We start from the raw sequence: 144,179 nt of genomic DNA, 5'->3' as shown, positions 1-144,179 counted from the left end.
TCAACCTAAATTAAACATGACCTGAAACTACTCCAACAAGAGATTGAATCCAACCCTAGTTGACCGAATGAAATGGAAAACAAAACCCGATCTGACCTGGACTAAATATTTCAAAGCTACAATATCAATGAATCAAGTTTGGCACAGGTCAACATTGACCTAAACCTGACTGAAAACATGATCAAGATTGATCCCACCCTTACCTGATAAGGTTGGGTACATGGGGATTCGCTACTTAGCCCGACTCACTTACATCCCTAAGTAACTCCATTGATAATAGAGGTTGCATTTCATTTATAGACCAAAACGATCACCAAAAAAAATATACTATATTCCAAAATATAGCGAGAAACTCATAAAATAAAGTGAAACCTTTCTTGGACCATAAATGAATGTAGTAAAGTCTAACAATTTAGATCCACGACAAGGAAATTAAGTGTCAACAACCTAAAACACATTCAGAATGTTCTAGCAAAACTACAAAAGTTAAAAGGAAAATAATGCTGTTTGAAGATAAAGGTAAAGTGCATATAAGAGATATGCTCAAACTAACAAGCATGGTCTGTTGTGTAGTGCAAGATAGTACGACTTGTATGCATGTATTCTTTGCCAAGTAGTAGTTTGTTGAATGGTAAGACAAACATATATATGAAAGTGTTCTACTGATCAGTCAGTTCAATCAGAGAGCCTTTTTTGAAAGTAAACTAAAATTTTATAAAAGGAAAAAAATGCAAATATACAATAGGGGCCCAGCCAAACAAGAAAAGAAGGCCACCATACCCAAACTAACAAATCAACAATCTGAAAAGACAAAAAAAAAAAAAAAACTAGCCTGACAAAAAATCAATCAGACGAGCAAAACTCAAACCAGATATACACACCAAAATACCCCACAATCAAAAAAACCAGATCCACATAAATCCCAAATCAAACATACCAAACAACCTAACAAGAAGAACCCAAACTAAACCAACCTAACTTGAGCCAAGACAACCATCTCAAATTGAGTTTCTCCCCTGGCTTTCTCTGCTACCTCTACCACTATGCTTTTTATGCCTATTCTACCAGGTTGAATCACATTGTCTGCATAAAAGTCAATGAGTTTCCTTATTTTTCTACTCTCCTGTAGGCCTCCAAAACTGTAGGAATCTTCAAACTCCTTAGCAGAATCCTCCTTGCATTGTTCTTCCTCTAAGCCATACCAAGAAGTTTTGGACTTCCGTTGCCGAGTCCTCCTCCAACATAAAATTTTCTTTTGCTCACTTTTCTCCACCCAAGAAAAACAATCCCAAAGAATCTCCCACATGAACACATGGACATTGTGATCCACATGTTGCTTTAAAGGATCTACCTCCCCTTCCTATTCCTCCATAGAGGTGCTTTCACCCTCACCACCAGGTTTACCAACAGTTCCTTTAGCCACCAACCTAGTAGCTTCAGAAGTCATTAGGGACTCACAACCACTATTAACAGAAAAACTTACTCCTCTTTTTAAAGGTGAACCCCCCCGCCCCCCACTAAGGCCTTTACTTACCAATTCATTACAACATTCAACAACCCTCTAAGAGCTGCTCTTCTACAAGAGATCCTAACTACCAACGTCTGGACACCACTTGACTCCCAAGAATTTCTAAATTATAAAGTAAATTTTTATGGATCCTAACCTCTCTTGGGCCAAAGGTGCTTTTCAAGAGGTCTCAAATGGATCTATCTGGGACCACCACTGGAACCTGAGAGTCTGAGACTTAGGTCCCTCACTGCCATTAATTTAAAGGACGGTGGAGTGATCTCAGGCCCAAAAGGCAAAGACAGAGGCCCATTCGTGGTCACTACTGGACAACCTGTGATTTTGCCTAAGTTTGGATCCAAACCCACAACCATGGTGGTATTCTTCTGAAGTCTGAACCCTCCTTCCAAGATGGTGATTCTTCTCCTCCTCTGTTCTTTGTATCAGCATTCCCTTCAACCTCATGAGAACAAAACATTACTGTGTTTTGGGTGGATGTCTACCTTGACAGTGTTACTTCGTCCTAAACATGCCTCTCGCCCGTCCACTTTCACACCTTCACCACCCACTCTCCGGCTCCACACAGCACCCTCATTAGATTGAAAAACTCAATTCTTTTCCTATTTCATCTGAACAACCTTCTTTTGCTGGAAACTAGCAGCCAAACATCATCTACCAGCCATGCTTGCACTTCCAGGGCCAAGGAACGAGTAATAGAGCAATTTCACCCAAATCATAAGAGGGTTTTTATTTTGAAGAATAGGTAAAATATCAAAAGGACCCTTATACAACTAGAGGTTGCACACAGGGAATATATGTCGATACATAAAAAAAGAATGCCTATGCCACCAAGTCCAAAGAAGTCAATACAGCTCCAGTCCAGGTTCAACAAACCCCCTTTTCACATCTCCAAATTCTTTAAAAATAACCCAAAACCTAGAATGTAACGGAAACCTAAAAAACTCTAAACTACATCTTTGATAGCCCTCTAATATCTAGTCTTTCCAAGTTTGTTTACTGATGTTGAAGAGCTAATTGGCTACTGTTAAAACGATAAGAGATTGGACTTGCACCTAGCTTCAACTGTGGATTTTAAGGAAAAAAAGTAGACATCTACTAGCAAAAAGCTTGATCGTGGATTTCATATGGCACCTTTAGGCCTTAGTTGTCTACTCTTTGAATTCCCTTGGATCAACACCCAAACCTTCTAACGCACCTACCAAGTTGTGATGAAGCTATGCTTCCCCTCAACCACATACTTACTAGCTACAACCACCCAAATTGTGCCATGAATCACCTTGACTGCCACCTCTCCCTCATCCAAAATTCCCAACCCAACCATAGAAAAGAATGTTAAATGAACATGCTTATTTATTTCACATGTATGAATCCAAATCATCCATTAGATACGGAATCCCGTAGATTTCCCATGTGCTTACTATTGCTATTAACACACATTGACACTTCTGCTATCTTGTTTGAAGTTTTTTATAGTAATATCACCCATAAGCTTGATACTTCTTATTTAATATGTGATCAAAGGAAGGGCTTATTTTGGGAATTTGGCAAGGTTTTTTGGGCTAAATTTTAAAACTAAAAAGGATGGAGAAAGGAGTATCAGGGAGGATTCCTAAATCATTCAATCTTCAGCTTAGTGGAGTCTAAATGGCCTAAGAATCTTCTGTTTGACCATATGTTTTAGGATTCAAAAGGGCCCTAGATGGTCTCCTTGTAAAGCTCTACTAATGAGGCAAATTATGGCCAAAATGATGTTTTCTCTGAGGGAATATTTAAATAAAAAGTTAACACTTTTGGTGGCTAGGTGATGCAGTACATCTCTTAGACATGGAAAATATTGCTGAAAATTTTATTGATAAAAGGGAGCATCCAAAACTTCAGAAAGTATATGAAAGGACAAAGAGGACTAAGAAGGAAAAGTGGCCCAGTAGCAGCCCAATAGTCAAGCCAAGTAGCATCAATTAAGTCCAGTCTCTGTTAGGGTGCTTAATATATTAGTTTAGTATTTTTTTTAAGTTTTATTAGAAGTTTAAGTTTTACCTTTTCTAAAGAAGTCAGTTTTCTATTGCAATTCAGTTTTCTTTTTCTTTGAAAAGCTTAGTTTCCTATTGCAAGTCAGTTTCCTTTTCTTTTTGGAGTAATTAACTCTTCCCTATTATAAAAGGGAAGGTTGGTAAATCTTTTAAGAACAGGATTGATAATTGGAATTAATTAATTTTTACTTTTCACGCTACAGGAATCTGCCTTACTAGAGTCAGGTAATCCTAGAGTCTTTGTCTCCTTTACTCTTTTATTGAATATAAGGCTGCATTTGTCATTCCTTATTTTAAGGACTTATCTCCTTTTTGCAGTTAAAAACTCAGTATTCGTAGGGGCATTTTAACTGCAAAAAGGAGAATAAGGAATGCCAAATACAGCCTAAGAGAGGATCACAGCTCTTTCTAATTTTGTGGTTTAGACAGTGTTCCACAAATTAGAAGCTGAATCTTACCTTAAATTTCTGGGATAAGAGACTTGTTCTAGGAATTTTTGGTGAGTTAATTAAAACACAGCTAACCATTCAGAGCTGTGCTACATCAATTGGTATCAGAGCTTTGTTCTTCTTAAGAACACTGATCCATCAGCTGTGCTGAAATCAAAGGGTGGAATAGATCAGAATTCAATTTCAAGGGAAGAATTTCAGAAATCTCAAGAAGAATTGTGGGCTGAGATTAGGCCAGACCCACATGCCAAGCCTCCCTTTCAGTGGCGGTGGCGCAGTGCCAGTCCATGCACTGTCCCCATGAGCATGTGTGCGCCCATGAGGAACCCTGGTAGCCATGCTAGCCATTAAACAGGGCCACCCCGCGAGGGAAGTTGGTCTAGGAGTGCCAAGGTCAGGCACCCAAGGAGGTCGACCACCCCTCCTCAAAGAGTACGTTAAGCTTTTGGTGATCTGTCAATAGAAAACATGAGTTCTCCCAATAATCATACTGGAAAATTTACGATAGTTCTCTCAAAATTTAGCCAATAACCCACCTTAGTCCAGCAAACAAATTCCTCAAAATCCTAGTCCAAAACCTCACCAAACCAGGTCTGCTGTGTTAGGTCATAATTGTGGAAAACTTGGATGTGTACGAGGACATTGTCGGGCTAGACAGCTTGTCATGTTTGATGATGGAAGTCAGGGGACGATTATGTTTATTTAGGAAGATGAGCAAGAAGAAGCAGTGCCTTGTGATGAATAACAAGAAGAGGAAGACGCTATAGGCCCAAGGGATTGTGGTCCATGTTTGGTGAATAGGAGGTCCTTCTGCACTCCTAAGAAGGAAGAAAATTGGCTTAGGCATAATATATTCACCACCACTTGCTCACTTGGAGGCAGGACAGAAAAGTTATTATCAATTCAGGAAGTTTGGAGAATGTTATCTCACAAGAAGCAGTAAATAAATTGAATCTATAAACAGAGCCACACCCACACCCCTACTAGTACCAACATCCAAAACAAAATCCTACTTAGCCTCAACTTTGCCTTTTTAACTTCTGCACCAGGGCTTTTCTAGGAGCAATTTCTTGCTTCAGCCAATCCCAGATAGTGGAAATTGGGACTAATGCTTGAGATTGCCCGAAGAAGCTGGTCCAGGAAAAATCAGTTTGTGGGAATCAGGGGCATAGTATTTGGAATTGTAGGTTATAATTCAATTTTTAGGCACTTGGATGTCCCAAAATCATGTGCATATATTTGAGCATCTATGGAGTTCTAATTCATACATTTGTGACAAACCTAATCTCCCCGCAAGGGTTTATTTTGTCAATTCTCATGTTGGGTAATATATACACCTTGTGCATGATATATAATAAAATAAAAAGATATGTTATACCTAATAGTATCATTTAATATAACATCAAAATCATCACCATCATCATTATTTAATAATACCTACATTTTTTTTACAATTATCTCTATTAAAAGCAAGACAGACAACTATTTAGATGAAATGGTTTACCAGACAATTTGAATTATTCTCCACCAAGAGAATTAATTCTCATATAACAGTCATACATTGGAATTTCAATGCATTGTTCTAATGCATAGATATTTGAATTCCTTATGTTTAAATATCCATGAGAGTTTTATTTCACACGGTGAAAATGCATTATAAATGTATAAAAGTAAGGTTTCACCTATCTGATCATAAGCAAAATATTAATCAAAGGAAAAAAAAAAGGATAAGGAAAAATGGTTTAGAATTTGGGAAGATTAATATGAGTCAGACCTGGCCTGATCACGGCTCTGGGACGGGAAATTCTTCAAGGCATGATGATCTTTACCGTTCAACTAATGCTCTAGTCATACTCTACGATCATTCCACAGTGATTCATATCTTAGAGAAGCAAAAGTTCATCGTGGCTCGTTAATTTAGAGGGTAAGAGTTGCTTTAAAACCATTAAACATGTGAAGCCAAAACACTTAAACCCCAAAAGCACAAAGCCTAAAATTGGGACTTTTTACTTTTGGGCTTTGGAGGTGAAGAAGCTTATCGAAATATAACCTAAATCTTTTTTCTTCCAACAGTTTCCATTTCCAATTAATTGTACAACATTTCCAAGAAACAGGCCGGAGTCCCAAATTTTATTTTCTTAACTGGATGACTAGAACGGGCCCCTTTTTAGTATGGATTCTTTTGGTTTTGGTTCCTTGAAGTTAATGGAAATCACTATTCGAATCGACTGATAGGAATAAACAACAATCGGCAGTTTTGACAGTTACTGACAGGCAGTTTTGACAGCTAAGGGCTGTTGGGTGCTTAACAAGATGCCAGATCAACCTGGCTGAGTCACCAGTCCAGTTAGTTAAGTTTGTTACCATACAGTTGTACTTGAAACTACTTTCTGTTACTTCTGTTTCTGCTTTCTGTTACTCATGTAAAGAATAGTATATAAGCATCAGAATGGGCAGAATAAAGCAGCAGAATTGTTACCTTATTCCAACTTCCTTTTCCCTCCAATTCTTCCCTTCTTCTTCTCTAATTCTTTCCATCCTCTTCTTCTCTTCTTCTCACTTTTATTCCCAATTCTTCTGTTTTCTAAAGATTTTGGAGTTGATACACAAGTGTGTATCAAGTGGTATCAGAACTTGATCTTGGCACCATTGCTTAAGGATTTCAATTTGCAGCAAGACCAGTCATGGCGGAAGGTACCAGGGACCAAGAAGCTAGGAGGCTCGAGGAATCCTTCAAGAACTTTACGTGTGAGGCAAACCAGAGGCAAGATCAAGCAGATGCTCGAATTACTGAGTTAAGCGAAATGTTTGACAGATCTCTGGCTGAAATGAGGGAGTTACTTACAGCCTTGAGTTTCCAAGTTCAAACCATTAATGCCCAACAGAACCAGCAGATGAATGTGCCACAACAGAACTCCACAAGATTGACTCAAATTGATTTTCCAAGATTCAGTGGTGAGGATTTCAAGGGTTGGCTGTACAAGGTGGAGCAATTCTTTGAATTCGATAGGACTGCCGCTGAGAACAAGATCAGGGTAGCCGCAATCCACTTAGAAGGTAAGGCCCTACAATGGCATCAAATGTATGCCAAGAGTAGGGGATTCAGGGGTTTACCTGTTTGGGAGGAGTACTTGAGAGCCATGAATGAGAGATTTGATGAACAAATTTATGATGATCCCCTCGCTGAGCTCAAGAACCTTAAGCAAACAGGTTCCCTCCAAGATTACTTTGATGAATTTGACCAATTATACACACGAGCAGATGTGACTGAGACCCAAGCTCTCAGCTTCTTCCTTGCAGGCCTCAAGAAGGAAATTCAAAATCCAGTTAGGATGTTTAACCTTGTATCACTCTCCTAGGCTTATGGAATGGCCAGATTACAGGAGATCACTAATGAGTCATTACTTGCAGTGGCCAAGACTCTCCTCAAACCATAACATCAGTCCCTTCCAAAGCCTCAACTTCCTGTATCAACGAAACCACCCCAACAGGCCTTATTGCCTAGACTCCCAAAGCAACCCTTATTACCAAGACTGTCACCACCAGCTCTCTCAGCTAGAAACAGTCAGGCTGGAATTCTACCATTGCCTCCCAGTGCACAGCCCTTGAACAAGGGTAACTCTAGACATACTAGAACCCTGTCTAATAAAGAGTTGGAGGAGAGAAGAGCCAAGGGGTTGTGCTTTACATGTGGTGATAAATATGAACAGGGCCATAGGTGTAAGGGAAAACAATTGTATTCCATCACAATTGCTGAAGAAGAGGAAGGTGGGTGAATTGCCTGTGAAGGGGAGACATCTACTACTGAAGGGGAGACTCCACTCATTGAAGAAGAAACACCAGTGGAGGATCTACAACCCTTGATATCTCTCCATGCTCTATTGGGGCAAACTGAGACTATTCAATACAACACCATGAGGGTCACTGGCTCTTATAAGAGGAGGAATTTGCATACATTGGTGGACTCAGGAAATTCACATAACTTTTTTGATGCTGTAATGGCAAAAAAAGATAGGTTGTGCACTAGAAACCACAAGGGGCCTCTTGGTCAAAGTAGCAAATGGAGAGCTGCTGACTTGCAATGCAATATGTAGAGGCTTCGCCTGGTCCATGCAAGGGTATGTTTTTACAACTGATGTACTGATATTAAATCTAGGTGGCTGCGAACTAGTACTTGGAATACAGTGGTTAGAAACACTTGGTGATGTTCTTTGGAACTTTAGAACTTTGAGAATGGAATTCACCTTAGCCGGTAGACAAATAGTATTGTTTGGTGAGCAAACTGCAGCAGTAATGGCAGTACCTGAGAAAACCTTGTCTCAACAACTGAAGAAAACCACTCACAGTGGACTGGTTCAGTTCCTTACCATTCATGTCAGAAGCAAGGAAGAATCAGTTGCACTTCCCTCAATTATGCAACTAGCAGCAGGAACTTCGGTAATCCCTACATCCATTTAGGCTCTTTTAGATGAATTCAATGATGTTTTTGATGAACCTAGAGGGTTACCACCACATAGGGCATATGATCACAAGATAGTATTAAAGGACAACACTAATCCTATTAGCTTAAGGCCCTATAGGCACTCATCAATTCAGAAAGACATTATAGAACAGATCATTAAGGAAATGCTAGATAATGGAGTCATAAGAGCCAGTAATAGTCCATTCTCTTCCCCAGTTATTCTTGTAAAGAAAAAGGACAGCACTTGGAGAATGTGTATTGATTACAGAGCTCTCAACAAAGCCACTGTAAAGGATAAATTCCCTATTCCAGTGATTGAAGAACTCTTAGATGAATTGCATGGGGCTGTTATTTTCTCCAAGATTGACCTCAGGTCTGGCTACCACCAGATTGGAAAGCATGTCGGAGATGAGTATAAGACTGCATTTAAGACTCATGATGGTCATTATGAGTTTCTTGTCATGCCATTCGGCCTTATTAATGCACCCTCAACATTTCAAAGCTTAATGAATGAGATGTTTAGGGCCTTCTTAAGGAAGTTTGTACTGGTGTTTTTGATGGCATATTGGTGTATAGCCCTTCCGAGGAACAGCGCATGACTCACTTGAGGCAAGTACTTACCATACTCAGAACTCATACCTTGTATGCCAAAAGGAGCAAGTGTAGCTTTGGCAGTACCAAGGTTGAGTACTTAGGCCATTTTATCTCTGCCAAAGGGGTTTCAACTGATCCAAAAAAGATAGAAGCAGTCCTAAGATGGCCAAAACCTGCAACCGTTAAGCAATTAAAGGGATTTCTAGGTCTCACAGGTTACTATAGGAGATTTGTGAGGAACTATGGTCATATCAGCAAGCCCCTAATTGCTCTATTAAAGAAATATGGGTTTAAGTGGAACGAGGAAGCAGAAGAGGCCTTCCAGAAGCTCAAGCAAGCCATGGCTTCTGCACCAGTACTTTCCTTACCGGACTTCTCCAAGGTTTTTGTTGTCGAGATAGATGCTTCAGGTCATGGAATTGGTGCTGTTTTGTTACAAGAAGGCCACCCACTTGCATTCATCAGCAAGGCACTCTCCAAAAGACACCAGCAACTCTCAGTTTATGAGAGAGAACTACTGGCCTTGGTTTATGCAGTTAAAATATGGGAACACTACCTAACTGGAAGGCACTTTGTGGTAAAAACTGACCATCAGAGTTTAAAATATCTACTAGAACAGAAGATCACAACCCCTGGACAACAGAGATGGTTGACAAAGCTACTTGGTTTTGACTACGAGATCCAATATAAGAAGGGGAGAGAAAATGTAGTTGCTGACACTCTTTTAAGGGTGCATAGTTCTAAGTTGTTTGCCTTAGCAGTATCAAGTATACAGTCTGGCCTCTTAGAGGAAATACAAGCTAGTTGGGAGAAGGATGAGTATCTCCAACAACTCATTGCTTCTCTCCAAGAATCTCAAGTTCCTTCCGTTACCCCATACACACAGTATTCTTGGGAGAATGCAGTTCTAAAAAAGAAAGGGAGAATAGTTGTGGGGAACAATCCTGCTTTAAGGAAGAAAATCATTCATCTAATGCACAGTACACCAATTGGGGGCCATTTAGGTGTCTATGCTACCCTCAAGAGAATGCAGGCAGTATTTTTCTAGAAAAGAATGGAAAAGGATGTAAGACAGTTCATCAGAGCTTGCAGCATCTGTCAAAGATGTAAATATGACCACTCGGCTGCTCCCGGTCTCTTGCAGCCCCTTCCAATTCCAGAAGGTGCTTGGCAAGCAATAAACATGGATTTCATTGAAGGATTGCCAAAGTCACAGGGCTTTGATGAGATTTTTGTTGTAGTAGACAGATTTACAAAATATGGTCATTTCATACCCCTTGCACATCCCTTTACAGCTTCCATGGTGGCTCAATCCTTCATGGATCATGTCTTTAAGCTATATGGGTTACCTAATTCCATTGTTAGTGACAGGGACTCTGTCTTTTTGATCACCTTCTGGCAAGAGCTATTTAAGTTACAGAGTGTAGACTTGCTGCTATCATCCTCGTACCACCCTCAATCTGATAGCCAGACTGAGGTGGTTAATAGAAGCTTGGAGACTTATCTCCGGTGCATGGCTTGTGATCAACCTAAACAATGGGCTAAGTGGCTCTCCTTGGCCAAGTGGTGGTATAACACAACCTTCAATACAGCCATACACACATCTCCATTCGAGGCCTTATATGGGTATCCTCCACCTATCCACGTGCCCTACTTCCCAGGAGATTCAGCTGTAGCTTCTATTGATCAACAATTGCAGGACAGAGAGTCAATGTTGCAACTCCTAAAATACCACTTGACTCGAGCCCAGAAAAGGATGAAGACCTTGGCTGATAGAAGAAGATCTGAAAGGAAGCTTGACATTGGAGATTAGGTCTATGTGAAACTGAAGCCTTATAGGCAATTTTTTGTAGCTCACAGAGATAACCATAAGCTTTCTCCCCTTTATTTTGGCCCTTACAAGGTGCTCGATAAGGTTGGTGAGGTAGTGCTATCCTAGCTAGGAGAATGGTGAAGAGAGGCAACCAGGCAGCCACCCAAGTCCTCATACAATGGAGCCATAGGCCTGTTGAAGAAGCTACATGGGAATATCTTTATGACTTGCAGGCTCTATACCCAAACATAGTCCTTGTGGAAAAGGACTCTTAAAGGAGGGAGTATTGATAGGAACAAACAACAATCGGCAGTTTTACAGTTACTGACAGGCAGTTTTGACAGCTAAGGAATGTTGGGTGCTTAACAAGATGTCAGATCAACCTGGCTGAGTCACCAGTTCAGTTAGTTAAGTTTGTTACCATACAGTTGTACTTGCAACTACTTTCTGTTACTTCTGTTTGTGCTTTCTGTTACTCATGTAAAGAATAGTATATAAGCCTCAGAATGGGCAGAATAAAGCAGCAGAATTGTTACCTTCTTCCAACTTCCTTCTCCCTCCAATTCTTCCCCTCTTCTTCTCTAATTCTTTCCATTCTCTGCTTCTCTTCTTCTCACTTTTATTCCCAATTCTTCTGTTTTCTAAAGATTTTGGAGTTGATATACAAGTGTGTATCATCGACCTACCAATTGAAAGATAAAGGATCGACGTACCTAAATCGGTTCACTAATAGATGTGAGAAAAAGCAGGGGATTACCTATTACCCAAGGAATATATCTTTTAACCTCTTTTTCCTTCATACAGCCAACTCCAATTTTCTTCCCATCGCCGTGATAACCAGGTGGACAGGAGCAACTATAATTCCCAGGTCCATTTACACAAGTCCATCCGCAACCGTTGGTCTTTGTGTCCGCGCATTCATCAATATCTGAAAATACATACAACCAAAAAGAAGATATATAGCGGTGACTTCCTTAAGCTCAATCTATCTATTTACTATTTCAAACACAGGAAAATTAACACAAACTGATTCATCAACTCTTCTACGCACAGGGGGATAAAGAAAAAGATCCTACCATGGCAACCTTGTCGAAGATAAGGATTCCCCTCATAGCCGCGGTTACAGAAACAAGCATATCCATCTCCAGAGGTGACATTCCTGCAGTAGGAATTGGGGCCACAGTTGGACGAGGGATTAGCGGTCTCACAGGTCCCATTCCCAATAACCCAATCCAGCACCACTGGGCGCTTCGCCGTAGGGTTTTCCTTATATGCGGTAACATTAAAATCATTCCCGAGCCACTCCTTGTCAGCTATGAAAGCGTACGCGGTGTCAGTTAAAGCTGTCACACGACTTGATCCCAGTTGAAGGTACTGAAGGAGCGGCAAGATAGAAGTCTGGCAACAACCATAACCACCGTTGCAACCAGTTGGTGCGATCCTAACGCGTTTATTGACCTCAACGGTTCCGGACATGAATATACAAGTTGACAGGCAGCCTCCGACGCGTATACCACCACTTATCATGTAGCCAAGGATATCGCAACCCACAGTCGTGAATACGTTACGGTCTTGTGATAGGTAGAAGGGAGTGTCTATCAAGTTGAGAAAGTACTGACTTTCATTTTCACTAGCATTGAAAAGCCAGAGTCTGTTGGTAATGATCTTAACTTTGTTTTCAGGCAATATTTCTATCACCTCCGAAGCTTTTGGAAACCCAATACTAATTGTGGGGGTATAACCGGCGGCGGCAGTCGAATCACAAGAAACTTCGAACGAGGAGTCTTTGGAACAGTTAGATCCAATACCGAACGGATAGGGAATACTGACGTTGCCGCATTTGTCCTGACACCCAGGTAATGCCAGAGATGATGATGCTGCTGCTACTTCATCCTTTAGCAATACAAGTAATAAAGACAAAGAGATGAACTGAAGCGTCGGCCGTTGGGCTCCTCCATTTCTCGCCATTCTTCCAAGTTTGCAGAAGTGATGCGGGAGATACCAGGGGGTAAAGCAAATAAGCAATAGAAATTTCTCAGCAGTTGTGGCCAAGCCATATTCTATCATCAGCTTGCTATAATCTATTAAAGGGTTTCTTGCGTTGATACACAGACATTGACCATGAACAAGTCATCGATGTTTGATAACATGGAATGCAACTCTGTACATCTTGAAGATTGTGAAACAATGCTACCGAGTATCGTCACGCCTTACGTCACGGAGGCATTGTTTATATCTGGTGTATAAATGAATCCGTATGCATCGTTTCTCAGAGTTTGGATCTGCTGCTCCTCATTGTGGGTTAAGTACACTGATCGGGATCTCCTCCTCGTGCGTTACATCCCACCGTGCATTGATAACATTTTCCGTAAATAATAACACATAAGTATAGGATAGGAGATGTTTCCAATGCACGGTGGAACGTACTTGTCAGGTTGGTATGAGGTTTCATGTATGAGGTGCAAATATAATTTCTAATTACACTGCAGTTCAATGCAGAATTCTGAATTACAACCACTCATAATCTACTAGTTGCTCCTATAAATCACATTCTACCCATAGATTTGGCATCAATCCATGGTTAGGATTCATCCCCTCTATATCGTGGAGCCAAAAAATTCTGACCTGAACTGATTAGTCATTCTCCCAGTTTTTAAATGGGAAAATGTTTCAGATGTATGGTTGAAACATACTATAAGGTTGGTGTGAGATGCACTCTGTGAGGAACAGATCCCATCTCTGTTTCTCAAACCAACCTTTACGTCCATGCAGCCACACATGGGATGTGCTATGAGATTGGTGGTAGGAACACAATGTGAGGAGCAAATCCAGGTTAGTTCCAATTGGCTCATTCTAGTGTCATGGTATAACCATTTTATCAGTCAAGAGGGAAGATTTGTTATCCATAATCCAATTCATCTTGGTAGTAATGGAGAGTTTTGTATCTCCATAATCCAATTCTCAGAGTTCCAATTGGGCCTAGTTCTCGTGGTAGTAATGGAGAGTTTTGTATCTCCCCTCCCTAATTTAGCGTTGTCTACTGTAAAACGAAACATGCGATCACCTTCTGCGAAATCTCTTATTTCAAGTCTTTTATAGTATAAAATCTTTATAAAAATATAAGAATAAAGGAGAAATAAGGAATAATGATTGAAAAAAGTTGTGGCCCATTCAAAACAAACGAACCTGATTCCGACTGCAACTAACAATGGTTTTCATTTCTAATATCGAAAGACTAATCTAAAGCTATATAATCCATCTTGATATTGTGGTGCACAACAGTTGTTTATGTCAGAAGGTAAGCCCATTGGGATCTGGATTATACCAAAATATAGAATGCAATATTTCAGTATTCTTTTCAGTGCCTCTCTCTCTCTCTCTTAATCAAACCAAACATAGATGTGTGCCTAATAGAAAATGCAAGACAAATGGGAAAATACTCAAACCGCAGCCTTGGGTTGTTCAAAGACAATGAGATCTAGAACTTGTTAGAATAAAGAAGCAAGGACTATTGATGTTGAAGACAATCCAAGTCAAATTAGCCACGTGGCTATGCTTGGTTTGATAGAGGGAAACAAAAAGTTGAGGGAAAGTTCTTAAAAATATATGTTCCTCAACTTTCTATTTTTAAACCAAAGACAGCCTAAAAGCATCGACTGTAGAAAGAGGATTAGGGAATAGGATAATGGTGGACTGGATGGGCACAATAAGTATAAACAACGTTTTCTTTTCCTTTTTGGGTGTTTTTCGATGTTGACACCAAGTTATGGAAGAGATAAATTGCATACTCAACTTTGGTTTGGGCTGCAAAGTGGAACGAGTTGGGCAGGTTTAAGGTCAATGCTGGTGCAACCCAACGAATTGAACCTAGGGCTCGAATTTAGGCCCAGTCCGAAATCAAGCCTGACCTAGCCCTAACTAAAATTTGGCATACTCAAGGCAAGTTGGGTTGGTCAATTAAAAAGCCCAAAGCATAAGAGTTAAGCCCAGTCCATACAAAATGCAGTATGGATCGGTTCAGCTAAGGTCAGGCACGCAGGATGTTTTTTCCTATTCTTTGTCAGGCCGAGCCTCTAGTGTTTGTCTGCATGTATATAATTATATAATATTGCATGTACATTTAAATAATTTTATCGAACTCAATAATAATGGTTCAGATGCTCTTGGGCTAGTCCCGATTCTTTGTGGGATTGAATCTAGACTTGTTTTTTAAGGTGTTATTAAGTTATTCGCTAGGTTTTGAGGCTGTTGTCTCCTGCTTTATTTGTATCCGCCTCGTATCGAATTTTTATTAATAAATAATATCTTATTATAGTCAAAAAAAAAAAAAATCGAAAACGGATGCAATCCATATCCAATCCAATTATGTAATTGGTCCTTCAGACTCCATTTTGGATTTTTAGTATGTGATTAATTTTTATCAAACCCCTTTGATAAAAACCAATATATTTCTTTATAATGATTTTGCATTGGGCCTTCTTTTTCCTTGTCTTATCTTAATTAAAATAGATGTTTCAGTCATGGTTTTCGAAACTGGACTGGACCGAAAAAACTGAGAATTGGTCAGGTGATTGGTTTCGTTTTTCCCCAAAATCGGTTTTTTACCAAAAAACGTTGATTTGGTCAGTAAATTACTGATCCGGGCGGTTGAACTGTTCGGACCATTCAACAGTTTTAACCATTTTTATTTTTTGTCAGAATGAGCCCGATAATTCGGTTCAAACAGTGGGACCGTTCAACCCAGGAATCCGACCCCTGATCGATTTGTTGTTCAGGTTGATTTTAAAAACCTTGGTTTCAGTATAGGGTAATTACAGAAACATACCTTGTAAATGGGGGGGGGGTAGTGATACCAAGGATCTGAATTTTCAAATGCGACATTTTAGTGCCCTAAACTTTAGAAATATATGTTTGAGTCTAATTCTGTTAAAACTAACACAGGTGAGGGCAAAATTATACAAATGCCCATATTTCCACTGTTTTTGTCATTCTAGTCAAATGCTTACTTTGCTAGTGCTAGTTTAGGTTCAAAGTTCCAAGGTAGAAGAAGATGAACAGTGAGCACAACAAAATCTAAAGAAAGGCATTTTTTAATCTGGATTTTAAACAAAAAAGAGACCAAAAAAAAAAGCTAAAGTATCGGAGGAGGATTACCAAACCTTTATGCTTAATTAAGATACCCATCAAATCATGGTTGATTGAAATTGAATGGATTTACAGAGTTGCTTAGGGTAGAGATTTGGGTGAGGAATTTTTAGAGGTTCTAGTGTTTTGGGAAGTTGGGAATTTGAAGAAAGAATATGAAGAACATATGAGAGAAACGAGGACAACTGTTGATTAAACGAATCTCATGCTTGTCAATGACCCAGTACTTGAGGTACGTAGTCACTTGGTTTCAATGAACTCACTCCAAAAAATTATAACAGTTGAGCTGGATCAAACCTACTGAACTACTGTGACTCTCTGTGGTATGGCCAGTGCCATAGGTGCACCCTACTCTGTCCCCACCCTTGAATCCCCACAAATGCTTGCTGGTGAGTACAAAAAACCTACTAAAATCATTACTAATTGTCCATGTTGTAACAACTTATTGAGATATTGAAGTCGAAAGAGAATACATATAATACTGAGTCAGCATGAATAAGATGAAGTGTTAAACAATAGTGGCTGGTCATCTAATGGCACTGTGACACTACTCTCTAAACTTCTGAATCCATTTGAAGTTGAAGCGCCATCCCATATGCTGGACGGTACAGCTATGAAGGATTCCACCTGTTGAAGGTTTTGTTGAATCATTGTATGCCCTGCAGACATTCTCAATCCCTCTAACTCAATGGAAACTTCTCTCATTGTGGGCCTTTTCTTGCTATTCAAATTCAAGCACCGTTTGGCAAGGTTAGCAACTACCTCAATATCATCTTTTTCGCCACCTTTGATAACCTGTACATCAAGGTTAGCTTCACCTTGGTTTCCTCTCTTTCCTCAAAATATCATTTCTTAAAATACCAACTCAGCATCCCCGTTATCCTAAAATCTATCTCTAATCCCAATCACTAAATCATCTCCTCTTCTAAAATTTCTTGTAAACTATCCTCACTTGAAACCTCCTAAAATATCTTTAATCTGTCTCTTCCCTCCTCTTATATCCCTCTCTATCTTTTTTTTCATTTCTATCTTTATTCACTCTACGTATACGTGCATTTAATTTCCCAACCATTTTTTGTACTTTTTATAGAAAAATGTATACAATTTTATTTTATTTATACATAGATAACGTACCAATTGAAAGTCTTCTCAATCATCCTAACATGTAAAGTCATAGGCTCTTTTGCAAGAAAGTGAGAAACGGAATCATTCATATTTGCTGCTAAACATTTAATTATTTACACAATAATGTCATTATATGAAACAAAAGTAATGTTAACAAAAGTAATGTTGGTTTGTCATTTCCTCTTTCATATTTGCTATTAAGCACCTAACTATTTAAACCGAAAATATTTTCAAATTTATATATAAAAAATTTATAAATATAAATCATTCTCTCTCTCTCTCTGAGTTCCATATTTTGGGTCATCTAACTTAGTTCTAATATAAGGCCTTTGCATGCTCCTTCATCTATTTCTTTACCTAATGGTTCTTTAATGGTGACAACTCGTAGGTCGTAGGGGAGAAGTTCTCCTGCCCTGGTTTGTTGCTTAGGGATGTCCTGCATATCCCTACTCTTAAACATAATTTGTTGTCCATTGGAAAGCTTACATCCAAACTTGGTTATGTTGTCCTGTTCTCCTCTAATCACTATCTTCCATAGGATTGTATATTGAAGAAGATAACATTTTAGGTGCAATTAATAGCTACAATACATGGCACACTCGACTTGGACATGCATAGTTGTTTATTTTGACTAAGAGATGGCTTTCTTCCATTGTGACAAATGAGTGTCTCATATATACTTGTTAATATTTAGGATGCATACCACACAACTTCTCATTAAAACTGGAGTTTTGGGGTGAATGTGTGTTCATAGTTGCATACTTTATCAATTATTTATCCTCTACCACTTAGTGGGCAGACACCCTATGAGGTTTTGACCGGAAAAAGGCCCTACTTACACCCAAGAATGACCATTTCCCAAAGACAAGTTTAACACACACTTCTTCGTGGGCAATTCCTATGGAACTAAAGGGTATAGGGTGCACAACTTAGCCACTGATCACATATTTATCTCTCAGGATATGTAACATTTTATGCACATATATCCCCTTCGAAGGCATTTCCTCATCCTTTGACCATACACCCATCCTAGTTGACCCATTCACCCTCAACCCATATCTCCTACGATATCTGTTACCACTACAACATAGCCCATTACTTTTGAGGCCCCACAGAGTCTGTTCAAATCAATACATATCCTCAATGCACCCATCCTTTGCCCAGCCACCTCAAGGACCACATTTGCTATGGGCCTACTACAGAATTGCCTAATCTTGTTGAGCTCAATACCTATACATAGGTTGCTCATGATCCAAACTAGCAATGGACCCTAGAAGAAGAAATCACAGTTCTTGAACGCAACCGTACTGTTAGGTGGTTTCTAAATATATATACAAGTTGAAGAATATGATTATCATGACACTTGCTCTAGTTCCCAAGCTTGTCACACTCTAATGTGCTTTTGTCGCTACCTGTGGAAGGCAATTTCACCAACTTGATATCAATAATGCCTTTTTGCATGGTGATTTACATGAAGAGGTCTATACAACCATTCCACTTGGATTTCCTTCTTCTTCAAAGAACAAAGTGTGTAAACTCCATAAATCACCATATGGGCTCAAGCAAGCTGCTAGATGCTAACTTGATAAATTTGCCTCTGATCCCAAAGGCATTGGGCTCTCTCAATCGAGGGTTGATTATTCACTCTTTGCTTATTCTCAACATAATAATTTCATTGATATTTGGTTTGTATATGTTGATGATCTTGTAAGTGTTGATCTAGTTCACAATACAAGAAAAACAAGCTAAGCCGACGCTCACTAAACCGTCGGCTTAGCCATTTCAACCGCCGGCATAGACATGAGCCAACGGTTCAATGGCCGCCATCTATAGTTGTGTCGCCCTAGGTCATGGACACCGGCTTAGAAGACAAAGACCGCCATCCTAGGGACCCGGTCCAACCATTCTTTTGCTAGTGGTGTTTAGAGAACCGTCGGCTTATATAGTGCACGACAACAATTCAAACCGCCGTTAATGGATGCCTTGACCGCCGGTTTAGTTATTTAGTCGGCGCCCTTGACCGCCGGTTTAGTTATTGGACCGGCGTCTCTGACCGCTGGTTTAGTTATTGAGCCGACACCCTTGACCGTCGGCGGCGTATATTCATTTGTCATTTCCATAAACCGCCACCTTAGTTAAAATTTGTAATCAAATCCGGCTTTTTTAACCGCCGGTTTAGACTTAATTGTCATCTAAATAAACCACCACCATAAATGTTATATTTCATCAAAGGTGGCGGTTCGGACCGCCGGCATAGACATTATATAAACCGCGGGTTTAAGTATAGTGATTTGCAAAAGGTGGCGGTTTGCATGACCGCCGATGTAGGTTTAATTTTTTTTTTTTTAAATTAAGAATGTCAGTTTAAACCTGCTGAAACCTAAAGCATAATTATGAAACTGAAACCTGAAACAAGAATTCAATACAATCCATTTTGATAATCTAATTTGCACTTATACTCAAGTTCTAGTAAGCTGATATACACTTAATCGAAACATAAATCTACTAAAATTAGTTCATGTAAACTCAACAAAGCAGGGCAACAGAAAGAAACCCCCAAAGGCATAAACAAATTATAACCACGACCGTATCCCCAACCCTACTTAATATTGAAACTTAAAAAAAAAAGACGCTAAAAATAATAATTGTAAAAAAAAAAACAGACAAAATAAACACCCCAAAACTTTCCTTCCCCACTCTCACTCGTTTAAACGACCCAAAGACAGTTTACATGTGCTCTTGTCTGCAATCAAACACCATTTGCTGCTTACACTCTGGAGGCCATTCACCTTGCTGACCTTCCTCAGTTTGGGCCCTTCCGCTTTTCTGCAGTTCAGAGCATTGAAGTGGACGATAAGATATAAGCAAAACCCAACAAGTAAATTGGACAAATCAGAATTTTGGCTTCTTCAAGAGCTTTTGGGTCAAACTCTTCCCTGGATACTATTCATTCTCCGTGCTACAAGAAAGTTATGTATATTGGTAAGAGCTGCAATTAAAGAATTGATACAATAACTACCAAAAAAAGATACAGTAAAATGCAATTTTACCCAATTGCTTTCTGTAGGATAAGTTCATCCTCCTCAATCATATGATAAGTTTTTGTCAAAGCAGAGTTTTTGAAATAAGGATTAGTATCAAAAAAGAATTCCAACTTGAACCCCTTTGGATTATCAATCCTACACCACTTGATGTCCTTGAGATACTTGAGTGCCCCTTCATCACACTCTGAAATCTGAACTCCCGAAAATGCAAAAAGTCAATCACTTTAGAAACAACCAACAAGGAAAATTTGTAGATCATGTTCCCTTACCTCCTCTGCTAGAATTACATTGGTCTTCATAGCAGTGAACCAGAAATTAGGAACTCCCTTCTCTGCTCGAATGCATAAGTGAATGATCAGACATGGTAGACAAAAATCTAACAAAATTTAAAAAACTAATAAAAGCAACCATATTTGCTCTCATCAGGCACCTTCTGCACCTTTGTCCTCTTCTTGATCTGCTGCAGCTTCCCTGATCTATTTGGCACATGTTTTTATTGTTCTATTCCCAGGGAGATTCAAAAGCTTAAGAATCTAACTACATTGATTCTTTGGTAGAACCATTTATCTGAGGAGATTCCTCCTGAGCTTGGGAACTGCAGTAGCCTGGAGTTGCTTGCTTTGAATGACAAGCTTTCACTGGAAACTTAAGATCACTGCACAGCTTGTGATTACTGCACAGCTTGTGATCACTGACAATGCTTTCACTGGAATGCTCACAGGGTCACAGTCTTACTAGTTAACTGGGTGGTTAGCCTGTTCAAACCATGGAAACCATCATTTAAGCAGGACCCAGAAGGGTGACTGGGTTATTAGCTGTACAGTCCAGTCCAAGCTTGACAACACTAGTGGGCACCATAGAAGTGAAATGATACATTTTCTATCCTTGCAAAGATGCTGGAGTAAAATTATAATCAGAGAAGGGAATTAAAAATTTTGGTTATTAAGGTAAGTTGAGGGAGGATAGAATTTAGTGTCTTGTGCCTCAACTTGATATTGTAACACTAATATTGGGAATTATTTCCCCCCTCGTTCTTTTGCTAGGTGCTGCCTCAGTTCAAATTCTCCTAAGTCCAGACAAGTTCAGTCAGTAGGCATATAGAATGTTTTATTGTACTCGTATTGAACAGGTGCATATTCGGTGGGCTAGAGTGCTGCAAAAGTTTTTTTTGGAGTTACAGTGGCTGATTTCACAAATGATTGGAGACCAATTATATTGTGATAGTTTTTTGTATATTACTGATTCACTGTAAATGATATAGTGATACTTTTTGAGTAGTTCTTGAAACATGTTCTTTTTTACAGAAGAGGGTGCCCTAGTTCTTGATACATGTTCTTTTGTACAGAAAAGTGTGCCCCTCCCTTCTCATTCACATACTATTAATACAATACTTTTTGCCAAATTATCCAAAAAAAAAAAGAAACTGAACAAAACCTTCATATTACAAATGCCTAAAACAGGACCCTGATGAAAATCAGTTCTATTTGCTCTTCCCTAGAAAGTAAGTCAACCATGAATTTGCACTCCTAGGGATCTATCTACATTATATGTTCAATTTTTACTCCCAAGTACAGCCAAGTTCTGTCAGCTCCTCAAAACAAAATGTTTCATTGTACTCTCTGTCTAGACAAAGGATCAACTAGGAAATTTATTGATCTTGCTACTATTAGACGAAACTCTATTATATGAGACTTATGAAGTAGTACTCTACTCCTATGGATATTTGAGTGTGTTTCTTGTCCACAGTGGACTCTATTAGACGAAACTCTATTATATTAGACTTCTGAAGTAGAACCCTACTCCTTTGGATATTTGAGTGTGTTTCTTGTCAACAATATTTCTGTCAAGGCTTGTAAACATATTGGAAAAGATTAGGTACCTTTGGATGGTGGAATCACTGCAGCACATAGATCAACCAAGATAAATGGATTTGGTATGTCTTGTCCAAGATTTTTTTTATCAGTGTCTTGTCCATGATTTTTGAGCTTTAGCAATATTTTATTAGATATGGATACATATACTTAGTTTTAACTGTACCCAGCTAGGAGTAAGTCTATCAACAGGTGAGATCTGGGTCAGGACAGATCTCTAAAAGATGTGGAGGAAAGTTTTCCTAGCTAGGGGGAGAAGTAAATGCAAAGAACATGTTTAGAAGTTTGGAGGAGGAAGAAACATATTTGAAGGAGGATGAAGAGCAAGTGAAGGAGGAAGGCAGAGAAGACAACGACTCTCTAAAAGATGTGGAGGAAAGTTTTAGGTATGGGGGTTTATCGGGAAGTTGAAAATTGAGAAGACTTACAGAGTTGTATTTAGGCTACTCAATGCAAGTTGTTAAAGAAGTGAGAAGTTGCAGTTCTAGGGGAAAGGGAAGGAAAGGAAGAGGCTTGTAGGGAGTTTCGAACAGCTTTGTAAGTGTTTTTGAAAATGTCTGTTTTGTTATGTTGAGTGGTTGAGGGTAAAAGTGTGGTTTTTTGGGTAGTGTCTCGGAGGGTAGGCGTTGTTGGTGCCTTTGTTTTGGCTCAGGGTGATTCTGGTTGAACATTTGTAAATCATACATTTTTCTTTTATAAAATTTTTTATATTTATCTTAAAAAAAGTTGATCCTGGTTAAGGCATTTCTTTCCTAGAATGAATGATCTTTAGGTTTGGGTCTCTTTCTGCCTATTTGATGGCCTTTTGTGGGTAGGGGTGAGAAAAAAAAAACGGAACCGAAAAATCGGTTAATTGAACGGTTGGTTCGGTGTTTTAAAAAATCTGAAGGTACCAGTTCGGTTTCGGTTAACTAATATAGAAAATCGGTGGTTAACTGAATCGACCGGTTTCTATATATTATATATATTTATGTATATTATATATTATATATATTTTACATATTATAAATTAATAAATATGCATTGTATATATAAATATATATTTATAATATATGATATATTATTTATTATTTAAAATATAATATTATATATATATATATATTATTTATAATATATTGTAAAAAAACCGAAAAATCAATAAACCAAACTGACGGTTAACCGAACTCGATCAACCGGTTAACCGATTGGTTTCAATTTGATTTCGACTACCAGTTTTCTAAAAACCAGTAGTACCGGTTCGATTACATAAAAAGGCTCACTTACCGAATCCGTGAGCACCCCTATTTGTGGGTGCTCTTGTTATAGCGATTTTTACATCTTTCAATCCTTTAATTTTTAATGAAAATGATGAAAAGGTAGAGAAAGAGAGGGGGTTGGGGGGAGAGCAAAGAGAAGAGAATGAGTACTCAAGATGATAAGTGTAGGGACTAATGACAAGCTTTACTCACATGCATAAGAAAGCATGGGAGAGTCCAGGAGATATGGTGTTAAATAGAGGCAGGATGAAAAAGAAATGGTAAGGATCGGAGACGAAAAATGGTTTTTCATGTGTGGAATGTTCATGATGTTTATGATTGTCTATGGTTCTAAATTTCTACATAAATCCAACATTAGATGGTTTATAGTAAAACAAATGGAAATGCAATAGAAGATATGTTATTATATTAAGATCATTTGTTCAAGTTTTCTTGTGATCCCTGAAGCAATATTTGAACATATGCTCATCCCCGCTCGTCCTATCAAGTGTGCTAGCCTTTTAAGTAGGTGAAGTTAATGTGATTTGGAAGAAGGGAGAAAATCTAATTATAATCAAATTTAGATGGTCAAAATAGATAACAATGTGAAGGATCCTAATCAAGGCGTGATTTTCTTTTCAAACATTTCGGAGAGAGAGAGAAGATGAATTGCCTTGGTCCAAGGATAGAGAACAGTCCCCTGAGTGAATATGGTGCCTCTAATTATCTGGTGAGGGAAGATGCTTTCTCTCTCTCTCTCCATTTGTTGTCAACAAATTGCCAAAAAATGAAGATTTACATGGTGTTTGGAAGCATGGGTGCTTTTGGGGATCGATTTTTAAGAAAAAATGCCTATGCTTCCAAGACCCGTTTTTTACAAAAAAACACTTCTGTCACATAGGTAGTGAACAACACTATGCTGTTTGATAAGGTGATTTTCATCACCGTTTTTCATGTATGTGCTGATAGATAAACACCACATAGGATACACATCAATCAGCTGTTGGGGGAAATGGTTCACCGATGCATGAAACGCCAAATTTTTTGAGGCATGTTCGATTTTTTAATAATCGACTGAACCAAAGAATAAGATACATGGATGTTTGTTGAAATGCCTATGTAGATCCAACGTTGCACCATTTTTTGAAAAATGGCCACAATTTCAAACATCCCCTAAGCTAGTGAAAATGGAGGTGTTTGGGACCATTGCTGATTTATGAGAAACCGGTGCCATGTTAGAGCCACATCAGCAATAGTTAGTATTGAATATCTTGTTTGGATGGCCCATTTCTAAGAAATCAAAATCAGAAAACCGGTTAGAAATTGATTATGCAAATTGGTTCTAAGGAGGAATTGTCATTTTCAATGATTCCTCTTTTTCAGTTTTTTTTTTCTTTTTGCTGGATGACTTGGCACTTGACATGGAGCCATGAAAATGTTTCAACAGCGAAAAATCATTGTTGAGAATACTACCAAATAAACTTATTGCCTATTTCTCAAAAATCAACTTAATTATGTGACAAGAATTGAACCAAACAAATAAATATTACCCATTTCTGAAAAATTAGCGATTCTTGAAACCAATGGTTTCTGAAAAATTGCAATTGAGTAATCGACAATGATACCAAACATCTTTAAGGCCCCACACTTCACTAAAATTTGAAACCCAACAAAAGAGTGGCATGTTAATTCCTTTTGTATTAGAGAAACGCCCATGTGTCTCATTGTTTGGTTCAGCCGACTATTAAAAAATCGGGCATGCCTTGAAAATCGGGAATTTGGCGTTTCATGCATCATGAACCTTTGACTGATGTGTATCCTATGTGGTGTTTACCTATCACCACATATATGAAAAACGGTGATGAAAAAAATTATCTTTCCAAATAGCATAGTGTTGCTCACTGTCTCTTGGAAGCATGAACATTTTTTCTTGAAAATCAGTCTCAAAAAGTGCCTATGCTTCCAATCACCATGTAAATTGAACTCTCTTTAGATCTAAGAGTCAAATTGTGACTTGTCTTTAAAGAAGTTGTGTCCATTCTCTTAATTTATACCCCACCTTCCACTTCTCTTGCACTAAGGCATGGGGGCCATGACTCCCCTTTGCCACTTCTGGCTCTGCCTCCGGTTTCAAGTTCAAGCAGAAAACATCAGTTGTAGCAGGGTAGGATCCGGTTCCAAAAATTAGGAACCGATCCCTACAGGGTAGATTCCAAGTTCTGCCATGGAACAGAACAATGTTCACCCCTACTTGATAGGACTGCAACTCGGGTTATCCCAAGTTAGCATTTTATACTACTTTCGGTTGAATTGGACCTTTAGGCTCCATTCATTCAAAATTTGACAAAAATCCAAACTAAGCCTGCCTAAATTGCACCTCTATACCACCCAACCCCCAAAGTACATGATAGTTCTCTATATTTTACCCCTCAAATGCTAATATGTAAAGTATACTGTTCACTTTTATATGATGAACTCGTGCCACACAAACCCACCTTGTATTGGCATGTGCCCCATTATGTGACATTGCGTCTTATAAGTTGTGTTAATGTTTTTTCAATTGTCCTAAAAAACCGTTAATTCATAGGCTAGTTTGATTCATTTTAAATTTTATCATAAAAATATAAAATGATTATATTTTATATTGGACATAGGAGAGGAGTGTCTAATCCCTTTCCTCTCCCATCCGAGTCTTACCTGAACTGGTTAGCATGTGCCTTAGGCTTTTGGAGTCACTATTAAAGCAAAATATTTTTGAATATCATTCTCGGGGATCTCATCACCTCCATTTCTTCAATTGATGGGTGGTGTCTCCATTCCTAGCTTAAATGAGCCATTTCCCAACACTCACACCTATACAAAGTTGCTCATGATCCAAACTATCAATGGACTATGGAAGAAGAAATCACAGTTCTTGAACACAACCATAATTGGTCAATAGTTGATCTTTCTCCTAGTAAGCAACCCACTAGTTGGATGCTAAAGATATACACAAGTTGAAGGATATGATTACCATGAAACTTATGATGTGTTTGTGAAGCTTGTCACACACTAATGTTAAATGGTTCTTGTCGTTATCTATGGGAAGGAATTCCACCAACTTGATATGAACAATGCCTTTTTGCATGATGATTTACATGAAGAGGTCTACACAACCATTCCACTTGGATTTCCTTCTTCTTCAAAAAACAAGGTGTGTAAACTTCATAAGTCACTATATGGGCTCAAGCAAGCTTTTAGATGCTAGTTTGATAAATTTGCCTCTGCTCTCAAAGGCATTGGGTTCTCGCAATCGAGTGTTGATTATTCACTCTTCACTTCTTCTCAACATATTGGTGTTTTGGTCTATATATGTTGATGCTCTTGTAACTACAAGTGCTGATCCAGTTCACATAGAAAAACTTTTAAACATATTTAGATGGTTGTTTCCATCTTTAAGCATCTCGTTGCATTGTGTTATTTTCTTGTGCTCAAGGTTATCTGGTCTAATTCTAGTATATTTGTTTGTCAAGGTAAGTATGCTATGGGTGTTTTGACAGATGTGTGTGTGATGTCTGTGGAACAACAATTGATTACCTAGATAGTCTGCTTCTTAGTGATCCAGCCTAGTATCAATGTTAGTTGGATGCTTGGTGTATCTCACTATCACCAAACTCAAGCTTAGTTATCATATCCATGTATTAACACCATTTCTTAACATGCCTAGAGAAGAACATATGGTAATAGCACGATGTGTACTTTAGTATAACTAAGCTGATCCTGGTTAAGGCGTTTTCTTTCCTAGATTAATGAATGATATTTAGGTTTGGGTCTCTTTCTTCTTATTTGATGGCCTTTTGTGGGTGCTCTTGTTCTATCGATTTTGACTTCTTTCAATCGTTTCTAATGAAAATGAAAAGAGAGAGAAAGAGAGGGGATTGGGGAGAGAGCAGAGAGAAGAGAATGAGTACTCAAGATGATTAGTGTAGGGACTAAGAGAGTTTAATTAGGAGATATGATGCTAAGCAGAGGCAGGTTTAGATGAAAAAGAAATGATAGGGATCATAGACGAAAAATGTTTTTTCAGGTGTGGTGATGCTCACGATGTTTATGATTGTCTATGGTTCTAAATTTCTACATAATCCCACACTTGATAGTTCATAGTAAAACAAATGGAAATGTAATAGAAGATGTTATTACATTAAGATCATTTGTTCATGTTTTCTTGTGAACCGTGAAGCAATATTTGAACATATCCTCATCCTCACTTATCCCATCATGTGTCCTAGCCTTTAAGGAGGTGAAGTTAATGTGATTTGGAAGAAGGGAGCAAATCTAATTATAATCAAGTTTAGATGGTCAAAATAGAGAAGCATGTGAAGGATCCTAAGCCTAGTGGTTCAACCGTGGAGCACTCCACCTCTAGGTTATTGTTTTGGCAAACTAAAGAAGTCGTTCCTGTATCTTTAGTCCCTCAAAAAAAAAGTTCCATTGCAACTTCGTTCATCGTGGGCCTTTTCTTACTATTCAAATTCAAACATCTCTTTGCAAGGTTTGCAATCGCCAAAATCTCCTCTTTTTTACCTTGTTTTACAATATGTGCATCAAGAATCTCAAAAAGGATATCCTTTTCTATGGAAGAAACAAAGTAAGTAGCCAGGTTTCTCTCTTCTGGGGGTCTAGTGGAGGAAATTGGCTTCTCTCCAGTTAGGAGTTCTACAAGGAAAACTATAAACATCATTCTTTTCTGTGAATTGGCTGGACTGAAAGTATTCTGGGTCCAAATACCCAAAGGTCCCTTGTATTATGGTGGTCAAATGAGTTTTGTCCGTTGTTATTGTTCTTCAAGTTCCAAAATCTGACACTTTAGTCCTAAATTTGTCATCTAAAAGGATGTTTGAAGGCATTACTTAATGTCTCTATGATAGATAGATTGGCACCAAAGCTGCTGAATGTAGATAAGCAAGTGCTCCTTCAACTTCTGTAGCAGTTCTTAAACGATCATCCCATGAAAATATATAATCCTCGCTCTCATCATGGATGTGATAAAAAAGATTTCCATTGGAGATGAATTCGTAAACCAGTAAAGGAACTTCTGTCTCTAGGCAACATCCTTGTAATTTGACAATATTCTTATGGTTGATTTGTGCAAGTATGACAACCTCATTAATGAATTGCTCAACTTGATTGTCATCTAGTATTTTTGACTTTTCAATTGCGACAATTCCTCCATCTGATAGCATGCATTTTTATATACTGTGCCTTGTCCCCCTTGACCAATAATCCGATTCTCGTTATAGTTGTCAGTTGCCTTTTCTACTTCTTCTGCTTTGAAAACTTTTGTTTTCTCAATGCTACCTTTTTTGTTTTAGTAATAAACCGCCATTTCTTTTGAACAACTTTTCTTTGCGTTTCTTCATCTATCTTGTCTTGAAGACTTTATACAACCAGTAACCAACAGCAAGTAACAATAATAGTCCTACACTCAGACCCACCACTACAAAATCCATAATAATTAATATAATAGTTCATTAATTAATAAGTAAAAATCATGGCTGAAAGTTGTGAATTCACTATAGCTTACAATATTTCTTTTGCTGTTATTTTTCTTTTCAAAGTAAACGTTAATTTTCATTCATAGCTTCCATGTACAAGGTTGGGTTTTCACCTTGCAAAATTTTTCAATATTAATAGTGCCGAAGACTACTCTAAAGCTATATATGGAATGTTGCATCTTGTGAGGCGGCAAGCTCATGATGAGGATCTCACCATTAGAGAATATCAACCTATTTAGGTAGAGGGGTCAATTGGACAGATTTGGTCCAATCTGATCCAGTCCAATGTAAGTCCACTTATAAATGGATTGGACCCCTCTGATTAGGAGGATCTGTCTTTTCTTTTTTTTTTAATTGAAATGTGCTCTGCTTCTAAATAATGGATTAACAAATGAATGAGTCTGATAATTAATAAAATTTGATATCCTTAAATGTAGGAGAGGTTGAATTTTATATAAGTCTATACCTTGACATCCCCCGCCCTGGAGCTGCAGGTATGGGTTCCCTTTATATGCATAATCACATTCACACACATACATTGGTCCATTTCCAAATGGCGGGATGTAGTTTGGAATTGACGCCACACTTGAATGTCTTATCCTCTATCCCCCACATCAGTTCCATTGTACCGTAACTACCGTCCCTCAATAATCTTAGTAGGTCGTTGTCTCCCCAAGGAACCCTACCCCGGTAGCTTTTTGAATTCAGGAATGTATTCACTCATTTCTCTTTAGCGCTACCGTTGCCGGAGCGGGTGATGTTGATATTCAAGATCTGTATTGACGAGGGAATCAAGGCCTGGCAACAGCCGACGCCAAAACAACCATCTTTCTTCGTACCATTATTATCAATATCGTTGAGGAGGCAGGCGGTTACACATCCTGTGAAGGAACCATGATGATCACCTGTATCGACTAAGGCAATACGACCGCAACCATCGACCGACCGGCCCGGCCTATGAACAGGTCTAATGATAGACATTTGGCAAAAAGCCTAGAGTCTTTATAGAATTAATACTCACCAGAACCTAACGCTCCCGAATGAATTATGAATACATATCTTAGAATTTCGTGGAAATTGCTTCAGGCCAGGGTCGTCTTGGATGACTCCAGGGAGGTCTTTTCCTCTCAGGCGTGCACCATTTTCCATGTATACACTGTCATGCATGCATATTGGCTCCGGATTCCGAATCCACCATAGCCAACATAGATGTAGAACTTACGGTTACAGCCCCAGTCGCAAATAAACACATAGGGGTAAAAGTCACGCAGGTTGGGCCGGGTTTTCAGCCCAATTCTAAAATTTGGGCATAAGGCTCAGGCCCAGACCGAGCCATAGGTCAAGCCCAAACTGTTCAACGGAGGCTCACTGCCTCAGCCTGAACTGAAATTTGATACAATCAGGTTGGGTTGGGCTAGAGTCCGGCCGGGCTCAGATTGATCAATCAACCTACACTAAAAAATGATAAAAAAACATATATATGTATGATTTTCCAAAAAATTGTATTGTATGTGTATGTAGTTGGACAAGCTGGGACCAGATTCGGACTAACAAAAGGTCGTTGTGCCTCATCTTAGTTCATTGGGTTGGGTTGATTTCTGTTTGGGCTGGCTCGGCTGGGCGCCCATGAAGCCTTTTTGTCTCTTGTTTACGAAGAAAACCATGAAATACCATTAACATCATCTTGTGGAGACGAGGACTTTGAGTCGGGATTGGCTAGCTATAACAAACAAGGCTAAGGCCACCTCTTGCCAATATTTGGACATCTTCAGAAAACAATGTCTACAATACAAATGCGAATTTCTCAGGATCTTGGGCTTAGCTAGAGACATTGATATTAATGCTTTTGTTAGATTTTACGGTAAAGCGAGTAGGTGATGATGCAACAGAATTCATTAATTCTGATGAACGGTATTTTGGCAGTACCCTTTGTTATAACTACTTCCTGGTACCTAATGATTGAGAGGTTGAGCTGGAGTATTTCTGCTGAATAAAGGTTTGGATGTCGAACTGACTAGATTGAATTAGGAGGTTGCTCGGGTGCTGAGTTAGGTAGCTCTTCGAAGAGACCTGCAAGGAAACTGTGTCAGAAGACCCGGGGTGGCTAACCCGGCAAGGTTGCTCCGATCCTTAGTAGATTTCCAAGAGGTTGCCTAACCGGTCCGAGATCCCCGGAGGTAACCGCCAAGCACACTGACCATCCTCTGGAATACTCGAAACGTGGGCCAACTTCCGAGAAACATGGGAGTGTTGGGATATGCACACCGAATTTTTCAACAAGCAAAACTCGTAGGTCACCTCCTGGACTTCAGTCATGTCGACAAGCCCTCGAGGGAGGTCGTTCCTCGCATCGAGGTCACATCGGCCAGTGACGAGGTGCCAAAGGTTGGAACTAGACGAGGTGCTCCTAGTTAGCCTAAGTTGTGGTTAAAGTCACTAGGTCGGAATGAAGAGGAACCGCGACCTGGGAGTCCAAATCATCGCTTAGGTGGTGTCCATGTGTCATCCAACTGTTCCAAGATGCCATGTGTCACGATGTGACTAGAGGGCCAAATCCGCCCTCATCAATTGTCCCTCACTCCTGAGCTGAGGGCAGCTCAGCTAAGGGAGTAGATTGTTCCTTTTGGCCTAGAATGACTGTTTGATAAGCTCGTAGTCATAAGCATCGATCTAATTTGCTCTTAGGTCGGAAGAGTTCGAGTGTTTGTAGCCTTACGCAGGACTTCATCGTCTTGATTTTTGGGGCACAAGAGCAAATTCATTTGCTCAACGAAAGGTGGAACAGGTACCCCGAGGACATTTACCTTATTAGGGATGTGACCATCAAGGGGTTCTACAATCTGGCTAAATACCTCAAGAGCGAAAGTCATCATGTCGTCCTCAAGAAGGGGTTCTAACTGCGTGATTGCTTTATTAGGTCACTCCACTTAGGTAGACATCGACGTAGTGCCACTCGAACTGGTTCTCAAAAGAGTAGCCAGTGAGTTCGACGTAGAGCCTGAAACCAAAGTGAAGAGATTGGCCAAGTTTGCATCTGCCATGGTGTTGAGAGCGAACTAGTCTTTCCTTTGTTCTCTTTCTCGTGCTGAACGCGAACTGCTTTTTATTTCACGCATGCAAAAGAGGCAACTAGGTCTCATGCGGTGCTGAGGTCTTTTATCAACTCAACAACTTAGCCCTTAGGCTCTAGGAGCGACTCATAGTCCACTCTCCATAATATTATTTAACTGACGTGTGGCTTGACCAGCTCACTTAAGAGGGTGGTCATTCTGTTGTACCCTTAGATGTGGCTACTTCTACATTGTCACTTGAGATTGGCTTCCTCGGGAAGGTGCTTGCAAGATCATGGCATATTGCTCATCGAACCGTTGATTGTCTGCTTCTATTGGAGTCATGGGAGGCTCACCCTGAGGGGGCAGCTCTGCTGTTTGCGGGTCGCCTACTCTCACAGGAACCATAAGGGGCTCGCCTACTCTATAGTGAGGCTTCGTAGTTTGGGCTAGAGATAGTCCGGGTTAGATTGCTGAGGCTCACCCGAGCTGGTTATTTGTTTTTGTCCCATTCGTAGGTTTTGTCATTACTTTCGACGTCAGATGATAAATTGAAGCCATGGTTGCACCACATTAGCCTTCGGAGACGCTAGTCATCAACTCCTACGAGAAGCCACAGGGAGCTCGACCTGCGGGAGCAGCTCGACTAGCTGTAGGTTTTCAAATCGTGTGGGAGCCTTGAAGGCTCGACCAGCAAGGGTGTCCGCATAGTCTGTAGGCTGCTAACTCCCATGGGATCCACAAAGGATTCAACCTGTAGGGGAGCTGCTTAATCGGTTGGTCATCAACTCCTACGAGAACCATGAATGGCTCGACCTATAGGGGCGGGCTTACTCCGAGGTGCTTGTTTCCAAGTTGCTGGTTATTAAGGTCATTCTGCTATTGATTGCTCGAATGCACCGAGCTTCTTGATTGTCATGGAGGAGGGTTCTCATGTTCTCACCCCCCCAGTAATTGATTCTTTGTTCTCGACATTGGTGCTGCTTAAAAATGCATTTGATTTAGTAAAAAATAGAAATTAGAGAGTGAGAACTTAAATTTTTAAAAGATGAGATTTTAGCTTTCTAGAAGAAGAGGACTTTGCCTTTTAGAAGGTGAGAACTTAGCTTTTTGTAGCGTTTCCCACAGATGGCGCCAATTGATGAACGATGTTTTGGCAGCACTATGTTGTTCTAACTAATTTCTGGTGTTTGATGACTCAGAGGTCGAGTTGGAGTATTTCTACTGAATAATGGCTTGGATGCCGAATTGACTGGATTGAATTAGGAGGCTGCTCGGGTGACGAGCTAGGTAGCTCTTCGAAGAGACCTGCAAGGAAATAGTGTTAGAGGACCCGAGGTGGCTAACTCGCTGAGGTCACTCCGATGCTTAAGTTAGTACTTTTGTAGTAGATTGCGAGCTAAAAATTAGAAAGTATAAGAGCTAGAATGTACTTAATCGCGTGTACCCTCTTGTGTCCTTGGGGTTGGTGCCTTTATATAAGCTTTGTTTGGTGTGAGCTTCACGCACTGCATTCGATATTTTCGGGAGGTCGCTTAACCGGTCCAAGATCCCCGGAGGTAACTGCCACGCACGTTGACCATCCTTCGGAATACTCGGTACGTGGGCCAACTTTCGATAAACATGTGAGTGTCGGGATATGCATACCGAATTTGTCGGCAAGCACAACTCGCACGTCACCTCCTAGAATTAAGTTAGGTTGGCAAGTCCTCGAGGGAAGTCGCTCCTCACGTCGAGACCACACCGGGCAGTGACGATGTGTTAAAGGTCAGCCCAAGACGATGTACTCCTATCCGACCTAAGTTGTAGTCAGAGTCGCTATGTCGGAGTACAGACAAACCGCAATCTAGGACTCCAAATCATTGCTTAGGTGGTATCCATGTATCATCCAATTGTTCCAAGATACCATGTATCATGATGTGACTAGAGGGCTAAATCCGCACTCGTCAAATTCCATTAACTTGTTTGAGGTTTGAAGAGATAATGTTAGAGGTTTCGTTTTCGTTTATGTAATAATTGCAATGGTAACTTTTAGCTGTGTAAAAGTTTAATTAAGGAGAAACTTGCTTAATTAGAAATTACAATAAGCGTGTCGCATCAAACAGAGACAGCTTAGGATGGTTGCGAAATTCTTGGGATTTTGGTCTTTGTAGACTGTTCTACTGAAAAAAACTATCTACGCAACCCATCATGATTTATATACACCGCCAGTCATTGTATTTGAGATATTTTTCTCGTCTCAATCTTCAACATGGTCTCCACTTTGGCCATGAGCTGAAGCACTTTCTTCCAAGCTTCTCCGGAGAAGATAATGGCTAGTCATGTCACTATATATTGCATTGACTAGGAATAGCGCAGAAAGTCTACCTTGTATCTCTCTTCTCTATAGAACAGATAGACGAAAGATGGGTCTGCTTTTCTACGTGTAGACGAAAGTCTACCTTGGCGTGCGCTTACTTCTTCACCAAGATGGTTTTATTATTGTAAGGTTTATCATCAGGCTTCACCAAGCAATATTAATCCATAAATAATTGACCATTTCCATAAATAACAAAGAACGAACCTTTCAAGCAGACCCAAATTTGATTCCTATATATTCAAATTCAAATTGGATCATATTTATTGGATATCTGGCGGATTAGTATTTAATTTGGATTATAAAGGGATTGAATTTGGATGTGCTCAAAATAAGCATAGCATATACAGCTTAAAGCAATTATTAAAAAAAAAAGAAAATGAAGCTCCATTATACAATTCTGCAAGAACAGAAAATGAAATATTCTATACTCAGCATCAAAATGACTATAACTAAGTAGTGAACAATAGTGGTTCTGTGTCTTGTGGCAACATGACTCCACCCGAACTTGTACATGTAGTTGAAGTTGATCCAGTATCCCATAGGCCTGGCGGTTCAACTATGGAGCACTCCACCTCTTGATTGTTTTGACCAGCCAAAGTATTCAATTGCTTTGTCTTCAGTCCCTCAAGTTCCATTGCCACTTCTTTCATCGTAGGCCTTCTCTTACTATTCAAATCCAAACATCTCTTTGCAAGGTTTGCGATTGCCAAAATTTCTTCTTTTTTACATTCTTTCACAATGTGTTCATCAAGAATGTCAAAAAGGATATCCTTCTCTATGGAAGAAACAAAGTAAGTAGCCAAGTTTCTCTCTTCTGGTGGTCTAGTGCAGGAAATTGGCATTTCTCCAGTTAGGAGTTCTACAAGAACTACTCCAAAACTATAAACATCACTCTTTTCTGTAAATTGGCTTGACTGAAAATATTCTGGGTCCAAATACCCAAAGGTCCCTTGCACTATGGTGGTCAAATGAGTTTTGTCTGTTGTTATTGTTCTTGATGTTCCAAAATCCGACACTTTGGCTCTATATTTGTCATCTAAAAGTATGTTTGCAGACTTTATGTCTCTATGATAGATTGGCATGGAAGTTGCTGAATGTAGGTAAGCAAGTGCTCCTGCAACTTCTGTAGCAATTCTTACACGATCATCCCATGAAAATATGTAATCCTCGCTTTGGTCATGGATTTGATCAAAAAGATTTCCATTGGAGATGAATTCATAAACCAATAAAGGAACTTCTGTCTCCAAACAACATCCCAATAATTTAACCACATTCTTGTGGTTGATTTGTACAAGTATGGCAACCTCATTAATGAATTGTTCAACTTGATCGTTATCTAGTATTTTTGACTTTTTAATTGCAACAATTCTTCCATCCGATAGCATGCCTTTGTATACTGTACCCTGTCCCCCTTGACCAAGAATCCGATTCTCATTGTAGTTGTCAGTTGCCTTTTCTAATTCTTCTACTTTGAAGACTTTTGTTTTCTCAATGCTACCTTTTTCTGAAGAGATTTGTTGTTGGAGTAATAAACCACCATTTCTTTTGAAGAACTTTTCTTTGCGTTTCTTAATCTTTCTTCTCTTTAATACTTTATACAACCAATAACCAGCAGCAAGTAGTAATAGTAGGCCTACACTCAGACCCACAGCTGCAATACCCATAAGAAATTAAAAGGTCATTTTATAACTAAAGAAAGACATTCATTGCTTATAAAATACAGACAACTACCATGCACTTTAGGCTCAGTTTGGAAGGACTACAAATACAAATATGTACCGTACAAATATTTGTATTTGTATTTATACTCCTTCCAAACTAGGCCTTAGGGATAGCGACACTTAGGTCTTTAAACTTTCATTTATGACAAAGAGCTACTTGTACTTTCAGATTCAACCTTAACATTCCATTAATTCTAACTTTTCTAAAACCATTTTGCCCTCTCCTCTATCACATTCTTGGGTTTTTCACTGATGGGAAAGTGCCCCCTTTTCTCTCTTATTTCTCTTGGCTTTCATCTTTTTCTTTATTCCCTTTTGCTACATTATCTTTATTCCCAAATTTAGCATTTTTTAATGTTCCTATTTTCTAACAATAAAATAGAAAAAGGTTAGATTCATCTAAGGACAAATTGTTCAATAGATTAATGAGGACGCAGCCTGGTCACTTAATTTGGATCATGTCTAATTTAATTAAAGTAGATGTTTCAATATGAAAACTATCCCCAATAAAAAAAAATGAAAATAACACAGAGAAAGCATGGTTACTTCTGTTATTGGCTTATTTGGCGGAAATTAGGATTTTGTTTGTATTTATTACTCTTCTTTTTAATCAATTTCTCTTTTTATCCTAAAAAACTATTGTGAGAAAGGAAAAACTTCTAATCGGTAAAGAATCAGGCGGGCGGGGATGTTTTGATTGGTCAAATCTTGATATATATCATATCTTTCCGGCAGCGCCCATGGTTTATTCCGAAGACTCTGCTACGCATGGAAAATAGAACTACTTTGATAGACTGATAGACTACTTCCGTGCATTCACGAGTATTATCGAATAATGGTTGGACAATCAAATTTCAACGTAAGTTATAAGACTTAATGGGAGGAAATGGAGGAGAGAATCCATACCTAGACTGACCACTTTCACCACGAACCTTCTGCGCCTATTGCATTCATATTCATATCCCTTTCTGCATCCTTTTAGATCGGAACGTGCAACATAAATATCACAAAAGAACAACAATAACTCTTAATTAATTGTTTCATCTATCAGTCAGACTAAATAAAATGTGATCCTTCATTGATCTACCGGAGAGGAGAGATTAAATTTTACCTCTGCATCCGTCGGGTAAGTATGGGTTCCCTTCATATGCATAATCACATTCACACGTGTAGACATATGTTCCATTGCTGCTTTCATAAGGTACACGTGTGGATTTGGGGCCACACTCCAATGCCTCATCCTCTATCCTCCATCTCAGTTCCACCGTGCCGTTTTTTCTCAAGTCTCCAATTACTTTGTCTTCGTCTCTCGTAGCAAAGTAATCTGTAAAATTCAGGAATGCATCCACGCATTTGCCTACAGCGGTGTCGTTGCCGAAGCGGATGATGCTGATATTCAGGAACTGTGTTATCGAGGGAATTCCGGTCTGGCAACAGCCAACGCCAAAACAGCCATCCGTGTCCATATGAGTACCAGTGGTGACATCGAGGCAGGCGGTTACGCACCCTGTGTGGGCACTATTATCACCTGTATCCACTAAGGCAATACTATTGCAACCATTGACCGTCAACGAATTAGAATATGTGAAGCTAAATGGAGTTCCCACAAAACTGATGTTCATAGTTGCAGGAGATGAGCCATCGCAGCTTGAAATCACCGGAGCCTTGACATAAACATACCCACCAGCAACAGATATGTATAGCACCTCCAACAACAAGTTAGGAGTGCTGGTACTTATGAATGGTTTAGGTGGGTTGTAGGAGCTGTTGCAAATTATTTTGAACTTCTGGTCTCGGTAACAACGGACTCCAATGCCGAACGGATATGGAATGCTGACATTCCCGCATGAATCTTGACACTGGGTCTGGAGCCATCGCTGTGTTTGTATTGTTGCCACTGCCGATGCCTCCGGCAGCCGTGACGATAACAAACAGAGGATGATCATTGTCAGCTGAAGCCATCGTTGAATAAGTGCAGCCGTTCTCTTCTTTCACAATAAAAGCATCAAGTTATTCAACTATTGATGATAGAAATTTGGTAAAAAGCACAGAGTCTTTATAGAAACTAGAAACTAACTAATGCTCTCTCTGGGATGAATTATGTGAAAGGCTTCTTAATTGAATTTCGCCGAAATTGCTATGCCCATTTCTTTACTTGACTAGAAGTAGAAGAATTTGGCGAGCATCCAAAGCTGTCTCCATCTGACACGACCCACTTGCAAACTTTTTGCACAGCTTAAATTCACCGTTAATTGCAATTTAATATAATACATACAGAAAAGTGAGCTTGCTGTCAAACCTCAAAGAAGAAAAATAATGGAATGGAGAAGGGTGCATCAACTATTGAGGCCCAAGGCCCAAGACAAACCTCAGCGAGTACGACCTCCAGTACAAGCCGCGAACTACCATTAAGGTCCAAGACTGAGTAGATTTCATCGCCGAGTGTACATTCAGCTCCGAAGTCCCCAGGCCGATTGAGCACGAGGCTCCCAGCTTGGGTGAGCCCGAAGGTCCCAGGCCGGTCGAGTCTGAACCCCGTGAGGTAGTAGCCAATGTGGCATCTCTCCTAGTTCGGCCAAGCGCGAGCTGGGATGAGGAGCCCTGGATCCTTCACGTAGATGGCTCCTCGAACCAACAGGGCAGCGGAGCCAGAATAGTTCTGCACGGCCCAAGTGGCACGAAACTGGAGTACGTGCTACGCTTTGAATTCGTGACATCTAACAATGAAGCGGAGTACGAGGCATTGATAGCTGGACTAGCTCTAGCGAGAGAAATAAAAGCCAATCACATCATTATCTGTAGTGACTCCCAGCTCGTGGTCAACCAGGTCACCGGCGAGTACGAAGCTCGTGAGCCAACAATGATCGCCTACTAAGCCAAAGTCAGAGAGGGCCTGCTCAACTTTCAGTCACATTTTATCAGGAAAATTCCAAGGTCGGAGAACGCTAAGGCCGACGCCCTGTCCAGGTTAGCCAGCGCTAGCGACATCACCATGAGAATCGTGTACATAGAGTACTTGCCTCAGCCTAGCATTCTCGGGGGGGCAGAGGGGGTCGCTCCCGTCGTTCAAGAAGAGCCGAGCTGGATTGACCCGCTCGCGGGCTTCTTGCTACACGGGCCCCTCCCTGCAGATCTCAATGCAGCCAGAAGAGTGCAGCGCCAGGCAACCAAATACGTCATGATAGACAAACGGCTATACCGGAGATCTTACACGCTCCCCTACCTGCATTGCTTGCGACCTACCGAAGCCGAGCTCGTACTCCGCGACACTCATGAGGGGTTATGCGGCGGGCACTTGAGGGGCAGGGCCTTCGCCCAAAAGGAACTTCGACAAGGTATTATTGGCCAACAATGAAGGCGGATGCTATTGAGCTCGTTAGAAAATGTGACAAATGGCAGAGACATGCCAATATTCACCACCAACCCGCCGCCGACCTCAAGTACCTCACCAGCCCGTGGCCCTTTGCACAATGGGGCATCGATTTATTCGGGCCATTCCCACCAGCAACGGGTGGGAGGAAGTTCTTAGTAGTAGCAGTGGATTACTTCACCAAGTGGGTAGAGGCCGAACCCCTTGTAACGATCACAGCCCGGAACGTCCAAAACTTCTTTTGGAAGAACATCGTGTGCCATTTCGGGTTACCTCGGGTACTGATTTCTGACAACGGCAAGTAGTTCAAGGACATCAAATTCCAAGACTGGTGCCAAGACATGGGAATCCGACAGAACTTTACTTCAGTTGCACACCCTCAAGCAAATGGTTAAGCAGAAGTCACGAACAGAGCCATCCTCCACGGATTAAAGGCACGGCTAGACTGAGCTAAAGGGTTGTGGGCAGATGAGCTACCTAGTGTCCTATGGGCCTACCGAACCACGGAAAAGACCGCCATGGGAGAAACACCCATCAATCTCACCTACGGCACTGAAGCAGTTATCCTCGCGGAGATCGAAGTACCTACGCTGCGACTAGAAGCATACAGTGATCAGACGAATGAAGATGAGCTCCGTATCAATCTCGATCTACTCGACGAAGTAAGAGACCTCGTGTACATTAGGACCGCAGCCTACCAGTAGAGAGTAGCTCGGTACTATAACGCCAGGGTCAAGAAGCGAAACCTCCGCGTTGGCGACCTGGTCCTTCGTAAAGTTATGGTACCTGAGCCCGGCGTTGGCAAGCTCGGGTCCAACTGGGAAGGTCCTTACTGAGTGAAATGAGTGCTCGGGGAAGGAATATACGAGCTCGAGACCCTCGAAGGGAAACAAGTACCTCGGGCATGGAATATTGTCAACTTAAGACAATACTATTTGTAAGAACTAAGTCAGCCACGAGCCACTCCCAGAGCCTAAGGGCCAGAATACCGAGCTAACATGACTTCGGCGCGATAAGACCCAATCGCCTCTATGGCATGCGCGAACTCTAGGAGAACGGATTATAAGTCGCTCCCCCAGTCTAAGGGCTAAAACGCCGAACTAATGAAAAACCTCGACAACATACAAGACCTAGTCGCCTCATCGGCATAAGCTAAGTACTTGCAATGCCCAAAGCGCAACCGTCTCATCGACAGCATACAAGACCTTGTGACGAATAGCCCACCCTGGCATGTAGCAAGTTAAACCCATTAAAGACAACTGATGTCAAATTTATGAGTAATTACAGTCACAATAGATTCATATTCAGATTTAAGACCAGCAAGAAAATAGAGAATTAAGTCGCTTTCATTAATGGGTTCAGCTATTGCACTTAGGCGCTATCGACAATAGGTCTAGCTTTTTAGACAAATTTAAAAATAACCATACCTCCTTTCTTAAAACTCTAGAGTTGTCTTTTATATTATATTGTAGTTGTATAGAACGAGACTAATTGACAAAGAATTTAGAGAAGGCATTCCAGAGTAGAAACCTAAGCAAGCCATGGCAACGAAGATGACTCTGATACCAAGTTAAATGAACAGAGATTTGATAATATATGCATGGCCCATCGTCCACGTTATATTTATAATGTGCATGTACAAGAGCCCATCAAAGATGGATCAGAAGAATAAGAGATAAATGAAATGAAAGTAAAATAATTATTATACAAGTGAGAGAATCCACCGATCTGGGTAAGCTTCATCAGTACACGTAGGTGGAGAGACTTCTCTCTAATAGTTAGAGAACTATATAGATAGTGATCAATGGAAGAAAGAAATTGGACAGGACGTCACAGCCAGGGAAGAGTACTGATAAGTATGTGGCCGCGTGTTCATTTATCACGACAAAAGTTGCTTACGCAATTAACTCACCTTAATTATTTCTTTCCTATTTCTACTTCGCTTACTCCTTAAGCCCTAAGCTCGATAAAACTCCAGCTCAAGTCAAGTCAATAGCGTTGCTTCCATACCTCACCAGGGGAGACTCCCCAAATCTCACCAGATGTAGGTGTTGGTGGGGTTGTTGCGTCATTGTCCATGAGTATGGACGGAGGCTATTACATCCGGGCCGTGCATCATATACAGCCATCCACCATTGCTCTGCGGCCAAGGGTCTCTCATTTATGGAACATACGGAAGCTGCACCAGCCTCCACCTATTTTCCTTATCATCGGCGACAGTCAAGGTCCCACTTGGGGACAGTACCTCACTGCCGTCACTTGCCACTTGTCTAGATGAAGTAGTTGGGCCAGAACTGAAAAGTCTCCTTGAAATTAACATTGTCCATAGAAGAATCTAAAATATTCAATTACTTTCTTTTTCTTTTGTTTTCTAATTAATGGTTTGAAATGTGACCATGCATTGTTACCAGTCTTAATCCTCTAATGACCCGTTTGGTTTACAGTTAGAATCTGAATTCTTTGAAATTAGAATCAAAATGGTCTATTTTAGGAGTGCAATTTTTTCGGATTAGAGTTGAGATTTTGTCAAAATTTTATTAGGCCCAATCCGAAACACAAACCTAAAGCAGTGTAAACTATTAACTCAAGCTGACTCGACTTACACTCTTAGTCTATTTCCTTTGATTCAGATATAAAGGAAAATAGGAATTAAAATTAGCACGAATGAGATTTCATTCCCAAAGGAAAATTAAAAAATGACCATTCCCTTAAATGGGAGATTGTTATTTCAACATAAAGTAGGAATGAAATTTTAATTCTGCCCAACTAGACAGTTGGAATTGAAATGATCCATTACGATTCAAATAAAACTTCCAATCACTCTACATGATAATTAGATCTGAAAAGCTAAAACACTAAAAAACAGCTCATTACATCTTTTTGACCATCTAAACTAATCTATTGGAACAGTACCTCACTGCCATAACTTGCCACGTGGCTTTTGGGCAGATGAAGTAGTTGGACCCGAACTGAAGTCTCCTTGAAATTAACATTGTCTATAGAAGAATCCAAAATGTTCAATTATTTGCTTTTTTTTTTTCTAATTAATGGTTTGAATGTAACCATGGGCTGTTATCGGTCTTAATCCTCTAATGGTCCGTTCGATTTACAGTTGAAATCGGAATTCTTTAAAATCAGAATAAAATTAAAATTAGAAAGAATGAGATTGCTTTCCCAAAATAAAGAATGGTCATTCTCTCAAATAGAAGAATACTACCATTCCAAAATAAAATAGGAATGAGATTTTAATTTCGCCCAACTACACAGTTGGAATTGGAATGGTCCATTACGATTCCAATTCCAACCCCTATTCCCCTGGCCTAAAGTCCTCCAAAGCATTAATCAAAAGCGAAGAAAATGATTAAAACACTTGGCCATTTGAGATACCAACCTGGAATTCCCTAAAATGCATTTCTTCTTTACTGTTTAAAAAATGAATTCTGTAACCTGTAGCCACAGCCTGAAGTTTAGGGCTAGCTCGAATTTGATACCAAAATGTTTTGTTTCTACTTAATTTCTAGCTCATCCCAAAAATTAAAAAAAAAAAGCATTGATAATTGATCTGGTAAAAATGACCATATATACATCATTTTCAAAAAAAAAAAAATAGTAATAGTGTTATACAAATATATAATATTAACAGGTATTTGGCAAGTCTTTTTATGTGCCTATTAGGCTTTTCAAAGTTTGGAAGATCAAATTTTGGCCTCTCTATTTGACAATGAAAGATAGAAAGTCAAAAAGACCAATGCCCTAGAAAGTTTATAAAAACTCAAAATGGCCAAAAATCTAGAAGCTTCAAATGTAACTTCCTATCACTCTATGTGATACTTAGGCCCCATTTGGTTCGCGAGAATAGGGGTCTGGAATCAAAAACGAAATGGACCATTCTGATTCCAACTGTTTGGTTGGGCTGAATTGAAATCTCGTTCTCATTCCTACTGGAATTGCATTCTCCTATCTGAGGGAATGGGCATTCCTTACCCCTCCCTTGGAAATGAAATCCCAATCCTGATGATTTTAATTCCTATTCCCATTCCTGTTGTACTAAACAGATTATAGAAATGTATCATTCCAATTCCGGTTCCGATTCTGACTACAAACCAAATGGACCCTTAGATCTTAAAAGCTAAAACACTAGAAAAGCTCATTACATCTTTTTGACCATCTAAACTATTGCAAGATCTTCCTAAAAAGATATACTGTTTAAACAGCACTAAATAAACGCTTATGTATAAGATAATAAATTTTATTTGCTAAATAAATATTCATTTACCAAATTTTTCACACTTTTAACACTTCTAATATATATCATCAATATGTATATATGATAACAAATTTTGCCAGTGATCATCACTTTTGAGAATGTTGTCCTCTTTGAATTTGAAATTTCACTATACAACCTGAAACAACCATTCAACATAAACACCAGACCAAAAGGAAATGATAACAGAAAGAAAAAAAAAAGGAGCACCTGGAAAGAGAAAATATAGGGCTTTCACCCAAAAGATACTATGAGGACCGAAGGAGATATAATTACAATTTTCTTGGTCGAATGTCAACAAATACCTACTTTGTTAGAGTTCCATCAGTTAACACTGTGGAAAAGATTCTCATTCATCTGTCTAAAATTTTTTAAATCCCCAAATTATACGTTTTTTATCTATTTGAATGATTTATGATTTGATTAGTTTCCTAAATAAATCCTTTCATATTTCTATTTGGACTCAACATATATTCAAAAGAAATGGTAGAGGTTTCTTTCTGACGTAAATAAATTTATGGCTTCTGATGAGTGCAGATTTGGCCCTCCAATGACTGTGACACATGGCACCTCAGAACAAATAGGTGACACCCGAAACAACTAAGGCAACAACTTGCCAAGTTGATGGTGTCCAACCTAGCGGCCTGGCGCGGCCTGGCTGCCTGGCAGCCTGGCACATGCGCTGACCTGGCGGCCTGCCCCAGGCGCGAACTGGCGGACTGGCACAGGCGCCGGCCTGGCGCCCTGGCCCAGGTGCGACCTGGCGCCCTAGCCTAGGCGCGAACTGGCGGCCTGGCACAAGCGCCAACCTAGCGACCTACGAGACGTACTCGCTGACGAATTCAACATGCATATCCTAACACTCCCACGATCCTTGGAAGTTGGCCCACGTGCCGAACGATCCAGAGGGTGGTCAACGTGCATGACGGTTACCTCTGGGAATCTCGGACCAGTTAGACGACCTCGCGGAAATCTCGGATACGGTGCGTGAAGCCCACGCCAAACAATGCCTATATAAAGGCACCAACCCCAATGACATGGGGGGCAAACAAGCAAGCAAGTAAGAAAATTTTAGCTCTCAAACTTTGTGATTTTTAGCTCGCAGTCTACTACGAAAGTACTGACTTAAGCATTGGAGTGACCTTCCCGGGTTAGCCACCCCGAGTCCTCTAACATTTGCTTCCTCGCAGGTCTCTAAGAAGCAATGAAGCTCATCAATCCAGCTCGGCACCTCACAGGCAGCTCGGCGCCTGGTCAGCCCAGCACCTCACAGGCAGCTCGGCACCTAGTCAGCCCGGCACCTCACAGGCAACTCGGCACCTCATAGTCAGCTCGCCACCAGGCAGCTCCACTTCAACTTGATTCAACGACCACTTGGAAGCAGACCAAATGACGAGGTACTTAGCACAAAAAATCGATACTTCACCAAAAATTGATTCATCAATTGGCGCTGTCTATGGGAAACGCTACAAAAAGCTAAGTTCTCATCCTCTAAAAGGCTAAGTCCTCTACTTCCAGAAAGCTAAGTCCTCACTTTTTAGAAACTAAAGCTCTCGCTTTATAGTTTCCATTTTTTATGAACTCAAAGACTATGCAGGAAGTTGATAGCTAACAGACTAAGCAGCTCTTCCAACTTTATTTCAACTCGGATAAAGCCTCATCAGTCCTCTTCGCGAGGACCCCTCTACAAAGATGAGCTCTTCATGGCTTCCACGGGAGTAGGTGGCCATCAGACTGCATGGACGCCCCTGCCGGTCGAGCCTACCAAGGCTCCCGTGCGAGCTGGTGACCTAAAAGTTAGAAGTGTTGCCCCCGTAGGTCGAGCTCCTAGTAGCTTCTTGTAGGAGTGGGTAACCGACTTCACTAACAGGGTTGATGCAGCTCAACCGTAGCTCTAAGCCGCGGCCTGGCGGCCTGGCACAGGCATCGACCTAGCAGCCTAGCCCAGGCGCGACCTGGTGGCCTGGCATAGGCATCGACCTAGCAGCCTGGCGGCCTGGCTCAGGTGCCCACCTGGCGGCCTGGCACGAGCGCCAACCTGGCGACCTGGCCCAGGCGCGAACTGGCAAGCTGATAAAAGACTTTGACTCCACAAAAGACCTAGTCGCCTCTTCGGCATGGGTAAAATCAAAAATCAAGGAGAGTGGACTACGAGTAGCTCCTAGAGCCTAAGGGCTAAAATACCACATAAGACCCAGTCGCCTCTTCGGCATGGGCAAAGATCAAGGATAGTGGACTACGAGTCGCTCCCAGAGCCTAAGGGCTAAAATAGCACATAAGACCTAGTCGCCTCTTTGACATGGGCAAAGATCAAGGAAAGTGGACTACGAGTCGCTCCCAGAGCCTAAGGGCAAAAATACCGAACTATCGAAGACCTTCTCACCACATAAGACCCAATTGCCTCTTCGGCATGGGCAAAATCAAGGAGCGGACTGCGAGTCACTCCCAGAGCCTAAGGAATTGAATCGACACTTACGAGCTCATCGAATTACTCATTCCGGGCCAAAAGGAGAAATCTACTCCCTTCGTCAAGTTACTTTTAGCTCGGGAGTAGGGGGAAAATGATGAGGTCGGATTTGGCCCTCCAATGACATTGGGACACATGGCACCTCAGAACAACTAGGTGACACCCGGAACCACTCAGTCAACAACTTGCCAAGTTGATGGTGTCCAACCTGGCGGCCTGGCCTGGCAGCTGGCACATGTGCCGATAAGGCAGCCTGCCCCAAGCGCGAACTGGCAGCCAGGCCCAGGCGCTACCTGGCGGCCTGGCCCAGGCGCGAATTGGCGGCCTAGCACAAGCGCCAACCTAGTGACCTGCGAGATGTACTCACCGACGAATTCGGCATGCATATCCTAACACTCCCACGATCCTTGGAAGCTGGCCCACGTGCCGAACGATCTGGAGGGTAGTCAATGTGCATGACGGTTACCTCCGGGAATCTCGGACCAGTTAAACGACCTCATAGAAATCTCGGATACGATGCGTGAAGCCCACGCCAAACAATGCCTATATAAAGGCACCAACCCCAATGACATGGTGGGCAAGCAGGCAAGCAAGTAAGAAAATTTTAGCTCTTAGACTTTGTGATTTTTAGCTCGCTGTCTATTATGAGAGTACTAACTTAAGCATCAGAGTGACCTCGCCGGGTTAGCCACCTCGGGTCCTCTGACATTTGGTTCCTCGCAGGTCTCTAAAGAGCAATGAAGGTCATCAATCCAGCTTGGCACCTCACAGGCAGCTCGACGCCTAGTCAGCCTGGCACCTCACAGGTAGCTCGGCACCTAGTCAACCCGGCACCTCATAGGCAACTCGGCACCTCATAGTCAGCTCGGTGCTAGGCAGCTCGCCACTAGGCAGCTCCACTTCGACTTGAGTCATCAGCCACTTCTAAGCAGACCAAATGACGAGGTACTTAGCACAAAAAATCGATACTTCACCAAAAATTGATTCATCAATTGACGCTGTCTATGGGAAACGTTACAAAAAGCTAAGTTCTCATCCTTTAAAAGGCTAAGTCCTCTACTTCCAGAAAGCTAAGTCCTCACTTTTTAGAAACTAAAGCTCTCTCTTTATAGTTTCCATTGTTTATGAACTCAAAGACTATGCAGGAAGTTGATAACTAACAGACTAAGCAGTTCTACCAATTTTATTTCAACTCGGATAAAGCCTTATCAGTCCTCTTCGCGAGGACCCCTCTACGAAGATGAGCTCTTCGTGGCTTCCACGGAAGTAGGCGGCCAACAGACTGCATGGACGCCCCTGCCGGTCGAGCCTTCCAAGTCTCCTGTGCGAGCTGGTGACCTAAAATTCAATAGTGCTGCCCCCGTAGGTCGAGCTCCTAGTAGCTTCTTGTAGGAGTGGGTAACCGGCGTCACCAACAGGGTTGATGCAGCTCAGTCGTAGGAGTGGGTAAGCATCGGAGTGACCTCGCCGGGTTAGCCACCCCGGGTCCTCTGACATTTGGTTCCTCGCAGGTCTCTAAAGAGCAATGAAGCTCATCAATCCAGCTCGGCACCTCACAGGCAGCTCGGCACCTAGTCAGCCTGGCACCTCACAAGCAACTCGACACCTCATAGTCAGCTCGGCGCTAGGCATTTCTTCACCAGGTAGCTCACCACCAGGCAGCTCGCCACCAGGCAGCTTGCCACCAAGCAGCTCCACTTCGGCTTGAGTCATCGGCCACTTGGAAGCAAACCAAATGACAAGGTACTTAGCACAAAAAATCGATACTTCACCAAAAATTGATTCATCAGCTTCATTTGTTTTTTCTTGATTTATTGGAGAAAGGAGTGGGTAATTTTTATATTTTAAGACGAAGAGAAACGTTCGTGTAAGTGAAATGAATCATGAATTAAAAAATGACTTCTTTTTCTATACTAGTGAAATGATTCTTGTTATTTTAGCTAGTTTCACTTGGAAAAAAAGAGAAAAGGGCAAGAAAAAGAAAATAAGAAAAGTTTAGGTGGACATTTTGGTAATCACACATTTCATCACCTGACTTAATGGTCAAGGGGAAGTTGTCACAAAGTGAAAGTTCGGGGGGGTATTTGTTGCAAATGAAAGTTCAAGGGGTATTTGTCACTGACCCCATAGTATAAGGGGGTCTTCATAATTTACCCTAAGGGGGCATTCTCTTTTTGGATTTTGAGAGGGGGAAAAGTTGGTCAATGGAATTTTGGTTCCCATTGACCAAGAATCCCATGTTCATTTTTCAAATTAAGTGATACCCATCTGGTAGGTGGGTAAATAACTTTCCCACCTAAGAAGAAAGTTGCTAACACTTGAATAGGACAAAAATGCTCCTTTTAATAATGGATTTTTATGACCAAAATGGTCATTACCTTACCCAGCTAATTGCATTTACCCGAGTAAGTGTTTCCCAAGAAAAATTTACCCAAATAATTGCATTTGCCCGGATAAATAACTTACCGAAAACTGAACTGGGCCTAAAAATTAATTAAACTTTCACATTGAGAATGGTTTATAAATCCTACAAATACTAGGAAGACTGAAAGGGGATGTGAATCTTTAGGTAGACTAGCTAAAAGCATAAAATTTTGCCAATGATGTCAATTTTTAGTGAAATACCAAATTTCAAAAGGCATGGCTCTATACTACTTAGGTATGAGTCATTGAATTCGTATTGCAAGAAAGCTACTTGCTCTTTATTCTTGAGAGGCGATACCATATTGTGCTGGGTGAAAATGATTGAATGATGAGGATTAAGATAGATAATGGGAAGCCAGAGACTAAGATGAACAGACTCAGAGATGTGTTGAGGGTGAGAATGATTGAGATCAAGAGAGCTAAAAAGACGCATAGAGGTGTCCAGAGAATCCCAGTTATCCTAGTTAGCCTGCTTTCAACATGCATGGAAGCAAGTATATATACTTGTTCCAATCTCTATCCTCCATATTCAAATTGGAATAAAGGTCCTTTATCATGACACGTGGTATGATCAAGGGAAGCTGATTTTTTTTTTTTCTTTCAGCAAGAAAGATACGAAATTTAGAACAGTCAAACTAGCGATGAACAGGGCTAGTTTGGGATGGATATGTATAAATAATGCAGGCTGGGTGTAAAATATTGGGCCCAGGCCCGGTCCATAAATTTGTGGCCCTGATGCGTGCCCTAAGCCCAGCCGGGCTGAAAATGATCACGTCTATTGGACTAAGGATAGGGCTTTCATGGTTACAAACTACAAAGCGAAATTGTTCTTTGTGGTTTCGTCCTCGTTAATGATGGCTATGACAAGAAGTTATCTGCCAGACGGTGGGCATATCATTGCCATGCCTATGAGATATGGATGAGAAGCTATTATTTTTGGGTATAAGTTGTAGTTAGCTTTCTTAATTACATTGCTTTTGTGTTGTGAACATTACTCCAAGTTCAAGAAATTAAGGTTCCAACATACCTACCAATTTAGGTCTCTAAAGGCCATCAAAAACCAACATCAAATACCATTTTCTCGTGTTAATTGTAGTCTCAGACAGATTTATCCATTGGCCAAGCTTCCTGATTACACACATCTGACCCATTAAATTCTTCAAGAATTTAGTCCGAAGTTTGTTTGGAAATCCTGTCTAAGACCTACTTAATCAAGGTTGTTGAGATGAGATTTAAACCTTATGTTGCTTCTGAAGTTTAATTGGCTCCTTGGTATTTCATAAAGTACTATAATGTTAGTTAATGAAGTTCAAACGCCAAGAAATAAACTGAAGAATAGTCAAATGGAGAAGAAGACATGAACTAGACGGTATATTAGTTATAAATATAAAGGTTAACTTCACTTCATAGAGATTAGATCACCCATAAAACAATAAAAGAGTCACCCAAGACAACACTTTCTCACTCTCATATATGACAGATCTCAGCTTTATAAAATTAAGATAATGCCTAAATGCTCATTACATAAAATCTATATAGCTAATTAATTTATATAGAGAAAAAGTAACTGTTGGAGCATTTAAAGTAAAACCAACGGTTAAAAACCCGTTGACAATCCGTTAAAAACCTACTAGTAAAATAGCCAATGAAAATACAATTTTATCTCACCTCACACTAGAGATTTTGTCCAACTTCAATCCACCCCTCCCTCCCAAGACCCTACATAAGTGGAACATGATGTTACAAAAGATAGTAACGAGGATAATCTAGGAACTATCAGGTGATTTGGTCGAGGATCTCACTTACAAGAGGCCCTAAGGTTGTATTTGAATGCGATGTAAATCAAGAATCGATGTAAAATTTACATCGGTTTGCTTTTGTATGCATTTGATAAAAAAATGTAATTATTATCGATGTAAAATTACATTTTGGTTTAGTTTTGCGCGTGTTTGGATAGAGTATAGTTTTACGTTGATAATAAATGTAAAACCTCATCACTTTTAAAGTTTTACATTGATAATTGATGTAAAAACTACATCGATTTTATCATTATAAAACTTTATATTATTTACATTGATTTTCAAAATACAACTTTACACTGATAATGTATTACACCTCTTCCAAATGCAACCTAAAGTGTAATCTTTGGAGCAGTGATTTCAACAATTAAATTAGCTGAGATAATTGGAGAGCCAAAGTACCAAGGTGAGAACAAGAGCAAGTGTAAGAGAGCTTAAGAAAGGTACCTAAGGCTCCTCGCCCCTTTTTATTTTTATAGATAAGGCCCATTGATAGTTACATTATGGGCACCTTGTAACGGTTTCACACATTAGGTTTACAATAATGGCCAAGCTCACGAAAGCAATGATCACTGGCCAAGTATTACTCTGACATTTAATGAGCTTGAGAGTTCAACAACGACCATAATGCCTTCGAGGGAGGTTCATCATAAGGCTATCAACGGGTTAGGTCTGGGCCGGAATCAGGAAACCGGAACCCTTTAGACCTGGAATCAAATCGATCGACTCTCAGAACAATTGGGTCTGGCCCGACAGATCTGATTATAATAAATAAAAAATAAACATTTATGTTTAATATATATTAAATATTCTATATATTATATATTATGTATATAATATATATATATATATATTGATTTATTTATTTAATATAATATATCACCGCCTGGGTATACCACATGGCAAGAAGGGATTGGCATGTATAACATTTGCCATATATATCAAAACCAATATATAGGGTATAGGGATTAAAAGAATAACACTTCAAATACTAGAACAGTGTAGGATTCATTATGTGTGTTTTTACATGATTAGAATCCCAAAAGCATTTTAGGATTCTTTAGCCTTGTGCAAAGAAATTGGTTTATTGATAATAGGATTTCAACTTGGGTGGGCTGGGCTAGGTTCAGGATCTGTCCAACCTCAACCATAGGACACCTAAACCAAGCCCAGTTTGAGAGGTGGAGTCGGGCCAGATCTTTTCTTTACAGAGCATTCTTTACACCAATTTTATAATATGTCTTGGTCGCACATTGAGAACATCTCGGAGGAGATATTTTCAATACACGATGGAATGTGGCTGTATAATCGGTGTGAGGAACAGATCCCAATTCTGAGAGGTGAACCTAAACACACACAAGACAGGTTTAGGTCTGAGCGGGATTAGTCAGTACAGAAAGGGATAGTTGGATTTGGGGGATGGGGGGGTCTGACTAGTGCTCTGCAGTTCTTCTCCCTTGGATACAAAGCTCATTTATTTCAATTGGATCCGACCGATCTGGGTTTGAACCCATCCAAGTTACACTCTGGATGATAAAAAGTAATTCGTATATTTTAGTTATTAGCTTTATGTGATAATAAATAGGCTTTGTAGGCATAGCAAGTTATTTCGTTTAAATAATTAGTTTTTTCTTGAATGGCAAATTAAAAAAATAAAAATAAATAAAAATAAAAACTAGTAGGCAGGGAGAGCGAAAAATAGAGTCAAGATCCAAAACATCAACAAGCTAGGACGGAGGATCCGCCGTGCTATCCTGTGCGCAGCTTGATTGCTTTCATTACATACATAAAAAACAGATCCCATATTCTTGACAAAGAGATCAAATCCTATCAACTTGATAAAGACAACTCCATGGAATTCATCTTGCGAGCCCAATTTGACAATAGCCAATAACCAGACTTCTTCGATTGCAAACAACTCTGCTTCAACTGCTCCTTCCCATGTCTTACAAACTCCATCATCACAATTTATTTTGAGGTTTGGGTTTGCGTTGCTGATTATGCTGAAACTCAATGGCATAAACACATTCATACCTAGGGCTGTCAATGGTTTGGGTTTGACCCGATGGACCCGATGGGATTGAATCGATTGAATCGGTTTTAGTCCCACGATTTATACCAACGGATCGGTTCCAGTTTTTGCTTTTGTTCCTGATTATTATCGGATCAGGACCGGTTTTACAGTGTTCTGAAACAGATTGATTATATTAATGGGTCAGATCCGATGAACCCGATTTTTTTTTTCTTTCAGCAGGAAGGAAGCAACTACCACTATTAGATAAGAGAGAAAATTACAGAAGAGTGTGGTGGAATTAAATATTACAGATATTCTGCCTTTACAAGAGTGTGTACAGCTAGCTATATTTAGATTTTAGAGTTCTATATATGTACGTATATAGACAAAAGAGAGATGATGGAAAGAGTAATAAGCCAGCCTAGCCCAGACCATCTAATTCATTAAATGCCCAACTGCATTCCTCTATCTGTTTCAGCTGTTTTCGTATTGAGAATCGGTGCCAATCAGATACTGCATTGAATTTTGATTACAAATGTAATATCAACCTACTACAGCTTTGAACCTTTATTATGGTTATCTCCCGAATTTGGATTTTGGACCAAGGTGGTCGTTATCAAACTATACATAATAAAAGTGTACAGATGAACAAGTAATGATCGATGTTGGACCAAATTCAGCTATAATCTGTTATTCATACAAGTAATAAGGAGTAAATGATTTTTACTACACAAGTTCTAGATACTTGTCACACACCCATTGTTTAGTGCAGGAAAACAAGTGCAGAAGATCCAGACTCCATTATATAGATATATAAACTCCAAGTACTCCTATTGCCTTCTTAGAGAACTGTTCATATTTCAATGTCAGCTTGGTTCTGGATCCCACATATGAAGTTGACGTGCATCTGCACGGAGCACATATGAACTGTTCATATTTTAATTGGCCACCATGTTTTTTCTTTCAATTTCTCTCATCTTTTTCTCTTTCAGCATTTTATATAGCTAGCAAGAAGCACAAATTGTGTTTATTTAATAAATTTTCAAAGTGGGTATTTTGCTGACACTGGACTGGATTTGGTCCAATCCGATCCAGTCCAATGTGAGTTCATTATAAATGGACCAGGTCCAATCCAATCCAATGAATGTTTTAGATCAATTTGGACTGGTCCAATTCAATGTCTGGACCATCCAATCTATTCAAATTCATTTTGATTTAGATTGGTTTCAACTCAAGCCCGATTCATTTACATATATATTCTTATCTTATATCAATGGACCAAATATTGGCTTAATCCAACCCAATTCAATATAAATTTGTTACGGATGGACTAGGACCAATCCAATCTAATAAATATTTTGGACAGGATTGGTCCAATCCAATATGTCTTGTTGGTCTATCCAATCTGTTCAAATTGATTTTGGACTGGATGGGGTCCAATCCAAAACTCGTCCAATGATACCCTTGGTATTTGGCATTTGCAATCTCCAGTTGGGGTTATGACTTCGGATTGAAACCAGTTTGATCATTCAAAATTTTACAGAATTGATAAACCTATAGAGGCCGGCTATTTACTAACAGCTGAAGTGGATGAATTGAAAAGCTTATTACAATATTATTGTCGTTTTAGTGAGTAAGTATTTTAAGGAGGTTGCGAACACATTAATGGCTAAGGCTGAAGCTGAAATTGCATAGATTACTATACCCTTGTATCTGAAAGCGATGATCATTCTTGGTAGGCCAATTGCTGAAGATATAAGCTTTCTCTCACCTAACCTTTCCATCCTTTGGAGTTAGGACTAGTTAAATAAATAGAGATTTGATAATGGTGTCGATCGATAGTTGAGTCCATCATTCATGTTGTATTTATAGCATCTGTTTGGCATCGTTATCATTACTCTAGAAAACGGTGTCACAGGCATTTGTTTGGAATCGTTTTCCAATAAAAAATGGTGCTCCAAGACACGCCTTGGAAATCAGAAAGGCATGATTTGGAGCAATGCCAAATTTGGCATTTCCTCGAGTTGTAACTAGTTGCTGCCAATAGGGATGTGAGGTGGTAGTGATATGGCACTGGATAATGGGTGCCAGTGCTGAAAACGTTTCCTAGAGCATTGGTACCAACCAGAGAAAGTGGTTGTTGCTCCAGGAAATGTCCTACCTAGCAGCAACGATTCCAAATAGAAAATAGACATTATTTTCTCAAAAAATGGTGCTTCCAACCCATACATCAGCAGAGTTCAGCTTTAGTCAAGGCAAAGCTCATTCGGGTAGTTTTTACGGACTTGCATTGAGAATATCTCCATACTTTGTGCTTTATTTCATGGGGATATATTCCCAATTCAAGGTTACAAAAGGCTGTAAGAATGGTGTGGGCACAGATTTTCCCTGATAGAAGCCAATCTCACATCAACAGCACCATTCTCTGAGAAAACAATGTTGCGTTTGCAGCGTCGATGTCAAACATATACGTAATGTGAGAACCGTACATGTACAAGGAGTCCATCAAAGATGGTTTATAAGGATAAGAGATAAGTTAGATGAGGATTACAGATAAGAGATAAGTCAAATGAAAGTAGGATAATTGTTATCCAAGTGGGAGAGTCCACCGATCTGGGTAAGCTTTAGCAGTACACATACATGCAGAGACTTCTCTCTAATATGCCCCCTCAAGCACCATGTGCATCAAGGACATGAAGCTTGTTACGTAGGGAGAGAAAATGATCACCACTAAGGGGCTTAGTCAATATGTCAGAAACATGGTCTCCTGATGAGATGAACTAGGTGCATAGTCGTCTAGCAAGAACCAGGTCACGTAGAAAATGGAAATCAGCCTTGACATGATGAGTTTGTGCTCGAAAAACTAGATTTTCCGCAAGGTAGGTCGCATCATTATTATAACACTAGATAGTGGAAGGTGCAAAGAGGACTATACCATGATCATGAAGAAGAGAAGCAATCCAAAGTACCTTAGTTATTGCTGCTGCACATGCACAAAACTCTGATTTTGTACTAAAATGGGCAACCATGGCTTGCTTACGGGAGTTCCATGCTATCAAATTTTGATTTGACCCAAGTATATTGCAAAACCTCCTGTAGAGTGCCGATTATTGGGACAACCGGCCCAATCAGCGTTAGAATAAACATGAAGGGAGAGAGAGGATGATCCTTGAAATAGATACAACCCATGCATGATGGTGTTTTTAAGATAACGTAGAATCTGTTTAACAACCCCCCAATGTTCATCAGTTGGAGATTGAAGGAATTGAGAAGCTTTGCTAACTACGAAAGAGATATCTAGGCGTGTATGGCTACATACTGTAATGCATCGATGATGCTTCTGTACTCAATGGGATCAGAGAGAGTGCGACCACTGTATTTGGAGAGCTTGGTACTAGCAATCATAGGAGAGGAGATGGGTTTAATTGCATCCATGTGGAAACGACGGAGTAGATCACAAATGTAATGATGCTATCTGAGAGTAATTCTATGAGAGTGACGAACAAACTCAATACTAAGGAAGAATTTAGTAGGCCCGAGATCTTTGAGAAAAAAGTGATGTGAGAGTTCCCTCATTCAACTACTAATGGCAGCTTCAGAATTCCCGATGAGTAGAACATTGTCCACATAGATCAACAGATAAAGTATGATGGAGTTGGAAAAATAGACAAAAAAGGAGGTAACGACTGTGGATGACCGGAAACTCATGTAGACTAGCTAATTAGTCAGTCAGGAATACCAAGCACATGGTGCTTGTTGAAGTCCATAAAGGGCTTTGTGTAGCTTGCAAACATGATTGGGTTTGGAAGGATCCTTGAAGCCCTTGGGCTGTCTAACATAGATGTCTTCTTGAAGTTCACCATTGAGGAAAGCATTGCCTTAATCGATCTGATGAATACACCAATTCTGAGAAACTACTAAGGAGAGAATGGTACAAATGGTTACCGGTTTCATTATCGGACTGAAGGTAGCGGTGAAATCGACACCAGGAACTTGAGTGAAGCCTTGAGTGACAAGACGGGCTTTGTAGCGGTCAATAGTACCATCAACCTTCCTTTTAATTTTATAGATCCATTTTGTACCGACCATGTGCATTTCTGAAGAACATGGCACAAGACTCCAAGTACCGTTGTTAACAAGGGCATTAAACTCTTTGGTCATAGCATCACACCAATGAGACGAGTGTATGGCTTTGGAGAAGCTAGAAGGTTCAACATCATCATCATGTAGTTGGGCTAGTAAGGACTAAGGTAGAGGATACCTACTTGTAAGATGAGTGCAAGGCGGCAAGGAGCCGTCCATGGACCAACTAACCATAGAGTGTCGTCGATTGGAATTATCAAATGTTGGAGGTGGGAGAGTGGGCGCATCACGAAGAACATCTTGTAAGGGATGCATCCTACGTGGACCGATCTCTAGAGAAGATGAGGCGTCTGGTGATGATGTCGGACTAGACTGGTCAAACGTTGGTGAGGAAGAACTTGTCATCGTTTGCTGAATAGACAAACCAAACAGTAGGAGGTGTCACGGGTTCGCTGGTGTCACGACCAGATTTGGACGAGTTGGGTGGATACAGATATACTCGAGTCGACGAGGTTGAAGAAGATAAAGTAACTAGTGTTATTCTCGAAAAAAAGTGTTCATCAAAGATGAAATGTCGCGAAACATATTCTTGTCCAGTGGAGGGATGCAGCCACTGGTGATCTTTGTGCTTGTCACTGTAACCTAGAAAAATACATTGTTTCGAGCGGTTATTAAATTTGTGCCTGTTATATGGTTGAAGCATCAGATAACAAGCACATCCAAAGACTTTGAGCAATCGATTGTCAGGAGGAGAGCCAAAAAGAACCTTGAAGGGAGACTTCCCCGTTAATGTGCTGGTCAGAAATCGGTTAATCAAGTAGACTGCAGTAAGGGCAGTATCAACCTAGAAGGAAAAGGGAAGTGACGAGGAGGCTAGTAGAGATAGCGTAGCTTCAATGACATGGCGATGCTTCCGTTTAGCAGAGTCGTTCTGTTCATGCGTGTGAGGGCATGCGATTCTGTGAGTGATGCCAACTGAGTCAACGTAGTAAGAGAGTTTCTAGTGTTCTACACCCCAATCGGATTACAAAACTTTGATTTTAGTATTGAACAGGACTTCAATATGATGTTTAAAATGTAAAAATACATCAAAGACATATGACTTTCTTTGTAAAGGGATTAACCAAGAAAACTTACTATAAGCATCAACAAAATTACATAAAATCTAAAGTCTGCATTAGATAGAATTCGGGTTGGTCCCCATACATCAAAATAAATTAAATCCAATGGGCCGAAAACAATTGTAGAAGATAGGGGCAGTGACAACCTATGACTTTTTCCCATTTGACACGACTTGCAAACTAGACTCGACCTAGAATTAAATTGACCTTCATAAGACAATTCAAACTGTGACACCACTTGCTTCACAATGTGCATAGTTGGATAATCCAAGTCGTTTGTGCCAATCATCAACTGAAACATGTTCATTGAAAAGAGTTGAAGACTTATTCATGCTGGACACATTCCCTGGAAACCGAGATAGACCATCTTTACTGGGTCCTCACGGTAATGTTTTCCCCGTATAATCCTTCACAAGAAAGTAATCACCATGAAACTCAAAATATAATTTGTTGTCTTGAGCAAACTTGTGCAAAGACAACATATTTTTGGATAACTCCGGCACATGAAAAGTATCATTTAATGAAAACTGACAAGTAGTAGGATTTAGAATAGATGAATCAACATGATTAATTTCAAAGCTTGAACCATTTCCAACTTTGACTTGATCGATTCCACCATATTCACACCGGTTTTGCAGATTTTCAACATCAAGACTCATGTGATGTGTGGATCTGCTATCTGGGTACCAGGTTGGATCAAATGAGGAGGATGTAGTACCACTATTGTAGGCAACTGGTTCAATCTCCTCATTTTTTATATTCAGATCATATCAACGAGGACATTTCATTGCTTTGTGTCCCGGTTTGTTGCATAATTGACAGACAAAGGATTGCCACGTCCCCTTCCTCCATTGTTTGTATGGCCATCGGAGGGACCACGCCCCCTGTCTCTACCACGATTATTACAGGGTGTAGTGTATTGTTCGTTATTGTTGGGAGTTTTGGTTTTAAAATTGGCAATATTGGCCTCAGGGGATGTCGAGTCAATAACAATAATGTAATTCTGTTCTAACCAACCTTTATACCCAAGAATTGCCTAAAACATCATCAACAACAAGGTCCTCTAGGTCGAATTTATAAGTAATTACAGTCACAATAGATTCATATTTAGATCTAAGACTAGCAAGAATGTAGAGAATTAAGTCGCTTTCATAATGGGTTCAGCTATTGCAGTTAGGCGCTATGGACTATAGGTCTATCTTTTCAAACATATTCAAAAATAACCATACCTTCTTTCTTAAGACTCTAGAGTTGTCTTCTGTACTGTAATAGTCTGGAATGAGAATAATTAACAAAGGATTTAGCGAGGGAATTCCAGAGTAGGAACCACAATAAGCCATGACAATGAAGATGACTCTGATACCAAGTTAAATAAGGAGAGATTTGATAATGATATGAATAGTCGATCGTCCACGTTATATTTATAATGTGAGAATAGTACATATACAAAATCCCATTCACAAGAATAAGAGATAAATGAAATGAAAGTAAAATAATTATTAGAGAACTGTATAGATGGTGATCAATGGAAGAAAGAAATTGGGCAGGACGTCACAGCCAGGCAAAAGTACTGATAAGTATGTGGCCGCGTGTTCATTTATCACGACAAAAGCAGCTTACGCAATTAACTCACCTTAATTATTTCTTTCCTACTTCTATTTGGCTTACTCCTTATAAGCTCGATCAAACTCCAGCTGAAGTCAATAGTGTTGCTTCCATACCTCACCTCAGGAGACTCCCCAAATCTCACCAGGTGTAGGTGTAGGTGTTGGTGAGGTTGTTGCGTCATTGTCCATGAGTATGGACCGAGGCTATTACATCCGGGCCATGCATGCATATACAGCCACCCACCATTGCTCTGCGGCCAAGGGTCTCTCATTTATGGAACATACGGAACCTGCACCAGCCTCCACCTATTTTCCTGATCATCGGCGACAGTCAAGGTCCCACTTGGGAACAGTACCTCACTGCCGTATCTTGCCACGTGGCCTTTCTGTAGATGAAGTAGTTGGGCTAGAACTGAAAAGTCTCCTTGAAATTAACATTGTCTATAAAAGAATCTAAAATGTTCAATTATTTGCTTTTTCTTTTGTTTTTTAATTAATGGTTTGAGATGTGACCATGCGCTGTTATCAGTGTTAATCCTCTAATCGTCCATTTGGTTTACATTTGGAATCGGAATTCTTTAAAATCAGAATCGAAATGATCTATTACTTTTGACCCAGATAAAATGAATGGGGATTGAAATTAGAAAGAATGACCATTCTACTAGCTCAGCCCAAAAACTGAGAAAAAAAAAACATTGATAATTGATTTGGTAAAAATGACCGTATGTACATCATTTAAAAAAAAAATAATAGTTTTATACAAATATATAATATTGAGGAGGTGTTTGGCAAGTCTTTTTATGTACTTTTTATGCTTTTCAAAGCTTGGAAGATCAAATTTTGGTCTCTCTCTATTTGACAATGAAAGATCGGAAGTCAGAAAGACCAATGTCCTAAAAAGCTTATGAAATTTCAAAATGGCCAAAAATCTGGAAGCTTCAAATGAAACTTCCTATCACTCTATGTGATACTTAGGCCCCGTTTGGTTCGCGGGAATAGGGGTTTGGAATCGGAATCGAAATGGATTATTTTAATTCCAACTGTTTGGTTGAGCTGAATTGGAATTTCATTCCCATTCCTGCTGGAATTGCATTCTCCTATCTGAGGGAATGACCATTCCTTACCCCTCCCTTGGAAATAAAATCCCAATCCTGATGATTTTAATTCCCATTCTCATTTCTGTTGAGCTAAACAGATTATAGAAATGGATCATTCCAATTCCGATTCCGGTTCTGACTGCAAACCAAATGGACCCTTAAATCTTAAAAGCTAAAACACTAAAAAAGTTCATTACATCTTTTTGACCGAAGATCTTCCTAAAAAGATATACCGTTTAAACAGCACTAAATAAACGCTTATGTATAAATTAATAAATTTTATTTGTTTATAAATATTCATTTACTAATTTTTCCACACTTTTAACACTTCTAATATATATCATCAATATGTTTATATGATAACAATTTTTGCCAATGATCATCACTTTTGATAATCGGGTTTAAATTAGATCCGGGTCTGATTACTACAACCCTCTGATATGACTACCATATGTCGGCTCCTAGCTAGCTACATGCATTAATTAATTCAGCTCTTGTATTAATGGAAGGTATACACAAATATCCACCACAACTGTTTGGCTTCACTCCTCATCCACACTGTAAAGTGTATCCATGTCATGTCAGCCCAAATTCGTTGGATGGTTGGGTTAATCAACAATTAATTTGTCCAACATAGGTCGCCACTATTAATTGTCATCAGCAGTTCAGTAGTACTCATCTGCTCTTATTTTGTTGTCACTCCCCCTGACTGAGATCGCTACAACGGTGGTGGAACTGGTGGTGACGGTGGAAACAAACACAAGTAAGCAATGGAGATGGAGATTGAGGTGTCGAGCACAATCCCAGTTACTCCATCGGAGCAGGGTTCTTCGAGAAGCAAAGATGATAGGGGTGCATACTTGGTATGGGAAGATGTAAGTGTGGTGTTACCCAACTTTGGCAAGGGACCAACAAGGAGGTTGCTTCAAGGGCTCTGTGGCTATGCCGAACCTGGCCGGATAATGGCTATCATGGGTCCATCCGGGTCAGGCAAATCCTCCCTACTTGACTCTTTATCAGGCAAGCACCCCTCTCTCTCTCTCACACACACACAGATCAGAGGTTCTATATCCTATAAAATTGATCGTTTTTCACTCTGTATCTTACAAAATTGTATTGCTGCCATTGACGAGATGATCAAAGTAATAAATCTTTTTTCTATTTTCTACTGTATTTTAGTTGATACATAAATGTATACATACATACATACATATATACCCACACTTATGATACCAATCCACCAGTTAAAATTTTGTCTAACTATGAGTGGTGAGACCTCTAAAAGCAGAACGACATCAATGGGTTGAGTTTTGCATGAATTTGGTTCAATCCAATCCGATTGAATGAAGAGAGGATATCAAAATCAACCTATCACCCATCTCATGCTTAGCACACCTATACTCAACCAAACCTATGTATGCAAATATTTTAGTGCTATAATGTCAATGAACCTGATTCAACACGGGTCTGACGCAATTCAAAACCAGACCCAATATCTGATTAAAGCTAACTTAACCCTAACCAGATGGTATCAGAGGCCACGCAAGTCTTACACTTGACACTATCAATGTATCGGGTTTGGTTTGTGACAGTGGATCAGCCCCGATTTTTTAATCGATTTTATAAAATAAACCTAAAATTGAACCAATAATTAATCAGAATAATAGGGTACACTTGACATCTACAATTCTTTTCTTTATGATAATAACAAATTGGAACGTATTTTTTTTATGATATAACATTCATTATGGATAAAATAAGTGTTTTTAATCGATTATATTATATATAAAATTTACCCTTTTAGACATAAAATATAACAAAAATTAAAATATCTTTACGTTTTGTTAATTATGTAATCGATTTGGAACAAACGAAACTAATTATTAATCAAGGCACAAACAACATAATGTTATTTTTAGGCACTAATAGTAACGGGAGTAGTAGAGTCTTTAAAAGGCATTTGAAAAGTCTAAGCTACCCTTTGTTTTATTTTCTTACATAAACTGGTAGATGAGCTTGTTAGGTTGGATATTAATGGCTATGCTGTTGGATTTCGTCCTCAAAGTCAACATGCCTAATAACCTATTGATCATGACCGTCCGATTAACAGAGATTCTCTTCCAGCGCATCCTGTCGATTGAATTTAATTGGACAGTTATGAAGAACCTATGCAGCGACATTTGAGAGCAGAACGCGTTCTAGCAGTACTAGTAGTGTTTGATTGTGATCGGACTGGAGTCCCGGGGCAGCTGTTGCAAACGCTTTGTGTTATTGTGTATGTATGATGAACAGGACACTACAGCTGCACTTGCATATAAAAGATACGGGTGCAAGTCGGGCCGGTCATATTCAACCGGAGCTATTGGACCCTCAACCCTGATCCTAATTAACCCTAAAATTTCGGGTTGGGTTGTTGGCATTGGATTTGTTCGGGTTGGTCCAGTTTTTCTATTTTTGGCTAAATGTGCTAAATGTTCTTGTTTCGTAGATAAGGTCCAGGTTAATTCAATTTTAGCTTATTATGTACTAAAGAACATAATTATCATATCATATTTTAGAAAAGTTATACCTTTAAATTTATAATAAATACATGTTTATATAATATTTGTACATATAAATTAGTTAGGTGAGGTTCAAAATGAGTTAGATTGATGAAGTCTTCAACCCTAATTTAATTCAACCTTCAACCCAATCCGATCTTTTTCAGCCAATTAAATTCAGCCTAATTAGCCTAAATTGCAGCTTAATTGTGCTTAGCTGTCCATTAAGAATTCAAATTAACTGAAAGTTTTAGTTATTCAGAAAAAGAAAAAAAGGTGAAGGTGTGAACCCTTTGAATTTTATTACTAGCCTTGAACCTTATCATTAATTCTATGTAAACCTTGCTCATCTGTTAAGACATGATAGCCACGCAATGGACAATCTATTAAAAGCCAACATCACAGCTGTCCAATACAGTTCGACAAGACTGATCTGGATTCCTGTCCCATCCAAAATGAAAACTGACTCTACTTTGCGCATTTCATTTTTATTAGGGAGAATGACTGTTCAGCACAGTTTGAGAATTCTTAATCCCACAATACGGTTCGGAATTGTTGTAAATATATGGACAAGTATTTATGTTTTAGATGACATGTTTGTCATTTTGAATTATATAAAATTATAGTAAAATTTAAAATTGATGCAGTCAATGTAATTTTCCGTTTTTATTAGGGTTGGTGCGGCAAGCTTGTCGTTATTTGGGCCAAATTTATGTCAACACTCAAGAGGATGGAGTTGATACGGAGGGTTCTAAGAACATGGGAGCTGACAGCTGAGGTCATAGTGTGAACCCGAGTTGTGCGGTCAATACAATAGGGCTGTGCAGTCACAAACACACCGTTCATTATCTTATCATACAGAATGAGCAATGCTGAATGGACTCCCCACAAAACGCACCCCACATGGCCATATGTGCCACACGGGCACATCCCCCGTGTATTTGGAACATCTACCCCTGAAAAATGGGAGATGTTCCAAGTGCGCAGGTGGTGTGTGCTCTGTGGGGAGCCCTTCCAAACTTGCTCTCATATACTATCCTTTGCTAAAAAATGTTTTTGCCACCATCAAAATGATGATTTATAACACATTTTGAAGTACAAATTTCATATGATCTATAAAACATGATATAAATCATCAGGCCAAAGCATGTTCTTTAAATCAGATGTTTTTTGTGTTTTTTTTTTAATAACCAATTTGTTTTGAAATCAGATGAATTTAATTTGTTTTTAAAACCCATAATTAGAAAAACAATTCCAGTGGAAAACACTTCTATGATTTCTCCATTCAGTTTGTTGGTTTTATTATTAATTTTCGTACTAAATTGGGTATTTCGACTTTTTATTCCTAAGCTAAATAGCAAATTAAATAAAACTTTATACTCACAGTAAATAGTTCATTAATTTTTCTTATTTACAAAACCCTTCCATCTTTTGATTTTGTTTCACTTCTGTTAGCAGTCAACGGTAACTTAGAAGATGAATGCAAGAAAATAGATTTTTGGTTTTTTATCAAAAAACCAGAAAAGGGGTATAAATTACTAATTTAGACATAATGTTACACCTTGGAAAGAAACTTGAAAATTTATCTTATATCTACAGGTTTAGACATAATGTTACATATAACCCAAACAACATATTTGCAAATGGATAAGGTCAATTCGAATTGGGGTATATCCGAATACAATCCAACAATACAAATCATAGATCCAATCTGATCCGATTGAATCTCACAAACATTGAATCAAATCAAAATCCATTAGGAATATTGGATATTTGAATCTGATTTAATTTCTGAAAAATTTTAATAAATGATTAAAAATAACATAACAATTTATACAAAAAATGAAAAATGAAAAATGACAGTTTTGACCCTAGTGTCCATTTGAATAAGTTTAATCAAAAGAAAATAAAAACAAAAATACCATATTTTTCCTTCATAAGACATGAGAAACTACTCTATTTGTTTCTATTTGATCAATTTTGTTTTTCATATGAGGAAGTGTTAGGCATTCTTTTGGAATAAACAATCATGGGCCCATTCTCTTAAACATTTTTCACTCAGTTTAGATGATCATGTTACTATAGGGTGTGTTCTAGTAAATGACCATTTTATAAAAGAATAAATAATAAAAAAATAGAAACATGCAATATATATATATATATATATATATATATATATATATATATAAATCTGATCCAAAAATCCAATTAAAGGATATCGGAATCCACAAAATAGGAACGGATTTGGATTGGATCATGATGAGATCCATTTGCACTCCTAGTCCTACTCTTAGATGTTTGATAGGTGATAAAATAAATAAATAAATTGTATTGAGACCAGGTCCATCCCACAAATTTCATGGCCTATGCAGGCCTGAGCCTAAAAACGAAAACCTAAGCCCAAGGATGGAAATTTGTGGGCCAAACTAGAAATAATCGCTCCTAGAAAGAAATGTATTATTTGAAATGTTACTAAGCTTAATTAATTTGATCTCCCAACAGGGAGACTTTCAGGAAATACTATTATGACTGGGAATGTTCTCATCAATGGGAGGAAAAAGAGATTAGACTATGGACTTGTTGTAAGTAGCTATCATCATCATCATGCAAATGCAGACCTATATACTACTCATTCTTTCTTCTTTCTAATTTACTCCTGCATTATATGTGAATTATTATCATGAATAGATTTGCGCTTATCTATTTTCAGGCTTATGTGACCCAAGAAGATGTTTTGTTGGGTACCCTTACAGTTAGAGAAACCATCTCTTACTCAGCTCATCTGAGGCTTCCTTCTGCTCTCAGCAAAGAAGAGATAGATCAGGTGGTGGAAGACACAATCATGGAGATGGGTCTTCAAGACTGTGCCGACAAATTGATAGGCAACTGGCATCTGAGAGGTATCAGCGGTGGAGAGAAGAAACGAGTGAGCATTGCACTGGAGATCCTCACACGCCCTCGTCTCTTGTTTCTTGATGAACCCACAACCGGACTCGATAGTGCAGCGGCTTTCTTTGTCATTCAAACTTTACGAACCGCAGCTCTTGATGGGAGGACTGTCATCTGTTCCATACACCAACCCAGTAGTGAAGTGTTTGATCTATTCGACGATCTGTTTCTCCTCTCCAGTGGTGAAGCTGTTTACTTTGGAGACGCCAAGAAGGCTGTACAAGTAAGGAATAAAAAATAAAATGAAGTAATCCTATATATATATTGTTAAAAAATAATCCACTTTTCATAAGTTTTCTAGAAGTTCAAATTTCTATAATTAATTAGCACTCTAAAAATTAAATCTCTAAGCCTCTAGAAAAAGTAATACATTTTCTAGAAGTTCTAACTTTTAGAATATATTTGGGTTTAGAAGATGATTTCTAGAAAAGGTAAAATTCTAGAGAGAAATGTCTAGAATGTTGGTTGGCTTTGCTCCACCTACTTGGCTCTACTATAAATAGGGCTAAGCTTCTACATTTGAAAACATCCCAATACAAGTTCTCATTTTCCCAACAACTTGAGCCTTTATCATTTGCTGCCACCCTATCTTACCTAGTCTACTCTCTCTCACATCCCAAGTCCTAACAACTCTACTCTCCTCCATATCCCAACAGTGGTATCAGAGCCCGTTCCATTATTTTTGGGCGTTATTTCCTTTTAGCCAAAATTCCCTATTATCCCAAAACTTATCATGGCCACCATTCTAGCTAATAGCCAAATTCCAATCCCCATTTTTGTTAGAGAAAATTATGACTATTGGGCCATTAAAATGAGGACTTTCTTCATGTCCCAAGGTCTATGAGAAATTGTAGATAAGGGATTTACAATCCCTGAAAGCACTTCTACTCTATATGCAACAGAGCAAGAGAAATTACAGAAGAATATGGAGAAGGATAATCTTGTTCTCTATCACATACAGATGGCAATGGAAAAATTGATTTTTCCAAGAATTAGTGGTGCTACAAGTGCCAAAGGCGCATGGGATACCTTGAAGGAGGAGTTTCAAGGCAGTGCCAAGGTACATACTGTTAAACTTCAAACTCTTAGAAGGGATTTGGAGAATATGAAGATGAAGGATTTTGAGAACATTAAAGTTTATTATTCTAGATTAAGAGAAATTGCCAATCAATTAAGAGCATATGGAGAATATATTATTGAAAAAATGGTGGTTGAAAAAATATTAATTAGTGTGGTAGAAAAATATGATCCAATAGTAACCACCATTGAGGAGACAAAAGATATTACTACTCTGTCAGTAACTGAGTTGCTAGGCTCTCTAGAAGCTTACGAAAAAAGACTGAGTAGGCCTGATGAAAGCCCTATGGAGAACACCTTTCAGTTTAAGCTCAATATAAGGTTTTAGAAATCCAAAAGGGATGAAAGAAAATTTAGAGAAATTTTCAAAAATGAAAAAAGTTGTAGAAACGATGAGAATGGAGGAGATATTAGGAGAGATAAAAAAGGAAAATATCCACCATGCCGTATTTGCAAGAAAACCAATCATCTGGAGAAAGATTGTTGGTTTCGGGGAAAACCACAATGTCAAAATTGTAAAAAGCTTGGGCATGTAGAGAAGGATTGTCGTCTTAAGGAAAGACACCAAGCTAATTACTCTAAAGAGAATGATAAAAATAATTATCTATTCTATGCCTGTCATACTACTTCAGAACTAAAGGGTGATAATTGGTATTTGGATAGCGGCTGTAGTAATCACATGATAGGTAATGAGAAGATCTAAGATATAGACAAGTCAGTCAAGTCACAAGTCAGGCTTGGCAATGGAGAATTAGTTGGGGTTGAAGGTAAAGGAACTATCACTGATAAGACAAGGAATGGGACACAACTCATACAAGATGTGTTGTTAATCCCAAGACTGGAGACATATCTATTAAGTGTTGGGCAAATGGTGGAAAGAGGTTATTCTCTACTCTTCAAAGGAGACTCATGCACGATATATGACAACAAAAATAAAAGCCTATAGATTGCTAAGGTAAAGATGGAGCACCAAAGGAATTTTCCAATCATATGGCAATAAACCGAGATAGTGATGATGGCTCAAGAAGATGAATCATGGCTTTGGCTTCGAAGATTTGGCCATTTCAATTTGCACGGGCTAAAAGTACTCCATCAAAAAGGCATGTTGAAGGATTTGCCATCCATTCAAGTGATGAATGACATATGCGAAGGATGCTTGCTTGGTAAGCAACATTGGAAATCGTTCCAATCAAGTGGTGCATGGAGAGCCAAGGCAATCCTAGAGCTCGTACATACAGATGTTTGTGGACCAATGAGAACGACATCCTTCAAACAAAGTAGGTACTTCATTCTCTTCATTGATGATTTTACAAGAACGAATCGGGTTTATTTTAAGCGTAAAAGGTCAGAAGTCTTTAAGATTTTTAAAATATTTAAGAATCTCGTTGAAAAACAAAGCGATCAAAGCATAAAAGTGATCAAAAGTGATAGAGGAAAAAATATATTTAAAATGAGTTCGACAAGTTTTGTAAAGATGAAGGCTTGGAGCATCAGTTGACCGTCGGCTATGCCCTAGAGTTGAATGGAGTTTCATAAAGGAAGAATAAAACAGTGATGGAGATGGCAAGATCAATGCTATTGGAACAAGACATGCCTAAGATGTTTTGGGCAAAAGCAGTATATACTACAGTATATCTACTTAATAGATGTCCAACAAGAGCAATAGAAAACAAGACTCCTATAGAAGCTTGAAGCGGAAGGAAGCCGTCGACACAACACTTGAGAGTTTTTAGATGCATTTGCTATGTTCACATTCCAGTAGAAAAAAAAGGCACAAGTTAGAAGAGAAGACAGAGAAGAGAATATTCTTGGGATACAGTACGCATTCAAAAGGCTATAGAATTTATAGTATAAAGAGCAAGAAGCTAATTATTAGTCGAGATGTGGAGTTTGAAGAGAATGCTACATGGAACTGGAAAGAAGAAAAAGTGGAAAAACATAGCATCATGGTACCAAAAGTACAAAGACTAAGGCCACTCAGTAATGAAGGAAAAGGACCAAAAAGTCCTCAATCTACAACATCACCATCAATTCCATCATCAGCCACAATAGAAGAAGAACAAGAAGAGTCATCTCTAGAATCGCCACTAAGAAGGACAAGGCCACTCAGTGAGATATATGAGACATGCAACTTTGTAACTATGGAGCCTGAAAGCTTTGAAGCAGCAGCAAAACAAGAAGTATGGGTAAAGGAGATGAAAGAAGAAATCGCAATGATTGAGAAAAACAAGACATGGGAATTAGTGGATCGTCCTCAAGACAAAGAAGTGATCGGAGTCAAGTGGGTCTACAAGACAAAGCTTAACTCTAATGGCTTAATACAAAAGCACAAAGTGAGGCTAGTTGCTAAAGGCTACACACAATTGCCTGGGATAGACTACAATGAAACCTTTGCTCCGGTGGCATGTTTAGACACTATAAGAGCACTTGTAGCATTAGTAGCATAGAAGAAGTGGAAGATTTATCAACTTGATGTCAAGTCAGTGTTTTTTATCAAAGTGCTTGAGGAAGAAATTAATGTAGAGCAACCTCAAGGGTTCACAGTAAAAGGACGAAAAGACAGGGCACTAGGATTGAAGAAAGCTCTCTATGGCCTAAAGCAAGCACCACAAGCATGATACAATCAGATTGATGGTTACTTCATCAATCAAGGATTCAGGAGGAGTCAAAGTGAGCCTACTCTATACATCAAGACCCAAGGTAACTCTAACACTCTCATTATTTCTCTATACATAGATGATCTCATCTATAAAAGAAACAATGAGACAATGATCAAGGAATTCAAAAAAGATATGATGAAGACGTTCGAGATGAGTGATCTTGGATTAATGCACTACTTTCTTAGCATTTAAATCAATCAAGAAGAAGAAGATATTTTTATATCACAAAAGAAGTATATAGAGAATCTACTGTAGAAGTTTAAGATGGAAGGATGCAAGACGGTCGCTACACTACTCATTACAAACGAGAGGTTCAAGAAAGAAGATTGTTCAAAGAAGGCTGATGCCTCAATCTACAGAAGCCTTATTGGGAGTTTACTCTATCTCATAGCTATGCGGCCATAAATTATATATGCAACAACTTTACTCTCAAGGTTCATGCAAAATCCAAGTCAAGTTCACTATGGAGTAGCAAAAAGGATACTGAAATACTTACAAGGCACAAAAGAATACGACATTTGGTACAAATCCACTACTAAACTCAAGATTGACCGGTTGTACTGGCAGTGATTGGGTAGGATCAATGGATGACATGAAGAGTACCTTAGGCTATGCCTTCTCACAAAGATCTAGAATATTCTCTTGAGCATTAAAGAAGTGAACCACAGTAGCACAATCATCAGCAAAAGCCGAGTACATAGCAGCGGCAGCAATAACAAGTCAAGCTATATGGCTAAGAATAATACTTGAAGACATGGGTGAGCGGAAAAAGGAACCGACAACAATCTATTGCGACAACAAGTTTGCTATAGCAATGGCAAAAAATTCAGTATACCATAGTAGGATGAAACACATTGCAATCAAGTATCACTTTTTACAAGAGACAACTAGCAAAGGAGAAATTGAGCTCAAGCACTGCAAGTCCGAAGAACAATTAGCAGACATTTTCACAAAGGCATTACCGTGTTCAAAGTTTGAGTTGTTACGGGAGCAACTAGGAGTTACAGGAAAGTGCATTAAGGAGGAGTGTTAAAAAATAATCCACTTTCCAGAAGTTTTCTAGAAGTTCAAACTTCTAGAATTAATTAGCACTCTAGAAATTAAATCTCTAAGCCTCTAGAAAAGGTAATACACTTTCTAGAAGTTCTAACTTCTAGAATGTATTTGGGTCTAGAAGATGATGATTTCGAGAAAAAGTAAAATTCGAGAGAGAGATGTCTAGAATGTTGGTTGGCTTTGCTCCACCTACTTGGCTCTACTATAAATAGGGCTAAGCTTGTACATTTGAGAACAATTCAATACAAGTTGCCATTTTCCCAACAATTTGAGCCTTTACCATTTGCTACTTTCCTATCTTACCTAGTCTACTCTCTCACATCCCAAGTCCTAACAACTCTACTCTCCTCCATATCCCAACATATATATATATATATATATATATATATATATATATATATATATATGTTGATATTTATTGATGGTTTAATACAACAAGAATCTAACATTTGATACTTATTGATGATACAGTTTTTCGCTGAAGCTGAATTCCCTTGTCCTAGCAGAAGAAACCCTTCTGATCATTTTCTTCGCTGTATTAATAGAGATTTCGACATTGTTCATGATACTCTGATGGGATCACAGAAGATTCGTCAAGTAAGTCTTAGTAGACTGAATCGATCACTGTCATTTTTCTCTACTACATTAATTTAGTCTTTGAATCCGTCTGTCTTGCTTTCTTTGGTTGACACTGCGTCCAGTATTTGAGTTTGCTTTGCTTTGTTTTAAGGAGTAATTTGTGTGTATATATATTTATTGCAGGAGTTTGAAGTATCATCAGACCCTCTAATGAATATGACAGCTTCAAGGATAAAAGAAATACTTGTTCAGAAATATAAGACATCAGAGTATGCAACAAATACAAGAAAGCGGATTCGAGAACTTTCCAACGTGGTATGCAACAAATACAGCTCCATCTTAATCACACCACACATCTAGAATATTTTGAATGAGACCCAACATATGTGGGACAACTTCATAAGATACAATATAGAAGAAATCATTTCTTATCTTTAGAGTTAATGATCAATGTTAATTAGGCTCTGTTTGGATAAGCTTTTGCTTTGGAGCTTTGCATGGCATTTGGTAATTATAATTGCTTTTGAAGAAGTGAAAATACTTTTAGGCCCACAGAACAAAGCCTACAATTGGGGTTTTGTGCTTTTGGGATTTAATCAGAAGCAGAAATCGTGAAGCTTATCCAATACAAACGTAATCTAAATTAAAGAAAAAATAGCAACAAATTAAAGTTTACATTTTGATGAGATGAGAAAGTGGGTTCAGATATAATTTGTATGTGCAAGAATGAATGCAGGAAGGAGTTACCGTTGGATCCAACAGAGGAAGTGAGGCCACCTGGTGGAAACAGTTGACCACATTAACGAGGAGGTCTTTTGTGAACATGTGTAGAGATATTGGGTACTACTGGTTAAGGATCATAATCTACATAGTGGTATCTTTATGTGTTGGCACAATTTATTTCGACGTTGGGACTAGCTATTCCGCAATCCTGGCGAGAGGAGCCTGTATTGCGTTTGTATCAGGCTTCATGACATTCATGTCCATCGGAAGCTTCCCATCTTTCACCGAAGAAATGAAGGCAAGTCATCTAATTAGATTAATTAGTGCATGGCATGAACACATCTCAAATAAAACTTTTCTTTGCAATTAAAACAGGTATTTTATCGGGAAAGACTCAATGGGCACTACGGCAATGCAGTGTTCATTGTATCAAACTTTGTCTCCTCTTTTCCTTTCATGGTTTCAGTGGCTGCAGCAAGTGGAACGGTAACATATTACATGGTGAAGCTTCACCCGGGTTTCTCTCGCTATATCTATTTCTGCTGTGTTCTATTCGTCTGCAATTCTGTCGTGGAAAGCTGCATGATGGTTGTTGCAGCCTTGGTACCCAACTTCCTAATGGGCATCATCACTGGAGCTGGTATCATTGTAAGAAAACTACTGCTAGCTAGAACCTCTTAGAAACCCTTTTTCTTCTCCATTTTTAATTACTTCACGGATCTCCATCGTCTGCTTCATTCAACATCTTTTTTATCATCTTCCATGGATGTATATATATGCAGGGAATTATGATGATGACTTCTGGGTTCTTTCGCTTGCTTCCTGATCTTCCCAGGGCCTTCTGGCGCTACCCAATTTCTTATATCAGTTATGGGTCTTGGGCATTTCAGGTAAATTAGCTCATTCTCATTAACCATAATTGCATATCTTGTCATGGAAGAAATTAATGCAGATTTTGAGCCTCTTAGTTGCATGGTCTAAGCCAACAGTTCGCCAAATTGGATGATCCCATTATCCCATAAAGTTAACCAGAAAATTCTTCAATAAACCGAACAATCGTCACAACCTAAGTTGATTGCATCAACACCCTAACTAAGCCAATAATTATGCAAAACTATGGTAGTGCAAATGATAAGGGTGCAAATTCTGATTTATTCTTTGTTTCAAATTTTATGTTGTTTTGTTTGACTACAGTACACAAATATAATGAAGTAAAATAAAAGTTGGTCAATGGGATTTTTCCAGATTTATGTGGGTGGCAAGGTAAGTGATGTCCATCTCCCACGTGGGTAGGGAGAAAGTTGTCCATACTTATGGGACAAAATTGCCCCTTTTAATTAATAATGGTTTTTTATGGTTAAATCAATCACTGTCTCATTTACCTGGAAAATAAAAGAACATGGGTAAATACAGTCATCTCAAAAAGTGAAAGGCACCTAAATAAGACCTAAAACAAAATTAAACTAAAATTTGCATTTTTTTCATTTGCACTCCCATGCATTTATACTAGTATGTATAAAATTGCACTTCATGTATAAAATGATTCATTGTAATCAAATTTAGAATTATAGTGAAATACTAATTACATTTAATACAGCAAGTTCATCCGTATAATGATTCAAATGCAGGGAGTATGCAAGAACGATTTGCTCGGGCTCGAGTTTGAACCTTTAATACCTGGTGATCCTAAACTGAAGGGAGGTGTAGTCATCCAGACAATGTATGGCATGACATTGGATCACTCTAAGTGGTGGGATTTGACTGCTGTCATAATTATTCTCATATCCTACAGAGTTCTCTTCTTCTTCATACTCAAGCTGAAAGAGATAGCATCACCCTTGTTCCACGCCCTTTATGCCAAGAGAACAATCCGGAAGATTAACAGAAGGCCTTCATTCAGAAGAAAGGCATCTGAATCAGTCCCTCTCTATCTAAACGTGAACAAGGGTCTCAGCTCTTCACTCTCTTAGAGGCAGCAATAAACCCCTTCAGCAATTCACTCGATCGAATTCTTGCTTTTGTATAGATTTGTAGCTATAGAAAATTTGGAATAAGCAATTTTCTTCTACTTTTTTCTGGGTAAAGAGAATAAGCAATTATCAATTTGGCATGTATTCGTAGAGTTGATTTACTTTATAAAAGGGATGTTTTTGGGTCTCACCAAATTTTACCAATTAAAACGAGATTTTACTTCAGAAAGTTTCATTTCCTTTGTTTGTGTGAAATAAAAGTGGAGTGGAAAGAGAATTGTTTGCTCAGTTCTCACAGGAATTAAATCAGTCTCAATTCCTTGATTCCTTCAAAGCTTGGAGGCTTAAATAACCCGGGGGGGAGGGGGGGGGTCACTTGACTTTCCCTCTCTCATGAAGTCATGAGGATAAAAAGGAAGACAGATGCAGTGAATGGAGTCTTTTAAAAATTATTGTATGACCTATATATATATATATATATGAGTGTCGAAACTTCAAGTTAGTGTAAATACTTTGAAAAATGGTCTAAGCATATCAAACCGGAAAAGCCTTTGTGACTGGTTCCTGGTCTGAATGGTTAATGGTTCAAATGAAATTAACTATTTCTTGACCAGAGTGAATGATTTTGAACCAGAGGCCAGTTGGTTCAACTGGCCGGTCCAGTCTATTTTCCATAACCAAAAGGTTACATTAAGCAATTTTTTTATTATATTATGCTGAACTTAGAAGACACTTTTTTTTTGGGAAAAATTGCTTAACTTAGAAGACAAGGCAATTGAAAAAATACACTTCATTGTAGTTAACAGTGAGGGCATTCTAATGTAGCATTGTTTCTTCACTAACAAATTAAGAATCCAATTACACTGCACTTACTAATTTTAATTTTTTACACGTTAAATCATAAAATTTCAACCAATGACATTAAGAACATTATATAGTCTATTTACTTTTCATTAATTCATATTTTACAAGGTGAATTTAGTATTTACTATCAAGATTTTAACAATATTAAAGATGTTATTTGCAATGCATGGTTTTATCATTGCTTCATATTTAATTGTTGAATGGTGGAGTTGATGAACAATAGATTTTGCCCAAATTAACTTATATATTTTCTTCACAGGCTTTCTGCTTGTAGATTTACATGACAAAATAAAATGGGGTAATAAGATTCTATTCAAACGTAAGGAACATTGTGAGCAGTTAAAATATTAAAAAATCGAACAAAAGAATAAGCATATATATATATAAGGTCTCCGGCTGCGGACTATAACAACGATTTGGGATCAAATCCCTACCTGCATTAGGAAAGGGGGGTTATGGGTTTGTTTGGGGGATGGGTTACACCTGTTAGTGCAATAGAGCAAAAAAAAAAAAAGGAAAAAAAAAAAAAACAGAAAAATGCATACATTTATAAATAAGATAACTAGGTTGGACAAGCTTCTGTCGGATTGGGCTGGATCATATCCTGGATTGGGCTGCCTAACCCTCAACCCGAGCCCAAGCATAGCTTAGGCCAAACCCAAGTTTCAGGCTCAGAACCATGCCTTAGCCCAGAAATCCAAATCCAATAGTTTTGGTTGAATCAAATTAGACTTCGGTTGGGGTCGTCCAAATTACAGCCCGCATTATTCTGAGATATCATAAATTGGTTTTGTTATATTTAATCTCTATCTCTATAGTAGAATCTAACATTCAAATTTTGGACAATTTATCAGTTCTTCAAATTTAAGAGATTTTTACTATTTTTCTTGCTTTTTTGGCCTTTTTTTTCTTTCAGAAGATTTTTTTTTTTTAATTTCTATGGCGAGATAATGACAAAACATATTTTTTTAATGCAACATTCATGCTATCTACCATATGGGGCCAAGAGCAAACAAGACAAAAGAACAATAAATGTAAAAATAATTTGGGTTCCAGTATCTCTTGATGGAGATGGGATCTGCTCCTCACAAATGGGTGCCTTACATGCACATCCACTGTGCATTGAGAACATATCCCGTGAATAATAATTGATAAGTACAGAAGATGTTCCCAATACATGGTAAGATGTGCGTGTGAGAAGCCTGTGACGCGCCAAATGTGAGGAGAAGATCCGGTCTCCTCATCATATTCTTAAATGTTGACTGAAATTCTGCTTGTACGATTTAGTTTGTTTCGATGTAAAAGGATTGAGCCAAAATTTTGCAAACTTCTGTCCCTTTCATTTTGTAAGATTGTTAGGCGCAAAATTTTACCTTTCCATCAATTTTACATGGAAAACAAATTTTATAACAGGTGACTGCAACCTATAGTGCTCCAAAGACTTCTGGAGATGGTCATTAATTCAAAGAAAGAATCCAACGTTTGGTGTTTTGATCTTGTGATGCATTTGGGATTCCCCAAATCAAAGTTGAGAACAGAAATAGAAATGTGAGAGAGAAAAAGGGATATAAGCTATAATTATTAGGGGTGTCAATGGTATTAGAAAATTCGATTTTGAATTCAAGATTCGAAATAATCAGATCCAATTTGGATAATTCAAATATCTAATCGGTTGAATTTGGATATGACCTGATTCGATTTGATAGATATCCGAATTCAATCGATTATTTAATTCTTATATATTATATAAAATATTTAAATGGTTTATATAATTTATATATATATATATAATAAAATTATATAAATAATTTATATATTTATGCTTTATATAAATTAAATATTTATTTTATATATTTATTAATTACCTAATTTAATTAATTAGTCAATTTTGAATTGTATCGAATTTGAATTCGAATATTAATTTTCAATATCCATCAAATATCAAATCAAATTTAAATATTGGATTTTCTAATTGGATTCAAATTCGAATATTGCCTTATTCATTCAAATTCCATATGTTTACACCCCTAACAATTACTTCAATAAGGGAGAAAAAAGAGAGAAATATCAAAGTGGTAAAATTTACTTCTAGAAGGGGACTGATTGGAGAAAGGGAGAAGGGGGAGAACTACTACTTCTAGAAGTTGTAGTGGTAGGTATGAACAAACGAGAGTGAAACCGGGGAGGAAGAAGAACAAGGAGGGAGAGAGAGAGAGAGAGAGAGATCATCGAGTTTTGAGAATATGGAATTTTACATCAATTTTATCAGTGGTAAGTTTTCACTGATTTTTTATGTAAAATTTACCTAAAGTAGAGTTTTACACTCATCTAAGATGTAAAATAACATCTCATCCAAACATATGTAAAATCGAACCGGGATATAAAATTTACCCCAGTTCAATTTTCCACCTCAAACAAACACGGCCTAACTGAAATATTTTGGTCCGAAAATTTTGAAGTAGATAGGCTTTTTTTGTTTTTGCTAAACATTGAAGTAGAAAGACAATTCTAGTAAAAAACAAAAAAAAATAAAAATTGGATTTTATATTTATCGCCATTAATTATATTCAATACATTCGTTAATAAATGCATATCGATGTAATTAATGCGACCATGTTCTCATGACAGAACCCTCTCATGGCCTCATTATTATCACTCATTTACCAAAAAAAATCGAATACAAAATAAAATGAATGCATTACAATTCTTTGGAAAATTGTCCTTGAGGCTCAGTATGAAAGATGTAAATATATACAAATATGCCCAGTATAAATATATATAAAATAATATAAAATATAAGGATTTGCACTCTACTTTCAAACTCAGCCCGAAATACACAAAGTTGTTAGCATGGGGCATGCATGTTTGGTACATTCTTTTCCTTATTATATTGCCATCCCTTAAATTTTAAGGGTCCAATTGGTTTTCATCTTGAATGAGAACTGGAATTGGAATTGGAATCAGAATTGGAAAGTCTATTCTTATAGTTTATTTGATTCAGATAAGAATGAGAATAAAAATTAGAATCATCAAGAATAAGATTTCATTCTCAAGGAAAAAGCAGAAAAAGACATTCCCTTAAATAGGGGTATTCCATTATAGCATAAATGGGAATGGAATTCCGATTCCAAACCTCTATTCCCGTGAACCAAATAGGGCCTAAATATTGTCCTTATTTTATACATAAATCGATTTTTTTGCTCGGCTGACAAGCACTTATTTGGGAACGGATCCATACCAACAAACACTTATTGAGGCTGATTGCACACCAATAAGCACTTTAAACAAGTCCCAATAAGTATTTATTTATGGATACACGCCCGTTTTGAATAAACACCCATGAAGGTGCTTTTTCTAATCACTTATTGCTTTTTGACTCCATCTTGGCCTCATAATTTTTAAAATACTTATTATGCTACCCCCATTTGAAAGAAGCACTTTTCATCAAACACTTATACCAGTGTTTATTTGAATTAGCAATACTTATCCAATACGGTTCAAGTAAGTTGCTTAATACCAAAAAAAAAAAAAATGGTCGAACAAATTAAAACTTGAAATTTAGGAATTTAGATGCCTTCCCCAAGAATTAAAGATTGTCAGATTCATACATTAATTCCTCGTTGGCAATGAAATAACATGTTCAAATATCAGCCACCAGTCCCAACATCCTACCTGCAACCACATTAATTCATGATAACATTTATAGAAAATTATATTGTCATAATAAACTATCAATAAATTAGCTTGTCATAATAAACGATCCCTAGTACTTCATTCACCAATTTCTCCCTTTTAATTATATATATATATATATATATATATATATATATATATTCTGAGTGGTAGTTTTCACAAATTAAGACTAAACTCAAGTACTTGCAAAATACCATGGATATGATAGAATTATTGTTCCGTACCCTCTACAAGTCCATCTTACACCATATATCTAGAATAATATAGTGTATGAGATTTCTCGCTACCTTGCTACCTGATAGATGGGGATTAACAATGACACATTTTTTCAAATTTATGGTATAGAAAGGGTACACAAACACAAATCTGTATATTTAGCATTTCTCAAAACATTTTTCACTAATGAAATTGCAGTATATACCTTCAAGGTTGCACCCATGGATGCAATATATTTAAATCATTGAATTTGCAAACGCTTTGGGTTCAATTTATTTAGCTCATGGTGCAACATTCATAACTTGAGGTATATTTCATGGTGCAAAAAATGTGTTTCTATACCATAAAATTTGTTCTTTTAATCTTTTAATAGAGAAAATTTTTCATCATCAACTTTGAGGCACTAAAGCAATATCGAATTGGTTTATTATCAACTACCTGAGGTACTATATATAATTGCCCTATTCTGATACTACAACAAATGTCCTACCTAAGAAAGTAAAAGATAATACATCAAATGCATTAATTTTATTTATGTATCATCTGCAAAGCATTTCACCCCACACCTATAACTTCACTTTAAAGGAAAGTGAATACCTGTACTGACCAAAAAATTTCAAATCATATTCAACACTCCCTTGTAAGTCATAACATCTCAAATCATCAGCCCCAGGATTTATTTTATTTTTCCTCAACTTTGATGAATTTCCTTACTAAAGACCAAACAAGCTCTCTCTCTCTCTCCTTGTTTTGCTGTGTTTGTGCTAGTTGTTGTAGGAGTAAGTTTACGTCCCTCTCCATCCCGTACTGTATTTTTTTTTAATGCATAGGAGAGGGTCAATCTCAACATCAGTGCATTTAGGGATTGGGCACGCGTCCACTCACTATCCCCGTCTTTGGGTCGTATCTCTTGTGAACAAACCACCGGTAAATATTAGGTGGCAGCTGCTCCACCTGGGATGCATGTCAGCCGTGGTCCCATCGGTTGATCCATCATGCATGCATTCTAAGTATACATTTGCTCTCTATTCTACACCTTCCTATTCAAGCATATACATAGATAGAGCTACTACTGTTGTTCGTGCGGTGATAGAAGTGGCGGTGGTGGTGGTGCAGCCAGTCATACATGGAGATCGACGGGATGAATGCAGAAGCCGATTCATCCGAGATAGGCCTTTGGAATAGGAAAAACAGTAGTGGGTTGTACTTGGTATGGGAAGATCTGACGGTGGTGCTGACTAACTTCGGCAAGGGTCCACCCAGGAGGCTGCTCAAAGGGCTCAGTGGCTATGCAGAACCTGGTCGGATTATGGCCATCATGGGCCCTTCCGGCTCAGGCAAGTCCACCCTCCTTGACTCACTAGCAGGTATGCATGCCCTACTAAACTTCAACTACTTGTCTTCTTTTCTTCCCATAGTCCCGTTATTACCGAATGGGTTCCATTCCTGTCTGTATTTGAAGGATACTTCTCCAAATAAAGAGCCATCAAAATAACCCATCAGTTCGATCAAAGGACTGTATCTTAATTATTTTAGACATCACTTGAGCTGCGAATTATAACTAGCTAGCTAGTTCAATGCTTTTATCATTGGAGAAAACCAAACTGGAGTAGTATAAGGAGACGATAGCTAAGTTCAACCGAGGGTGTTTATTGAATTGTCTGCATCTGTTCTCTGTTGCAAGAATTTCTCATAGAAGATGATGCTTGAGATCTCTTATAAAAACAATTTCAAATGCTATGTTTTAATTATTTTCACGTGATATAACATTGAAATATATTTTTAAACCAACAAACTTCTAGATTTAGTACACATTAAAGAGTAAAAAGGTGGGGGTATTTTAAAAGAGAGAAAAAAAAAATAACTTGAAAATAACTTATCAAGCACCATCTAATTATAGCTCGGATATAATAGTGGTGGCCCAAAGATCAAATACGGATATTATGGGCATAAGTTCTTGACCATGTACAGCTGCAAGTGGAATTCCAAATTCTCCCAAATCATTAATTCTCCAGAATTAGGTCACACCACTTCTTCCACTTTACTCAATCATGTTCAAACCCTCTACATGAACTTCTACTATTAGTGATTAGGTCACATGATCAGCTCCCTATACCCACACACATTATGGGCTAACTTGATGTATTGTGATTGGTCCTGTATCGTCCAATAGACAGCTTCACTTAGAAAGGCAAACGGGTAGCTGTCTTTGGCTCGTTGTGAACGGACCGGATTTTAAAAGATTTGTCCTCATAACACTTGCAGCCGTGCATTTGGAATATCACTGTACTTATATTTTGTTTTCTTTTTGATGTTGCCAATGCACGGCTGCAAGTGTTATAAAGACGGTGTGAATACAAATCAATTTGGTGAGACCAAATCCCGATTCCATTGTGAAAGGCCTAATTTAATGCCAGCTTTTAAACATGGAGCACCATCCTATATATAGAGATCTCTATGGGTGTCCTTAAGACTTGATCAATCAAGGTTCTGCATATCTATAACTAAACCCTTTAGCTGAGACCCCATTTGGGGGGTCGTTTAAGGCTTTAAGCTTTGGTTTGTTGTTTGAGTTGAGCTGCTTTGAAGAAGCCAGAGAAGAAAGCTTCAGCCGAGAACCATGAAATGAATTTGGGGTATTCAGATATTTTCACCAAACATTATTTATATGCCTTGTTGGTGGGTAAAGGTCAAAAACATCAACAGCCCTCCCAAAAAGGATACTTGAATCCCCCAATGCAAACGGGGCAACAATAAATGGGTTGTAATTTTCATTGGAAAACTCTTAAGTGGCATACGAATTGATGTGGACTTGTGAAATGGGCATACTACAAAACCTATATATCCAGAACCTAACCTAACAATTTAAGCTTTTAGGTGGTATATATATGATTTCTTAAGATAGTATAAGTGGACTTGGGCATGAAAAGAATGTATTAGAGAATAAAAACTTATTCATCAGAGATCTCTCTCATCTAACAGTTTAGTTTAAACTTCCAAATTGAATGGTTTTTGAGATGGAATAAAAGCCTATTTGACCAAGTGGTTTAGTGCTTAATTCTCACTATATCCATTTATACATTTAATTAAATTTCACCACAAGATATGAGCAGATCTGTACTTGTCTACTTTTCAAGCGTAAGGGGCATGTTTAAGGATAGCTTTTAGGTTGAATAGTTACTTGAGAATCTTGGTCATTTATCTAATAGACGATTGGGGTTGGTCAGAGAGCTTCTTTACGTGGCCAAAATACATCGGGTATGAAGTTTCTTTGCTTACCCTATTCAAATTATATATCTTAATTGACCACCTCTACCACGAAGGCTTCTCATAATTTTCTTGGGTTATTTGTTCAGTAAAACTAAATACAAATATTTTCTGCAACGGTTTAAAGATGGAAATCAATATCAAATTGTAATTCAACGGTCTCAGCTAAAAAGATGCCAACAAATTAGAATTTTTCCATTGAACAGTTGGAGCTTTATTGACCAGCCATTTAATAAGCTACTAGTTTGGAGCGTTACCTGTAGCATATCATGATTTGATATATGGTTTACCTCTTTGACTATATATCTTTTTTTTTTCTGTTTTATGAGGGTTGTGGGAACCTCTTTAATTTGAGTCTTTTCACTTTCTATTATTTTTCTTTTTCTGTTTTGGGAGATTTTGACACTATTAACTCTTGATGGATGCCTGTAAACTGTTAGAGATCTTTCGCATCACTTGATACCTGGTAGAGCACAACTTGCATCAGGAGCTCTCACCGACTCCATGCCCATCCTACGGATTGCATTTAATTGGACGGTTGGGAACAGTATTGGTAGATAAATTTTTTAATTCGTCAATGTCTGACGGGTAGGATCAATAAATTTGATGTCATTATTTCCTGGACGGCACACACACGACCTCAGCCTCAGCCTCAGGTCCTCAGCTACATCACAATACACCCGTTTGCCTCCATACCTTCTTGTGTTTTGCTTTAACGAGTACGAATTATATTATCAGAAAGCTTTCAACTGTTTATCTTCCCCTCACGAGGTGTCTTGTAGGGCTCAACCCTTACTAATCCAAAGTGATGAACCTTTGGTTTTGTACGGTTGTGAGAGAGAGAGAGAGAGAGCGCTTTTTCAAACCTGCCTAGGCCCACCGAAGTTCAGCCTTTAATTTGTTGGGTTAGGCTATACATCAGACGGTTTGGATTGGTAAACTTAGGCTATGTTTGGTTTGAAGGAAAAGGTAGGGAAAGGTAGGGAAACCTTTATAAGGTTTGTAAGGCTCGTTTGGTTTGAGGGAAAGTTTAAGTGCGATGGGATGGGATGTGAAAATGTGAAAAGTTTACTTTCCACCGTTTGGTTGTACAAGGATAAATAGTAGAAATTTTCATTTTGTCATGTTTGTTTTTTGAGAAAATTCATTTTCCCATATTTTTTTTCCCTCTCATAATATGAATTAATTAAGTGAATCAAGGGCCAAACAGCCAAACAGCCAAACTAATCGATGTAATCCAACTTATATATATTTTTAGAATCATATTTTAACGATGTTGATTATAACCATCACATTTGATTAAGACCAATGATGGGCCCACGTCATTTGAATTTCATATGGCAAGTTATGGCCCCATGCAACAAACTCTTTAGTCTGTAAGTGTCTATTGAATGATATTTTCTTTTAATTATTTTGCAGGTATTTAGGAGCCCTATGGCACCTTTTGCCTTGTTTCTGATCCTTTTCTTTTCTAGTCATATTACAGCATTAACTTGGAATCTTGGAGGGCAAGTAGTCTTGCATTATTTATTCACAGTGGACCTACCTGTTTGGCTTCACCGTGCAACAATTAGGACTTTTGCCATTGTTCCAGCCCTTTACTGTGCATGGAATTCTGGTGCTAAGGGAATGTACCAATTGCTTATTTTTGTTCAAGTACTACTAGCCATGCTACTTCCATGTTCTGTGATTCCCCTTTATCGGGTGGCCTCATCAAGTTCAATAATGGGTGCTCTCAGAATCTCTCAATTTGTGGAATTTTTAGCTTTGATGACATTTTTTGGTATGCTTGGTTTAAAAATTGTCTTTGTTGTGGAAGTGGTATTTGGAAATAGTGATTGGGGGGTAGTTTGAGATGGAAATGGGAAGTAATATTGCACTCTCATATGTTGTTGTTCTCGCCATTGTCTCTGTGTCACTTTGTATGATGCTTTGGCTAGCAACACCACTAAAGTCTGCAAGTGTCAATCCAGATGCACAAATGTGGAAGTGGGATGTACAATATTCTCGACCTGAGTTATCCATGGATGGAGAGGAAATGGGTTTAGTTAGGACTACTTACCATGGAGAGGAGACTGCAGCTGAAGAGCCAGGATTTGAGAAATCTTTGGAGAGTCGATTAGATGGTTCAGCTATGGAACTTGATGTTAATTTGCCTGAAATGATTATGGATTCTGATCAGGAACCTCGTGCTACTCCCATTGAGGAGAAATGTACTATTGTAGTTTTTAACCAGTCAATGAGCCGGTCCCATTGAGGAGAATTGATTATGTACTACTGTAGTTCTTAATTCAGAAAAGATGGCATTTTTAAGAGATACAATTACTAGCACCCAATGAGCCGGTCCCATCCTCAACCAGCCATCACTGTAGATAAATCTTTGTTAGATGTCTAGCTAGCTTTAGAGTCACCTTCGACCTCCAGCTGCCTTAAATTAAGATGCTTAGCTAGTTTTAGACCAGAATAGCAGAAATTTCAGCTGTAACGGAGACTTCTAACCCTATTGGGCTTGCATAGAGAACTGCAATTTTAGTTAGATACTCAGATTAAAACATTCTTATCCACCAAAATATACAAGAAAATAGAGGAAATGGCTCGACAAAGCAAGACGAGTGTACATCTGGCCTTCCTTTGCTTGAAATCACCAAAGAAGTCGCCGGATATACGACCATTGGAATGCTTAGTTGAAGGAAGAAGGAGACTCACGAGTTCAGGCCTAACAAAGCCCGATAACTTTTTTCAGGTGCGTCTCACATTTCTCCTTTCTCACTGGGGTCGCACCATTTTGATGGGATCCCATTTACTTATTTTTGGGATCTTGCTTCTCAATCTTTTCTCATCCCATACCAATGTATCCCAACAATCAAACATGAGAAAAAGGCATCATTTAAGAATATTCCCTTTTTCCCATCTCTTTCCCATAAATCAAACAGAGCCTCAAGGTTTCCCTACCTTTCTCTTCATTTTCCTACTTTTTCCTTCAAACCAAACACAGCATTAGGCTTTGATCTTGGATTGGACCTGAAGTTAGGTCAAATTTGATTGGCCCATTAATTCCGCCCAAGTTAGCACCCATATTAGCACACACCTTTAGATTTGAAAGATATTAGGCAAGGCATATAGCTGTTTCATCTAACAGAGTAACTTGAGCCCCGGTCAGGGTCAGCTCGGTTTGGGATGGAAAGTGAGGTTAGTCAACTCTGATAGACTAGTCCCGAGTCCAAGAAATTGAGTCAATCAGAGCCCAATCAACCCAATGAAGGTTGGTTTGGGTTGGGGTTAGGGTTAGGGGGCGTTCAGCAATTTGGATTGGCTTAGAATTAATCTCACCCCAACCTAACCCAAGCCGACTTGCACCCCTAGTTTCATTGTACCTAGAATCTCTCTACTTGGAACATGGTGCCTCGGTGTTTCCAGGCAGGGCCAAGGCATTCTGATGGCTCAACTGACTGAATCTAGTGCTCACCCTAACTAAAAGAAGGATTGAGGAATAACTAGAAAGAAAACATTTTCTTACTCATGATGGGTCACAGTCCTTAGTTACTACTAGGATATACAAATACTAGGACGGCTTTATATATTGAGGTGCATGAGGCCTCAACCGTACGTAGGATTCATATTTTCAATCTTCTTTCTAAAATTGTGTTGTAGAGGACCAAACCCAACAGTACCTGTACTTCTACGAGTTGAGGTGAGTGGTGAGGCTTTAAGCCAAGTCCCAACCCAAGCTAAAGGATCTTGCTTTAAGCCAAACAAGCTTTGGGTTGGGCCAGGCTCTTTTTGAGCATCTATACTTGTTCTAGCTCATCGACTTATCAAAATCAAAAATAACTTATTGTTACAGCAATGTTATATTACACTTTTATTTAGTAATTTTAACTTTAGGCTGTGTTTGAAAAAGATGCAGATGAAAATATGTAGAGTGTAAAACCGTTTATAATTGTAAAATTAGGTTAGTTTTGTACTGATAAATTTATCTTTTTATCAAACAGGCTTTTAGCTGTAATGGATGCAAACATGAATTCCAATAAAACATATTCTTTTTATTTTATCAAAAGTCCAATGGAATGCAAATTTACTCCTTTTTTTATTGATGTACTTTTACATCTTATCATCAATGTAAATATGCATTGGCCTGTCATTTGTCAATGTATAAATGTGATTTTGCCAAATACAAGCAGAAGTGTACCAGAGTGCAAATTTACCCTAACCAGGATTTACACTCCATTTGCATCGTTTCCAAATGCAACCTTAAATGCATCAGTAATGATATATATGTGTATATAATATGTAAATGAACCAAGACTGTTCTAAGATCAGCTGAGCCTTCTTGGGCCGAGTTCATTATTTAATTAGGCCATCTCGCCTCTTCAAAAGACCCAATAATAGATTAACGAACAACTTTTAGAGCGCTGAATTGTGTTTCGATTTTTTGAAGATGGTTCATTTTGGCATTAGCTTCATCAATGATCAATCTAAAACTGTAAAGTTAATATGTCAACTCGACTTCCACAACTCTGAGTAACTCATAAAAGAGCTCCAATCTAAAGCTCTAAACTTAAAGATTTTCTCCATACTACTTGTAGAGAATTCAAGTGCTCTAGCATTTCCAGCTAATTGCGTCAAATCAAATCGGATTGCTAAACAAACTAACCCTTCAGGATTTCATTACAAGAAAGAAGATGGTTGAGGAAACCCATCCTTAGAGAGAAGTGAGATTTCTGCGTTAACCCATCACTGGAGTAAGCAGCATAATTGCAACTTTAAAAGAGAGCAACCAAAAACAAGAAGGAAATAGGGTGAAACTTGGACGGGCTCAGGTTGAGCTTTTATCGAAATTTGAATAGGCCCAGCCCGAAGGCTCGAGCCCAAAGCTGTGGAAAATGCTAACTCGTGCCATCACGAGTTGCACCCTTAGAAGGAAAGTGAATAATTAATAATGCTAGTAATCTGCCCTTTCTTTGTTTCAGTTTCACTAATCATTGAGCTGCTAACAGGGAGACTTTCGATAAATGCTGTTATGACCGGAAATGTTCTTCTCAATGGGAAGAAAAGGAGACTAGACTATGGAGTGGTTGTAAGTAATTGAATCAATTTAATCAAGGACGTATATCCTTTCTTGTTTGCATGTCTAAAGCATTTATTTATTGTATGTGTTCACATGTTCAGGCCTATGTGACCCAAGAGGACATTTTGTTGGGAACCCTCACTGTGAGAGAAACAATCACATACTCAGCTCATCTAAGGCTTCCTGATGCCTTGAGCAAAGAAGAGGTGAATCAGGTGGTTAATAGCACAATCATGAAAATGGGTCTGGAGGATTGTGCAGACAAAATGATAGGAAACTGGCATTTGAGAGGTATCAGTGGAGGAGAGAAGAAGAGACTCAGTATTGCACTCGAGATCCTCACAGGCCCTCGTCTCTTGTTTCTTGATGAACCCACTAGTGGGCTCGACAGCGCAGCTGCTTTCTTTGTGATGCAAACTCTGAGGAACATCGCTTGTGATGGAAAGATTGTTATCTCCTCTATACACCAGCCAAGCAGTGAATTGTTTGAATTGTTTGACGATCTGTTCCTCCTCTCAGGTGGAGAAACTGTCTACTTTGGCGATGCCCAGATGGCTGTCAATGTAAGCATGAATGAAACAATGTGCAAATATCGCTTAATGATTATTATGACCTGTAATGAGCTTGATTTTTCTTGATACAGTTCTTCGCCGAAGCCGGGTTCCCTTGTCCCAGTAGAAGAAATCCTACGGATCACTTCCTTCGTTGTATTAATACAGACTTTGATGCTGTAACCACCACTCTCAGGGGATCTCTATTCCACGTATGTATGCCATAGTAGCATTTCTGTCTTAAAGTCTTCGAACCCTTCTAGTCATTTTCTTTATTTGATGTGATTTCAACTTTATGATCTCATTGTGTTTTGTTGCTTTGTCTAAAGTGGTCTTCCTCTCTCTTGTTTTTTTTTTTTTTTTTTTTCAGGACACTCAGACATCATCAGATCCCCTGATGAATTTACCAAGTTCAGAGATCAATGGAATCCTTATTGAGAAGTATAGGACATCAGAATATGCAACAAGTACAAGAAGACGGATAAGAGAAGTGGCATTCATTGTAGGCATTTCAAACTCATTCATTAATAATTGAGTAAATCATGGAGTAGCCAAGCGGTTACAACAGTTGATTTTATAACAAAAATGTATGTTAACGCAGGAAAAACCTGTCATTGGATCAATCAGAGGAAGTGAGGCTAGCTGGTGGAAGCAGCTCTACACATTGACTCAAAGGTCCTTCACGAACATGTCTAGAGATCTTGGATACTACTGGGTGAGGATAGTAATCTACATTGTGGTATCATTAGCTGTTGGCACCATGTACTATGATGTTGGGACAAGCTATACTGCAATCCTGGCTAGAGGAAACAGTGCAGCATTCATCACAGGCTTCATGACATTCCTCTCTGTTGGAGGCTTCCCATCTTTCATTGAAGAAATGAAGGCAAGTAATTAATCTGAATTCAATGAAAAAACTAGAAAAAACATTGAAGGAACTAGTACTATTAAGCTCTAATGCCTCATTTTCTGTTTGAAACAGGTCTTTTATCGCGAAAGGCACAACGGACATTGCGGCAATGCAGTATTCATCCTATCCAATTTTATCTCCTCATTCCCTTTCCTGTTGGCAGTGTCAATCGCTACTGGCTCAATAACCTTTTACATGGTGAAGCTTCACCCAGGATTCTCTCGCCTTATGTTCACCTACACCAATCTCTTAAGCTGCATTGCTATCGTAGAAGGAATCATGATGGTTGTTGCATCATTGGTACCAAATTACTTGATGGGTGTCGTAGTTGGTATTGGAACACTAGTAAGGAAACTACTGGAAATTTTTTATCTTCACAAATCTCATTTTCTGTTCACCAATTTCCTCCGCAAACATCACCATTCATCAAAAAATGACCTTTTTGTTTGCAGGGTATTATGAATTTGAGCTCTGGGTTCTTCCGTTTGCTGCCAGATCTTCCCAAAACATTCTGGCGCTACCCAATGTCATATATCAGTTACACTTCATGGTCATTGCAGGTAAGTTTTCATGGGGTTCACTAGATTAGCATATATTGTAGGCAATGCATTGATAAAAATCCATCATTTAATTTCTTCTTGCAATTCATAGAATTTCTCCAGAACCCAACAAAGAATGTTATTGAAGCAAGGCCTTAATAGTCTACTGAACAGGATCAATTCCCTCATGTAAATGCCCTGTATCTGTGAGCCCTATGTCAATCATCTTAATCACAGTGGGTGTTTGGTATGGCTGCATGCATTTCAGGTTGAGGCATTTCAACCTCAAAACAGCCATGAAACACCCCACAATTGTGTTTGCTTTGCAACCATAAACCTCATTGATTGTAAAACTGCTTACTATTTGCAGTTTCTACATTATTTTCCCCCAAAATCAAGAAGGGGAGGGGGGCATTTCAGAAGTATAGATTGATTGGTAAACAGGCCATACCAAACATGGTTTTTTACTGTCGAGGTCTAAATGCCGATGTGACGCTGATGTGACCACATGGCCATCTCAAAAAGGCAACACAACACGCTTCACCAAATTAACATTCTCATAGTCATTTTCTCAAATATTGATGAGATATCCAACACTGAAAATTATTGTTTTGGTAATGTATGATGCAGGGGCAATACAAGAATGATCTGATTGGGCTTGAGTTTGATCCTTTTATACCTGGTGATCCTAAACTGAAGGGAGTGAATATCATCCAGACAGTGTTTGGGATGTCAGTGGATCACTCCAAGTGGTGGGACTTGACTGCACTTGTAATCATTCTCATCACCTACAGAATACTTTTCTTCCTCATACTCAAGTTCAGGGAGAGAGCATCACCAATGCTCCACACCTTTTTCTCCAAGAAAACACTTCAACAGCTAAAGAGGAGACCTTCGTTCAAGAGAAAGCCATCCATCATCAAGAGGCAGCCGTCCTACCCTTTATCTTATCAAGAAGGTCTCAGCTCTCCACTCCCTTAGAAACAACAAGTCAATTTCACAACTTGCTGAAATTCCTTTGCTCTGCATCCTAAATTTATTACTTATGTTCATAAAAAATAAAGCAGAATGAGAAATGATAGACATTCTGTTTCTTGTTTGATACGAAAAGAACCAAGCAACAGAAATCATGGAATTTATATGTAAGTGAATGCCATACATTGTCTACATTCTCGTGGAAAATTTGCTTTAAATTCTTAAGGTTCAGTTTGGAAGGAGTACAAATACAAATACAAATATGAGCAGTGTAAATGCATACAAAATAGTATAAAATACAAAGTTTTGTATTCTACATATTTGTATTTGTACTTTCAAGGCTCAGTTTGGAAGTGTAAATGCCAATATATACAGTACAAATACATATGAAATAAAAGAAAATATAAGGTTTTGCACTCTATATATTTGTATTTGTACTTTTTCCGCCTAAGGCTCAATTTGGAAGTGCAAATGCCAATATATACAGTACAAATACATATGAAATAAAAGAAAATATAAGGTTTTGCACTCTATATATTTGTATTTGTATTTCTTCCGCCTAAGGCTCAATTTAGAAGTATTACAAATACAAATATGTACAATACAAATACAAAATACAGGGTTTTGCAAAGTTAATGAAAAGATGTGGGTCCTGAAGGCTGTATAAGCAGACATTAAGCAACCTCTGTGTACTCAAAATATTTCTTCTATTCTCAGTTGTGAACTCTGTAGGCACCTTGTCCGTCCCAATGTTGATGCAAATTTTCATCGACTTTTATTATTTACCTCTCTTCAACCAAAAAGCTTGTTGACAGTGGCGGTGTATATATGAGGAAGGAGAGGATGAGCAAAGCTGTGGAAATGTAATTCAAACAGAAACTGCAGTGTCATGGATTTTGAAGTGTCTTTGACATGAGAACTGCATCCATTTAAAAAGAAACAGTTCATACAACGGAGATCAGGATGAGTCAGGAAGTGCAGAGGATATCATTCATTATTATGGTGGAGGAACCAGAGGGAATATCAATCAACCCCAAACTTTTCTGATCCATGAATCAAATGTGGGTGTGAGGGTTCATGAGATTCATTGAATTAGTTTGGATTTTTTTTTGTTTCAATTTTGTGAATAATCTTCAATGATTTAATATAAATGGGGACAAAAAATTTATGGAAATGATATTGATTTAATCAAATTTGTGATGTCCAGTTACTAATTGGCTCCTTTCTTGCCTTACTAATTTCCATTTGTATTTTTCTCCACGAACATTTTTTTTAGACATATTGTTTCTTCACCGCCCAACACTTTTTGCTCCACATGACATTGTTGTCCTGAAAACTATTTCATAAAATCTCCCTTTTAACCTCACTGTACCTCTAGTTTTATTGACAACATCTTCCTTATCCCTCCTTTCTTATGAATCATTGAATGGAAGTAGGGGTGTCAATTGGACTGGATTTGGTCCAATCCGATCCAGTCCAATGTGAGTCCATTATAAATGGACCAAGTCCAATCCAATTCAATGAATGTTTTGGACCAATTTGGACCAGTCCAATTCAATGTCTGAACCATCCAATCTGTTTAAATTCATTTTGATTTAGATTAGTTTCAACCCAAATCCGGTCTATTGACATATATATTCTTATCTTATATCAATAGACCAGATATTTGTTTAATCCAATCCAATACAATATAAATTTGTTACAGACAGACCAGGTCCAATCCAATCTAATAAATATTTTGAACCAGATTGGTCTAATCCAATATATCTTGTTGGTCCATCTAATCTGTCCAAATTGATTTTAGACTGAACGGGGTTCAATCCAAAACCGATCCATCAACACCCTTAAATGGAAAAAGTTACATTAAATTAACTCTTTAGTCTCCAATCCTAAGTGTACATTGATTTACACTATTTCCTACCAAGAAAAAATAGTGTTCTAGAATCATGTTGACCAAGCATATCAACCATGAAAGAAATGATTTCTAAAACCAGGTTTTCATCCCATGTACTTGGTCATGGATTTATAATATAGCTAAAAGCCTTTTCATGAACCCAATAAGGCTACAATCTGAAACATAAAGAAAAGTCACATAATCAAATTTAATGCCTTCTGCAAAGAATTTGTTAAGTTGACACATTTGGACATAATAATGAGATAATATTATAACTGTACCATGAGAAACAGAAGCTGTCCAATATTACACGTGTAAATATCCATTCATATGATAATACACATGTACTGGGACACTTCTCAAAAACTAAATCGAAGTGTGGGAGATGCAAACTCATCTAGGGATATAAATCCTCTGAATGAAAGTTACCAAACTTGTCACAGACCTTGTGCTGCAAATGGACAGATTAGATATGATTCGGATTCGAATCCAATTCATTTAAGTTGAATTGGTTTGTCAATTTAGTCACAATTGAATCTGAAAAAAAATGAGTCATTTATTAATAAGATCGAATTTCAATATTTCTTGAAATTCTTTAAATACTAAGTTGAATTTATGATTTAGGTAAACTTATTTTTTCTATTTATATTAAATATTTTTTTATTTAATTTGATAAAGTTATCCTAATTTTATATAAGTTTACTAATATTTTAATCAAATTGTATTCAAATCCCATAACCATATATATAAATGTATCGAATTTTAATCTATATTTTACATATCTGTCATTTCTCAAATTGAATTTGGATCTCTTTGGTTCTTATGCCAGACAAGTACTTTAGTTCCTAAGCTGGTCGGATCGACAATTCGCGAATTAAATATGAACATCCACAAATCTTAACCAGAACTGTGCAAAACCCCCCGCCATCCCCCAAATTAAATATGAACATGATATCTTTCTGTTTTAAATTCAAAACACCAGGCTGATATTTATTTATTTTTTTCATTTAATCAATGGAGTGTTTCTGTATCTCATTCAGGCAAGGCTTAAAGTATTAATATGTATCAGCCCATACCAGCCGATACCTATTAGGGTTTTGATTGATTTAGGGGGTATATGGACCTTAAACCAGTCCCTCTAAACCAAATTAAAAAAAAAAACTATCCATCCGATACTGCCCAAGCCCAATACGGCTCTACCGGCGTATGGGACGTATCTATATTTCAGGGTAAATGATAATGCTCAGATGTGATTTGGACACCCCGCATAAATTAGCAAGCCTCCCCTAACGTGGGCTTGAGGGCACAGGCCGGACTAAACACAAAATTCTGGCCCAAGTCCAGAAAATTGGAACTAAGTTTTCAGTGATCATCCATGACAAAGTATTGCCGGCATGTAATGAAAGATGGAGTGAAGGGGAATCTTTTTGGGTGTCTAAATTCGACAGCCTGGGCTGTTAACAAGGGTCTCTTCTTGTATGACACGTATGGTGACATAGACTACCTGTAATAGTATTGGTGGTAGATGGATGCATTGTAGGGTGAACTATCGTGTCACAGAGGGAGAACCCAACGTGGACAGCCAAAATTTTGTAGTTGAGAGACGATGTGCATTAATATATATGTAGGGTCTAAGTTTATTTGCTCTTTTAATACCCACTGCACCGACACTCAACTTCCTTCCATGCATGCCGTGTGTTAATATCAGTGAATGAAGGTGAACGATTTTCTTTAACGGCGAGTTTTTTTTTTAGATTTTGAGAGGAGAAAAAGTTAGTTTATGGGATTTTTATTTTTATTGACCAATAAATTTATGTTCTTTTTTTTAGATTTATGCATGGAGTAAGAGAAAATTTATTTTTTTGGGTATCACCTGTCCAGGTAGTGATACCCATTTCTTAGGTGGTTAAATAATTTTCTCACATAGAAGGAAAGTCATTAACACTTGAATGGGACAAAAATACCCATTTTAATAATAAATTATTATAATTAAAATGGTCATTGCCTTATTTACTTAGAAAATAAAAGAACATAAATAAATATACTTATTTAATCGGATATTTTTTTCTGAAAAACACTTACCCAGATAAATAACTTACCGAAAAACAAACAAGATCTAAATAATAATTCTTCCATAAAAAATGATAAATACTGGCTTTCATTCTCGGTCATCATGAATGCGCCCGAAAAGATTTCCAATATAAATAAACTCATAAACTTAAAGAGAGGACCTCTGTATCTAAACAACATCCTAACAATTTAACCATGCATGATCTTGTGATAATTTGTTAAAGGTGCAACGACTTCACTTAACTTGTGTAAAAATGTTCAAGGTCCAGGTATCCCAATGTCCAACAAAGCCAATATTAAAGCTAGCTCCTATTTTGACACTCTTGACATATAATTATCATCTAAGGACATTGACCAATCAAATATCTTAATTTGTCAATGATAGCAGGAGAGAGTGCAAATAGGAAAGAGCTACTACAGTTTCTGTAGTAATATGGGGCGTCAGTCAAATTAATTTGTTGTGGTTAATGCAAGCTTTGTTGGGATCTAGAATTCCCAAATTAATGATGTTCACCAGCTGTGAAAGAGAATTATGAAGAAAATGAATTATATCTCATGGTCTGCTTCACCCATCCACCACCTTGCATTTATGCCTTCTTTGACATCAATTGGGTTGGCTGCCAAATGATCCACATTCATAAGATGATTTCTGCATTTAAAACATTAGTATTGTGGATTAGAGGAAGAAATCAAAACCGTGGAGCTTGTGTTACACACAAGAGTTGGATACCGCTTTTGATACAAAAACTTAATCTATAATGTGGTTGATAAATTGGTGGGTGTGGACCACTCCACACCATACCCTATATTAGGGATCAATCTACACCACAATGTGTGGATCAAATCAGTTCACACCCACAATGGCATTCTGTAAGTGTGGTGTGGATTCACACCATACTTTTTTATTCCATGTATCTCATTTATATTTTATGGGAGATCTACATAGTCGATCAATAATGTCTAATTTTTGCATTTTATATGGTAAATAAATTGAAAAAAAAGCCATCAATATGTAGACAACAATTGTATTTTTTAAATATTTAAAAAAATTAACATTTTAAATGATAAAAATATTAAAAAATTAATACTTAAATAATGAAAAAGAGTTGAGAAGAAGAACCATCAGATTTGTGCTAGAATTAACATTAAATTTTATTTTTTTATAAAATATTAAAATTTTAAAATTTAAAATTTAAAATTTAAAAGTTATTAAAAGATTAAATAAAATGAGAGTAATTGGACCAATGTAACGCAGGTGCGTTATACTGAAACCTTCCCACAAAATGTCCACAACATACAGTGGACCATCCACAAGAAAATATTATGGATAATAAATTGGAGTGTGATCCATCACTGTCCATACTATTTTATGGGCGAGGATTGTCCACACATAGCAAAATGCTATCATACCGTAAACGGAATCAAAACGGTCTCATCCACAATATATACACACTACCAAATACCACTTAAATAATTAAAATGTCCCCAGCTTATACCTCTCAATCATTTCCAATATATGATTTTTTCCTCATATACTTATATGTGCATCCGAGCAATTTCTCCCTCATGTACATGTACAAGTCTCTTCCACATTAAGTGCTCCCTTTGGAATGGGAGCCCTTTATCAAATTATCAAGTTCTAATGTGCATCAATTAAGAGCCATACCACCAATACCCAAGTCATCATGGTGAGATCAACCATCCTCCCAACTACTCAACCATGGGAAAAAGTAACAAAACCATTGAAATCACCTTATGGATTGTGTCAATACTTGCGGCCGGCCGAACTTTTAATGTTACCATTATTATGTATCGAGAGGAGTCACCAAAATAACGTAGGTTCTATTGTTTTTGCTAACATAGAAGTTGTTTTAAATTAATTTATTTATATGATTCAATATCGTATTTAATTTTTTAATTTATGTATTATAATATCAAAGTAATTTAATTTAATTTATATATTTTGGTAATTTTTATTTATATTATTGAATATCCTATTTGCAATCCAAATTCAATTCAAATCCAACATTAATCCAATAATTTGAATTCAAATGTAAACAAATCAAATTTGAATCTACCTAGTTAATCCGATTCAACTTGCAACCCTACTCTATGTATACTCTGCTACTACTAACTAGACTCAAGAGTCATCATTCTTTGTTTATTAACCTTTGAAATAGGAGAACTAAAAGAGAAATGCTGAAAAGATTCCAAATTTAAAATGTGCAAATTGTGCCATATTCAACAATATTTCAGCAGAAATACATCAAGAAAAGCTTGGCTGTTCCTCTAAAGCCTGATAGGTAAGTAACCTGATGGTGGTCGTCTGTCACTCTCCAACTTCAGCACCAGTGTTGCTAGCATTAAACAATTTTTAGTTTGATTATTGCCTATAATTGAGAGTTTATGTAGAAAACGTGGCAAGCTTTTGCATATTCAAAAGTTCTTCCATATAGGACTGTCAATGGTTCGGATATTGGTCCAATTCGATCTGGTTTGAAATGAATCCATTACAGATGAACCAGGCCCAATCCAATCCGATGAATATGTTGGGTCATGTTAGATATCAGTCCAATTCAATGTTTGGATCGTCCAATCTGTTCAAATTGGTTTTAATTTAGATTGATTCCAATCCAATCCAATCCAATGAATATGTTTGGACCGTTCTATCAATGGAACAGATATTGGTTCAATCCCACCCAATCCAATATAAATCCATCATGGATGGACCAGGTCCAATCCAATCTAATAAATATTTTGGACCATTAATTCTGGACTAGTCCAATTCAATGTCTTATTATCCATCCAATCCATCCAAATTGATTTTTATCTGTACAGGGCCCAACCCAAAACCGGTCCATTAACACCCCTACTTCCATAGGTTTAGGACAAAGGAAGGAAATTAGATGCTCTTTTATAGGTCTTCTATCCATGGATGGGATTTGTAGGGATGACTATTTTCCCCATTTCCCGGATCCCCATGGTATTTGTAGGGCTGTCCATGGACAGCCCCAATCTTATTTTCTGAATTTGGTTTTAATTCAGATTGTGTCCAATTCAAACCTGGTCCATTGACAGCTCCAATCTTATCTTCTATCAATAAACTAGATATTGATTCAACCCAACCTAATCCAATATAAACCATTACAAATGGACTAGGTCCAATAGAATCCAAATTTTATAAACAAATATTTTATAAAAAATATAAGAAAAAATACAATATATGTAACAAAAATATCCAACCTAGATGCATGGCATATGCTACAATTCAACATTCTTCCTATTGTCCCCATTAACCAAACCAATGGAAAGCCAGAGGCAATAAAGGAGGCTCACCCACCAAGAAAACAAGGAATCTGTTGAGTGAAAAGCAAAAGCAGTTGGTACATTGACATTGGCATCCTGAAATTTTGCAGAAAGCAAACATATAATTAACAATGCCCACCCAAAACATTACAAGCAAGAACCAATTCGTTTCATTTTTGGAAACACATGTACAACCCAATCTATTCTCAAACCATGTGGCTCTCATTTGTTTTGGAACTCGCATGAAAAATAATTCACATAGAGCATCCCCTTCATCTTTCAGTTTTGGAAACAACACATGCACATCCAATCTATTTTCAAACCAGATGGCTCTCATTTGTTTTGAAACTCACATGAAAAATAATTCATATAGAACACCCCCTTCATCTTTTTCTTTCAATATTTTGAGAATCATCTTTTAGATGCAACCCTACAATGGATGACAAGATGACTCATAAATTTCCTAAATGAAAAACTGTGAATTTTATTCTATTACAATCTTTCATTAAAAGAGCAAACCCTCTGATTCAAATAAAAATGCATCCCTGTTGCTGGTTTGTCAACTACAAAAAATGGACGTAAAGTAAAGGATATGAAAAATGTTAGTAATTGGTGGACTGAAATAGCAAACTGGCCGGAACAACCACTACTTAAAAATCAGGCATCCTAAGTTCAATTTTCTAAAAAAAAAGAAACAAAAAACAGATAGATACTATTAGACCTGTTCATGGGCTGGGCCAGGTCGGGCTTAGGCCGGGCTTTTATTCATCATTAAGAAAAATACACTAGGCCCAAGCCCGAGTCCGGTTCGACCAACGGGCCTATAACTTGGGCGCGAGCCCGGCCCTGATAAAAAGCCTGAGGCCTGACCTAATAAAAAAAATTACAATTTTTCCTATCCAAATTAGAATTAAAAATTCATATGCTTTTTTTTCCTATTTAAATGAACAATGGGCCTACAATATGGTTTTTTTCCCTTACTTTTACGTTTTAAAACACAGTTTTACATTCTTAAATCAAAAAAAAAATATTCAAATGGACATAATCACATAACCCATTTTAAGTCTAATTTTAGGTCGGGCCAGACTCGGGCCGGGCCGGGCTCGAACCGGGTTATTTTGACAAAACCCAAGCCCAACTCGAATTTATTACAGGCCGGGATTTTTGGCCCGAATTTAAACCCACGGGCCTATAGAACAGGCCTAGATACTACATAAGACAAAGCAAGATTGAGCATCACTAGACTTAGCACAAACACAATTAGACAGCCACTTCAAGCACGAACCAAACAACAAACTAGATTACAAGACAGACGAGTTGCACCATCAAGGAAGCCAACTAAGGGGTGGTATATTACCTATTTTAATGATTGATTGCACTTCACAGAAGAAAGATGGCCGTTGGAGAGAGAAAATTGCCGGAGATAAAAATGTTAGAGAGAAAGTTGTCGGAGAGAGATAGACGCCGGTGAGAAATGTTGTGAAATGCTTAGAGATAGCCGCTAGTGAAGACAACACATTCTCTATACACGCAGCTCAAGCAAATCAATGGAGATAGTCGCCGGTGAGAGATCCGTTGAAAAAAAAGCTGTTGGAGAGAGTTCGCTTGGAGAAACCCTAGGTTGGAGACATGGAGAGTTGGAATCCGAAGTAACAAATCGCTCTTCAGATGGTTTGTGGACTAATCGGTAGACTTGGCAAAAAGTTGACCCAACCCGCGAACCCGACCCAACCCACCCTGAAAAAATAGGGTTAGGGTCTCATATTTAGCTACCCGAATGTGAAAATGACCCAACCCGACCTACTCCAAAAAAAACTGGGTTGGATTAGGTTGGGTCATGGGTCAACCTGCTGACCCGATTGTCAAGACTAATTGGGATTATTTATGCATTCTTAGAAGTTTCCACTCTTTAATTTCTTCTATTTAGTCTTTACTTTTTATCGTTTACTCTTTAAATTATTAAATGTTCAAGTTTTTTATTTTATACTTGGAATTTTAAGGTCAATTCTTTTAACTTTGACACTTTTTATGTAATTTTTCTTTATTTTTTTTAATTTCAATTATTTTTTGGAATGACCTGAATTGACCCATGGGTCAACCCTAACCCGAACATTTAGGATTAGGGTCTAGAATTTGATAATCCAACCCGAAATTAACCCAAAGTACCTTGACCCAATCCAAACCCGACCCACCGAACTCAATTGCCAGGTCTACTAATCGGCTTTGTCTGTTTTGGTCCACCAATTACTTAGTACTTAGTACCAAAATAACACGGACCAGTCCAATCCAATGCAAAAGCATGGACCATCCAACCCGTCCAATTTAAATGCGATTTGAACGGGACCCAATCCGAATCCAGTCCATTGACACCCTTACTGGTATAAATAAAACATAGAATCCCGTTTCGGGCTTACCCCACTTCTTTATATGCCTTGCTAGGTTGTAGATTAGGAGTGATCATAAGCCAGGTTAGCACCTGATATAAGGGGTTTAACCTAAGCCTACACCTAGGACCAAAGCTGGGCTTTCAGGTCTACAAATTACATATAAAATACTTATATCTAGGACAAACCACAACCAACAAGTAAGGACACAAAACCTAAGCCCAAGCCCAGAAATTTATTGTTCAGGCCAGGCCCACTTGCTTTTGTCTGATTAAGAATGAATGATTTGCCTCTACTTCCTGCAACATGAAATAGAAGAAAATTTATCATGCAGAAATATTTTGAGTTAAAATTTTCACTTTAATTTCACGATGAAAACTCTGCTTTCTTTGTCATTTATATCAAAACAAGTTCAAAAGGGAAGAAAACAAACTACATATTCACCGCAAAATTAACAGAAATGCTGGTTCAATTCTAACTTTTTTTCCAATATAAATGATTTTTATCTCTGCGGATTTGCAACAGGTAGACTTTCAGGAAACACTATTATGACTGGTAATGTTTATTCAATGGAAAGAAGATGAAACTAAACCATGGATTCGTTGTAAGTATACTAGATTAAACAACCAAAAGATGACTATAATCTCTTCTTTCTAACGGATCTACTATTATCTATTCTTGTATTCAGGCCTATGTGACCCAAGAGGATGTTTTGTTGGGAACTCTGATCGTTTGAGAAACAATCACATACTCAGCTCACGTAAGGCTTCCTGATTCTTTCAGCAAAGAAAGAATCAATAAGTTAGTTGAAGGCACAATCATGAAAATGTGTCTCGAAGACTGTGTAGACACTATGATAGGAAACTGGCATTTGAGAGGTATCAGTGGCGGAGAGGAGACTTAGTATTGCACTTGAGATTCAAACAGGTCCGCCTCTCTTGTTTCTTGACGAACCAACAAGTGGACTAGATAGCGCAGCAGCTTTCTTTGTGATGCAAACTGTTAGGATTAGGAGTTCGTTCAGTGTATTATCTTGTTTGTATAAATGTTCTTATCCTTTCCTTATCATGAATATTTCAGATAGTATAGGAAATATACGTTTGATTCCCTGTAAATTTAAGAGTTCTAGTTGCCATAAGTTTAGGAGGTTCGGTGGTTGTGTTCATGTGTATATATATTTGAATTCTCAATTAATAAAAAAAATAGAAAAAGAATAAACCAGAAAAGCTCTGGTTTTTACATGGTATCAGTGCCACGAAACAGGAGCAAGAGGTTTGCATTCCAAGACCTCTGGAGATCAATGGCGGCAGCAACGATTGTTCGGCACCGGCAAAAGGACAAGCTTTGCACTCCAGATTCAGTTCGGCACTCTTCCTTCTTATTTGCTTCTTCTTCAAGCTCGAAAGTATAGATGAGGAACGAACGAGAGATTTCGGCCGGCACTTTGAACGAGATCTTACTGGAAGCGGGATCGTCGACGTAGATATTCGACAAGGTGATCCAAATCAGGAACCCCTTACTCTTGACCCTAGTCAGCTTCTTCATCCAGTGGTTCTCCACAAAGGCGGTGATCTCATTCGCGTACGAGACCTGCTTGAAGGTGTGCTGCGTTCCTTTCCTCTGCTTCAGCCAGACGAACCCGGCTCCCCTATTGTAGCCCACCACCTCCATGCCGTCGAGCGGAGGGTGTGGTGGACAGAAACAAGGAGCAGGGGTAGGAGGAAAAGGTCATGGCGGCCAAGTCAAGGCCAATACAGCCAAAGCCTCTACGCAAGGCAATGCGTCTCAAGGAGAATCAATTGATGGAGCCAAGACTGGGTTAAATGGACTGAGTAGTGAGCAGTGGAACATGTTACTCAACCTTTTGAATACACAGAAAGATGAGAGTTAACGACTAAGTGGTAAGCAAAAATTGTCAGAATGGATAATAGACACAAGGGCCTCTCATCATATGACAGGAAGCCTCGAGTCGATGAGAGACATAAAGAATGTCATTCCGTGCTCTGTCGGGCTACCAGACGGGAAAGCGACAATAGCAGAGAAAGAAGACACATTTGCACTAGACGATCATTTGAAACGGACTAGTGTTTTATATGTGCTTAGTTTGAATTGCAATTTACTTTTTGTATCACAATTGATTGAGGAATCAAATTGTATTGTCTAGTTCACTAATAAATTTTGTGTGATACAAGACCGCACTACGATGATGTTGATTGGAGCGGGTGAACAGCAAGAGGGACTCTATTATTTCTGGAGCATTAAATCAACAGGAGCAATGAAAACTAAAGAAAGTAGGACGTATGATATTTGGCATCAAAGGTTAAGAAATCTTTCTTATAGAATTGTTAAGTTGTTGCATTTTATTAGTACTAAGAATAATAATGATGACAGTATTAAGAATTGTAATGTATGCTTCCGAGCTAAACAATGTCGAGAAGAGTTTGTTTCTAGTAATAATAAAGCATCTGATACTTTTGAGTTAATTCATTGTGATTTGTAGGGTCCTTATAGAACTGCAGCTTCTTGTGGTGCTCATTATTTCTTGACCATAGTAGACAATTTTTCTAGAAGCGTTTCGATTTATCTTCTGTTTGATAAGACGGAAGTGAAATGATTCTTCGATATTTTTTTTGTTATGTTTCAAAGGCAATTTAACAAACCCGTAAAGGTGATCCGTACCGATAATGGGACTGAGTTTGTATGCTTGGCTAATTATTTTGCTAAAAGTAGTATTATTCATCAAACCACTTGTGTCGGGACCTCTCAACAAAACGGGAGGGTTGAACGCAAGCACCACTATATACTCAATGTCGCCCGAGCCTTGCGCTTTCAAGCCAGCTTGCCTATTGAATTTTGGAGGGAATGTGTCCTGACCGCATGTTATTTGATCAATCGGACACTGTCCATTTTGTTGATGGAAAAGACTCCCTATGAAATGTTATTTGGGTGACCTCCTTCTTATGATAATTTGTGAGTTTTTGGTTGCTTAGCATATGCGCACAATCATGGACATGAAGGGGATAAATTTGTCAGTCGAAGCAGACGGTTTGTTTTTGTTGGGTATCCTTTTGGAAAGAAATGATGGAGCTTGTATGATTTAGATTCCGGCATGTTCTTTGCATCAAGAGATATTACTTTTTTAGAGCATGAATCCCGTATGCACACAAGGAAGATGCATAACCGGACAAAGTACAAGGCCAATTTAATTGTGGAATAGTGGGACAGATGAGGTGTTGGTACCATCCACTTATTTACCTGGACTAGCAAATGGCAAGATGGAGGCTAACCAGCGAGGTGAACTCGCTGAAAAAGGAGTCAGTGTAGAAGAAGAAACCCACGTAGACTCGAATGCAAATGCTGGTGAACCCATGCATTCTTGTGACGCCACCATAGAAATTGCAAGCGAAGACAGTCCTGATGTCAGGGGGTGGCGATGTTGAGCATCAGCAGCACTCTGGATTTCATTTAGGGTGTGGGCATCGACAGAAACAGCAGTCCACAAGGTTGAGAGATTATGTGCTTCACACCACATAGCGCTTGAGTCCCTCTCTGTGTCCCTTTGCAAGCTCACTCGGCCAATCACATTCTGCAAGTAGTCCTTATCCCATAGATAACTATGTGAACTGTAACAATTTTTCTTGTCGACATCGTGCTTTCTTGGTAGCAATTAATATAGGAGTTGAACCTACTTCTTTTGCTGAGGCCGTAAAAGATGAAAAATGGAAGGATGCAATACAGAAAGAAATACAAACACTTGAAAATAATCAAACATGGATTGTGGAGCCTTTGTCATCCGGAAAACGAGCCATAGGATGCAAATGGGTGTATCGAATCAAGTATAATGCTGATGGGACAGTGGAAATATACAAAGCCTGTCTCGTGATTTTTGGGAACAAGCAGGTTGAGGGAATTGATTATAATGAAACTTTTGCCCCAGTTGCAGAAATGGTTACTGTCCGTACCTTCCTTGCATTTGCAGCAGCTAGAAATTGGGAGCTTCATCAGATGGACGTACATAACGCATTCTTGCATGGTGACTTTCATGAGGAAGTCCGCATGCGAATGCCTCCTGGTTTTCAATCGGATAAACCAAGCATGGTGTGTCAGTTGCGAAAATCTCTGTATGGCTTAAAACAAGCGCTGAGATGTTGGTTTGCTAATTAACCACAGCCTTGAAGACATATGGGTTTCAACAATCATGTTCAGATTACTCCCTCTTCACCCTACATCGAGATAGGGTGCATGTGCTTGTTCTCGTGTATGTGAATAACATTATCGTGTCAGGTAATGATCGTATGGCAATTCAAGTCTTCAAGAAATATTTGAATGATTGCTTCCATATGAAAGACTTGGGACCATTGAAATATTTTTTGGGCATTGAAGTTGCCCGAAACTCAACAATAATTTTTCTGTCTCAACATAAGTATGCTTTGGATATTATCTCTGAAGTTGGATTACTTGGTGCAAAACTGTTCCTTTTCCTCTGGAGCAGATTCACAATCTTGCCTTGACAGATGGGCCTCTCTTATCTGATCCTAAGCGATACAAGTGCTTGGTGGGCAAACTTGTTTATCTCTCAGCAACTCATCTAGAGTTGTCTTATTGTGTGCATGTTCTGTCCCAATTTATGCAGTAACCGCAAGAAAGACATCGGGAGACTGCATTGCAAGTAGTGCGCTACTTAAAAGGAAACCCTGGTCAAGGAATTCTCTTACGCTCAGATTATGACTTACAATTATATGCATGGTGCGATTCAGACTGGGAGAATTGTCCTTTGTCCCGACGTTATCTGTTTGGATGGTTTATTCTGCTTGGAAAATCACCTATTTCCTGGAAAACTAAGAAACAATACATTGTGGCTCGTTCTTCAGCAGAAGCAGAGTATCGTTCTATGGCCACGGCCACGTATGAATTAAAATGGCTGAAGGGATTGTTATTGGCTCTTGAAGTTACGCATTCAAACCCAATGCGATTATATTGTGATAGTCAGGCAGTCTTGCATATTGCAGAAAACCCAGTTTTTCATGAGCGTACGAAACATATTGGAATTGATTGCCATTTTGTATGTGATGAGATTCAAAATGGTTGCATTTGTCCTGCTTATGTGTCGACTACTGTTCAGTTGTCTGACATTTTTACAAAGGCACTGGATCGTAGAGCATTTGAGTACTTTTTCTGCAAGTTGGGCATTCACAATCTGTATGCTCTAACTTGAGGGGGGGTGTTAGGATTAGGAGTCCGTTCAGTGTATTATCTTGTTTGTATATATCTTCTTATCGTTTTCCTTATCATGAATTGTTCAAATAGGATAGGAAAGATATGTTTGAGTCCCTGTAAACTTAAGAGTTCTAGTTGCCATAAGCTTAGGAGGTTCGATGGTTGTGTTTATGTGTATATATATTTGAATTCTCAATGAATAAAAAAGCTGAAAAAAATTAAACCAGAAAAGCTTTGGTTTTTACACAAACTCTAAGCAGCATCGCTTCTGATGGAAAGATTGTTATCTGTTCAATACACCAGCCAAGCTGTTCGAACTGTTCGACGATTTGTTTCTCCTCTCGGGTGGAGAAGCCGTTTATTTTGGAAAAGCGCAGATGGCTACCCAGGTACGTAATTAAGTACCAATGTAATAATCCTGCAAATATCGATCTCTTAATGGTTGTAGTCTGTCACGGATCTATGTTTGGTTTTTCTTCATACAGTTACTTGCTGAAGCCGGGTTCCCTTGTCCGAGTAAAAGAAGTCCTTCCGATCATTTCCTTCGTTGTATCAATACAGATTTTGACGTTGTAGCTGTTACTATAAGCGGATCTCTTGTATCTAACTTAGATTTGTTTCTTTGTTCTGTGATTTTCTGTCCCTCCGGTCGTCCTGCTTGCTTTCTTTGACCAGAATTCCAGTAAAAGGAAACTTTTTAATGTTACAGGAAATTCAAGCATCATCAGATCCTTTAATGGAGCTTGCAAGTTCGAAGATCAAAGATATCCTTGTTGATAAATATAAGACATCAGGGTACGCAACAAGTACCAGAGAACGGATTAGAGAACTCAAACTCATTGTAAGCATTTTGAACTTCAACAAAATTGAATGTTTGCCATATTTATGAACCACCCCCACAAGAAAAACAAACACCCAAATTATATAACAAAATTGAAGGACTGATGAATCGTTGCTTATTAGATGCAACCGTCAACAGAGGCCTTTTCACACATTACTGAATCATAAATACAGTAACAACTAACAAAGTAGCTAGTTACTTCTATATGATTTGAAACTGCTAAAGAATATATTTTCGATCATGTCAATTCAGGAAGGACTGGTCATTAGATCAAAGCAGCTCTCCACCTTGACTCGGAGGCCTTTGTTGAACATGTCGAGGGATCTTGGATATTACTGGTTAAGGTTGGTTGTCTACATTGCGGTATCTATAAGCGTTGGCACCATCTATTTTGACGTAGGAACCAGCTACAGTTCAATCTTGGCTAGAGGATCTTGTGGTGCATTTGTGACACGCTTCATGGCATTCATGTCCATAGGAGTGTTCCCATCTTTCATTGAAGAAATGAAGGCAAGTAACTTAAACAATGGGACAATTGATGGAATAAATAAATAAATAAATACATAAGAAAATAGTTTTGTTAAGCTTTCAGTAATGTCTCACTTTCTTTCTGAAACAGGTTTTCTATCGTGAAAGGCTCAATGGACATTATGGGAATGCAGTTTATGTTCTTTCCAACTTCCTCTCCTCATCCCTTTCTTGTTGGCAGTGTCTGTGGCTACTGGCACAATAAGCTTTTACATGGTCAAATTTCACCACGAGCTTACTCACCTTGCTTTCATGTGCACTAACATTTTTGGCTGCATCGCTTCGGTAGAAAGCTGCATAATGGTTGTTTCATCATTAGTACCCAACTACATGATGGGAGTCCTTGTTGGGATTGGAGTTATTGTAAGAAAGCAATTTGCAATAAAACCTCAAACTTTTTGTTCATCTGTTATATATATCATTCATGGTCATCATCATCTTCTTCATCTGATCACCTATCACCTTGCTCTTTGGCTCCATGGTTTTGTGCTTAGGTAATTATGATGCTGAGTTCTGGATTTTATTGATTGTTGTCTGATCTTCCCAAACCATTTTGGCGATACTCAGTTTCATATATCAGTTTTACTTCATGGGCATTTACAGGTTGATCATTTCCTGTAAATGTGACTTACAATGCCATTCATCCTTAACTGTATGACGAATTTTCAGATACATGAATGAACACCCTCACAATGCCATTCAAATTATTAAAAATCTATGACATTCCACTTAATTTATCACTCAGAATTTTGGGAACTCCAATTACAATTCTGTTCTGTCCACACTGATAACAGCCCAAAGTGATCCAACCCATTTTGCACTCTTAATTTACAACCATTAGTGTACTCATCTAACATTTAAGATACAAGAGAAACAAAACAAATTTATCAAGGCCTTACTGATCAACTGTCTTAGATAGATTTATCATGGGGTGGATATGCTCTTCAAATGCAAAATGCTTACCAAATCTTGATTAAATTTAGACTCGTTTTGAAATATTAATTAATCACATTAGATGTACTGAAATAAAGTTTATCCTTGTTCAAATGCAGGGTTCGTACAAGAACCAATTGCTAGGGTTCGAGTATGATCCTCTAGTACCTGGCGATCCTAAACTGAAAGGCAATGTAGTCGTCCAACAATTTTTGGCATTTCATTGGATCACTCGAAGTGGTGGGACTTGACTGTTGTCGTAATCATTCTCATATTGTACAGAGTACTCTTCTTCTTCATACTCAAACTGAAAGAGGGAACAATACCGTTGTTCCACACCCTTTATGCCAGGAAAAGACTGCAGAAGCTTAGCAGTAAGCCTTCAAAATCCAAGGGAAAATCATCTGCCATCAAGCTGCATGCATCCCTCCCATTATCTTATCAAGAGGGTCTCAGCTCTCCACTCCCATAAGAATAATAACAAGTTCATTTCACAACCTACCATTTTTATAGTTCTTCTAATCTGTCTTATGAATTTATTACTTAAACTCATGAAATTAAGAAAAAAAGTTAAAGACCACCTACAATGGTACAAATCTAAACATTACTAATAATAATTCTAACACTGACAAGATTATGGAAGGGGTTTCAGATTAATAAGAAATGATACAATTATTAGTACGAACCATTGTTAACTACTTGTCAAATAGAAAAAAAATATATAATATTCCAGTGGAAAAATGTCTGTAATGTTTGATCTTAAGAATTGATAAACACATAGTGCTTAAATATTAGGGTAAAAGACTTGAACCTCCCCTGATATTTCTCTTAAATACTGAAACATCTCCTCATTTTTTTGTATTGGACCTAAACCTCACCTGTCAGATCCATAAACCGTTTTCTCTAACAGAAGAATTAAAATGACTTATACAACCCTGCTTAAATTTGGGATTTAATGCATCTACCAATTAATTTAGAGAAAAAACCCCATCACCTTTAACATTGGAATAGTGAAAACTTGACTGACTTTTATATTACTGCTGGGTTTCATTATCAGTTCTTTTATAATGATCGGAAGGTGATGAGGTTTTATAAGGATCTTTGCAACCAGCAAAGAAATCCTTATAATGCAACACTGGAATAGTGAAAACTTGACCGACCCAGTATTTAGGGCTGTTGAGCTAATTTATATGGTTATAATGCAACCAACAATGTATCGCTCAATAATTAATAAATATACCTGATTTATTGACCTCTTGGTGTGGGGGTACCCTTTGTATTTTAACCTGTTCAACCAAACTCCTTATCCGAGTCTTTATTCAAAGAGTACTAGATGTAATTGCTCTACGCCTCTAGCTCTACCTCACTTGAAAGGAATTAAAAACATAAGAGCTACTTATCTTATTGACAGAGGACAATTGTTAATGGAGAGTACTGTTGTAAACTAGCACAATGACCACCATCCCTAAAAGCCAGCTGCAACTAATAAATAAAGCATGCATGTGGTGGGTTTTTTGCGTTTGCCTTTGAGATGTTAAATACATTTGATCAAATAAATCAAATTTACCAATCAAATCAAAACCTCTCCTAACAGCTAAAACTGACAAGAGAGTCTTTTCTTTAGGAATTGCCTTGTTGAAGTAATGCACCCCACCACACCCTCCACTTGATACTACCAAAATGTGAATTTATGCCAACATTCAAATTAATGCCTTAAATGGTTTGAAACTACACATGTCTACAAATAGCACGAGGCAGCAGTTTTCCTCTCTCATCACACTCTCCTGCACTCATCATCAACTATCCCAGCATCTACAGTCTCTGTGCAGTTTCATGGAAGTGCAGATTACTTCTTAACAAGGGACTAACTACTTTGATACCATGTAATGCAGGATTTATCAGAAAAATAAGAAAAAGAAAATAAGACTAGGAATCAGCAGCACCTAGGCTTCTCTAGGAGTTGGCACTTAGAGATACTATTAGGAATCAGCAACTAATAGCTTCTAGAAAGAATCAGTACCATCAAGAGAACTAGACTTACTCGCAATGTTGAATGTAAAGAATTTAAATGTTATAATCTAATGCCAAAAAGAGAGAGCCTTACATATATTTATAGGCAAAGACAGGAAGGTTGGCTAGTCCTTCTCCCTTGTTTTCCTACTCCAAAATCAACTAAGAAATGCTACTAAGGCACTAACTAGGAATAGAACCAATCCTAGTTGGCTAAAGACTGGGGCTTTGACTTAAGACAAATCCTAGTTGGCTTAGGACTAGGACTAAAACAAATCCGGCTTGAATTGCGACCATGATCATGACCTACTAACATAACTCTGACTGATTGTTTACCCCAAAAAAAATATAAGAATTCAGACTGACTAAAATAAATCTAAACCAGTTAGGAAAACTATTAATGACTCAAAAAAAGCTTCAAAAAATTTACAGCAATAATCCCACTACCCATCAATATATATTTAGAAAACCTCAGATCTGACATGTCAACTCCTATATCACTTCCTTTCAGAAAAAAAATATATATCTAAAAATAAACAATTATCAATATTTTTGGCATATGAAAGTATGAATATGAAGAATACACCATCAAACAAAGAATACACCCTCAATTTCTGGATCTCAACAAGATGTCTAGGCCAAACGGATCAATAACCATGAAATATACAGTATACAGGGGAATTTCTTGCTAGTTTCAGCCCTGAACATGACAAATAACAGAACCTGTGCTCAGGATGAAGTTTTGAGGGTCTCAGTACCTCCTTTCCCAGGGGACCTCCCTCTGCAAAAACCCTACAGCAGCAATGAAGGTGATACTTATGCTTGGGCATTCAAGGCCACTTCTAACAATATCTATCTTGACATTGACTTGTGGGCAGGCCTTTGCAACAAATATAGAGCTAGAAGCTTAGGAATAAGGCCACAGTCAGGGCAAGGAGCAATAGCTTGATCATAAAATTGAAAAGTTGGTGAATATTTAACATTGCAAATTTAACCACTGCAGCAGTGCAACTTTATGTGGGTTAGCACCTACAAGTCAGTACTGTATTTTGAATCTTAGGAGGGATAATCTGTGATCCATTCTTTGGGTTGTAATTTAGACTAGTTGTGTAAGATTTCTTTAATGGTAGATAGAATTCAAGAAAATCAATTGTTGGGAAGATTTATGATTTTGGTGAATCAAATTCTGTTTTAGGATCACCTGCAGTTAACCCACCTAGCTACCGACTTCCTCTTTCTATCTCCCCATTCTGTCTTCATTCTGTCTTCCTCTTCTTTTTGTTCTTCCTTGCCGGTGAACAGGAAAGCGACCAAAACAGACAGTGACCACTGATCAATGACAAATGACATGATGAAAGATAAGGGTGGCATCTACTATCTGAATTCCTGAATTCCCTCATCAAATTTCTCGTTGAAACGAAGATGTGAAAATTACAGTTCCTTACCTTTCTCCATTCATCCGGATCAAGTCGTTTAGCATTTAAAAATTGATTCGAAACATTCGAATCAATAACTTAACGCATCGAATCAATAACTTAGCGCATGTATTATCTAAAAGAAAACCACTCAAGCAAACCAGAGATCAGAAATGACAACCAGAGATCACCATCACCAGTTCGAGAAACCACTCAAGCATCGATTATCCATAGCAACACAAATATCAAAATAGTGAAGGGATTACCAGAATCAATGTGGATGAAGGACGGCGAAGAGAAGGATCTCTAAAAGACAGTGAAAAACAGCCGAAAACCCGAGTGAAAATGTGGTGAATATGGGCGCTGTGATGACCGGATAACAGGGGTGAAAAATGTTTAGAAAACATACGCGGACGAGAAGAAAGAGGGGAGGAAGTAAATAAAAGGAGGAGGAGGAGGAGGAGGAGAATGTACCAGTCTCGATGCTTCTCGGTTCAGTTGCTGGGCGCAGAGAGTTTGAACTCTGAGTCGAATTTTTGTCAAAATGTCGGGAAGCAGAGAAGCCCGAATTGACAAACTTATTCGGAGTTTCTCATATCCAGACCATTTTGGTCTTTTTAGGGTCTTTTTTGGCATCTGCTTTTTGGTCTACTAGGCTTTCAGTAGAAAAAAAAAAAAACCATTTTTGATCTATTGGATATCTAAAAGCCTAAAAGATCTTTAATCAGTTCTTTGTCCAGCAAAAGATAGATGGATTCATTATCTGTTCTTTTATAAGGAAATCATATGGGGAAATCAGAATCTATTGTAATTTTTTGGATTTTCCCACCAAAAAAAAAGCAGTTCTTTATCAATGGAGAAATCAGAATATGTTCTGGGTTTGATTACATTTTGATTCTTTTTGTAAATTTTGCCAAAAAGAAGATTGGGAAATTAGCTGCATATCCATATTCATTTTTTTAATAAATTTCAACTATATCCTTTTAAGTATAGAAGAGAAAAAGGTCAGAAAACCCGTAAAATCTCTAATAAACAGTCATTTTATGGAAATTTGTGACGTACAAAACCAACAAACAAAGCTCTGACTGGTAAAATGAGTCGGATATTTTGCAATATAGCGCCAAATAGTGTTCCTATCAGATCAGAACACTATGTTCTCTTCCACCTGTTTGTCCCTCTCTTTCGCCTTCATCTCTTCAACATAATTTAACGGCATTGTGTATTATTATATTCGTGAGCTCTTGTTCAATTTGTATTCCTGTTTTCTATTTTTTATCTTTTCTTTTCTACCATTGCTCGCAGAGAATTAATCAGTGGACGGTCGAATTAATCATATATATATATATATATATATGAATTTTTATATGACTGATGTGTCGTCACAGTCTGCCCAGTGGACGGTCGAACTGGTGACTCGCGACCCGAAAGGTCAGAAATACAGCATTTTTTGACAATGTCCAACCCAATCCTTACAGAAGGCATGCATGTGCCTGCATTTACAGAAGGCAGCATCGAGTGGCCCCTGTACGTTCATGATGTAGTCTCCCTCCCGGTTCAGGATCGATCGATCAATGTCAGTCAGGTTCTTTTAATTTGTTTATGCAATAAAAGCTTTGCTTGTCTGTTCATGCCTTCGATTTGCTGGTATGCAATAAAGGCATTAACAATGCTTCAACGCCTTTTATCGATTTGCACCACCGGTCTGTTTTCGTTATAATCAGGATAATTATTTAGTAGAAGTCACAATTATTGAAAATAATCATGTGACTTATGTGGAAGATATGTTAAACATAAATTTTTTGAACTGGATAGATACGATGAGAGTTGAGATGGATTCAATGGAGACAAATAGAGTCTGGATTCTAGTAGATCCGCCCCCCGGAGTAAAAGCATTTGGTTACAAATGGATTTATAAGAGTAAGAAGGGCCTCGATGGTAAGGTTGAAACCTACAAAGCTCATTGGGTGGCGAAAGGGTATACTCATAAAGAGGGTATCGATTATGAAAAAACATTTTCGCCTGTGGCCATGCTTAAATTCACTCGGATCCTGCTAACTGTAGCAGCATACCATGACTACAAGATTTGGCAAATGGATGTCAAAATTGCGTTCCTGAATGGAGATCTTACTGAATATATCTATATGCAACAACCGCAAGGTTTCATAGCTAAGGGTCAGGAACACATGGTATGTAAATTAAATAGATCCATATATGGACTTAAGCAAACTTCTAAGAGTTGAAACATCCGGTTTGACTCTACTGTCAAAAAGTTTGACTTTGAGCAGAATCCGAATGAACCATATGTTTACGAATAAGGTTACGTTCTTGGTTCTGTATGTAGACGACATTCTATTCATTGTGAATGATGTAGAAATGTTAACTACGGTGAAAGTATGGCTTTCATAGCAATTCTCCATGAAAGATCTTGGAGAAGCCTCCTATATACTAGGTCTTCGACTCTATAGAAATAGATCGAAGATGATAATAGAATTATCCCAATCTTCTTACATTGACAAAATTGTCAAGAGATACAACATGGAGAACTTCAAGAAGGGAAATGTTCATTTCAGGCACAGAGTCACTCTCTCCAAGAAGATGTCTCCCAAGACTTCTGAGGAGATTGAGGGCATGAAGGGCGTTCCCTATGCCTCAGCCGTAGGGAGCATCATGTATGTCATGTTGTGCACTCGTCCTGAGATTGCTCAAGCAATGAGTGTGGTAAGCAAATTTCAGGCCAACCCAGGGAAGGAGCATTGGACTGCTGTGAAAAATATATTTAAGTACCTTCGAATGGTAAAAGAGTTTTGTCTAGTATTCGATGGTAGCTAACTACAGATCCAGGGGTATACTGATGCTGATTTTCAGTCGGATCCAGATGATAGAAAGTCTACATCTAGGTATGTTTTCATGATAGGACCGTGTATTGTTTGTTGGAAAAACAGAAAACAGGGGTCCATGGCAGATTCCACAACTGAAGCCGAATACATTGCCGCAAGTGAAGCTGCCAAAGAAGTCGTGTGGATGAAAAAGTTCATTCATGAATTGGGAGTAGCTCCATCCAGCACATCACCCATCCCATTGTTGTGTGACAACAATGGAGCTATCGCTCAGGCTAAAGAGCCACGAGCCCACTCGAAGTCAAAGCACATCGAGAGGAAGTACCATGTACTGCGGGAGATTGTTGGTAGAGGGGACGTCTTGATAGCGGAGAATGTAATAGACCCATTAACTAAGCCACTCACACAGAAAGTGTTTAAGAAAAACGTGGAAAGTCTAGGACTCCGGCTTATACCAGTTTGGACCTAAGTGCAAGTGGGAGTTGTGAGATAGTGTATGCCCTTAGCTCCAATCAGATTGATGTACATTATAACATTTATTATAAATGAATAAAGTACATATTTGATTCATGTTATAGTGGTGTGTTTCTGTGTAATACCCTTAAACTGGACACTTATGATACTCGTGTTAGTTTAGAATGTTCATAGTCGTTTGATAAGTCTGGGGAGATTTATCCTACTAAGGCTGACACTGATGTGCCGCCAAGTATTGGGGTGGTCTGTCTCAGCTGCCAGGGTGAGACCTGAGGTACATGCAGTGTAGGTTTACTTGAAACCCTGAACCGGACCAGATTTCCAATATTGCCCTAGACCTTGGTGATTAGTGGGCAAAACTGGAAAGTTACACCTGACCCTTAGACTCGATTATGATATTGCACTATGTGTCAGATTGGGCTGTCTTTGATATTCCAATCAGTGAGATCCTTAGTGGGGGTCAAAACCTGGGTATGTTGGGACAATCTGAGAATTCATCTGAGTGGGTGATAATAATGATAAGATCAGCCCCTTTGTCAGACAAAGGTAATGATCGATGATGCACCCTCTCTGATGGAAATCAAAACTGTCGGCAGCCGATTTCAATCGTTGAAATTTGTTTTTACAAAATATATTTATATAAAGATATATATATTATGGTTTCAAAATGTTTGCAAAAGGTTTTAATTCTCGGGATCCATGTGAGTAGAGAGTGCAACATTGTTCCTTGCAGTCGAGGGAGAGGTCCTCTCTTGTCGGATAGTGTTTGATCATTATGGGCTGAGAGGTTAAGTGTAAGATCATTGAGGGTAATACATGATAGGCTAGTCTTGCATCTGCCCACAGTCCCTGGGTTTTTATAAGGTGGTTTAGCCCAGGGACCACTTAGTGTAAGTATTGGGCCCATTAGGAGCCCATGTGATGGGCTTCAAGGGGTTCATTGTCTTTTCAGTGAATTCGGCCAGGTCTTGTAATAGAGGTTGGGCTGAACCCATGTGGCTAATGTGTAGATCAATGTTTGGGTCCCACGCCATACAAAAAAGCCCAACTAGGCAACAGTTTGGAAGGCCACTGAGCACATAAGACTTATTGGGCCTAAAGCTCATTTTAAACTGGTTTAGTTGGATTAATTAAAGAAGGGTGGATCTGGGATTTGGATCAGCAGATAGGATAGGGTCTTACCCTATCCACTTAGAGAGTTTAGATCTGAATACAGATTTGGATCTAGAAACCTCCTAATGAGATTAGGAGAGAGTTGATCTAATTTGCAGATAAGATAAGGATTTATCCTTATCACTTAAAGAGAGTCCAGATTCAAATAAGGATTTGAATCAGTAAACTCCTAATGGGATTAGGAGTTGATCTCTTTAAGTCTATAAAAGGAGGAGGGGGCAAACCATTCAGCCCATCCCAACATCCCAGAGATCAGATCTCATATTATACAGAGAGAAGACAACAATAGTGTGACTGCGCCATCTTCTCCTTGCGTTCTCCTCTAGCTGCCGCCTAGTGCCAGTTCGATCTTCAGTTTTGTAGGAGAAATCAAGAATAGTTCTTGATATCAGTCTTTGGAGAAAGGTTGATCTGAAGTCGTGCTCACAGCCTACATCCTTGTTGAAGGATTCGGTTCTTGGAAAGAACACTATTGATTCTGCTCCACCCTACATTGTGTCATCTTCAGTGGGAGCAGTCTTTGGAGACTTCTTTGGGCGTGAACACCTTCATTAGAGGATACTGTTTCTTCGTATCAAGTATATCCCTCTCCTACTGTTTTTGTTCAGATTTGATTCGGTTCTTGGTTCAAGATTGATCCTTGAAAGTGCAGATATTCTAAAACAGGGAATGTGATTCCCAGATGAGAGAGAGAAATTTTTGAAATTTCACCCAACCTACCTATAGGGTTCGGCCATCCATATGATGGATCTCTCACTCCTTCAAGAATATCACTTGATAAGTTTTGACATACATCTAAGGAAATATTTTTAATAGGAGATTTGGGCTCAGGAGGTGGATGACCCTCCAACAGGAGAAATTAGCTAGAGCTGCGGGTGCTGTAGTGAAACTGATTGCAAAAGAGGGTAAATCCGCTACATTAAAATTACCTTATGGGGAAGTCCGTTTGATATCCAAAAACTGGACCATCTGAAAAACTAGTCTAATCAATATACAAATTGAACAGAAATTTATGGCCAAAATTAATACGCATACATGACCCATTTATGAAAGGAATATAAATTTGAATTATTTAATGGGCGTTTGGCAATAATGCGTTTCACAATCTATCTATTCCATGGCATATTGAAATTTGACAAAGTTGACTACTTTTTGGAATGGCATACAGGTGTCATTGTATATATGTTATATATGATATTAATATAAATCACTTTAAATATTTCATCCAAGATTCAAAATATCAATATGCTCGTAGGGGTGCATAGGGCGAATCAATACCTTTTTTTTTTTTGTTTTTTTCTATTTTTTTTCAAAATCGATTCAAGGGGGGGCAGTTTAAGGCTCTTCTACCCCCTGAATCGGTCAGACCCTCGATACATACATTATAAGAGCGTATCATAGAGGTCCCAAAATGATACGTATCGACTGATGCGAGCCAATATATGTCGACACTTTGAACCTTAACCCCATCAACCTATATCCCAATTTTTCTGTGTTTTTAGTGAAATCGATTGTTTGTATTTCCCCAATCGTTCTTGATTTCCCAAGAAACTGATCGGTTGTGAAATGACTGTGCCAATTGCCAAACAACTTGCTAGTAGTTTCATTTATGATGTCGCTCTTTCTAGGGTCAATTCTATTGTAACGTCGCATTGAAATTGTATATTGTTTTGAAATTTTCCATGTCCCAGAGAGGAAGAGTTTGTACTTCAAGCTCTCAATACAGTATTAAGTGAAAGCAAACGTCAACATCTAATGCTGTCCTTAGTACAAAGCACCTTCTGACTTCCATGGCCAGGTATTGAAACCCATCCTCATAAAATTTTAAGTAATTAATGGATCGATGTAATAAAAAATCAATCTTCCGCCATATGCCTTGTTACAGATCACTTTCAAAGCTAGCTCTAACTTGGCCAAATTAAATCATGATTTTTGATCTCGCCAAGAATCTCAACTTGAAACCTTAAGCTGGTTGGTGAGGCCCCTCAATAAGCTTTTGTTCTCTAAAACATAGGTTCATCCATACCTTTATGCTAAATTCCAATTAATTATTACGGGTGATTAAAATTGTACATTGTACCACTGATTAAATAGGTTTTGATATCATATCAAGAAAATATTCAAATATAAAAGCTTAAGTTATTAGGTGAGGTTTTTAAGTAGGTTTTTATTTTATAATGTACTCCTTCCTACGAAAGTTTATTGGGTTTGAATCAATATTAGAGGTGACAAAAATTGAACACTAGACCACTTGGTCAAATACAATGCTTTAAAAAATGACCCGGAAACAGAACCATTCTGGGCACCGTTTCCAAGTCAACAACCCAATCGTCCGGTTCGAATTGACGGTCCGTTCTGACAATAAATTTAAAAAAAAATAAAAAATTGGTCAAAAACAGTTGAATGGGTCAACGGGTCAACGGTTTAATCGCCGGGGTCAATACCAGATTCTTTGTTTTGGGTAAAACGGAACAAGTTGCCTAGATGATTCACGGGCCAAACGGTCCAACCGTCCGGGTCAATGGTAGTTCAAAAACGTTGGTCAAACATGCTCCAACACCATTTCAAAAAATCATCCAACCTAAAACTTAAACTATTAGGTGAAGTCTCCAAATAGGATTTTATTCCCTAACTTGATCAAATCCTCTACAGTTCATTTAGACTGTATTTGGTTTGAAGGAAAAAGTAGGGAAAGGAAGAGAAAGATAGGAAAACTTTATCATTACCCTTCCTTTCCTTATCTTTTTCCTTCAAACCAAAGATGGCATAAAAAAAAAAAAAAGCATAAGATCCTTTTTCCATGTGATATCCGGGTGCTAGAGCTGCATTGATTAGATCTAAATAAGATATTCTACTTACCTATCTATACTTAAATATAATCAATCAATTATATAGGGGTCGGTTACATGAATACTGTTTCGCCATTTTCAATTCCCATATCCATTAATATACCCATTAATATAAGAATCAGGACAGGAACATATTTAAATTCAAGCCAAGACAAATGAATGACATTTACGGACCTTGCAATTTCCACCGCCTCCCCTCCAACTCCCACCCACCCAACAAAAAAGAGAAGAGAGAACTGGTTCGTGTACTTGTACGTGAGTGGGCTCAGGCCTAATCTCTATACATATTTATTGGTTTCAAGGTGAAGCGAACTTGTACAATTCTTTCTTTTCCTCCTCTTCATCATAATTAACATTGACCACTCCACATGACATGTTCTGGCTAAAATATTAGAAATTCAAGCATTGTCAGAATGGCTGTCACCCATGGCCCCATCAGCTGTTCATACTATATATATATATATATATATATATATATATATATATGTGTGTGTGTGTACATGTTCTCAAGCCAGATATATCCTCAGTATAGTTGGGAAATATCAAATATGGAGATAGATGCCACGAATAGAGCAGATAATCCATTAGAGGCTGGTCATCACGGTAGGCGCAAAAACAGAAACGGGACATGCTTGGTGTGGGAGGATCTATCAGTGGTGCTATCTAATAACTTTGGGAAGGGCCCAACAAGGAGGTTGCTCAAAGGCCTCAGTGGCTTTGCTGAACCTGGTCGAATCATGGCCATTATGGGTCCTTCCGGATCAGGAAAATCAACACTGCTTGACTCATTGGCAGGTAAATTCACTCTCTACTACCCAACTTCTGTTTTTCTTACTAGTTTTGCTGGAATGAGAGTTCAGTATCAAACTCCACAGGAGTTCACCTTGGCTCATATGTTTATATCAGTATTTCCACAAACTAGTCTAGCAACATTGGCAAACCCCTCGTTGATAATTTCTATCAAGTTAGAGATATCCTTCACCCTTAATGGTAGATGTTTTTTTATCTTACGAGATTTTGTTTTGGTTATGTTTTCTTCTTAATCTAATATGAATCACCCTTTGAGGTATTTGGGATAATCTCATTTGTCAGGATGAGGAAGTAGGTATATGAGCCAAAGTGAACTTGAGTCTAAAAGAGTCATGAGGTTGCTCCAATAGCTTAGCAAGATATGTCACACACACACAAAAAGTGTATAGCAAGGATTATATAAAATTTTAGATTCAATGTAAACAGGCTCTATTGTATATATTCTTTACCTTAGCTTTTGTGTAAGATCATGGTATTGGTAACTTGTGGTTTTTCGATCCCCCTAGGGGTGGATTCGAGATGAGCCAAGCCGAATACTTGGTTATTTGAACTCGGCTCACAAGATTAGTATCAGGCTCGAGCTTAATTCAAGTTAGAGAGTTGGGCTCGAGCTCGACTCGGTTCATAGCTCGCAAGTTCAAGTTCGGCTTAGCTCGAGCTCGACTATAAGCCAAGTTTTTTTTTGAAAAATAAAAATTATATGTATAAAATTATTTTTTTTTTATTTTTCAGATAAAAAATTAAGAATTATAAAAATTATTTAATATTATATATGCAAAAAATATTATAAAAATTATTTTTATTTTACATACAAGAAAATATGAATTATAAAATTATTTACTATTATACATAAAATAAAAATATTATTATCTATAATAAAATTATTTATTATATGTATGTATGTATGTATGTATGATGATGTATAATAAAAATTATTTTTTTAATACTAGGCTTGCAAGCCTCATGAGCAAAACTTCATTGGGCTCGATATATTAGACTTGAATTCGGCTCAAAGTTCGGTTTAAACCGAGACGAGCTAAGCTTTTCACAAGACGAGTGAAAGGCTCAGCTCGTGGCCACCCCTAGATCCTTCTATCAGCATACACATATAGAAGGATTATTATCAAGCATTTTATAAAAGGGTAAATTGCTGAAACTGCCTCAGAAGTTTCTGACCATTGCCAAAACCTCCTAAGAAGTTTGGTAATTGCAATCACCTCTCCTGAACTTCCTAATACAATTTCAAGTAGATCCACTATTAAAATCTTCTAACAAAAGGCATGAAAATGTCCAAAATACCCATGTAGTTACTTTTGACCAAAATGTTTATTTTTTTAAATTTCATCTTCATATCAATTGTTACCCTAAACCCTTCCAATCTCTTTTCTGAAATTGATTTATTTTTCAAATTTGCCCTTCATATCAATCACTCAAAGGTAAAGCTACAACTCTAAACATTCTCTTTCTCTCTCTCTCCACTATGTGTGTGTTGTTTTTGTTCATAAAGTTTGTATTGATTTTCCATAGTAACCAGCTCAATAGTAATTGCATGGATTTTGGACATTTTTGTACTTCTTGTTAAAGGATTCTAACAAAGGAGTTCTACTTGCAAGTTGCATGCAAAGTTCAAAAGAGGTGATTGCAATTACTAAACTTCAGGAGAGTTTTCAGCAAATTACCCTTATAAAAATGAGACAAAAGTCAAACCATCTTGAAATTAAAAGCAACTTGAGAAAAATTATAGGAATGCCTTTCTAAGCCGGTTTAAGCCTCTAATGCTAATAGAATTGGAAGTCAAAATATTAACTGTCTCATTGAATCAAGGAACACCATATATATAGTTCACTAGAAATGCTCAGCCATGGGATTATTTCAATGAATTTTGGGCTCACCCGATTCAATTAAATTAGGGTAAATTATTTATATATACCTCCCCATACCATCACTCGAATTTACCTTAAACCCCATCTGACCACAAAACCATATAGAGGTTTATCAAAGAAAGATATGAAATCAATACAAAGATAGATATTTTACCAAATGCCTTAAAAATAAGATATACTAGTTTTGTCTTCAAAACATATATTTTGATATTGATAAATTACCATCATTTAGATACAATTTTTAAATTTTATATATAATTCAGCATATATATATATATATTCTCAAATATTCATTTTATTTTATTTCATTTTTTCTAAACCTGTTTTCAACTTTTCATTCTCACCTGACAGGGAATTAGGGTATCTCCTAATGGCACCCAAAAGAATGACAACAAAAAGTTAGAAGCTGGTATCTTCATCTAATTTTTCTTTCAGTGAAACTAAAAATTGCACTTTCAACAGGGAGACTTTGCAGAAACGCTATTGTGACTGGGAATATTTTCTTCAATGGCAAGGAGAGGAGACTAGACTGTGGAGACGTAGTGAGTACAGCAACTTTGTAACATCCAAATGTAACCATAGACTTTTTTTTTTTGGCTTGTAGCAGCCATAGATTATGCTCTTCTTACAGTTGTGCATGTCTCTGTGTTTGTATGTTTCTGTGCATTTTCACTTTCTCAGGCTTATGTGACCCAAGAGGATGTTTTATTGGGAACCCTCACAGTCAGAGAAACAATCACATACTCAGCTCACCTGAGGCTTCCTGCTACTTTGAGCAAAGAAGAGATTAATGGGGTGGTCGAAAGCACGATCCTGCAAATGGGTCTTGAAGATTGTGGCGACAAAGTGATTGGTAACTGGCATCTGAGGGGTATCAGCGGTGGAGAGAAGAGGAGACTGAGCATTGCACTTGAGATCCTCACAAGCCCTTCTCTCTTGTTTCTTGATGAACCGACCAGTGGACTCGATAGTGCATCGGCTTTCTTAGTGATGCTGACTATACGAAGCATTTCTCGGGATGGAAAGACTATTATCTCGGTGATACACCAACCAAGTAGTGAAGTTTTTCAACTGTTTGACGATCTGTTTCTCCTCTCGGATGGAGAAGCTATTTATTTTGGAGAGGCAAGGATGGCTGCAGAGGTAATTAAGAAGAATGCAACAATCCTGCAAATTTCACTCGACGACGATGTTAATCCAATAGCAATCTAATTTCATCGATATTTCTTGATACAGTTCTTTGCTGAGTCTGGTTTCCCTTGTCCCACTAGAAGGAATCCTTCCGATCATTTCCTTCGTTGTATTAACACAGATTTCGATGTTGTAACTGCCGCTCTGAGGGAATGTCCGAGACTTAATGTATGTGAAAACAATCTTTAATGTCCGTCATTTCCAATGTCGGAATCTCCCTCCTATATATTCTACCCAAAAACATCTCCCTTGTCGTTGGGGTGATTTTCAAAACTTATTTCACTAACTTTTTTTTGATGGGTTATTTCATTAGCTTAATTTGTTTACGGGCGAATGTTTATTTTTTGTAACAGGAAGCACAGGCATCATCATCATCATCATCAGATCTTCTAATGAATGAAGCAAGTTCAAGGATCAAAGAAATCCTTGCTGCAAAATACAAGACATCAAAATATGCAACAAGTACAAGAAGACGGATTAGGGAGCTTTTACTCATTGTAAACACTTAGAACTCAAGCAACCCTTAACACATTTGTCCCCCCACCTATCCTCACACACACCACTCGGGATTTCTTACAAACACACACACACACAGTGAGTGAGAGAGAGTACTAAACTCCAAAACTTGGTTGCCAATTGAGATGTGTTAAAATATGATAGGAGAGTTTCCAAGAATGAATTATCGCTGCTTAATAACAACTAAATGTCAATGCAGGAAGGACCCATCGCTAAATCAAACAAGGGAAGCGAGGCTAGCTGGTGGAAACAGCTCTGCACATTGACTAAGAGGTCTTTCGTGAACATGTGCAGGGATATTGGGTATTACTGGTTAAGGATTATGGTCTACCTAGTAGTATCATTATGTGTTGGCACCATTTATTTTGATGTTGGAACCAGCTATAACACAGTCAGGGACAGAGGAGCTAGTGCTGCATTCTTAACAGGCTTCATGACATTCATGTCCATAGGAGGCTTCCCATCCTTCCTTGAAGAAATAAGGGCAAGTAATTATGAATCTTAGTTCCATCAAGATCGAATTGTTGAAAAAGAGAAAAAAAGAAAAAAAAAACATCAAGCTGGTTCTATTAAACTTTCTCAACGTCTCATTTCTTACTCAACAGGTCTTTTATCGTGAGAGGCTAAATGGTCACTATGGCAGTGCTGTATACATCCTATCTAACTTTCTCTCCTCATTCCCTTTCTTGCTGGGAGTGTCTACTACTACTGGAACAATAATCTCATTCATGGTGAAGTTTCACTCTGGATTCTCTCACCTTCTATTCACCTGGCTTAATCTTTTGAGCTGCATTTCTGTGGTAGAAGGCTGCATGATGATTGTTGCATCACTGGTTCCCAACTACTTGATGGGTGTCATAGTTGGGATTGGAATTATTGTAAGGAAACTACTTTCAGAAACACCTGTATATTCTTTTCTGTCATCACCTTCTCAAGCACTGTCATTTTCATATGTAGGTAATTATTATGCTGAGCTCTGGATTCTTCTGTACCCTACCTGATCTTCCCAAACCATTCTGGCGATACCCGGTTTCATATATCAGCTACAGCTCATGGGCATTACAGGTAAATGTTAATTTGCAGGAATCCAATTCCCATAGACCATGGTTAGATTATTCTATAATACTCTGTCTATTTCAATCTAACCCTGATTTTCCTGTACTCGGTTCATATCAAAACAACCACCATGGAAAATGTTTGGTTTATTTGATGATTTTCTATCTAGGCCAGATATAACCAAGCTGCATGATCTTACCAGAAATATATAACCTGTATATATGCCTCCTGTATCAATCACTTTAACTCATAGAATCATTTTCAAATACGTACTGATGACATAACTTATCAAATATGGTAACATATTATGTAGGGACAATTCAAGAACGATCTAATTGGGCTCAAGTTTGATCCTATGGAACAAGGTGATCCAAAGCTCACAGGAGTTAAAATTCTCAAGACGATTTATGGGATTTCACCAAATCGTTCCAAATGGTGGGACTTGGCTGCTATTGTAGTGCTTCTCATATCCTATAGGCTGATCTTCTTCATCATACTCAAGTTCAAGGAGAGAATATTACCATGGCTCCACTCATTTTATGCCAAGAGAACAATTGCACTCCTTAAGAGGAGGCCTTCATTCACAATGAAGCCACCTATGGTCAAGAAGCAGCACCAGCCTTCTTTCCCATTATCTTACCAAGAGGGTCTCAACTCTCCACTCCCCTAAAGTAGTAATTCTTGCACATAACAAAGTTCTATGGCTGTTGATAAGTATGGAATGCATGGCTGATGTTCTGTAATTTCTCTAATTTCCTAGGGCAAATTCGCTTATTCATCTCTTATGTAGGTCATTACCCAATGTTTATCCCAGCTATCAAAGGTATTGGGACTTGGGAGAGGTGGAGTAGATAAGAATCTAACCTTTGGCATTTTTGCATAAAGTGGCCACTTTCATACTCAAATCCATATTTTTCATTTATATCAGTCTGAGATTTTATCATTACACGAAGCAATGGCCCATTTCTTCTTTTAAACATGTATTTAAAATTCACAAATCCAAGCCAAAGTGGTAGTAAAGCTGAATATTTCTCTTTTTCTCTGTTTCATTCCCTCTTGGCTAAGGTAACAGTAAACCCTTAAAAATAATAATCTTAGAGGATGAGAAAGACACTGATGACAATGAATATTTGCATGTCGCATGATAATTGATAGAAATGAAGTATGAGTTATATGGTAAATGTTTTAAGGTTATCGAAATCTCAATTAGTGTCAAATTTAGAGTTTATGGGTTCTGAATTTGGGTTCAGGGAAAAGGGATCAATTGTTGTAAACCAATTAAGGAGGCCCGGGATCTTCTATCTCCATATCAAACTTCAAGCATTAGAAGTATAGTTTCATGGTGGGGTGGTAGATAGAGGCTTAGGCTGATCAATTACAGAAAACATAAACCAAGTGTTGATTATTAAGGTCTATAAATAACTACAAAAGGGGACTAATAAGAATAAGGGAAAATTCCCGAACTTTAAAATGCGACAATTGTACCTAAACTTTCAAAATGTGTCAAAATTACCCTTTAAAACACTATTCATCATCTTCTTACACAGAGATAAGACATTGTTCATGTGTATCCATGTTGACACTGTTGTCACATGCCATTAGGTGTCCGTCTACTAACAAGCTCGGGATGACGACATAACCCAGGAAATGGCTTGACCCTGCGAAGTATTTGAAGTCTGTTTCAGTATGTTGAAACTTGAAAGTTGAGTCACGAGTTAGTTCTTTCGGTAAAGAGCAAAAAGAAAGAGATAACAAAGTTTTGTGCTTGTGCAAGAGTTCTTCGATAAAAGGTGAGCATAGCCATATTCCCTCCAAATATAGTCTTTTGATTTGTTCTGTTGTAAATGTAATGGGTAGTGTTTTTAGAGATTTTCTGTGCTTGTGCTTGTGCTTGTACTTTGCTTTGCTCCATACTGCTGCTGGGTTGAGCTTTGATGGAGAAGCTCTGCTTTCACTATTGAACGACTTGGTTGTACCTCCCTCAATCAAGTTGAGCTGGAATTCAAACGATTGCACTCCTTGTAGCTGCCATGGAATTCAAGGTGATGGCCTGAAAGTCTGAAACAAAATGTGATCTCCCTGAACCTGTCGGGTTTGCAAAACTCTGGTTCATTGAGACCGGAGATTGGCCAGCTGAGATCCCTCAAGATGCTTGACCTTAATGCCAACAATTTCTCAGGTCTGATCCTGGCAGAGTTGTTCAATTGTAGTCTACTTGGATATTTGGATCTATCGGCGAATGGTTTCACCGGTGATGTGCTTGGGAAATTAGCAAACTTGAGGAAGCTCAGATTTTTATCTCTGTTTGATAATTCCTTGAGTGGGGAGATAGCAGAGTCTTTGTTCCAGATTCCACGTTTGAACACAATTTATCTCTACAGTAATGGATTCACTGATCTATCCCGTCGAATGTAGGACACGATTGATCATTTTTCTCTGTGGCTCTATAGTAATCAATTATCAGGGATGATAACAGAATCTATTGGGAATTGTACTAAAATGCAAGAGCCAGCTTATAGTGAACCATCTCCTGCAGAGGATTGGGCATCAACTCGGTCTTGACACAGTCATTTCGTTGGCTTTTCTCGGTCTAAATTGCAAGAGCTGAGAAAACTAGACTTACCTATCGATGGGAGACGATGAAATCGGATATAACGACGGAATGAGTTCCCCGCATTACCGGTAGCGGTGATCATTTCAGCCTGACCCTGCCCGGCCCGCACAAATCCAGCCTGGAAATTCCAGGCTTGGGCCTGGGTTTTGTGTTCAGGCCTGGCCCGGGCTTGGGCCCACATCAGGCCTGCAAAATTTAGGGCCGGGCTTGGGCTTAATACTTTAAGCCCGGCCCACTTATACTTAATCCTGCACATTTTGTGTATAATATATACATATCTATACATGTTATTTTACATTATATTATATATTTTATATATAAATATTATAACATGACATGTATAATTTATATTATATGTAATATAAATATAAAATAAGTTTATATGCATGTTATGTCATTTAATATATAGATATATAATGTTTTATATATGAGTGCCATTGGCTCGAAATGGCCGGGCCCATATAGACCTGGGCTAGGGCTTATGATTCAGGCCTGGAACCCCAAGCCGAGCCGGGCCCAAGCCTAAGTTATAGCCCTTATCATAAGTGCAAAGCCCGGCCCGGCCCAACCCATGATCACCCCTAATTACCAGAGCACATTCTGTCATAAATAGGATAAATGCGTAAATAGACAAAAAAAAATCATGCAAATATGAAAGAGAATGGCATGCACGGTTGTGCTGTCCACCACTTGTCTAATGGTTGATAAAGAAAATTAGAAGACACCTGAAGGGCATTTGTGTCTTTTCACATGTCACTTAATGGCTGGTTAACAGTAGGTACTAAATTGACACGTTTTGAAAGTTTGGGCAAGGTTCAAAATATCGATATACCCAATATGCCTTACCGACATATCGGGTAGTATCAGTTGTTTTTTTTTTTTAGTTTTTTTTTTCAAATCCGGTTCAAAGGGGCCAATTTAAGGTCCATTCACCCTTGAACCGTTCAAAACCCCGATACACCTTCTGTAGGGGTGTATCAAGAAGCTCCCAGCCGATACGTGCCAATTTTTTGAACCTGAATTTGGATACTAAATTGTCAAGTTTTGAGGACCAAAGTAGCACTAGGTACTAGTCGGAAATTTTCCCTAAAAATAAGTCCAAAAAGTGGATCGGGCAGATAGAAAAGCCGTTAACGTTGATAATGATCCTAGATAGGGCCTTGACCTTTGGCATCTATTCTACAAAATGGCAAATTTGAACGTTCCTTCTCTCGACTTGTCAGTCCCAGATTTTAAGATTGCACCAAGCAATGACCCTTTTGCATAATAAGCGGAAGAGGTGGTAAATTTCTCTTTGACAAATCTAAAAACAAGGGAGAGTCTCAACTATTGGGAATTTGATAAAATTTGAATAGGTCCAACCTGAAAGCCGGGGCCCAATGCAGTGTAAGTTTTTCAAATCGGGTACCCAACTTGCAACCCTAATAACGTGTCTGCTCTTGGATTGAAATCACTGTTCTCATGCTTATTAGCCTGAGATTTAACATTGCACCAACCAATGGCCCTTAGCACCATGAAATAATAATACAAAATAAAGTTCTTTAGTGTGGTTTAGATGTACAAATCAACTGAATGCAACATCAAGATTGGAATTTCAAAACTGCTTTTGGAATCATGCGCTAAAGAAATTTGATGTACAGTGTAAACTTCACTAATATAATTTAATGGGTTCACCCAAGAATACAGGAATACAGATTTATTCCAATCATATGCTTGAATGGAACAAAACCGGATGAGAAAAATAAAAGCACTAGACACAAGTAGAAAATCGGAAAATGAGTTCCGTTCATTTATTTGCCTCAATGAATTCTCTGTATTCTTTCTTCATTTTTACCCCTGATACAATCCTGCAAATCCAGTAAAGCAACAGTTGGTGGTCACCAAGAAATAATAACATGCATATTCATAGACTTAAAGCCAAACATCCACATAAAACAGTAATATGCTTTACAAATGTCTTTTTACCTTCCCAAGAATTATACAGGACCTCTATCCTATACCTTTTGTGCTTGGTTCGCAAGAATTGACACATTAAATCAGAATCAGAAGGGCCCATTCCCAATTCCAACCGTTTGCTTGATCAGAATGGGATACCATTTCCACTAATAGGCGGAATGGGATTCCCCCATATGAGGGAATGGCCATTTTACCCCCCCCCCCCCCATCAGGAATGCAATTTTTTGACAAAAAAGTAATATGCTTTACAAATGTCTTTTTACCTTCCCAAGAATTATACAGGACCTCTATCCTATACCTTTTGTGTTTGGTTCGCAAGAATTGACACATTGAATCAGAATCAGAAGGGCCCATTCCCAATTCCAACCGTTTGCTTGATCAGAATGGGATACCATTTCCACTAATAGGCGGAATGGGATTCCCCCATATGAGGGAATGGCCATTTTACCCCCCCCCCATCAGGAATGCAATTTTTTTACAAAATAACCTCCATTTCCTATTCAACCAAAGGCCTGAACTTTCACAGGCCTTCATCCAATGTCGATAACCAGCCAGTTGCCAGCCAGCCTTCATTCAACGTGTCACGGGCCTTCTTCCCATTCTTCCTTTTCTTTCTCCCCTCCTCTCTTCTCCTGCCCCCTCTTCTCTCTCCCTCTTCCTCCTCCCCTCTGTCACTGCCACCTCTGCACATACTGCAGAAGGTATTAGCAGCAGTGGCTTCTTCCTTCCCTCTCCTTTCTTCTTTCTTCCCTTCTTCTTCCACCCCCTCTTTTTTCTCTCCCTCTTCCCCCCCTTTATCATTGTCACCGCTTCTGGCAGCCTGGCACCTGGCAGCAGTATTAACAGTGACAGCTCCTTCCCTCTTCCCAATTCCGGCTTCTAGTTGAAATTAACAATCGAAATCCAATTCTGATTCCCAACTGAACCAAACAGGCATCAGGAATAGGTGATTCCAATTCCAGTTCTGATTCTGATCCTAGACGCAAACCAAACACACCCTCAAAATAAACAAAACTTCCTTTTTTTAGCATATGCTACCTTAAGGGCCATCAAGACCACAAAGAAGGTGCTGTCATGCTGAACAGTTTATTGTGAATAAAATTATAAAAAGCAATTGAGAAAGCTACCAGATAGCCACCATCAAATGGTTAAACATAAAGCAATTAATTGAAACATTTTAGAGAATGGGAAAAACAGCAGAAATAGCATTTCCACATGTTCACACATGGTGTACCTGAGCATTTCCTTGTTTTTAAAAAACTGAACACATGGTGTACCCATAATTCCTGCTGCCTCTGCAATTTCTGGATCTTCCTCTATGTCAATTTCAACAAAATGTACATTCTGATCAAATTCATCTATTACCTGCCACAAGATAAAGCAGAGTGTGATACCAATGTCTCAATCCTTGTAAGTTCCTACCCCCCCCCCAAAAAAAAAAAAATCCTTGCATTTATTGTAATGCCATAAGGGAACAAATAATGTTTTCATTGGTATTGATGGGCATGATAGGCATGACTCGTAAAGGATGCAGATTGTATATCATATCAGTCACTTAGTAGGCACAATTTCTTGCCAACTGATGGATGGCTGCAATTGACCTGTGGTGTTATCATATCATATAATATCAACTGATGGATGGCTGCAGATTGTATATCATATCATATCAACCACGGTCGATTCTTGATGGATGGCTGCAATTGACCTGTGGTGTATGAGTTCATCCTCTTACACATACATTATTGTTTGTTCTTTACCGTTCAGCACTGAAATTTTTTACTTTGATAGAATTGAAAAAAAAACAAAAGAACGCTTAATTTCTACATTTCGGAAAAAAAAAAAGAAGAAGAATCCTTAATTTCCATTTAATTGTTTAATTTGTTGATTTGTTTCCTTTTTAATATTCATTTAATTCTGTTTAGCTATTAGTTTTTCAATTTTTTTAATAGGAAAAATACATGATCTATTAGCTTTTCATTTTCTAAAACATGCACTTTAGCAAAAAGAGGCTACCCTGACCACCCCCCCCCCCACTTGAGTCCTTGATAACTTGTGAGATGTTTTGCAAAACTGCATCGTGGATCAGAAAGTAGAAGCAGCATGTTAAATCAATTATTTTGGAAAAGAAATTTTTATCAATATCTAGCTCTAAAGATATTCCCTTACAATTGCATTTAATTAGATGTATCTCCCTAACCACTCATGGCATCATTTGGTTCAACAGTTATTTCATGCAACTGTATTCCCAGCCAACATCAAAATTATGTATGAAAGACAATGTTAATAATTCTTGAAATGTAAGTAACCATTATCACCTTACCATGCAAATGTGCATTTAAACAAAACATTCTTGAGTAACATGTAATGCTGAAGTAACCGAGTGACTATGATACCTTTCCCAGAATGGGCTTTAAGGTCCTACATGGACCACATGTTGGTGCTGTATATAGCACACATATAAGCCTTGGACTTTCGTGGTACAATTTCCGCAAAGCGTACTGCAAAAAGAACAGCTCAAGCTTAGAATTATCAGTGGAATATATGGAAAAAATTGATTAAATGGATTAAGACAAAATTCAACAAAAAACAGATAGCTTCTTCAAGATCAAGAAACCGATAGGGAGGATGAAGGAATGAGGGTAAAGTCCTCACTTCTCTTCACTCAATAAGGAATGGGTAACTACCCAAGCTTTGGATAGAAAGCCTTTTCAGCAAGGGAAGAGAGATGGACTCTACTAGAATGGAAAATTATGTGTTAGACATGTAGGGATAGAGATGGTCATAGAGATGGATAAAGGGTGGTTTCTAAGGAATTTATCAAGAAAAAACGGTGGTTTCTAAGGGTGCTTGCAACTTTGCATGTGCAAGTGAGATTTAACCTTCTGGTATAATAATCGAAGTCTGAAAAAAAGGAATAACAGACAAGTATTGGTGACACCTAAAACTCCAATATCTACTAAAACTTAAAGGACACGAAAATCTCCTATTGGACTATAAATACAAGAGAGAAATATCTCTGCTCTTGATCCATTAAAACTGAACCGAATTTAGAGAAAATAACGGCAATGAACTCTTCTAGACCTAGTGACACACACCCTAGATGGCACCTTGGTCAAAGAAAAAAAAAGTTATGACCCAGGATACATATACAGAAGACCAAATTGACCCAATGAATGGGTGAAAAGATAAATTCTCCTTCAGGCCAAAATTCTGCAATTGTTCCTGACTGAAATACAGTCAAACTACTACTTTGTTCCTCCTATTTTCGCTTCCAGGATTTAGGAGCAACCTACCAGAATATATTTTGCATAGTTCTGGACGCATAACATTCTAGCTGTTTCAGACTTTTTAACCTTTTCTGAAGAAAACCATACCTGGCCCCGGTGCTTTGTGAGTGCGATGTCAAAACCCTCATGTATGTCCCTTTCTGTGAGCTCCTTCTTAACCTCTTCAGTTTGTGGCTGTCAACAAAAAAATAAAAATAATGATTATGTGTAAATTTTAGCCTTCTTTGCAATAATATTGTATTCTTAAAACTTTGATGCTTTCAACAATCTCAATATGTAGCTTTCAGTCATAGAAAAATTTAATCATCATACTTCATTTTGTTTTACCAAAGATAAAGAAAGAAATGAAAACACTTTGTAAACATACATTAAAAAAGGCATAGAAACATCAGAGTGGATAGGAAGTTTCTTTCAAACTAAAATATGTACTTTGCATGATGTTAACACACAAAAAAGATGAGATAATAGAATAGAATCCAGACCTTTCTCTTATTGGAGCAGTACTAGTTCGAGCTATAACCAATTATTAAGAAAAATGTTGATCATATTTCTCTTTTTCTTCATTAAATTATTATTATAATTATAATTGATAATGGAAGAATTTCATTAAAATGATCAAATGGTAAGAAGGAAGAAGTAAAAATATTCTCTACCATACAAAGACCTTTTTTTGATAAATGTACCATACAAGGACCTTAGCAAAAGCCTTTGGAAAAAGGCAAATGATAAATACAGAGATGCAAAATGTGCAGATCCAAATCTCTATAGTTAAACCCTGAACCATGATCCTTCAGTATTTGAAATTAGACATCCAATTTGGTTTTCGAGCTTCATAATCAAGAGATACAAGGGAACATTAGACAGGATTCAGGAAGTTTTTTTCTACTTCAGAATAGAAAAGATCAGAAGTACATTTGGTAGAACATTTTCAAATTTTCTTAAGCAAAAGAAAAACTCTTACTTTTAAGTGTCTTTACTATTCCTATTTTATACACGAGAGAAAAATGATTATCTACTTCTAAAACTAGACGCAGGTAGCTATCTTTTCCACTTTCAGAGAGAAGTTCACCAGAACATCACCCAAACCTCTCAAGAGATCAATCATCCTTATAAGAAAGAGCATGAGAATGTTTTAACTTAAGATGAGAGGTTCGGGAGGGATGCTTTTAGGAAGTACCTCCTTTTGTGGTTTAGGAAATAGACAAGTTTGCAACAAAGATCAAGAGTGAAGTATGAAAAACTTGGAGCATGGATCTGATTTGGAAAAATGATCCTTAAGGATGAAATAACTTTAAAAAGAGAATTAATGTTTCTTCGAAGAATTCTTACATGGTTATAGGTCCATGAAACGTTGCTTTGTTGGGTTAAATTTCTTCATGAATTCTCTGAAAAATTAATGAGACAAGTGCTCCGGCACAGAATTCCTTGCCCTAATGACTGTTATAGTAACAATCCTAAAGGTCCAACAAGATTCTGATACAGAATTCCTTCCCCTAATGACTTCTAAAGTAACAACCCTAAAGGTCCAAAGAGATTCTGATATCTTGTCTACATGGTATTTTTGTCAAACACTACAATGAAGATCTTGCTCTTGAGAGTGACAGCCAGTTGGAGAATGCTTCAAACACTATAACTTATCTGAGAGAACCAAGAACCTAAAAATAAATTTCAAGATAAATTGTCCAAAAGAGAGAAAAAAAAAAGTAGCAAAGAACACTGAATAAGGGCTATGAACAAAATAGCAATATACAGGACTCAAGTATCTTTATTTGAGGTTGATAGCATGGCATGTTAGTATGGCTGTGTTTGAGAGTGACAGCCAGTTGGAGAATGCTTCAAACACTAGGACTTATCTGAGAAAACCAAGAACCTAAAAATAAATTTCAAGAAAAAATGTCCAAAAAGAAAAAAAGTAGCACAGAACACTGAATAAGGGCTATGAACAAAATAGCAATATACATGACTCAAGTACCTGGTGAAACTCAACAAGGAGATCATTGCTTGCAAGATATCTCTCAACAGATAAAGCAGCAACGCAGCCCGATCCAGCCGCTGTTATTGCTTGCCTCCATTCATGATCCTATCCACAGAAATGAAACTAGATTTCTGAGATGGTTACTAATTCACTAAAAAAATACATGAAATCCAGATTAAAGGATAGATTGTGACTTATGTAAGAAACCTCCCCATCTATTATGATTACATTGGTTATTCTTATTGGAGACAATGTAAGTATGGTTACCATGAAAGAGAATCTACAAGCACTTTCAGGGTGCTTTTTTTTATCAATGAGATAATATTTTATTAGAGTTAGAACAGAAAATTACAACAGGTTGAGAGTGTTCTTTTCCAAATTACAGTTTACAGTTCAGCCCAAAACAATTGGGGTCTCCTAGCCCCTTGTTTAGCTAGAGTATCTGCCATCCCATTTGATGTTCTTCTCACCCATTTGACAGTAACATTCAAATGTTGCTGAGAGTGTTTTTGTATTATTCTAATTTGTCGTAAAGGTTGCTCATTGCTGAAAGTTGGGAATCCCCTTTAGTAAGTTGAGATGGCTTATACTAATCTGTGGTAAGGGTTGCTGAAAGATGGCTTAGACTTTTGTTTGCTTATATTTGGGGTGTCCTACCTGTGTTATTCATTTATTTTGGGGGCTGGGGAGGGGGCTTTCATGTTGCAATTGTGCTTTGGTTTTATTCATGCCTCTGGGTTTTTCATGTTTTGAGTCATTTTGTATAGGGTTGTTTAATTTTGTGGGTCTTGGGGGTCTGTTTGTGTATATTCACGTTCAATTAATTAATATATAACTAGTTTTCTATGGATAAGATCATAAGAAACAAATAAATTTTGCTCCCTAGCACTGTAAAGGCATATCTTGCCTGCAATACATTGTAAACTCATTCCCAATTATGCACTAACCTGAATTATTATGGTAAAGGCCAATTCTCAATGTTAGCCCCAGCTATCTGGGGTCTTAGAAGCGGTGGAATGGTTACAATCCTAACTTTTAGCATTCTTTTATACAGTGGCCACTCTCATACTCGAATCTGCATTCTCATGTTTGACAGCCAGAGGTTTTACCATTACACCAAGTAATGGCCACTTCTACCCAAATGGGGTATACCCAGAAAATGGTAGAAGCATTGAGCACCACAGTTGGATGGGTGAAAAACAATAAATAACCTCAATAATAACAGTAATAAGATATAGATTTTGTGAATCAGATAACCAAGTGTCTAATTGGATAGATATTCCCTACCACCAAAGGATATGGCCCCGTGGTTGAACCACTTATGCAGATAGGATTCTAAGCCAAAGTAAAAAGGTGACTGTACCATAAACTAGCCTCCTAAAGATATATGATGAGAGAAACAAAGTATAGGAATTGAGAAATAATAATTTGGTAATAGGATTACCTGCACATCTCCAGCAGCAAAGACACCTTCAACAGATGTTTTTGCAGTGCCCTCCTTGACCAACACATAGCCTGCACGATCAAGTTCAATTTGGCCTTCCAGCAACTGACTGTTTGGAGTATGACCTATACCATAGAACAAGCCCCTTGCCTCAAGGACCAACTCTTCCCCTGTATCAACCTTTCTAAGCAAAATGCCAGACATCTGGCCTTTGCTATTGCTAACGACATCCACAGCCTCTGTATTGAAGTGCAAGGTAATATTTGGATTGTTGAAAACTCTGAAACATTCGCCATAATCAACCTGTTAAACAAACATTCAGGGAGTTGAAAATCTACCAAACAGATTTTCATTAGCAACTAACGCGCTTAGAAAGTCAGTTATTAAATGCAAAAATGTTTCATGACCAAGTATAGTAAAGGTAAAATACTTCAGAATCTTCAATTGCAGCCAAGGGCCAGATCATATGCACCATAGCACATGGGCTTAAACAAGGGAGAAGAGAAAGGAACAAATAGTTACACCACTTTATTTATGGTTATTTACAAAACATTGCTTGTAAATACAGCAACCCTATGACTGCAACTTTAAAAGAATTTGGGCAATAGTTGAGTGATTATGAGTCCATTTGCCTATAACTACAATGCAAATATGACAGGGCAAATTGCTATACCAAAAATTCCCTCTTATAATTGAGATAAATAAAGCCTATATACTTTTCTGTATCTTACTTCTAATACATCTATTAATAAATTATGATCAGTTACCAGGCAAAAATAGAAAAGAGGGATTAAAATATAAGAAAGAAGAATTATAAGGTCAAAGATAAATGACCATATACAAAAGGTAACCAAACAGAGAGAATGGTAGGATAGCTCACAAATTTTGTTCAACAGGTACTTTTTTTATTTTTTTGATAAGTACTTCAGTATCAAATCAATATAGGACTGCTCTCAGAGAGGATAGATTAATTAAAGGAGTAAGTGTTTCTAAGGTTTGTTAATGGATTTTAGTTTTAGGGATGGACTGAGTCTAATGGAGTGGTATGATTAGGATTAGAAGGGAATCTGGGGAGTCATTTAACAACAGTTAAAGTGGCTAAACTAAATGGCTTACTGTTTTGTCTTTTAGTAAATTAATTGTTGAGAAAGTTATGAGATCCTTAATGGCTGAAGCTGAAATTGGGTTGAATGCCGAAAAGACATTACCCAATATTGGTCCCAGCTATCTTGGGTCTGGGGAGGGGTGGACTGGATATGGTACTAACCTTGAGAAACTGCCTTCTCCCACTGGACCAGAAAAACTCAAAATAACAGTCCTTCAGTGATATTTAAAAACTCCACCACTACCTGAAGATCTGGGGTTTCCTAAAGAACACCTATCAAGATTGAATTTGGTTACTCACTGGCAGCAGTCTATAAACTCCTTTCATGTAAAACCAACTACTACTTTCAATCACTCCAACAATACTTACTAAATATAAAATATCCATCCTATGATTATGAATTATGGAATTCTGAACACAACTGAACAATGATTAGACAAAGCAATACAAGACTGGACTGGAGCCCAGGAAAACATGTAAAATGACCAAAATGCCCTACCATGACCACTTTGTGCAAAAAATGCCAAAGGTCAGGACTATATCTAGTCCACCCCCTCCCCAGATAGCTGGAACCAACATTGGGTAATGGCCATATTGTTTTAGTTTCTTTGGTCCTGCATCAGATGATGTAGTCACTTCTCTACCTTGTAAATGATCATAGTAACTTCTTAAGAATATAAATCCAAAAAAAGGCATCCTCCATCAGGACTATCTGGGAGTATTGGTAATTGCTCGTATTAAACTTCATTTTTCTAGGTTCAATATCCAGAGGAAAAAACCAACTGTACAATAAACATATACAGAAATGAAAGCAAAGATTAGGAGAACACACAACCAAGAACATGTTTTCTTGGTTTGTTTTAATCATAAATGTTTTTTCAAACCAGGTGTTGAATGAAACTCAAGAAAAAAACACTATGCACATTGGAGAACACACCCAAGACAACTAAACCTATTCTTATGATAATAACAAACAAGAAAATAAATTTGAAAAAGCTGAAGAAATAATAAAATTGCAATTGGTACAAGAATATGAAGAAAATCGATTTCTTCTTCCACAGTTTCTTTCCTTGCCTCCATTCCTATATCAACCTCAATATGATTCTTATTCTAGTGGTCTATCTGAGCTAATTCTTAGTAATTCCTACTACTTTATGAACTAGTGTTTATCAAATTCACCAATGTTGCAAGGAAAATCATTTACAACTAACACTTTGTTATATGGGCAGCTTTCAAGCTGTAACTTCTTCTATACATCTTTACTGTATTCCATTACATATAAAATTAGTAATATAGAAAGAATTCAAGCCACATGGCATGCTATATATTGTTGAGAAAACAAATAAACTGAATCCAAAGAGATTAAATGGACTAGAAAAATGTAATCTAGCAGAAACTGGAAACAGTTCAATGATTGGAAGCAATAATAAATAATAGGAGTCCATACATGTAAATACAAAAATAATGTGTCAAAAAAACACATATAGTTTAATTTTACCAGTAGCATAATGATTTAAACCTTTTGACTTGTTTTCCTTTTGGGCAAAACATAAACCAACCACATAAGATTTAGGATGCATAAGAGAGAAGCTATATATGAAAAGTGGGAAATGCATCATGACTCACCTATCTTGCATGGCCTTGGATGCTCGTAGTTGGTCCTTACGTACAAGTAAATGTACATGCCGGGCATATTTAGTAAGATACAGTGCTTCCTCTGTAGCTGTATCACCTCCACCAACAACAGCAAGAACTTGCCCTTTAAAAAGTGGTGATGCCCCATCACAGATTGCACAAGCACTAATTCCTCTACTCCAAAATTCATCTTCACGAGGTAACCTGAGCCTTTTTGCAGTAGCTCCTGTAGCAAAAATAACACAGTGGCACTTTACCTGCAAACAATGTATAAACACCATGTAAGGACCTTATAAGCAGTATGTACAAGAATCTTGAATATTAACGGACAAGTTTAATGGATTCCAAGCACAGATCAACTAAAAACACAACAGGATAAAGCAATATTGAACTTTTCAGTAATGTTAACACAATACCCTAAACTTATCATTACAAAAACTAAAGGAAATCATTTTTAAATCTTACCTATCTATTTCCATATATTATTTCATTGGCCCAAATATCGGATGGTATCAACAATATTCCAGTAACAAGATCAACTACCTAGTTCTTTTTTTATCAGTAGGGTTCAAAATTGTCTCAGTGATCCTGGAATACACACTGAAAGTCCTCAAGAACTACCACAAATAATGGCATTTCAACCTCCAAAAAAACAACTCAGAGGATTCAGATTTATTCAATATTCACAACAGAGAGTTATATTTTCTCTAACATGACCAACAACAGAATTATACCTTTTCCTAAAACAACTTAGAGGAGTCACATTTATTCAATATTCACAAAAATACTATTAGCTCCTCCTTCCAATGCTCCAACAGATCATGAAGGAGGAAGGGGTGTCATTTTCCAACATTCTGATCCCTAGAGTCAAAGGGTTGGTTTTGCATCTCTGAAAATGCTGCATTAATCTAAAATGAAAATGCACTAATATTCCATTTCAGGACAAAAAAAAATCTCAAGTAGCCCAGAGACAGAGTTCATATGTAGGACAATCCAAATTAAAGATACTTATTGTGAAATAGACATGGACCAAACCCTGAGGGCTCTGATATTCTTTGAAAACTGTATTATTTTGTAGACTTCTTTGCACTTGTGCCTTTCTTTTTCATTTATGTCCTTCAAAGGACTAATATGACCTGAATGAGCCAGCTAAAATAACTCCAATCCAAATCCCATTCCCATGTACCAGAGATCAGAAACCAGCCCCTACACCACAATTCATTTTTTTCTCCTACAAATTCTACATCTACCTCATGTTTCTGAAAAAGTGAAAATACCCCTTTCAATAATCCTGCGGTCCCTGCCTCATGCAACCTAAGATTACAAAATACCCCCATTTGAGCAATTTTATGACCTTATAAGCTTCCTTGCCAGTTTGCTTCAATGCCATGGGCTCCACCCCCATCATCTCCACTGACAGTAGCCCCACACCCACCTCTGGACCATTATAATCCCCTTCCCATACCTTCTAAATGTAAATTCAGAAGCTGGACCTCATATTGCACCAACCAGCTCAGTGGAAGCCATTTATCATGATGATTGACCATATCCATTCACACCTCATCCCTCTCCATTTCCTCTTTGACCAATGCTTTACTCATGCCAGAACGAACTCCACCAAGTCTGGTTACTGATATTCTTTACCCTCCTCCATAATGGGATTTCTTTGAGGCCCATCTTTGCTCTAGACTACAGTACAATTGAATTTCCATTATGGATCAAAAAGAATCGCCAACCACTAAACAAAAAGCCCATAGATGTATAATCCAGCAATGCAGACTATGATAACATCATCAAGAAGCCCAACGTTTTACATAGTTTCTATGTATGCCTTCAGGTTAGGTGGGATCTAGTGACAAGACCCAAAAGTGAAGGGAGTCTGGGGCTGGGAAACATCCAGAAGAAGAACGTAGCTCTTTTAGGGAAATGGTTATGGAGGTGGTCTAAAGAAAGGGAGAACCTGTGAGCCAAAATAATCCTAAGTATTCATAGGCAAGAGGCAACTGGCTGGGATCCAGGACTCTCATCTAGGGCTTCAAGAGCTTCTCCGTGGAAGTCGATCCACGCCATCCTTCAATCTTTTCTTCCCTTCATCAGGTATGATCTTGGTTCTGGCTTGTCAGTTAATTTTTGGGAACACATTTGGGTGGGGGATTTCCCCTTGATAGAGCAGTTTCCCTCTTTGTTTGCTCTGTCTAGGTTTAAAAGTGAACCTATAGCCACCTTTGCTACCGTGTCTAACTCTGCTATAGGTTGGAACCTGGGTTTTAGAAGGGCACTTAGAGATCCTGAATTGGAACCCATTTTGAATTTGCTTAAGATCCTGGATGAGGTAGTCCTTGAGCCTTCAACTGGGGACTCCAGGGTATGGTCTCTTGTCCCTTCGGGTATCTTTTCTTGATCCTCCTTCTTCAAAGCATTGACACAACCTAGTCCGGTTCCGGGGTTTTCTTTTCCAGTCCGGGAAATCTGGGTAATCCAATTCCTCCTAGGGTAGGCGCTTTTTGCTGGGAAGCATGCCTAAAAAAGTGTAACACTTGTGACCCACTTCAAAAGAAAAGGCCTAATTGGTGTTTATCCCCACACTGGTGAATCTTATATAAGAAGAATGGTGTTATCACTTGTTTGTTTCTTGCCCTTTTGTTTCAGATATCTGGTGTTGGTTTTTCTCTATTTGGTTGCAGGTGGACCTCCCCTTCTAATGTGCAAAGCTTGTTTAGCTCCACAACAGTGAGGGGATTAAAAAAGAGAGGGAAAATATTGTGGAATTGTGCTAGAGCTGCTGTTTGTTGGACGGTTTGGGAAGAAAGAAATCAAAGAGTTTTTCATGATAAAGAAAAAAGTAAGGAAGCCATCATAGAACTTATTTATGTTAGGGTGGCTCTTTGGGTCAAGCCTTTGAAGCTCTTTGAAGATTATTCAGTAGGAGACATCATTAGAAAGTGGGATGAAGTGGCTCGGTCAGCTCCCATGTTCACAGCTCTTAGACCTGTTTGGACTCCACCAGATCCGGGTTTGATCAAATTGAACTTCAATGGTAGCAGTGAAGGAAATCCAGGCCATTCTGGTATAGGCGGTATCTTCAGGGATGAGGAGTTCTCAGGACCTATAGGCTGGGGGGACTCATTGAGAGCTGAAATCTTGGCAGCTCTAGAAGGATTTAAAAGATCTAAACAACTGAATATTAGTAAGTTGTTGGTGGAAGGAGATTCTCAGTTGACTATTAAAGGGTTGTAGAAGGAAGTGTCCAGATTGTGGAAGTTCTCTAATGAAAGAAAGAAAATTACTCAGTTAACTCAGAATATGTCTGTAAGGGTTCAATGGGCCAAGAGGTGCACTAACTCCATGGCTGATACCTTGGCCAAACAGGGGGTGGGAAGAACAAATCTTTTTTGGGCTATATTGTAATATGTTTTTTCAGTTTGTTAGGGAGGGTTAAGTCTTTTTACCCCTCCTTCCTGGTTGTAATTCCTATATCTCTTTTTATAAAATTTCTGTTAGTGATCAAAAAATAATATTTGCTTAACAGAAGTAGAAATTTTCTTTGTATCAAATTGATCGTCAATTTTCAATAAAATCTGGAGTAAAAACAGTTTCTCCTTCAGGGAGGGATTGTGCATCCCTATGGAATATATGGGTAATTATGTACAATGTTCATATTTACATTTTCCTAATTCTCTTCAAACCAAAGAAATTCAAGCATTGTATTGAAACTTCCTTTTATCGCTTTCGTTTTCCTTTCTAGGCCTCTGAAAAAGAAACACATTCCCTCTTTGTTATATATCCAAAAAGTTTCAAAAAAAATTGAGCAAAAGTGGCCAATGTACTAATAGAGAAACATGGAGAAAGAACCACTTCCCTTACAAAAAGACACATAAAAAGTTGTACCAAGGTTCAAGTTTTGCCAAAATTGGAACGGGCCTGACCTGAAGCCCAAACCCAAAACAGTGTAACGTTGAGCCCAATAGGCTTCCCATGAAGAGGTCTACTCCTGATGGACTTCCCTTTAGGAGCAACTAGATTGCTAGGCCACAACAATGATTGTCAGCCCCCAATTCTCATATTCTTTTTAAAATTTGAAATTTTCTTTCTCCACACTCTCTCTTCAATTTCAGCTCCTACATTAATTTTGTATGCATAAGCACAAGATCCCCCCCCCTTCTGTACTCACTACAGGCATAGCCTACCAGTCGCAATCTCTACAAACCCATATTTCTTGAACTATAGCTTATGTCCACCATATCAACTTCAGTGATATTATATAACTTTTCTATAGACATTGCAAGGCTTAGCATTGTCATAATCTTAAAATTTCCAATAGAAAAAAGCTAACAAATGGCTAAAGATGGGCTATGTCAAAAATCTTTCTAAACTGGAAGCAAGCACACGATTGTAAATTTCATGTCATCATCAATCTCAGTGTTTGCCAAAATAGAAATAGATGCTAGTAAATTCTAAAAGATTTAATTTTCTCTTGATGAATAATATCTCAAAATATTGTTGCAATACCAAAATACTGTACACAATATAGTTGAATGCCAACTTATAAAGTTTGGAGTTCCTAAAAACCAAAGAAACAGAGATGAAATTTAGCCAATGCAAAAGCCATGGTGGGAAGTGACCTTCATAATATGACCTCATTACTTTTTAAAATAATTACCTCACGCTCACTACTCCTTATGGTAAAGGGACTGTTCTTCACATCAATATATTCCACATCTTCTTGGAAAAGCTCTGCTCCCCAGCGCTCTGCTTGCCGCCGCATTCTATTCCATAAAAATGAGAAACAACACAATTATAATTCTCAACCATTTCGAATGTCAAATGTGAATAGAACTCTGTACACAAGGTATGGCAAAACACCACAGAAATGAATGGTGTGTCAAGCTAAATATCTCACTTATCCATCAAATCCGGACCAGTTATTCCATCAGGAAACCCAGGAAAGTTCTCCACTTCAGTGGTGGTCATTAACTGGCCTCCTGGGACACCACCTACTTGGTAACCTTCAAATACCACTGGCTTCAAATTCGCACGAGCCGCATAGATTGCTGCTGTATATCCGGCAGGACCTGAGCCTATGATTGCAACATTCTCAACACCCTTACTTGCAGCTGAAACAAACCCAGCCATCGTACAAAAGAATCAACAATAAGATTATACCCCATTAAAGAGAGAAACCATGAACACAGAAGCACCAACTGATAACAGTCCATATAAAGCCAACTTCAATGGCTTAAAAGAGGAAAAAATACATATAAAAATCTACTTTTGATAGAACAGCTATGAACGGAAATTATTATCAAGTGGTTTCCTTTTCTATGCACATTATAGAAAATCTGCTAAAGAACATGTAAACAGTAAACTAGTTTCAGTTCAATTTAAAAGGGGCATTGTTTCAAACGGTATTTGTTCATAATTTCATATGTGTGATTGTGTAGGTGAGAGGGAGTGTGTGTGAGAGAAAGAGAGAGAGAGAGAAACAGAGAGACAGAGAGAAACGTATGGTTTACCCGAAGAGGTGGGGAGGCCTTCTGTGGACACTGAAGCTCTTACTGGGAGATAAGTGGAAGCTCTATGAGTTCGGACCGAGCCAACCCAAGCAAAGCGTCTTCCAGTTACCAGGATTACACGGTTGGGGCTAGGAAGAGTCTTAGAGAAGGTGGAAGGAGAGGGAGAAGGAGAAGCCATGGCTGTTTGGTGGGTCACGCTTCCGATTCCTATCCTAACAGCCATCTGTTTCCGACCATACACTACGCTGCGATGTCTGTAGACGGTAATCTGTTGTTTTAGGGAACTTCTCGTCAGCACTCCCCTCTCTCTCTCTCTCTCTCTCTCTCTCTCTCTCTCTCTCTCTGAATCCGAGCCAGTAAAATATGTACATCTTGGATATATTATGGATAAAGTGTACTTCAGTTTTAGACCGTCAATACTAGAGATGTTAGTTGATGGATGGTTATGAACGGTCTGAAATTGATTCGATCTGGAAGAGAAACTCGGACCAGTTATTCACCCGTATTACCGTTATTGTCGTCGTTTACATTTCTAACGGTGCAACCGATAAAGGCAAATTGAGAAAGGAGGAAAGGCTCTTGGGCTATTGGGCTTCTTTTTTTTTTTTTGTGTTTGGTTTGAAAGAAAAGGTAGGGAAACCTATATATAATGGTTTGTATAGGTTCCCTACCTTTATCTTCCTTTTCTTTAAAACTAAATACAGCCTAAGTAAATGTTTAAGGTTAAATTTGGGAAAATGTATTAAGCTGGAAAGATATGGTACCTCAAAAGGCTTTGACCAATCATAATCCTTCATGATAGATGATTGGTTACCACCTTTACGATCCCGGTTGATTGATTGTAAAGTTTTTATGGAGATTGGAGAGACATTTCAGCCTCCTAACCCATAGTCCCATATTGCTTTATTCATTGAAGGATAGAGGAGAAATCATTTTGGTTTATTATCAGGAGGAGAAACCAAGCAAACGTCTCCCACCCTTTGTCAATCATTTTGAGATGTTTACCTTACATGAATGTAAAATTTGTCCTCATTTCAGCCTCTATCTCTACTGATAACAAAGCTCAGCAACCGAAATCTCTGCAAAGCCTCTATCTCACTCCTATCGTTTGCAAAATCTCTAAATCTTTTGACGATTGAGATCATGAGTAAACAATTGACTAAAAGATTGAAATGTTGAATTTGCAATTCATTGTTCTTCAAAATTTTAAATAGCATACCTGGGTGGCTTTAAGCAGTTTGGACATTCTCAAAGACGCCCTAAGAACCCAGCAGACAGCTCTCATGGCGGTAACAGAGATGATAGCATGGACCATGCTTGTGGAAAACTCTACGTCTCCCTGAAAATGGAGAATTTCTAACTCAAAGACAAACTCATCACTCGCGTTTATGGCTCCGTCCCTCTCAACAGCTCTTGCGGT

The 144,179-nt window shown here is 38.2% G+C and overlaps 6 protein-coding genes, 1 long non-coding RNA gene and 1 pseudogene across 13 annotated transcripts in view; 4 read left to right on the top strand and 4 right to left on the bottom strand.

Moving 5' to 3' along the window:
• The window catches only part of LOC148844921 (wall-associated receptor kinase-like 8), a 15,401-nt gene extending 2,014 nt beyond the window's left edge, over positions 1 to 13,387 (bottom strand). The window contains exons 1-2 of the mRNA XM_088956225.1: positions 11,953 to 13,387; positions 11,634 to 11,804 (exon numbers count right to left, since the gene is read on the bottom strand). Coding sequence (XP_088812351.1) covers positions 11,634 to 11,804; positions 11,953 to 12,943 — 1,162 coding nt within the window. The 5' untranslated portion in view covers positions 12,944 to 13,387. The remainder of the gene's footprint in view (positions 1 to 11,633; positions 11,805 to 11,952) is intronic.
• Positions 13,388 to 34,565: 21,178 nt separating this feature from the next.
• On the bottom strand, positions 34,566 to 38,038 carry LOC148844920 (wall-associated receptor kinase-like 8). The gene is made up of 3 exons (XM_088956226.1): positions 37,072 to 38,038; positions 36,867 to 36,935; positions 34,566 to 35,890 (listed from the first exon to the last, which is right to left on the bottom strand). The coding sequence occupies exons 1-3, from the start codon at positions 37,904 to 37,906 to the stop codon at positions 34,689 to 34,691; spliced, it is 2,106 nt and encodes a 701-aa protein (XP_088812352.1). The 5' UTR covers positions 37,907 to 38,038; the 3' UTR covers positions 34,566 to 34,688.
• Positions 38,039 to 60,873: 22,835 nt separating this feature from the next.
• LOC148844919 (ABC transporter G family member 15-like) lies at positions 60,874 to 73,989 on the top strand. Its single transcript, XM_088952872.1, has 9 exons — positions 60,874 to 61,226; positions 65,249 to 65,328; positions 65,457 to 65,918; positions 70,960 to 71,085; positions 71,251 to 71,382; positions 71,804 to 72,088; positions 72,166 to 72,438; positions 72,573 to 72,680; positions 73,419 to 73,989. Exons 1-9 carry the CDS (start codon positions 60,977 to 60,979, stop codon positions 73,758 to 73,760), a joined length of 2,058 nt encoding a protein of 685 aa, XP_088808998.1. The 5' UTR covers positions 60,874 to 60,976; the 3' UTR covers positions 73,761 to 73,989.
• A 5,411-nt stretch (positions 73,990 to 79,400) lies between these two features.
• On the top strand, positions 79,401 to 91,036 carry LOC148844918 (ABC transporter G family member 15-like). Of its 4 annotated transcripts, none has more exons than XM_088955434.1 (10): positions 79,401 to 79,900; positions 86,798 to 86,877; positions 86,970 to 87,431; positions 87,512 to 87,631; positions 87,790 to 87,921; positions 88,021 to 88,305; positions 88,402 to 88,674; positions 88,782 to 88,889; positions 89,499 to 89,826; positions 90,659 to 91,036. In XM_088955434.1, the coding sequence occupies exons 1-10, from the start codon at positions 79,660 to 79,662 to the stop codon at positions 90,673 to 90,675; spliced, it is 2,046 nt and encodes a 681-aa protein (XP_088811560.1). In that variant the 5' UTR covers positions 79,401 to 79,659; the 3' UTR covers positions 90,676 to 91,036. The 4 variants fall into 4 exon arrangements, with proteins under 4 accessions (XP_088811560.1, XP_088811556.1, XP_088811557.1 ...); XM_088955430.1 differs by having other exon boundaries at positions 90,561 to 91,036; XM_088955431.1 differs by having other exon boundaries at positions 90,576 to 90,670.
• Positions 91,037 to 98,660: 7,624 nt separating this feature from the next.
• Positions 98,661 to 107,488, top strand: LOC148844917 (ABC transporter G family member 15-like; annotated as a pseudogene).
• A 1,211-nt stretch (positions 107,489 to 108,699) lies between these two features.
• LOC148844916 (uncharacterized) lies at positions 108,700 to 111,716 on the bottom strand. Of its 2 annotated transcripts, XR_016101678.1 has the most exons (3): positions 110,916 to 111,693; positions 110,472 to 110,804; positions 108,700 to 110,355 (listed from the first exon to the last, which is right to left on the bottom strand). It is a non-coding gene; the product is annotated as an uncharacterized LOC148844916 (long non-coding RNA). The 2 variants fall into 2 exon arrangements; XR_016101677.1 differs by having other exon boundaries at positions 108,700 to 110,804; positions 110,916 to 111,716.
• Positions 111,717 to 118,262: 6,546 nt separating this feature from the next.
• LOC148844915 (ABC transporter G family member 15-like) lies at positions 118,263 to 125,634 on the top strand. 3 transcript variants are annotated; one of them, XM_088953304.1, is made up of 10 exons: positions 118,283 to 118,569; positions 120,930 to 121,009; positions 121,149 to 121,610; positions 121,704 to 121,826; positions 122,012 to 122,155; positions 122,374 to 122,658; positions 122,780 to 123,052; positions 123,132 to 123,239; positions 123,544 to 123,877; positions 124,833 to 125,634. In XM_088953304.1, the coding sequence occupies exons 1-10, from the start codon at positions 118,323 to 118,325 to the stop codon at positions 124,859 to 124,861; spliced, it is 2,085 nt and encodes a 694-aa protein (XP_088809430.1). In that variant the 5' UTR covers positions 118,283 to 118,322; the 3' UTR covers positions 124,862 to 125,634. The 3 variants fall into 3 exon arrangements, with proteins under 3 accessions (XP_088809432.1, XP_088809430.1, XP_088809431.1); XM_088953306.1 differs by lacking the exon at positions 121,704 to 121,826 and having other exon boundaries at positions 118,263 to 118,569; XM_088953305.1 differs by lacking the exon at positions 124,833 to 125,634 and having other exon boundaries at positions 123,544 to 124,182.
• Positions 125,635 to 127,430: 1,796 nt separating this feature from the next.
• Positions 127,431 to 143,380, bottom strand: NTRC (NADPH-dependent thioredoxin reductase C). Its single transcript, XM_088954930.1, has 10 exons — positions 142,760 to 143,380; positions 142,147 to 142,360; positions 141,907 to 142,012; positions 137,238 to 137,503; positions 134,507 to 134,786; positions 133,060 to 133,167; positions 131,175 to 131,261; positions 130,194 to 130,298; positions 129,035 to 129,165; positions 127,431 to 127,691 (listed from the first exon to the last, which is right to left on the bottom strand). Exons 1-10 carry the CDS (start codon positions 142,980 to 142,982, stop codon positions 127,631 to 127,633), a joined length of 1,581 nt encoding a protein of 526 aa, XP_088811056.1. The 5' UTR covers positions 142,983 to 143,380; the 3' UTR covers positions 127,431 to 127,630.
• Positions 143,381 to 144,179: the final 799 nt, after the last annotated feature.

The sequence above is a fragment of the Nelumbo lutea genome, chromosome 7 (assembly GCF_056320005.1).
Source record: "Nelumbo lutea isolate HS-2025 chromosome 7, American lotus-T2T, whole genome shotgun sequence".
Taxonomy (NCBI): Eukaryota; Viridiplantae; Streptophyta; class Magnoliopsida; order Proteales; family Nelumbonaceae; genus Nelumbo; species Nelumbo lutea.
This window is presented reverse-complemented; position numbering and strand designations above follow the sequence as displayed.

Bases quoted from the DNA above. Each gene is read 5' to 3' on its own strand.
- LOC148844920 (XM_088956226.1), bottom strand. From the start codon at position 37,906: ATGATCATCCTCTGTTTGTTATCGTCACGGCTGCCGGAGGCATCGGCA. The intron at 36,936-37,071 runs GTAAAATTTAAT...CCGATCTAAAAG, and splicing joins CTTACCCGACGGATGCAGAG to GATGCAGAAAGGGATATGAA. The intron at 35,891-36,866 runs GTATGGATTCTC...TGGGTATTGCAG, and splicing joins GGTGAAAGTGGTCAGTCTAG to CTGTGGGTCTGAGTGTAGGC.
- LOC148844919 (XM_088952872.1), top strand. From the start codon at position 60,977: ATGGAGATGGAGATTGAGGTGTCGAGCACAATCCCAGTTACTCCATCG. The intron at 61,227-65,248 runs GCAAGCACCCCT...ATCTCCCAACAG, and splicing joins CCTACTTGACTCTTTATCAG to GGAGACTTTCAGGAAATACT. The intron at 72,089-72,165 runs GCAAGTCATCTA...CAATTAAAACAG, and splicing joins CTTTCACCGAAGAAATGAAG to GTATTTTATCGGGAAAGACT.
- LOC148844918 (XM_088955430.1), top strand. From the start codon at position 79,660: ATGGAGATCGACGGGATGAATGCAGAAGCCGATTCATCCGAGATAGGC. The intron at 79,901-86,797 runs GTATGCATGCCC...AGCTGCTAACAG, and splicing joins CCTCCTTGACTCACTAGCAG to GGAGACTTTCGATAAATGCT. The intron at 88,306-88,401 runs GCAAGTAATTAA...TGTTTGAAACAG, and splicing joins CTTTCATTGAAGAAATGAAG to GTCTTTTATCGCGAAAGGCA.
- LOC148844915 (XM_088953304.1), top strand. From the start codon at position 118,323: ATGGAGATAGATGCCACGAATAGAGCAGATAATCCATTAGAGGCTGGT. The intron at 121,611-121,703 runs GTAATTAAGAAG...TTCTTGATACAG, and splicing joins AGGCAAGGATGGCTGCAGAG to TTCTTTGCTGAGTCTGGTTT. The intron at 121,827-122,011 runs GTATGTGAAAAC...TTTTTGTAACAG, and splicing joins GGGAATGTCCGAGACTTAAT to GAAGCACAGGCATCATCATC.
- NTRC (XM_088954930.1), bottom strand. From the start codon at position 142,982: ATGGCTGTTAGGATAGGAATCGGAAGCGTGACCCACCAAACAGCCATG. The intron at 137,504-141,906 runs GTAATTATTTTA...CATTGTTTGCAG, and splicing joins TAAGGAGTAGTGAGCGTGAG to GTAAAGTGCCACTGTGTTAT. The intron at 127,692-129,034 runs GTACACCATGTG...CTGGATTTGCAG, and splicing joins AAAAACAAGGAAATGCTCAG to GATTGTATCAGGGGTAAAAA.